The sequence below is a fragment of the Sceloporus occidentalis genome, unplaced genomic scaffold (assembly GCF_023333645.1).
Source record: "Sceloporus occidentalis isolate IW3139 unplaced genomic scaffold, rSceOcc1.0.p SCAF_366, whole genome shotgun sequence".
NCBI lineage: Eukaryota > Metazoa > Chordata > Lepidosauria > Squamata > Phrynosomatidae > Sceloporus > Sceloporus occidentalis.
This window is the reverse complement of record NW_028317346.1, coordinates 337680-481858: the sequence shown is the minus strand read 5'-3', so window position 1 is coordinate 481858 and position 144179 is coordinate 337680. Positions and strand designations below refer to the sequence as shown.

The following is a 144179-nucleotide window of genomic DNA, read 5'->3' as shown; positions in this document are numbered from 1 at the left end:
TCCAGCAAGGAACAGGTTACGCAAGTTAATTTAAAATAAAGCGAGATTCTTTTCTAACCACAACCTCGGAATCCTTTGCCAAAATAAAATCTTTTGAAACCCAATATTCCGGCAGGATTGGCCGGCCTCCCCGTAGCTTCTGATTACACTCCTTCCTACCCTCCGCTTCTTTGAAAGAAAAGAAAAAAAAAAAAAAATTAGATTTCCATTTCTGTAAAGATCCTGGCACTGCTTACATTTCGCTTGCTTTGTGTCCGTTTTTCTTCACTTTTTTGTTAATAAAAAACGCGTCTGTTCTGAACGAGGGCATAAGAATAATTCCAAAATGATATCTGGGATTTCTAGGTAACGTTATGTGTCCGAAAAGCAGATTAATCGCTTCGTAAATAACGTATGGAATTATGGTTCGTGTTGGGAAAAAAAGGGAATTTTTTTGTAACTCTTCAAGACTATTATACCCCTCGGAATCCTCCCCGACTCTGCTGTGGGGTAAAACCATACCTAAAATGATCATTGTTTTATATGACATCATATTTGCCTACACTAAAGCCGTAGCTGGAGTGTTTCATGCAAGTCTTCCTCCTGAATCCCATTGGTCAGCCCGATGTCAGGATTGGGCTGGGAGCGTAAGAGCAGAGGATTGTCCAAAGCGGTGTCAGTAAACAAGCAATAGGTCAAGGGCAGGCGGCGAGCAGAATAAATGGTAGTCCAGGCAAGGGTCAGGTAACAGGCAAACGGGGTAGTCCAATAGGGAAGCAGAAGGTCAGGTAACGAAGAATCCAATAGAGTGTCTGTAGCAGAGCGAGCAGAGGAGAACAGGAAGCTGAAGTCCACGGACATCCAGGAACCAAAGTTCTGGAACACTGGAGTAAAGTGTTCACAATTGGAGGGGTTTTTATAGTGCTGCAGGTATCTACTCCTCCCCTGTGCTGAACAAGCTCCTTACTGGATTGGTTGCTAGGCAGGGGTAAATCCATAGCACCTGATTCATTAGTGTTGTATGTGGCCTTCATTGGTGGATGCTTAATGGGGATTACTGGTGTTACCACCCTGCTACAGGTGTACTGCATTGTGTTAATGCTTGGGCAACACCTGGAAGTCATTCCTGGGGTTTGCTGAAACTTTAGGCCGCGGTTTCGGCCTACCGTGATCGCGGGAAGACGCCACTACTACAGTCCGTGGCTTTGGCCTACTCCGCGATCGCGGAGCTTGTGGATGGCATGCTGTAACGGAGGACAGCAGGGGAGAGCAGGTAAGGGTGAGAGGGGCATGACACCCGAGCAGGAAGTTGGAAGCCACTTCCGGTTCTCTCCCTGCGTTGTTTTAGCGGACGGCACATGAGCCTCTAGCAGTAGAGATTGTTTCCAGCCTCGCAGGTCTCTCCATACCGCTATTATCACAGATATCTCAGGGCGACGGCCGATTTATACCCTGTGGCGGGGCAACAAGATGGCGGCTCCTAAATACAGCACAATGGGGAATAACAGAGGGGACTTGTTTGTTACTGGCCAGCAGGAATGGAATGATATTCCATGGTTACCACTGAGCACTAAACAATGTATTAACCCCTTCAGGAAAATGGGTTGCCCCTGAACCCATTAAGGGGTTAAGGTTCTATGTTCCCATTTTTTCCCCAGCCGTTCCTACTGTAATTGTCCCTGGTGGTCTGGGGCATTAGTAGGTCCCCCGTTCCCTGTCTGGAGATTGTAGGCTAGGCTATGATGTCATAACCCACTCCTGGTTCTCCAAGTAAACTGCACAGAAAACACATTCTGTAAAATCTCCCAGCTCCCGTTCCATGACATGTATCAAAAGAGCCCCGGCAGATTCCGAAGCTCTATTACAATAACATTCAAACCGACAATTAGATTAGAACACGCTAAGACACACCGGTACAGAAGGAGGAGAGGGCTTGGTCTTGTGAGCTTACAATCTATTAGACCATGCCGTGCCACCAAGTCTAGCTGGTAACAATGTCTCATAGAGCCAATAAATATATCATGTGAACAATTAATATCTAAACTGTATGCTAGCTCCATGTAGATGGGTTACCTGGTGGCCACCGAACGTCACTGAATTAAAGGGGTTAAATAGATTCCTAAGAGCAACAAGAACATCTGCTTTGCATTAGTTCTGATTTGGGAAGACTAGTTATAAAATGCCTCGACTTAACTAATTTTACTGATACAAATGTCACATACTTGAGACAAGGCCAACGCTCGGTTTAACCCTCCATGCGCTGGTGCGTAATGCCATTGTTATCAATACGGATCATTTCCTATCGCTCCAGCAGTCAACAGGTTAAACCTGAAGCACATAAAAAAAAAAGAATGACAGAATGACTACGTAAAATGCGAGGTATTTTTATGGGTTTCCATTAGTGAATAGGATGACAAATTAAAGTCAAGAGACGAATTTCTCATAAACCCTAAATAAATCAGATTTTTTTTTTTTTTTAAACTCTGCAAGGTTAAACCAGAAGCGAGTTATTTCATCTATATATTACTTAAAAAGGTATAACGGCCATCGTCATGACTCCTAACGCCTCCTTAAATAAAAACCCAGTCCTAATTACGTCCCAAAATCTGATTTTACTTTAAAAACAACTAAAAACAAACAAAAAAAACTTTGGCAGATGAAACCTCAGGTTTATTTACTGTTACCGTAGAGATACAGACTAGACTCTATTTCCTGTTCGAAACGCCTGCGTAAAAACATTTTTTTTTTAATCTTTTTGTTTTTATGTACCACAGTTACAAAAATGTATCTCTTGAGAGAATGTTGTACAGACGTGAATAATGTAACAAAAATGTTTTATTTTTGTATCAACCTTATATCCAATTTCATTACCAGGTATCCACAAATCTACACAGACGGGAGCTTATTTATATAAAATATGAAATAAGGGGTCTGTGAATGTACTTTTGGGGATTTTTTTCCCCCTACCTCCTACCGTAACGCAAAAATCTGTTTAATATTTTACAAAATAATATAGTTGGGAATTTTTTATATATATCTATAAACATTAATAAAAATAAAGTAAAACTCCTTTATTGTTAAACAAGAATTCCTCATTTCAATTTTTTTTTTATTTTATCATTTATAAATTTATAATTTTAAAATGAAAATCTAATAAATCGCATTTGTGTAACATTTTTTGAGAAAAAAAAACCTTTCGTCCCTTGAAACATATTCATCAAACCCTAAGACCTCTTTAAGACATTTTGATGAATAAGTTCCTAAACGCAGACATATAACATGCGCGTCTTACTTCTCCTGCGTAAGAACATTGGGTAACTTTTATTGATGGACCCCTTATGAGATATTTGATCTCTTCCACGAAAAAAAATAAAGTTTTGGAGCGAGCGCTAAAATATTGTATATTTATCATTTGTTTGTGACAAGCAGGAGACTGCAGAGGTTTGGTCAAAACAATCCGGTAGCCCAAAAAGTCACGGTCAGCTCAATGTCTTAGATGAGAAGGACAGATATAGTCGCTACTGTCCAGAATATCAGTGTCAAAGTCTCAACATTGAACTAGAAAACATTATAGACGTAGAATATGCATGCGGCATTCAGAAGAGCATTTTATTTACCCCGTTTAATTTATAAAGCCTTTTCCGGCTGTTTCTATACACATTATCGGGGCTTTTAGGGCTGTAGAACCCTGCAATACCCTCATACCCAGCAAACATTCTGACCGCCTAGAAAAGGTGTCTAAAGAGGGACTGGATCAACGAAACGGGGGCATATGGGAGGTATAACCAAGGCCTAGCTCGAGAGCGTTCTATATCTGCAGTCATGTTCTGGATACATAGTAACGGGTAAATGCGTGACGAGTCCACGGTCGGTGGTGACCCTGAAGAAGGGCAGATGTTCTCTCCTCGCGTTCCCATCCGTTACTCAACGATGTAAGACGAGAAATAATCACGCAATCCGCGAAAACAATGGCCGGAGGTGTCCTGGCTCTCGAGAGCGAAAAACGAAAAATCGCACCTTTGAAATTCATACAGGTGCAGAACGATCGCTGACAAAGGAACGCATTTATACGGGGCAAAGAAAGATTCGCTTCTCGTCTACACTCAATCTATTCCTCATACCTGGAAACGTACTGAGTGAACGGACGCCGAGGCTCGGAAAATCTTAACCCTTTAATAGCCCACCGTGATGGAACATAATACTCATGTTCATGAACAAGATGCATTATAGTGGGATACATTTATCCCTCTTAGGTCCTCAAACACCTGCTTAGTCTTCTCGCTTGGCATTTCCGTGACAGAGTTTCCTGGGGATATTGGTGATTTTGTCCCTGGTTTTCAACTCTGGAGGTCCTGGGCTGGCAGATTAAAAAAATATATCATAGACACAGCATCACACACTAAAACAGCAGATATACAGACTGTTCAAAAGTTTGGGGTCACTTGTTGTAAATCACTATCGTAGCTGGAAACGGCTGTTTTTTAATGGATTCTCTTCATAGGCGTACAGAGGCCCTTTATCACTCCCATCACTCCTGTGTTCCAATAGCCCTTTATCACTCCCATCACTCCTGTGTTCCAATGGCCCTTTATCACTCCCATCACTCCTGTGTTCCAATAGCCCTTTATCACTCCCATCACTCCTGTGTTCCAATGGCCCTTTATCACTCCCATCACTCCTGTGCTCCAATGGCCCTTTATCACTCCCATCACTCCTGTGTTCCAATGGCCCTTTATCACTCCCATCACTCCTGTGTTCCAATGGCACGTTGTGTTAGCTAATCCAAGTTTAAAAGGCTAATTGATGGTTAGAAAACTCTTTTTGTAATGATGTTACAGCCAGAAATCTCCTTGTTTTGCCATGAAAACAGCCGAGTGACCCCAAACTTTTGAACAGCAGCGTAAATTTTCAAATGCTGGCTGACTTTTGGACCAGCAGAGATATATTGGAGCTTCGCTCTGATCTAGGATAAAAGTTTTAAAACAAGGACGGAATTCAGACCAAAAGTTACCAACCAGAAATTCAAGGAGCGGAAAAGTCATGAGAAAACACCCAGGTCGCGACAACCCGTACCGCGGAGGGCGCCTTCAATCCGCAGCATAAAATAGAGCGCGATTCCTCCCCTCCTACAAAAAGCTCTCCAGGATTTAGATATTAAACGACTTCCCCTGTCAGAGCCCTTTTCCTTGGGAATTTTTGCTTATGCTGAAGAATTTCACGGGAAATATTTCAGCCAACTCCGGAGCGGCGGGCGACTAAACAAAGAGGCTCAGAGAAACCATTAATAACTCCCAGGGTAAAAGGGGGACCTTTGGGGAGTTTGGGGAAGGCTGAAACCTGAAACACATAGATCCATGGGTGGAACGGAAAAAGTAAAGACTGACGAAGGACAAATAAAGCTTAAAAAGCTACAAACATATAATAAACATAACTGATAAGCATTGCAATAGCATTTTCAGGAAGTTTTGGTGCCAACCCAAAGGATCTTCGTACACCGGATGAACTAAAAATGCGGTGTAGGTTCTTTTCATATATGGGATAGACATACGGCTCCTGAATATAAGACGAGACCAACGACTGAGTAAGGTTTGAGTCTTTACAGCAGGAGAAATGGGCAGACTAGATTGGGGCAAATTCTATGTTTTCTATTCATGGGCTTACCAGAATCATCCTGGTTTTGGCCCAACAAGGATCATATGAAACTCAATACGGTACAGAGGGTTTTGTGTACAAATCAGTGGGGTAACAAAAAATGCAGAGACTTACAGCATGGGCCCACAAGCTCCTCTTACACACACAGTAACACGCTTACACACACAATCATATTAACACACACTAACATACTTACACACCTACAGTAACAGACTTACTCATACACTCAGATACATACCCAACCATACTAAACACACACTAACATACTTACACACCTACAGTAACAGACTTACTCATACACTCACAGATACATACCCAACCATACTAAACACACACTAACATACTTACACTCACAGATACATACCCAACCATACTAACAACTATACAGTACATTGTATTAAATATTTTCTTTTAAATTGTTTACAAAAAATAAAATACAACTTTTTTAAAATGTCCTCTCCATTATAATTAAGAGATATAGATTGCACACATATTCATTATTTTAATCGGAGACTCAGTCCTGGTAACGTTCTTATTTTTTTTATTTTTTTTTACATTTTAGTCCCGTGTTCACAATATAGATATGTTAATGTTAACGGCAATGTTAATTTATGGATGCAGCACCCACATTTAATATTTAAATTTGAAAAATTTTTGTGCATGTGTCTCTTATTTTATTATTTTGAAGTCGTTTGAGGGAATGGAGTCACGCTGGGTTTTCTAAATGGTTTTCTGGCGCTGAAATGGTTAAAAACGTGTCTGTACAAAATGTATAATCACATGAAAAATAGAGGAAACTCCTCCTAGGGAAACAAAAATGAGCCAAGCCAGAAATATAGCCTGACTCCAAGCAGAAAAGCTGCAGTTTAAGCAAAAATTCAGATCCGCTTGGATTATTACTTAAAATCAAAACTAAGTTACATTAATTCTCTCCCAGACGGACCATCATTCACGGGGTCCGTAACTTTATCTGTCCCTAGAATAATATTTCAACGACAGCCGTTTGGGTATCATTTATTTATTACCTGTTCTATTGCAAACAATATAATTTATTGAAATGGCCTTCAAATAGAGAGAAATAATAAAAAAATAAAATAAAAAATTCAGAATTTTTTTTTCTGGAAATCTAAGAGAAAAAGTACTAAATGTGGTTTAACTTTTTTTAATCACATCATCCAAATCCAGGAAGCCGGCCCAGCAGACATTATTTTAAAATATTTATTTTGGCTCGTTTTTAATCTAATGCAAAATATTGGGTGGGGTGCGTGAAAAAGGATCTGGATGAAAATTATTATAGCGGAGAAATTAAGCAAAAATAATCACAAATAAAAAAAAATATTTAGTATAATTTTTGGTTGTTTACTAATTAGATTTTCTGCACAAAACACAAAATTATGAGAATGTCAAATATTTTGTTACATCTCTATAAAATCATAACTTTTTTTTTTTTTTGTAAGAGTTATGTAATTTTTTTTTCTCCAATTCCTTTTTCAATCTCATTGCTTCCCCAAACCCTAAGATCTTGGTTCCATGTTCTCCGAGTCACCCGACATGGAATAAACACAAGAAGGAAGCCCTGAGCCGATTCCTGAATGACAGTAATACCTTTGCTTGGAGATAATTGAAGCTAGATGCGTGGAACAGCCTCCCAGCAGAAGTGGTAGAGGGTAATACAGTGAGGTATTAAACATGCATGGGATAGACATACGGCTCCTGAATCTAAGACGAGACCAACGACTGATTAAGGTTTGAGTCTTTCCATTGAATAGGGCGGTCACGATGGCAGAAGGTTATCTACGTTCCCCTGTTTTTTAATGAGTTTCAGTGAAAATGGCCTTTTTTTAGAGGAAGGAATGACTCTCGGAATCGAGGCAGCTGGCGTTCAGGGCCGAGGTTAGTTTGCCTCCAATAAATCCGCTTTTAGCTTCTGCGGGAGCCGCGTCTGTTGCACTTGTTAATTTAAAGTAAAGTATCTTTGAAGAGCTCTTATGGTCGAGTTTAAGAAGGACTTGCTTGTCTAATTAGCGGCCTGTTTCTTTTCTCTTTAATTGCTTGCCAATGGTCTGGAACGCATGTTGCAAGCAGCCACTGTTTAACCTGCTAGAGGATTCCAGAATGTCAGGTAATCCTCTGAATAAATCCAAAATTCAAAGCTCCTAAGTCAACAAAAAACGCGCAAACTGCTTCAATACGGCCCACGCCGGGTGAAGAATGAGCTCCTTGTGTACTCGCCGGGCACATGAATTTTAAATGTTTTTGAGCCCCGGTAGAACAACCTGATTAATGGAGGAAGTTATTGCTCCGGTATTCTGGAGCAGACTAAGCTTTGAACCATGGAGTCTGGCCTAGTGGCTCACAAGTTGAGGGGCATCGAGAAGGGGAATAACGATAGGGGCGTTTCTGCTAAACGAGTTTATAGGTAGGCCCAGAGTGGCCACCTGCCTGGTGGGTCGATAGCAGACATTCTCACTTATCTGCTCCTTCGGCAGCACATCGGGTCTCTATTTTCTACAGATTTATTTTTGTAAATGGTATAAACAGGACGACGAGCCGGCCCTGGCACTTTAAGGCCAGCGACCTCCGGGTGACGTGAAGTGCGGCCCCTGGCTGGATATGCCCGGCCGTATGCTACGCGACCGTAAATACGTAACATGCAGCTGTGCATATGTCAGTGTTTGTGTGTGTGTGTGTGTGTGTGTGTGAGCATGAATGTGTCAATGTTTGTATGTTTCCCTGTTAGCAAGGATGTGTATGCATAAGTATTTGTGTGTTGACATGAATGTGTAAGTGTGTGAGAATGAATGTGAATGAGTGTGTGTTAGTAAGTGTAAATATGTGTAAATATGTACCAGTGTGTATGTGTGTGTGTGGGGGCGCAAGGGGCCAATGGACCAGAATGTGCCAGCCATCCCCTGTGGGTAATACATTATACCCCCTTTGGCATGGATAGGGCTAAAACGGTGGCAGCCATATCTTGTTTGATAATTCCTCCTGGCTATAAGTAAAACTTTTTTAGCTCTTTCACCCTGTAGGTGCAAAGGGTTTAATGGTTTCTTATTTAAAGAAAACACTTTATGTATAAAACTTATAATTGTATAAATGTAATATTTTTTTATGTTCTTTTAATGCAAAAAAAAAAAAAAAAAAAAAAAAAAAAAAAAAAAAAGCCATCGTTTCTAAAAACTTTTCTGAAAAGTTTCACCTGGAGAAAAAAAAAAAAAAATGTATGCGTGAGAAGGGAAAATATGTAAATAATTTAACAATCTCGAGGGTAGATCTTTGCAGATTGCTTTGCTTGGATCTCGCAATGTTATTTCTTGAGCTTTCACGCTGTGGTCAGAAGGGATCAGGATAATATTCAGAGGAGGCCATCAAACTTACGCATTTCCGGGAAATTTCCCCAAGGACGCGCTCCACACCCTCTTCGGCATTCTGAAGGTGCGCTCAACTCAGAGACTCGACTCTTTTTTTTTTTTTCCTCTTTTCTCTTAATTTCAAATGCGAAACTATTATTTTTTTTGTGCGAAGTATACGTTAAACCCGTCCATGTGTTTTTGATCAGATCTGGTTCTCTACAAATAAAATATCGGCTGAAACGTCTTGTTCTCGTTTCGACTCCACAAAAGCAACCTCTGGAAACGCAAATGACGATAAATCTCTACGCGAGTTAAACCAGTAGTGAGACACAACATCGGGGTAGGGTCAGAAGGGGAACAAATGCATTAACCCTTCAAGAGCCAGAGAAGCGATAGGCGCATCGTTGTATAATGTATCAAGTATTTGTTCGAAAGTCCAAATGTAACAAGCAAAATGGCTTACATCAGGGCCGAAGTGGGGAAGAAAAGCGGTGCTGGCCCATTATGGCCACTGTATGCTAAATGATGAATGTGAGGGATGCCACCTGGATACACGTGGCCACACACTTTGCTTTTACACTCACGTCTATCCATGGACCACCAGCCCATTGGGCATTTGCCCACTTTGTCAGATGGCCAGTCCGGGCCTTGCGTAAAGAAGTAATGAGGCTACCCTAGTTTCTCTTCTTCTAGCACACTTGAGGCAGTGGATGGTAGAACGTTGCTCACATCACTCATATTAAAAAAGGAAAAGGACCTTAAAAAGGTGTTTTTTCTACTTTTTTTGTGATTGTTTGGACCAATCGGGAGAAGCTTTTACAAATCTTGCGGCTTTTGGATCACAGCACACGAACTAAAGGGTTTTTCTTCATCAAAATAAAAGTTTCTTCCTTTTAGAATTCTCAGTACCGTATCCGCCCAAACCCAACAGAAACCCGCCTGCTACAAAGTCGCTCTCCGGGTTCTAAACGATAATCGAGAATGAAGTTCCGAGGTTGGAACCATAAGACGTTGGTTCAATTGACAATCTTTGGGGAGCATCTAAACTCCGGTGCCTTGCCCTACAAGTTGAATAAATACATTTTATATGTTTTCTCCATTCTCTTTTTCATTTAAGATTAACCCTTTAACAGTCACACCGCTTTTTAGTCTATTACACGAAACCTTTTAACTTGCCGAATCAGCGAGACGTTCTACAGAATATTTTTGCACCACGTTTACCTACATTTTTTGTTTCTTGAAAATCTATGGAAATATAAAAGCAAGTAGGCTTGATATTTTAAATAAAATATATTCAAAATGTATTCAAGGCTATTACCTGGCCTGTCCCTTTAAGGTTTTTTTTTTTAAATGTTTGCAGAATTCTGGAATTTTAATGAGATTTAGAAATAACAGACTGTAACACCCAGCGATTGGTTAACTTGGATTCTTTACTTAGTTCCCCTTGGCCCGACGCGTCTCTTTAAGAAGAAAAATCATCAAAATAAAGTACTTCCTTTGTGTATTATCACAGGAAACACTACTCCTGGGCTCTCTCAAACAAAGTGATCCAGAGCCCAAACCAAGCTCTAGACTCCCCGTTACTTGCTGTTGATCATCCAAAAAAAAACCCAAAACACCCTGCAATTTGTTCTTTTGGGTGGTATTCTACTATTATCGGTTTAAATTTTTTGGGGCAAGATCCATCAGAAAATGTATTTTATTTTAAACAGCTGCACAGGCGTCAGGCAAGTGGTTTGGGAGTCAAAGGTCAGAGTTAATACCGATCTCCGCAGACCTTTGAAGAGAACATTGTACAGATTAAATGTTTCTACCAGCACTCTGGGCATAAACGTAGAAATTGTTGTAAAAAGATCGTATTTTTATAGAGTAAATTCTTTAAAGCGAACTACTTAGATTTTTATATTTTTTTTAAAGTTTTTTGGGTTTTTTTTTTAGCAATTTGAAGTTATTCCAATTCCACGTGCAGAAGACTTCCCTTTAACAGTCAGACAACGCTTTCTCACAACTTAGCCGAAGCCTCCATTTAAGTCGGAAATGCACCTTATTCTCAGAGTCCTAGTGCCTTTCAATACATTTTTGTTTAAAAACAATTTCCCTATATATGATGTCATCTTGTTTGTTCTTTTATGTTTGCTTTTTTTTTTTTAAAAATGCATTGGCGGGAGGGGCTTTTTCTCCTGTCTCCGTGGTAACGCCCGCCAAGCACTGATGAGCACCAACGTTGGAGGAACCCCCCCAGTTCCCAACGGCTGAGTGATGGAAAATAAATTAGTATTATTTTTATAAAAATATAAAAAAAAGTATACATTTAAGATGAAATAATAAGGAATGTAATTTTTTATTTTTTTTTTAGGGAATTTAAAAAATATTAAAAATTATAATAAGTATATATTATGAAAATATAGAACTAATCATGTGAATGAATCCACAGGTGGATTAAAAATGAGCTTTTTTTTTTTTTTTCCCCTCTCTCTCATCTTTCCCCCAAACTTCACTTTTGGTGGTTTCCCTGCTATTTTAATAATAATAGTAAAATTAACTCAATATATTAAAATATCTTTGAATAATTATTTTATTGGAATAGAAAGGCTTTAGAACACGCGGAGCTCTGCCCCGGGGTATTGGCATTGGGTTTCTTTCTGGAACGTATCATATTATACTGTATGTTTTACAGAAAGATTACAGCGATTGTGCTTTTCTTAATGTTACTAGGTGTTTTAAAACACGAGCGTGGAGGACGGGCCAGGCGCAGACGCTGCCAGGGAATGTTGCTGGAGGCTGCGCCGCCACCTAATTAATTCTCCGCCAAAGCGTTCGGTGGTTAATATATATTAAGCAGAATGTAAATCATGTGGTGACAAAATGGGGTTAAAACTGCAATTATGGGGAGCGGGTGATGTTTATGGTGGGATAAGTAAGAGCCGTGGAAATCCCACAGGATGGTAGGGTTATTAGAACGTTCTGACGTTTGTATTTGAGCTTCTCTGTATTTAAAACACTGTAACATCCCATAATAAAGAAGGGAGGGGGCGAGGGGGGCTTAGCTTTGGGTAACCGGATTACTCCTTTAATTTGGGGGAAGCTGGACCCTGAATACTGTTGGGTTGGGAAGTCTATTTTTGAAGACCAAAGTTGATTTAAGGCCGTCCATCTCGGCTCCTCTGTTCCTCGTGGTCTTCTTCTCCAATCACACTTCTTTCTTGCCCTTTCTGACGGGCAGAAGAGGTTCCACCACAAATAATTCCATCTTCCACCTGGCTCTACCCAACACGCGGCGTTGGCGTCCAAGTCTAGACGTTGGCCAACTTTACGTCACAGACCGTCCAGTCTCCGGGAACTCCGTCCGGTAACATGAATGACGGTAATCCATTCTTTGGACCGGAACGTCCAGGTTTAAGACGGAGTAAAGATGATGAGGGGCCCATAATAAGAAAACCCTAAGAGGAAATTCCCCCAGACTTCTGGCTGATCTACTCATCTAAAACCATTACAGTAAAGTTGGTTGACATCATAAAGTTTAGATCTTTCCAAAAGCCGTCAGACCGACAACATAGTCGTCTTACCAACTACCTCGAATAATAACCATCTTTTAATTATTGATTCAGTTTTTCAGAGGGAAAAAAAACCCCCCAAAAAATAAAAATAATTTTTTAACACATAATAAATAACTTGAAACTAAAAGAATTTATGAAATGTTGCCGTTTACAATGTTAAAGCCCTCCTTATATTCAATTTTCCATAAATGTTTGATTCTAATCCTAACACCGGGCGGGTTTAAAGGACCAATGAGCTTCCAGATAATTCTCAAATTAACTCTTTAGAAGCTGTTGTCATCGCATACTACGAATGAGTGATCTACCCCATCGGAGGGGCGCGGGATTAGACTCTCGTTGGACGTCAACCCCGTTCGCGCGGCAGCTGCTTGGGTTCATTAATCTGAACCATCAAGGAGAATAAAATAAAAAAAAACTTTTAAAAGATCTTTTAAGTTCTTTTAAAATGTGGGTAGGGCGGGCGATCTATAAACGGGGAGCCCTGCTAGGGGTATGGAGTAGTTTAAGGCACAATGGGTGGTTTCAAACGATGTATGCGAAACAGATGTAATTTCTTTTGGTGATAGGGTCAGGCTCTGTATTTACTGCCGAATTACCTGGCCAAATGCAAGCTAATTAAAAAGCAATAATTGTGCGGGATGGCAAAAAAAAAAAAAAAAAAAAAAAAAAAAAAAAAAAAGAAGAACAAACAGAAACACATGTATGGCGGGGACATTATCCAGATCAGCCGGGTCGCAAAAAGAGTCGCCACGATCAGAAAATACCTTTAATAGGAGCCTCGACAAAAACAGTAAAGGGCAACGAATGGTTAATGGTTTTAGTAACCTCTGCAGTAAAAGCGGACCCCCCCTTACTACTATTATGCTGTCGGTAGGAGGGCAGGGGGCTTTGATTGCTGCAGTGTTAATTCCTCCCCAGGCTTTCGGAGAGGGGGTCTGAAAACTTTACAGTGCAAAGGTCACAGGGGCCGAGAACTAAGGCAGGAATGATTCATGTTTAACAGAAATATATATATATATATATATTTTATGATTATTATTTATGTATGCGGAATAGGATCATGCGCAGCAGCATTTAAATGCTAAGGACCAATAGAAATGCATAGGAAGCAAAAAGCGCGCTTATCGCACAATGAAAATCATGAATAGAACGCCCAATATTTGCGGGATGCTTGTGCGTTAGGGGCGTGGCTAGAGGAGGGGCTAAGAGGAAGAATGAGATTATTTATGCGATTTTTGTGACCGACTGCTATTGATGTAGTCGAGTAAAATATCTAGAAGAATAATGTGTTTTACATAAAGAATTTATCACCATATTCTCTGCCATTCCTAGAATTTTAGGGCTGCAGAGTGTGACATCGTGTGATGTCACTCACGGCTTGTTATGTCATGTTAGTAAAAATTATTTCGTCATTTTCTTTGCAGGTTTTCTTATGTTAATGGAGGACCGCTAGCCCAGGCCTCCCTTCTCCGAGAGTAGGCATGTACTATAGATGGCAAAAACAGCTACATTCAAAAATTGCCCTATAAACAAACATATACTCTTGCCTCGAGTTTCCTTGGCCAGTCACGTCCTGGCAGAACGAGGTTTACATTTTGTTAACATTGCGGACGATACAATATTTCATGAATTAGAGTCGTCATGTACGGCGTGACATGAGAAAATGGATATTCAAAACCCGGCATTATCTCTTTTGGTCGTAACCCACAGCTTGGCGCAGGAAAAGAATAAAAATCTTAGAGGAATGGCGTTGGATTTTTGCTTTGGAGACACTTTTAGCCTCTGAAAAAAACCAAGCAACTCAGGGTTAATCACCATAACCCCCCCCCCCCCCCCCCCACCGTCCCCAATAATGTGATGTATTCACGTGCCGCTTATTACCAAAAGTATCAGAAATACCGGAACGCTGAAAGATTGGATTGCAAAAGCACAGCATTTGCTCAGGGATCCGGTTACTGAGCGAATTATTTTTATTTCTCCTTTGGATTTGCGGACATTATTTTTAAAAGGCTGCATATAAACCCAGAATAGATGCTAATGCTCAGGATAATGACCCGGATTTATTCAGCTGTACAGGGAGTTCTGTACGTTTCCAACTTGGCCATGTTTAATGTGGTCGGAACCCACCAAAGCCTTTTATTTTCTTTTGCTGAGAGTGCTGTGAGTGGGATTCCCGTCTATGTAATATGCAGCTGTCCTGATGTTCCAGTTGCCTTTTTTTGTTCAAGCGCTGCCCCATGACTCTGGAAAAGACCTTGGCACAATTTGCCCACTTGAGGGGCCCCTGTTAAATCAAAGGGATATGCCCAATGTGGGGGGGGGGGGGCAGGGGGAAATGACTTAATATCTTTAGCATATTTTCAAGGGTTAAAAAAAAAAAATCTTTGCAACAACATAGCTTTTGTTACACTTCCCTTAATGTATCAAAGTAAAGAAACAAACAAAACAATATTCAAGTATCCAGTTCAATGGTCAGTTTGTTGGCGTAACCCTTCCATTGCCATTGACATTCCATTGCCGGCTCTTGAGCACACAAGGAGTTAATTTCTGAAAGCACTGACCCCCAGAACTTCACAGTTAAGAGGATTCTGTTTTTGTTTTTGTTTTTGTTTTTTTTTGATGTTTCTGTGGGTTCTCCGTATTCCCGTTTGCTCAGATTTCCGATGGTGCCGGTTTAACTAAACAGAGAGAATGTTTCAGTTTTATGAAGGCTTTTAAGAGGATTCTATTTATTGGCCTTTTTTTTTTTTGTTTAACTTTTCACAGTAAAAACATTAATGGAGTTAGACTGCCACCTGGTGGCCAAAATAATGATTTTTTTTTTTCCCCAAACACACAGGATCTTGTTTTGGATCAACAGTTTTAGACATTAGAAGGAATATTTGTTGTTAAAATTACATGTAACAAAGCAACAAATCAGTGCATACCCAGCAAATATCATTCAAAAGACACATAAGGCATAAATATTGGGGATTGTATCACAATTTATGGCCATATAATGCTTCACCCGCCACTACAGACACAAAAACAAAGCCAGAATTCAGTGCATTCCCACTACAACAAAATTGCCCAAGTTTGGCTAATCCTATATCATTTTTCATGGTTATTTAACTTACCAAGGAGCTGAATCAGCAGGACTTCTCTGCATTCTAACCCAGACGAGACTCTCTAGCAAGCCAAAGCCTTCTCTGGACATTAATGAGGCACCTGTGCGACAGGAGGGGCTGCTCAGTCCTAAGGTTTGGTCAGAACAACAGCACAAAAAACTAGGAGAGGGCACATCCTAAAAAGCATAAAAGGCATGCACATTCAGATTCCCGGGTTGCTGCTAGAATAATAATGTCCATTAAGTATACAAAAAAACAAGAATTCAGTGCATACCCTGCAAATACCAAAAAACACCTATCTGCAGCATAAATATTGGGAAATCCATCACCCAATATGGGCATATATTGCTTCGCCCGCCACTATGTCAAAGTACCCCATGTTTGGCGAGTCCTATTTAATTTTTCATGGCTATATTGCTTACCAAGGAGCAGAATCAGTTGGACTGCACGGCAAAAATATTACATCACTTATTTTTCAGCATTAATATGAAGGTTGTTCTGGGAACAATTACTTCTGTAAGTTTTGATTTTCTCATTGATGGGTCGTATTTTTACATTTCAGAGCAAGGAGAGAAATTGTAATTTTTGTAAAAACATTTATGGTCCAAGGCTGCCACCTGGTGGCCAAAATAATATTGTCTTCTCAAAATGCTGGATCGCACCTTTATGTTCATAAACAATTTTAGAAATTAGAAATAACATTTGCTATTAAAAATATCAAAAATATATCAGTTATATCAGTTATCTCTATGAGGCTTGATTTATTACTCACTAGACTTTTTTCACAGCAAGGAGAGAACCAGACTTTCTTTACAAAACATTTATGGAGTAGAATAATTTTATTTTCCTAAAATGCAGTATTTGTTTGCAATAAAAAAAAAATACTTAATGTCATTCAATTTTATATGTTAATTTAAAGGTTTCTCTGGGTTCAATGATCTCTATAAGGTTTGGTTTATTAATAATATGTATTATTATTATTGTTATTATTATTATTATTATTATTATTATTATTATGCATTCATTGGCCAGAATTTTACCTTCCAAAACAAACAGTGAAAAATATTTATTTATATAAACATTTAGGGACTGATACTGCCACCTGGTGGCCAAAATAATTATCTTGATAGTAAAAATATTACATGTGATTCTTTTCAACATTATATGATGATGATGAAATGTTAGGACACCAGTCTGTTATAAGAAATCATACTTTTTCTATGCCTACTTTCTGTTTATCTGGGGACTCTGGAGCCCCTTTTGGTCCTCTATCCTCAACCTTAAAGCCAGAGGATTAAGTGTTTCCTCCAATCACAAGTACCATGCTTATAAGGTATACATATTACTGGGGTTTTTAGGGCTGTAGAACCGTGAACAAAAATTTGGGGCCCAAGAGGGACTGGAAAAACTAAATAGGGACACTTGTCATGTATTATATGAGATATGTGTCTTCAGAGAATACAGAAAACTTGTATTTATTCATTCATTCATTCCATTTGGATCCTGTGTGTTTTACTGGAAAAAATTACCTAAACTTTGCTTTTATTTTAAAATTTAAATAAATAAATAAAACAAAAAAATAAAATAGTAATAATAATAATAAAAAAAATAATAAAAAAAAAAAATAAATTAAAAAAAAAAAATATATATATATATATATATATATATACACACACATGACTACAGACTATTTCCGACATACAGGGTTTTTTCCTTTGCCAAGCGGTTGGGGAAATACAACTGAAACAAATCAAAATGTTATTTCAACTAAGGAATAAGCAAATCTCAGCCGCTGTATACATTGTTTCATATTTAAACATGGCTATGACCTACTAGGGAAAAAAATCCCACAGGCGCCCTGGCCTTGGAATTCCTATAATTTATCCAGACTTCGAAGAGGAATTCTTGAAGGTGCGTGTTCCGCGTTATACGGAAAGACGGACAGATCTGTAACACATGCTCGATTCGTGCAAAATTTAAATGGAAAAAATTGGGTATTCTGTCCTGTTGCAAGAAATTAACAAGAATCACAATAATGTTTTGTTATGTAGAATGAGGGTCAGGGACCCGTCCTATGTTGGCCCTCTGTTATTCATACCCCCAATCTGATTAACGCAGTCTAGCGTTCTGGTCTCATCTTTATTTCCGGTGGTCTGGTTAGCCCAATTTAGGGAATGGAGGCCACTGGTGGTCCCGGGACCTTAAAATGTGTGTAAGTTTCTGCACTTGGGCTTAGTTATTATCATGTTTTATTTATTTGGTTAATTGCAAAGTGGTCCTTCTACTATTTTCATTAGTCAGAGGGTCTGGCTGTGTGATTAAGACTGAGCCATTCTATTGTCTCCCACAGGCAGTATGATAAGGAGGGTGTGTAGTAGATCGAGGGTCAATTAACAGAGCGAGAACTGGCTACAAATGGCTAATGTGCAGCTGCCTGAAAAACATTATATTATGGGGCTAAACTGGGGTAGAAAACCAAAAAAGAGCGAGATTTTGAAAATGTACTAGTAATTAAAAAATGTTGAAGTTTTGCTTTAATTGCACAATGTAGTTGTTGTTCCATTACAGAGAACGCTTATGACATCCCTGGGCTATGGAATTCCGTGGACTCTGGAAGGTGAATTAGAGTCACATGTCCAATAACGTCACTGATTAGGAGATAATTGGATGGTTTTGCTGCACAGATTGAATCATTTAGATTGTAAGCTTCTGTGAGCAGGGCCCTCCTCGCCTGTAGTTTCTGTAAGACAAATTGTTACGTATACTTGTTATGTCCTGTCTACCCATTGTACAGCGCTACGGAATATGATGGCGTCATATAAAACAATAAATAATAATAAAAATAATTTAGACACTGAAAAACTTGTGTGGCTTTTCTTCTTTCTTTTCTATTTTTAGTCTATAAAATGTAAATTCTCTGTTTTGGAAGATTTGCAACAAATTGTTTACAGAAATGTTTACAGTTTGTAAACATAAAAAAGTATAGAATAACCGACCATATATTAAAAGGAGCAGTCACACCTTTTTTTAAATATTTTTTTTAAAAATTCTTTAGGGTTTTCCCGCAGGTGCCGTTTAGCAGTTCTGGCCTTGTGCCTGCGCAAGCTAAGTCTTCACCTATTATTTTATGCCCGAAGACGAGACCTACGTAGTCTCGAAAGCTTTCCTTTATACTTTATATAACAAAATTCCAATAAATGAAAGCTATGTATACCAAAAAAAAAATACAAAATGTACTTCCTTGTACAGAGTGACAAGAAATATGTGGACAACGCTGTGATGTCACCGCAGAAAATAACCGCAGTTCATCATTTTTCAGGAAGATAAATTATGCTGTCAAAACAGTATTTGGTAAAAAAAAATTAAAATGAAGACATAAAGTTAAAAGTAAATTTTTTGGTCAAACTGCAAGTCTGGTTTAAATTAAGAGATTATATAAAAACATTAAAAATAATAAGTGTTTAGTGAGATATAATTGGATTGTGGAGCGAGAAGCACATGGAGAGTGTTTGCGGAGTGGGATTAGCTCAAAACCCTTTTTTATATTACATGGTCTTTTAGCACAATTGGTTCATTTTTTTTAAAACTTACTTTTTTTTTAAGTGAATGTGATTATTTAGAAAATATTTGGTTTAAAATTCAGGGGGAAATTTGCCCTCAGGGAAGCTGAGATCTTCGTTCTTCTTGACTCGTCCTTGTAAACAAATCTGGGGAATCTCCGTGTTTCGCCCCGGAGGCTTCGGGTGAAGCGACGTTTCTCCCCGTCACGGCCAGGAATCCCCGGGTCGTGGGAGCGGAGTTTAGACACGCCCACGGCCATTTCCCCCTCCCACCCCATAAACAATATGAAGCGATTGGGGCTAAAATTGGCCACGATGTCACGGCCTCACCAACTGATGGTGTCAGCCTCGTCCAATGATGTCGGCTGTGCCCAAAGTCATGGGGCTACCTGAAGAGACTCTTGGGAGCCGGAGCCTGGAAGTTCCCATGTATTCTTATAAATTAAGTTATGGTTTGTTTAGTGAATTGAACTGTAAGAAGCAGGATATGCGGAGGTGAGAGATCTGCTTTAGTCTGCCCCAGGCCTCGTCTGACCATCAGCCAAATGCCAAGTTGGCCGATGAGTAACCTTTAGAGCTGTCCTCGGCCTAAGCCTATTTTCCACCCACTTTCCTGTCTAGCCGAGGCAAGACGCACCTTTATACACAGCCAGCCCCGCCCTCCATCACAGCCACACCCACTTCCTGCCTCCTATAAGGAGTCGGTCGGCCAGCCAATCTACGGGCACGCTCTCTAGAATAAGAAGATGTTGGGGTATGACGAGGAAAATATTCAATTATTTCCGGGGCATTTTTTATTCCCAGTCCAGCCCTTTTTACAAGACTCTTCCAGTTTCACGCATCCTATCCGCCTTTCCGGCAGCGATCCCTTCCCAGTATCACTGCTTTTGTAATTGTTATTTGACTTTGTCTCGGCAGATAGGTTGCGCAGGCAGAGCTGGTAATTGCTGGCCCCGAGGGAGATCCAGTTTTGGTATTCACTATTTACACAACTATTATCACAATCACTGGAAGAACAAATTGTGTAAAACCGAAACACTTAATGTAAACCTGGCGCATGCACGTGCCGTCAGCAACATGAAATGTATTTACCAAAGCTGCGTATGTCTTATATTACCTACTTAGCTTATAGATAAGCCTATAGGACCCACTGGAGTGGGAGTGAGGCCTGAAGGTCAGCGATCAACCTGGATAAGTTGCTAAATTGGGCCATTTACCTCCCTGACAAGTAATATACACAACTAGCACACATGCACTCACACTGACATAAACACTCACACATACACACTCACCATAACACACACTCAGGGCCAGATTAACGGCGGAGCACACAGAGCAATTGCTCCAAGGCCCCGTTGTTCTGACAGGTCCAAATCTCTTATCTGTCCCATGTATTTGTGTATGTACAGTATATGTGTGTGTGCATGAATGTGTGTAATGAATGAAAAATTTAAAAGGCAGACTCACATGATAAAAAAAAAAGAGAGAGAAAGAGACAGACGAAAGAAAAGAACAGGAGGAGACTCTAAACAGGGACCCTTATGATGTATGTTTCATTATTATATTTCAATATCTCACAATTCTATACCTAAAAACATAATGATTATGAAGCATGTCTCTTTCCATTTTTACCTGAGGTATCAAAAATATCTGTTATTTTAATGCTGGACGTGTCATCTTGCTACTGCCTGTGGAACTTGGGACCAGAGTGCCCAAAATGCCCACAGGCCATTGCTCTCATCATCCACAGCTAAACCATGGAGGGAAGTGACATGTCTGGACTACAAATACAAGAAAAAAATATTAAACGAATAGATAAAGCATTAAACAAATGAAAAATAGGTATTTTGCTGAAAATGTAGTTCTCTCTCTCACATAGCCCTGCAGTTCCCATGACTTACCGCTTGGGGCAGTGTTCTCCTCTCTGTCTCCGTAGGCTTCTTCCTGGTTTAGACTGGGCTCTGATTGCAAGCAGGTCAGGGGCAGACGGCTGGGAGCCGCACACTGCGCTGGGTCCCTCACTGCTGTCTCCACTGGATCCCCTTCTGGACACTCCTCTGGATCTGTCTCTGTATAATGCACTGGATCCCTTTCTGGAATCTCCGCTGGGGCTTTTTCTTACACACTTTACTGGATCTCTCTCTCTCTGCATACTGCAGTAGATCCCTTTCTGGACACTCCACTGGATTCCTCCCTTCATAGTGCAGTGGATCCCTTTCTGGACACTCCATTGGACTTGCTGCGCTGGATCCCTGTCTTGACATTTCACTGGATTGCTATCTAAATATTGCATAGGATCTCTCTCTGCATACTCTCCTGGGTCCCCCTCGGTAGGGATCCCTCAGAAGAGAGTGAGAGTGAACACTAATTCCTGACATTAGTGTCATTCCAGGCTGGTAAGTGAGTAACTTTGCCTTAAGTGCCCAGCCTGATTCCACCTTGCATGAGCCCTAAGTGAGGAGTGCAGCTCTTTAGTTTTGGCAGCAGCCCATGCAGGTGGATATCCCCAGCAGACTTTGTGGTCATCCTGCCGCGTCCAGAGGGGGGTTATCAGCAGGTGAAGTGCACTCTTACCCCTCTTGGTGGCTTCTTAATTCTTTCTCTGGTTTTGAGGTCTTCTCAGGGTCCATGGCTGGGACCATGAGATTTAATGGCAGGCTGAGGCTGAGGATTGGGGAAGCTGTGGGTCTGCAGCCCACCAGGTGGTCAATGAGACATTCAGTCCTAAAGAAAGATTCCTACTTATTGGACCCCTACATCACCATCAATGTGGATGAATGCAGAGTCGGGCAGACCAGTATCAAACATAAGACCAACAAGCCCACCTACAATGAGGAGTTCGGTGTAACTGTGTCTGATGGCAGTAAAGTGGAGCTGGCTGTGTTCCATGAGACCTCCATTGGGTATGACAACTTTGTGGCCAACTGTAACCTCAGTTTCCATGAACTTCTCAGGAGCTGTGGACCCTCTGACTGCTTTGAAGGCTGGGTGAGTACCCTTTGGGTGGTGGAACATAGGATCATTTTGGGTGTGGATGGAAATATTTTGGCCATCATCTCACAATACTCAATGTTGGTTCTGTTGATCGTTTTTTGTAAAAAAAATCTGGATTGGGTTTACCTCCCTCTTGGGTGGCCCATGCCTCTCTTCTGAGAAACTGTCCATTTAAGAGAGATGGGACTTTCCACTTGCCCAATGGTCAGAGATTTTAGGAAGGTATTTGCTAATGGAGATGCTGTGAAGTCATGTGTTCCCTGCTCAGACACTACAAGGTTCTTCTTAGTCTGTATCCTAAATAGGCGAGCAAAGTACATAGTTTGGTTCAACCACAACAAAGGAACCCATGCATGGCCCATGCTCCTTAGGAAAAAGACATATGAGCTGCAGTGTCACAATGATTTAATTGTGGATCATGTGCCTTGTGGAAATCCCACTGGAGCCCTTTGGGGGCCACTGGGTACAATAGATTGTAAGCTCTTTAGAACAGACTGTAATTGAAACCTGGTTAGCATTCATCAGTGCCTGACTCAGCCTCCCCACTGGCTCATGGAAAAGTTGGGTAGGACCGATCCAGTTCCATGTTACTTAAATAAGTTTAAAGCAAAAGGTTTGCATTGAAATTATATATATTTATATATAATTTTCATAATTTTATATACACACCTTGCTGTGTGGTTAGGTTGCACATTGGTTCTGGTTATATCTATTTGTTGTCTGATCCATCTCCACAGCCCTGATCTCCCACCCAAAAAAATATTAACTCTTTCCGCACCACTCTCTTGTCTGGACTGTACGTTACCTAAATATTTAGAGTGTTGTTTATTTTACTTTTCTTCTTTTTTTTTTTTTTTTTTTTTACATTTCCTTTTTATTATTTTGCATTTAGTAATTTATGGTCCTCTTTGGCCTTTTGTGATACAGATCTTTTCTAATGAAAATGAGAAGATGCTATCATCAAGATTTCATCAGTAAAATAAGGGCACGACCTCTGGTTTTAAAATGGGCCTGACACTTTAAAAAGGTTCAGCTTACTGGGAGCATCTGTAATTAGTGATTAGTATGATTATTCCACCTCGTTAATTTATTGCAATGTGCTCTGCCTGATCCCAAAAACTACTTTGTTACAATCATTTCCTTTGTGTTACGTTTGTTGATACATGAAGGAATTTAACAAAGGACAGGAGGGAAGATTATTTCAAAAGAAGATACATATTACAATAAGTGACTATAATCTAAAGGTTTACTTTACCGAGAGGGAGGTAAATAAGTGGAACAGCCTCCCAGCAGAGGTGGTAGAGGGTAATACAGTGAGGGTATTAAACATGCATGGGATAGACATACGGCTCCTGAATCTAAGACGAGACCAATGACTTATTAAGTTTTAAGGAAAAAAATGGGTCTGATTTGCTATGTTTTTGGGTAAAAACCTTACAGGACTGGGAAATACAGGACTTAGTATCCCAATAAGGTCTTTAACCCTTTATTTGCGTTTTGCAATGCACATTCCCTCGCCTCCTTTCTCATTCCTCTTCTAACTCCTAACAGACTGGCAAAAACCAAGCCCCGTTCTCTGATTCTATTATAAAGGAACAGAAGTCCTGTTTTTCTAAAGCCACTAAGTATAGAATGCTTACACTGCCTTAGATAAAATAAAATGCACCGGTCTGAATTCAAACTGGACTCCAATATGCATTAAAAATAAAAATACATTTTGGGGACTAGACTTTTTTTTGATATTTAATTACCCTCCCCTCAATGTAATAGCGCTCCATAATCTGCTTGGGCTCTATAAATGAACTATAATGATGATAATGGCCCCGTAGCCAGAATTCCAGTTCTTACAATATTGTATGGCTCATAGACTCCGTGCGCATGATTTTAATAGCAGTTCTTTTCTGCCTCTCATTGGCTGGAAATGGGAACTTGAACTCCAAAGCTGCAGCTTCTCGCAAAGGGATGTTCTTCTTGTACACACAAAGAATACATATTAAAGTATTTAACCCCTTAAGGACAATGAGCGGTCCGTAAACCCATTAAAAACCTATGTATTTTGACCCCGCACATGTACGGGCTTTGTCATTAAGGGGTTAATATAAATTATTTCCTACATGGAACACTAAACTGACTCCTTGAAGACATTTGCTTACCTTATCACTAAGAGCACGAAATACATCTCTATTTGTGTTAATTATTAAGACAACACACGGATATTGTTTTTTTGTTTTTTTTGTTTTTTTTTAAAGAACATTCCTTTTTAATTGTTTCGTTGTTTTTCTTCCTCGTTCCTTATTTCGTATTCCGTAAATATTATATTAAGTTCCTGCTTTCGCCATTTACGCGCGCTCGGTAACAGGTCATAACAACAAGGTCATCGGCAAAATTTTTTTTTTTCAGGTCAATGAAACCCAAGTCCATCCTGAGAAGATTATTATTATTATTATTATTATTTGTTTTTTTGTCCAGGTTTTGGAAAGGATAATAGAGAGCTCTCCGAGTGTTTGATTATTAGGTAACTGTTACATAACCGTATAATACAATCTTCTGTAATCTCCTAAAGCCGTGTCAACAATTTATTTTGAAACTCCGGAATCTTTTATGCCGAATGTTTTTACTTTTGTATTTCAAACCTGAAAAAGTTGACGTTGGCCAAAAACCATTCCAAATTTTATGGTTTTATTTGGATTATTTGGCATATTGGTTTTCTCCTGCCTGTTCGGCTCGGATGGAACTTGGTAACAAGTCTTACCGTCACTCACGCTCGTTTTTGGACATTTGTGTGGATCAACAAATTTTAACAAAATGTGTGCGAATCTGAATGCACAAGTCCAGTATTAACCTCAAAGGGTTTTTATTTTGGGTTAAGCCAAGGTTTTTAAGGAGTGACTTTTTAATTTTCTTCAAAATTACTACTTTCCTGCAATTCTAGAAGTGATTTCATTGGCCTGTTTTTTTGACTTGTTCCTTTTGCTATTAGGAAGATGAGTGGTAGGTTGTACGGGTCTATGTTCCATCATGGCACGGCCGGGGTTGCTGGAACAGCCATTATTATGGAAAATAGATATAACTGAATAGGTCCGAGAGAAGACAAAGTCTGAGTCAAGTGTTTGGAACAATCCCCATCTGAAGACCATGTTTACTTCTAAAGTAGCGACTCTGAGGTTCCAAAAAAAAAGTATTCGATCTCTTTTTCTTTGTTGACCCTGTAGAAGATATTGTTTTGCATTTTAAAGAGTGGCGAGCGGAATTCTGTTGAGATCATGAAACATGTGTAGAATGCTAAAGGTATTCAGCTTTTATACAAAGCCTTTTTTTTTTTTTTGCCTCTCCTAGAAGCAGATCTTGAGACACAAGACTCAGTGTTTTGGATCTATCGCCTTGCCTCTAGGGCTGTGGTATGTTGGAGAACCAGCAGAAAGCAATAGAATGCAGACACACATGCTAAAAAGTTGAAATATCTTACCAACAAAGGTCCAATCTGAGACTCAAGCCAGTTGTTGTTTTTTGCCCCATAATATGTTTTTAGGCAGCTGCATATCAGCCATTTGTAAGCCCGATATTCTAGACAAACACCCCAACTCCTTATCATACTGCCTGTGGGAAACTTTAGTATGGCTCAGTCTTAATCACCCATCTGGACTCTCTGACTAATGAAAGTCTATGGAGGAACGGACTTCATTAGCATCGCCATAAAGCATCAGCTCAGTGTGGTATTTGAGCTGGGAAAGTCACCCAAAATATCACATGACTGACAGCAACGGCGGCTCCAGGTCTGCAGGGGGTTTATTGGGACAAAATGAGCTAAAGCATGTTGTCTTTATTCTGTTCTTTTCATGTAGATGATAAAATGTTTTAGCTTTTGCCAATTCGACAAAAAGTCGAACCTATTAAAAAACTAATTGGGGAAAAACAAAACTTTAAACAGGAAAATCCAGAGAGAGAGAAAGAGAGAGGTCATCCTGGAATAAATGATGGTCTTTGTGCACCTGGCCGGAATGTATCGAGGTCGGCCATTGTAGAACTTTCAGGACGCTGTATTTTTCCATGAACAATAAATCCGCCGGAGAAGCATCTTGCATTCGTTGGCCTGCTGCACGAGAGCGAGAGCTTTGGCATTAAGGAAATTAGTAATTAGACAGACAGGACTGTGTGAAGAATATTTACAGATGGTGTTTTTCTACCCAGTTCCTTTGCTTTTACTAGAACACAGTTTCTGCAAAGCTTGTGTCGTTGGGCGGTAAAGTGCGTAGAATTCTTTTGTTACGGGGTCTTGGTGTTTGCCTGCATTCAGAAAACCCCCCATTACTGGAATTAAGGGGTTTGGGGTTTATTCCAATGATGTCTATTCTTCAGAACATGGTGACATCATTAAAGGAACTGTCTCAGCTTTATCATAAAATTTAAATCGTTCATTAAGTCTAGTTTATCCTATTATTTTTTTGTTAATCTGTTACTTTTGTTGGGATGGATCTAGTTTGAAAGCTTGGTTTTTGGAAACTGGTGGCAGCCTGTGGCAGGGCCAGCATTACCCAATCAATGACCTGCTCTGACATTCTCCCCTTTCACTAAGCTGAACCACTTGGCACCTCCTGAGCTTCTGGTTCCATCGGAATCTAAAAGCTGCTTGGTTATTTTGTTTGGGCGAACGACTCTCTGCGGTTACGGAGATCCAGTGTTTGGGGCTAAGAGGCTTCAGATTAATGTCACAAGAGTAATTCATACGGGCCGTTAGATTAAAGTGGGATTAGGATAACTCTAAAGAGCTAAACTGTGATCAGAAAACCTAAGTGGAGAGCTAAGGGTGTTAGTGGCTAATAATCCACAATTCCTTTTCTCCCCATTCGCTCGGTTTAGATTTTTTTTACTATTTCTTAGAATTCTTAATATTATTTCAATATATTCTGCAAAAATCACCAATTCTACCCTGCTGAATTTGGGGGCTTTTGTGATCCCTGCAACTGGTATCTTTTTGGATATTTTGGTCCTTTTTTTCAAACATTGAATACGTATTTGCTTATTGGCAGTGCTTTGCAGGTAGAATGGTGGCAACATTTCATTTCGGAATATAATTTAGCAGAAGGACAAAGGTCCCTGTGTTCCTGGGTTTGCAATTCTTATCTTACCATGAGAATAATGGGTTTTATTTACACGGTTTCATTTGTAAAGCAATTCCCTGCTGTTTCTATACACATTATCGGGGCTTTTAGGGCTGTAGAACCCTGCGATACCCTCATACCCAGCATTCTGAGCTCCTAAAAAAACAGGGGCCTGAGTGGGAGGAAAGAGGGGGCCTGAGTGGGAAGAAAGAGGGGGGCCTGAGTGGGAGGAAAGAGGGACTCAAGGACTTAAGGTCCAAAGAGGACCTGGTCAAATGAAACGGGGACACACATGGGAGGTATATAAGGTGGTCTACAGAAAATGGTGGGATACAATTGTCTTATCTGAAGTTTAATTCCAACTACATGGCTCCATAGTAGCACTTGGCGTTGTAACATTCTTGGCATGCGAAGCCGTAACACGGTCCTCTGTACGATCATGGCAAGAAATGCGACAAGAAATGCCGCTATGCAGGTTTGTTTAGGACGTTACGAAGCCATGTTCTTTCCTCTACTCTAAGAAAACCAATGTATGCTGAGAAAAAGTGTCCAAACGCACAGATCTAGCTGCGGATCCTACTGAGAAATGTTGAATTTTAATCAAAATGTTGACTTTTGAACCATTCCGCTATACAGAAAGCCGAGCCGCCCCCGCCGGCTGATTCGTACAAATGAATAAAGTTTCTGAGGTTTCGGATTTGTTAATTAGTTGAAAGTGGCTTTTTTTGTTAACAATGTTTTAACGTTTCTCTCCCTCTTTTTCCGAGACCCCTGTGTATCCTATATAAATGTCGATCTTTTTTTTGTTAATAGCTGGTGGTAATAGATCTTAAGAGCTAGCGATGATCTGTTAATTGGACTGGGAGATACTGGAAAAGACTGGTCTGAACCCAGGACAAGTAGACCAAACCTAATGGTAGGATTTAAAATCCATCTGGCATTAAAAAGCTTGTAATGAACGCTTAATCTTATTATCTGTCTGCTTCGGGTCGCTCAACAGCGTAAACACTAATACAGTAAAAGGCAGCAGATACGCGCCTGACCAGAGTCGCTAGAATGTAGGTTACGTCTTATTTGAGTAAAAAAACACAATAATAAGAAGTGGAGACTTTCCACAGGAACTGAGAACTTTCAAGTTACCCCCGAGGTGAAAACCCACCAACCACACTGGAAACTTGTTAAACTTGGTGCCTTATAATATACATTAAATGTGACTTTTTTTTGCAAATAGCACCATTCTATAAATAAATTAAGGATTTTTCATAAAATTGCCTTGGTAATCATCAAAAAAAAAATCACATCCTTTATAGAAACCCAGAATTTGCCAGCAGATCAGCCCCATTCGGCCCCCGTCTACTCTGCCGTTTTCCCTGCTGTAAAGGCTCAAACGTTAATCAGTCGCTAGTCTTCATTGTCAAATAAGTTGTGCGTTATCAAGGAAATCATTTGTTTAAAATAATTAAGCGTTTTTTTGCATTTTCTGGTCCTGGTTACAGGGGCATAACTAGAAACCACAGGGCCCTGGTGTGAAAATTGCCCTAGGGACCCTCAACTTTAACAGCTGATCTGATCACACATTCATGTTCACACGCACACACAATCACACATTCATGCTCACACGCACACACATTCATGCTCACACATTCATGCTCACACGCACACACATTCATGCTCACACGCTCACACGCACACACATTCATGCTCACACGCACACACAATCACACATTCATGCTCACGCGCACACACATTCATACTCACACAATCACACATTCATGCTCACAAGCACACACAATCACACACTCATTTTCACACACGCACAATCACACACTCATGCTCACACGCGCACAATCACACACTCATGTTCACATTTTGAACCGGCATGGGCACACAGGAATAAGGGGTCGCATCGGGTCCCCTAGAGGCCCTGAAGTTACACCGGTGCCTGGGTAGTTAGAGTTGCCTTTATCATTGAAATCATCAAGTGGCCAATCAGAATTCAGCTTTGGTCTTAACTCTTTCATTTTCTTCAGTGCCTTCATCACAATCAAACACCTGTTTTCTGTACAATGCACGGCTTCTTGCAACAGTAATAAGCGAACCAGATAACTGCTGCCCCAACTAGAGACACGGAAACCAGCAGGTAGGAGCCATATGCCCATCCCATGTAAATTCTCTCACTGCATTGACCTCTACCACTTCTGCTGGGAGGCTGTTCCAACTTACTGACAACTCTCTCAGTAAAATAAAACTTCCTTGCATTACATATAAATGATGTTGCATGTTCAGCAGACGTGATTAACTTCCTGAGCTGTTTTGGTTCAGGCAAAGGCGGCTCTATCCTCCCATTTACCTGAAAGTCAAGGTAATTATGGGCTGGAAAAATAGAACACACCTGAGTACATGATTGTATCAATTTGTTCCGGTCTTTGATTGTCATAATAAAATATATTTTTTATAATATATTTTTATGTAAAATATATATTTTTAAAAATTTTTGTCTTTCAAGAGAAAAGTGTCAAAACGTATTCAGGTGTTTAATATAATATAAAAAAAAATCTTGCATATAATAAATTTTCATTTAATTCTAGAATATCGTCCCTGGGTGCATATTACACCAATTTACACAGTAATGTAACATTTGCAGAATATTAAATTTTTCTACAACTATAACTTGAAATTATGTTGAATTAAGATTATTGAGTAAAACATTTAATTACAATATCCATTAAATAAAAGTTTTTTTAATCTGCTTGGCATTATTGGTTAATTTCTTTATTTTTTACGGATATGCGTCACCACGGATACTTAATTTTTTTATGTTTAACAAAACTCAACAGTGCATATGTTTAATCTATAGGTTGCTTATATAAATATATTGTTAATATTCAGGTTTTTTTCCCAGCATACATCTGGCTTCCTGTCTCATAATACGGTATCTTTTTTTTTTTCTCTCAACTACTTAGGTCTGGGATCTATTATTAATGTCTTAATTTAGTATACAAAAAGGTTAACAACATTTTATTTATTTTTCAATATTAGTTAACGTTTGTCGTTGACGATGGGGATTCCATGAGATGTATTGCAAAACCTTTGAGCTTTAGCCAGTTTCACATACTTAAGGGCCATAAGGAAGTGAAAATCTCCATAAAAATATAGACATGGCAGAGGGAAAAATTTAAGTTCTGGAAGTTAAACATGCGCAGGATAGGCATACGGCTCCTGAATCTAAGACGAGACCAACGACTGATTAAGGTTTGAGTCTTTACAGCAGAAGAAATGGGCGACTAGACTGGGGGCCGAATGGGGCCGATCTGCCGGCAGGTTCTGGGTTTCTGTGACATATAGGTTACATTGTATTTATTATCAGTGACTTCACCTTTCATCGCAGGAGAGGTTCAGATATGTAGGTAAAGGTGATGGAATTTGCTCTCATTCTGATTGCAGGAAGTAATGAATGTTAGAGCAGGAATGAGCGCTTCAGAGGGACACAGAAACTATAATCCGGGTTACATAACGCAAACCAACGGAGTCACACAGGGATCCGCTTCCTGATGTAGGGGACCGAAGGCAAAGTCAATGGCTGAAAATCCAATATCCCCCCAAAAATAATGGGGATGCTTTCGTAAGAGAACTAGTAACCTCTTGGACCCCGTATGAAGGTGCAGAATGTGCTCTCATTGTTTTATATGGGAGTGCTTTCCTGCCACTGATTGGCTACTTCAAAGAGCCAATCAGTAGAGCAAACCGTCGGACCACGGAAGAAGTGGGAAGCTGCTGTAGCTCTGGATCTGCAGCTTCTCCATAAGTTGAGCACTTTTTGGGTTTTTTCCCCCCACTTTTTACTTTTATAAGCATTGCTTGTCCCCGAGTTACTGCAGGGTCCTGGTAATGCTCTACCTCCCAGCGAAGGGGTCATTATTTTACCAAATAAATGAAAAATGAGAATTATGATATTAAATGTACAGCCCCGTGGCTCGGAGAGCTGCACGCTGAGAGTTTATTATTTGTTTTGTAAACTGTGTTTGCGTATCGTGTGGGAGTTTAGCTTCACGTGCCGTCTTCTAACAGGAGAAGACAAGTCTGGACGTGGACGGGGAGCAACTCCTCTGCTTAATGCAGGTCAGGCCGAGAAGAGTAAAAGGAAACGCTCTTGTTAGTTTGCTAACCATAGAAACCGGCCGCGGCGTGAATCACTCTCCGCTGGCCTTCGGGAGACGTTCTGAAGGGAGTAGATCGTTTCCAGCCCTACACCCAGATGACACACGAACTCGTAAGACGGGTATTGCAGGAAATCCTCTCGGTTAAGAAACATAATTAAAACCAAAACACCAGCGGGAGTTCAGTGTCGGGATGTAACCGTCTCACGCTCGATAGTTGTCAGTCCCGGTGGCCATTGAAAAACTGTTAGGGTTGGGTTGGGGGACTTGGGTTGTCACCTCCACCCCACTTTTGGTAACCATTTTTTTTATTTTACCTGTTTGCCTTCTGCTTTTAGAGCCACTTTAATTATTAACCCTACTTGGATGGGTTTCATTAGGATTAGAATTGACAGCTCTATGGTTTAGGCTCGGGCCGTTGAGGAGCAAAGATGGACCATACCAAGTTTCATTGGTACCAAATCAAGAGTGCCCACGCTTTGTTCTACTGGAAGCTAAAGGCGTGTGAAACATTGTATGTGTTTTTTTGTTTGTTTTATAAAGGATGCAGAATGTAACCCTGTGTCTTAACTGCTAAAACGGACCACTCTAAATAAATAAGTAAATACATAAAAATAGTTTAAAATCACGGATCCGGATTATTTTTGATATGGATGACGATCCGTTCTCCTCTTATAGTCATCTTCAGACAGCTATTCCTAGATTGTCTGGCGTGATCACATAAATACAAGCTGCGCGAAAGTGATTTTTAACAGTTCTTTTAACGGGTCGTGTTGGAGTAGCTTCAAATATAGATCTGGAAGTGATAAAGACGGCTTCATTTAGCCGACGTGTCGAGTGCGAGTAGTGTTATCACGGGGTGGCTGCGCAGGTTTCGCGTTCGTCACAAGACGGTTATTTTAAAAGACTTTCAACGAGGAGACGGAATATAATTCTAAATACTTTAAGGGAGATTAAACGACACAGAGAATGGGTCGTAAACACCGAGATTTGGGTATAGAATGTTGTATAATTAGACATTTTGTCTGATTCTTTGGAGATAATTCAATAAAAAGTGAAATCAAGAACGATCTAGAAAATGGTATTGGAAACAAGTATTGAACAAGTATTTGGGTAATAATGCGGGAAATTGGAACCCTACCAGATTCCGTGTTTTCTTCCCAATGTTTTCTTCCAGGATGATTGAGGCCGACATCCTGAAGGCCTGTCCTGTAACACAAATGATTCTAATAACGGTTCTTATGAAACCCATGACTTGTCAGAAAGTAAACATATTCTGAATTAGTTCACCTGTATTCAAGCAGGGATTCCAGCTCTGGTATAAGAGTGAGCGTTCTGGTGTTCTGCTTCTATGGGGCGGAGAAGAAATCGCCTAAAATGCCATAAGGTTAATGGCGAAGCCCCATATGTATCCGCTGCACCCCCCTAACATTCCAAATTTCCCAAAATTGGCAGTTTTGGTGGGTGTGGTTGGAGGCGTGGCTGGGGCGGAGCACTAACCAGACTTTTTATGTGGCTTTTCACCCTGTTTCTGGGTATTTGTGTAACTGAGTGGGGTATTTAGAAGAAGAATATTGGGTTTTATTTACACCGTTTAATTTATAAAGCCATCCGTCGTCCTCTTTATTCCCTTCCCAATGATTGTCCAGCTTCCCTCCCTCTCACCAGTGAACTAGTCTATGATGCAACTTTAAAACAAAGTGTCTTATTATTCTCCCCGTCGAGCACAACGTACCCTTTGGAGTGCGGTTATGGCTTGAAAGTTGTCGGTGTTTACCTCGGCTCTACAGGGAACCCAGGTTAAACGGTTAAAGAAAAGGACATTGTGAATATTTGGCATTGTTCTCAAAAGAATGTGTAACCTGCGCGATCTCAATGTGAGGAATGAAGATGTGAAAGTAACACAACAGGTTGTTATACATTTTTATCGAAAGGGCAGGAAAGCCCAGGGTTCCCCTCTGATCATGATTTGAATAAGAGACCTCAGAGGTCCCAAAAGCTTGCGTGACTCGCTATATTCGTCTACATTCGCCTAATAAAAGGTATCAAGTTCTACTAAAGACTCCAACATTTTATGTGCTCAATTTCCAACGCCTGTGTCTGGGGGCGTGGCTAGAGGCAGAAAAAAGGTGGGACTAAATCCGAGTGGGGGCACGGCCAAGCCCACGAGGAGCAAGATCGGTACCTCCTGCCCACTATACTCCATGCGCCCCCGCGTGGTGCCCAGCTGCATCATGGGAGTCGCAATGGATCTCATGCTGATTTTACCGCTCGCCAACAGGCCTATGATGGCAGCTACATGGGACGCTGGACAAAAATCAGCACTGGCTTGAGAAACACAGGACAATTTTGAGATACGATACGGCTGAATCCATTTTCCGCGGCGAGATTGATTACCAAACTAGGGATCCACCGATCAACTCTGACCAACGCGTTAGCTGCCTCTGTGTCACAATCTAGTTTACATTGTGTGCATTGTGTCTGTTTTTTCTTCCAGATTGATTTAGAGCCCGAAGGCAAAGTGTTCGTTGCCATTACCCTCATTGGCAGTATAACAGAAGGTAAGATTTGTATTTTATATCATTATGTATTACCATCTGAAGAAGAGACCTCTGAGGTCCCGAAAGCTTATGTGACTTATGGAGCATTCAACTCTCCCAAGAACTCCTAGGTTAACAATTAGACCTCTAAGTGCCACAATGTATATTGAGAACGCTCATGGACACAGAGTTAAGATGGAGAGACGTCTTATTGTGTCTCCATGTCCTTTGGGTTTTTAGGTATGTTACAGGATGGAAGGCTCATAAAACATTTCACCCGGAAGCGCCAAAGAGCCATGAGAAGAAGGGTTCACCAAGTCAACGGTCACAAGTTCATGGCCACGTATCTCCGGCAGCCCACATATTGTTCTCACTGCAAGGACTTCATCTGGTAAGTGAAATGATAGACGTCACTCCTCATTTCTAACTTAATTCATGGAGATGGGGATTGTGTGACATCAGGGTGGTGACTTCTCTTTATAAACATTGTCCTTTGTGTTCTGACACATAAGAAGAGCTACTAAGTATCAAAGAAACTTAGTGCCTTCGGTAGAAGTGGAGCAAGCAGGGTCCTTGTTGCTTGTCCGTTACTCATGTGACCTGAGTCTCAAGATGATCACCTTAATAGAACCCTTCAATTGAGAAGCAGCCCTAAGATTTTTAAAGGAAAACCCAATTATATTTCACTCTGAGCATAGGTCTCGTTCTTAGGCGTGACCATTTGGCCGGATTCCATAGACAGTAGACCTGTGCCTTCAGATTTGTATGAACTTTAACAAATTTTGGTAAATTCATTAATTTGCGACAATGTCTGAAAATGAGGAGGAAGACCCAACAAAACAAACAAAGGCGAAAAGCTATGAATTTTTGTTGGTTTATTGTTTTTTTCCTCACTCTCTTTTTCTACCCTCTCCGCTCCTCCTCTTTGATTCTGCTTCTCCTTTTCATCCGCTTCTCCATCTGCATTCTTTACTCCTCTTTTAAAGTACTTCCGCAACCAGGGCGGAGCCTCTGCGTACACAACGGAAAACCTCTCCTCTGATTGGACGAACGAGTGCGCCGAGGCTCCACCCTGTCGTGGAAATACTCAGAAGAAGAGGCAGATGGAGAAGCAGAATCTGAGACGGAGCAACAGAATGCTGGAGAAAACCTAGACCAGAATTCTGAACTCATTTTGTTTGTTTTTTTCCATGAACCAATCTTTCATGAAACAGAATTAAATTAGTGGGATTTTTTTGGTATTTTTTTTTAAAAATAATTTTACATTTCTTACATCTGCTTCCTGTTTTAGGCGCCATCAGTTGGCCCACACAACCGCCGACTCGTGAAGTAAAGCCCCCCCCAGCACATGTTTTTAGTTCTATCCACTTATTATTGAAACTGTTGCACTAGCGTTAAACTTTATTGAGGTTAAAAAAGGGAAGCAGAGGTTTGTTCTGAAGCTTTTACTCTTTAAGGGGCAGCTCTGGTACAAATAATAATAAAAAAAATTGTAAAAATACATCGTGTCAAAACCAGGACTTTCTTCCAGTCCAGAATCCAGAAATTTTAAGAGCATTTAGCATATTTTTACCTATTTATTTATTTTAACAGGGGAGTATTCGGAAAGCAGGGGTACCAGTGCCAAGGTAATTCAACACAAGATCTGATTTTTGGTTTGTTTTGTATCAATATCTAATTTCATGCGCAAAGTATCCACATTATAAAAATTTATAATTTCTAGTTAAACATCACAAACCCCTTTTTATGTAACATTGTATTTATACAAACTGTGACTATATAGAATAAACAGCCTTAAAAATCATTAATATTAATATAAAATATAACAATATATATATATATATATATATATATAATGTTTTATATAAAATATACATTTTTGATTTAGTTTTCTAGAAATTATTTTTTTGTGTGGGGGCAAAAACCACTAACAGCAATTAACCCTTCATGGCATTACCCTGATGACCATACTGCTTAGCTATTAAATACAGTCTAAACTGCGCTAAAACCAATTTAAAGTAAATTCCTATTTTTGATTTTACAAAATTATTACTTTTTGAGTATTGCTATCATTACACATCGACCTTTCGACTTCTTTTTATCGTTCTTCCTTCTAAGATATCCTGTATTTTATCTGATTATAATAACTTCTATTTTTGACCACAGTTGGTTATTTCAGAAGTTCTTTTTTCTAGATATAGTTGCTTTAGAATCATTAAATAATATAATTATTGAGTATTTAAGCCCCAGGGAGACATCTTTTAGCGTATCAAGGCTGTTAACCGTTTGTTTCCTGCAGCGAACACGTTAACAATTCTGTCATTGCGTGTGTTCATCGCAGACATGTACAGACTTGTCATTTGTTTTAACCCTTAGTCTGCACGTGTGTGGTCCACAAGCGCTGCCATCAGCTGATCGTTACCGCCTGCACGTGTACGAACAGCCAGGCTAAAGTGGAAGCCAAGGTGACGTACGACGGTTTGTGTTTCAGCGTCTTGTGGTCTTTTTCTGTGTTAGCTTTGTTTGTCGGGGAAAACTTCGCCCCCGATACCACATCCTGGCGCTCGCTTAAAATACGAGCTGCATTCACAGAAGCCCAGTTCCCAGTTCTTAGTTCTTAGCACTGGATCCGTTACCGTACATCCGCTCTCTTTAACAGAATCTGTCCCCCTCGCGGTGTTAATATAAACCATAACTTAAATAACTACAAATTTGCCTCAATATCCCATGATCCCTAAGGGCTGACGGCGTCGGAATCCCATTGGTCAGCCCAAGCAGGAAGTTGGAAGCTGCTTCCTGTTTTCTCCCCGCGTTGTTTTAGCGGATGGCGCACGAGCCCCTAGCGCTAGAGATTGTTTCCAGGTCCCTCTGTAACGCTATTATCACAAAAATCTCAGGGCGACGGGGCAACTTAAACCATGTGATGGGGCAGCAAGATGACGGCTCCCTCATGCAGCCCAATGGGGAACTAACTAACAAATAACGTCTTGGGATGACGGCGAGGCTACAGGAAGACATGGAATAAGTGGTGGATCGTATCTTGGTGACCCTGCGATGAAAAGAATCATATTTAAGATAGAAACATTAAATTAAACCTAAAAACACATTTTACTGTCATTAATTATACTGTCTGATAGATAACTGGAAGCTCAGCAGCCAATGAGATTGTGCTATACTAAGCGTACCCAAAACCCACCAATGGGAGGCTTTCTTGCGTGCAGACCAGGTATTATGTTTAGGCTTCTGTATTCATCGTATGTGTTTTGGTTTTTTTTTGTTTGTTTTTTAATCTTTCAGATATACGAACAGAGGTTCGGGATCAACTTACCGCACAAATTCCGTGATCACAATTACAAGGTCCCGACGTTCTGCGATCACTGCGGGTCTTTGCTGTGGGGGCTGGTGAAGCAGGGACTGCAGTGTAAAAGTAAGATTCTGCTAAACAGACAAATGCTCTTGGGCCAAAAGTATTGTGATTTCCCCCCCCCCAGTATTTTATTGTCTATGAGCAGCGGCTCGGTCACCGTGGGGTCACCGTGGGGTTACGTGACCCCACTGCATTTCTGCCTGTTGTGGGTCTGACGATCCAAGTCGGACCGGACCTTTTTTATGAAAGCTGGAGCAGCCGGGGTAGCAATCCCCCCCCCCGGCCCCCAGGGGCCAGCCAGCCTGTGGGAGAATTTTGTTGTGTTCCAGAGTCCAGAAGGACGCAGCAGCAGAGGAGTCCCACCAGAACCAGCGGGAGGGAACGCTGCAAAAAATAATAGTTTAAAAGTCGAGCTAAGGTGATCCTTCCTCTTTCACAACGTCTTTTTAAGTAAAAACTGATTTAGCTTCGGTGGTTTCCTTACCTAAAAGCTACTTTTTTCACATATTACATCCTGTTTTAGGCCGTTTTCTAAAGTGTGCATTTCTCTTTTTGTTTTTTGGGCCAAAAATAAAAAAAAAGAACCTTGTTCCTGTAAGTCAGATTGTTACGTTATACACTACACGTTATGTCCTGGTTACCCATTGTACAGCGCTGCGGAATATGATGGCGCTATAAAATACGCTAAATAATAATAGTTAATGTTTATAAAAAAAATAGCGTATTTAAAAAATATTTTAATAATCCAGTTCCATATACCTGCCATTGGACGTTATATTATCTGCGCTTTTATTCTATCGCTAATTATAAAACGAATTACAAAGACTTTGAAGAAGAAGAGAAAGACAAAACAAGCGGCCGATCTGGAAGAGGCGTTTAAGTGGATGATGGGATTATACGGTGATCTAAACGAATAGGAAGGTTACGTGATTTAAGCGCTCTATGAAAAACACATTTTTAAGTATCATTAAAACGCTCAACTGAGCATTGATTTCTTTATTTTTGCAATTATCAAATTCCTTTAAAGTGATTGTTCTCTTTAAAATGCAGAATATTGTACCGTTTTCATAGCTGTCTTCTTAGTGTATGTTTTAAAATGTTTTACAGACCCGAGTCACGTTTAGTTATATAATCCTAGCCTAATATGCGATTTTGTGTTTTTATCATTCCATTCGATCTATTGAACGTTCATTCATACACAATTTAATGAATTTGCCAATATCAGCGCTTACTCTTGTGCAAATACAATACATTCATTTTATTTATAGAACACCGGTAGTTTGGTAGAACGATTACGATCCGGGAAGATACAAAGTTACCGATAACATTAGAAATATCCAAAGTTACCAATATTGTGAGAATGTGTCAGACACACCGGTGCGGGAGAAGAAAAGATCCCTGCTCTTGGGAGGGCTTGAGGATCCTAAAAGTTTGCAGACATCTGATTGGACGGCGCGCTGGCTGGTGTCACTTTAAATCCAGCTTTCGCTAGCGCTTTACCGCTGTGGGTGGAAATTCACGCAGGAAGAAGGGGCCGAAGTGGTGGGCGAATTTTAAAGATTCGAAGCCAGATCGTGGTAGATACAATGTTGTTGTTAAATATTAAATGTCTGACAATGAAAACAATAGTTAACTTACTAAAATAATAATAATAATAAATATATATAACAAAATTTAAATTGTTGAGTTTAAGTAAATTTAATATTTTGTTGTTTATGTTTTTCTTAGTGTGCAAAATGAATGTGCATAAGCGATGTAAAGCAAGCGTGGCCCACAACTGTGGCGTGAATTCCGTGGAACTGGCAAACGCCTTGGCTGGGATGGGCCTTCAGCCTGCGAATTTCGCCTTTAATCCGGTACGACCTCCAACACAGATCTCCTCGCCCAGATTAAAGCTCTTTTGCCCATATAGTAGCCAACAGTCGATCTATTGTGACTCCTGTACATGATTACCGCATAGTCCACCTGCCGAGCGTCCCTCTTTTTGGCTCTTAATCCCCCCGATGCTCCTCTTTTGTCCCCTGATGCGGCCCTTGCTGGCTTTTGAGGGTATCACAGGGTTGAACATCCCTAAAAGACCCAATAATGCATAATGCAACAACATAAATGTTGGGCGATATAGGGGTTTTAGTTAAACACCCAAACATATCAATATGAACATAATAATATACTTTTATCCCAAATACCTTATCATTTTTATATAGTGTGTTAATATTGTTAGTTAAGCTCCCGAGCTTGTTTTTGGGACAGTATGGCTCATGTAGCGTAAGTGTACTTCCCTTGTTTTCCCACCAGATGGCGCTTGTGAATCGCCTACATATCGGTTTAATACCGTATTTGCTCGATTATAAGACGACCCTGATTATAAGACGACCCCCCAAAATCTGAATATTAACTTAGGAAAAAAAGAAAAAGCCTGAATATAAGACGACCCTAAAGGAAAAAAGTTTTACCAGTAAATGTTAATTCATGTAAACTATTTTTTTTAATAAAAGCTATGATTGAGAAAAATATTTTTTTTGTTTTTATTTCTTGTATTTTCCAACCTGTCCCCCAGTTACGCACATCTGCCCCCAGGCTTGCCACTCCAATATGGCACTGTGGCCCATGATATGCCTTTTAACCCTCTATATGCCACTGTGCCCCATGGTATGCCTTTTGACCCCCTATGTGCCACTCTGCCTCCAGAAATGCCTTATACCCCTATATGCCACTCTGCCTCCAGAAATGCCTTATACCCCTATATCCCATTCTGGCATTTAGGGGGTTAAAATGCATATTATGGGGCAGAGTGGCATATAGGGAGGTATAAGGCATTTCAGGAGGCAGAGTGGCATTAAGGGAGTTAAAAGGCATTGTATAGAGCACTCTGCCTCCAGAAATGCCTTATACCCCTATATGCCACTCTGGCATTTAGGGGGTTAAAATGCATATTATGGGGCAGAGTGGCATATAGGTGTATAAGGCATTTCAGGAGGCAGAGTGCTCTATTAAATGCCCCCTTAACGCCACTCCAGAAATGCCCTATGCCCCCATTTAACACACACACACACACACACACACACACACCCTATACCCCCATTTAACTAACACACACACACACACACTCTCCCCTCCCCTCCCCTCTCAGCCCTCTCTTACCGGTGCTTCCAGCCGGGGCAGCGGGTTGACGTCGCCTTCTGCTGCAGCCGGAAGGAGGTGGAGTTGGCAGCGGGGGTTGTCTGCGTCCGTCGCGTATACTTTCCCCGGCTGTCAGAGATCAGAGTTCCCCGCACCGGTGCGGGGAACTCTGATCTCTGACAGTCGGGGAAGGTTTGCGCGACGGACGCAGACAACCCCCGCTGCTAGCCACACCTCCTTCCGGCTGCAGCGGACGTTGTCTACGCGGATCGCGTAGACGTCAACCCGCTGCCCCGGCAATACAGCAGGAAGCACCGGTAAGTGTGTATGATGGGGGGGGGGGGGTGAGACAGGAGGATCCAGGTCCCCTGCAGCGGTGCGGGGGATCTGGATCTTAGTCTCCTAATCAGACTCTATTTGAGGTCTGATTAGAAGACGACCCCGATTAGAAGACGAGGGGTATTTTTCAGAGCATTTGCTCTGAAAAAAACCTCGTCTTATAATCGAGCAAATACGGTAATAATCGGCAGGTGCAAGCGCATGTTCGGATATGTCCCGACTTCCCCCTCTAGCCCTATATTGTTATATCCAATATTAAGACCTGGAAAGAGAGCACATGTTTATTTTTCTAGTTAACAAAAAGTTGTGCATTAACGTTTCTAATTTTTTTCTTCAAAGCATTCGGACTCCACCTCGACGAGATCGGACTGCGACAGCGATACTCAATCAAACTTGTCGTCTCATTTTAAATTTGGATTTGATGATTTCACGTTTCTTCGTGTTCTGGGGAAAGGCAGCTTTGGAAAAGTTTGTATATTCCCATTTTTTCTTTTAACAAAACATTCTATAGGTGTTTGGAACCTGTGGGGGTGGGGGTGGGGTAAAATTATATATTAATATATAGTCTCCTTATTTATATTTCTATATGTTTAACAGAGGCATATACCTTGTAAGCCAATAGATCGCTCTTCCTCTTATTGTGGAACTACAATTCCCATAATCCTCCAACAGAGATTGGCCAATCGGAAGCTAGTCAAGCAGTTTATTTATCGTTTATATTTCATTAACCCACCGCGTAATAATTCAGTTCTTTAAGTTATCTGATTTCTTGTTTCTTTGTGTATTTTCACGTCCTCAATTTCATTTTATCGTTTATGAAATACCAATTAACCAGAGTCGCCTTTTAACCCCTTAATGGCAAAGCCCGTACATTGCGGGCTCAAAATGCATTGTTTTCAATGGGTTTTGGGACCGCCCATTGTCCTTAAGGGGTTAAGAAATTGAAAAAAATTGTCCGTTTACCATGAAATTTTCCGAACCACAAGTATAAAGTATAATAGCTTCGGAGTATTTGGCGTCAGAGAAAATACGATATTTTGCAGATAATTAGCATGAATTAATCCCGTTTCAGTTCCTGTTGGGTGATATTGAGAGGTTAACCCACAAAACTTTACCCTGAATTAGATTTTAATATAACCGGAGACCTCACGCCCGGAATGTGGAGTCCTCTTCTTGTAACGCTGCTCGTCTTTTGGAAGCTCGTCTGTTACATATGTGACCACGAGCTGCCGAAGCCCAGAAGGCTCATGAGGTCCATTCCAAAGGCGAAGCTCTTCTTCAGGATCTTCACTGAGCGTAGCAGATGTCGGAGGAACGCTTTGAATTAAACAAAACTGAGAACGCAGAATAGCGAAACTCCGGCTTTACGTTATCTCAGTGAAACTGAAAATAAAAAAAAAAGTAGGTCATCGTTACCAATGTTTCAAAAGCAGACAGCCATCTGCGTAGTTATAGGACTCTTATAGGTGCGTTGGTTTTTTCGACGGTTCTTGCTGGTCTTTTTTTGGATCATAAATCATATTCTCTGCTCCAGCTTTCATAATTCTCATCGTGGAGTCCTTGATAGACATCTTGGGTCCCCTTTTTGTCCATGACATCATACCCTTCCATCATTTCAGTTGCCTTATTTTATCTGGAATAGCTCAGACCAAGGGGCAGCGCAGTCTTGGCACGATTTAGGAAGCACACAAAAAGCCTTATCTGACAACCATTAACAGTAAGAACCAGCAAAAAACGATATAAACTAGCATTCATTTCATAAACCAACATAAAAGTCTGCCTTATGGGATTCCCAAAGTCTATGAACCCATCTAGTAAAATGTAAATTCTATCGTGGTCCTATATAAATATATATTTGCAACCCATTTTCTGTCCTTCGTGACCTCGTACATTCATCGCTCGTACGCCCAAATCACTACAGAGTCTCTTCTTGCTCTTACAGACCTGAAGATTATTTGTGTTTTGGGGTTTGTTTGTTTCTTAGGTCTTGCTGGCCAGATCGAGGGACACGGACAATCTTTACGCCGTGAAAGTTCTCAAGAAGGACGTGATTCTTCAGGACGATGATGTTGAGTGTACGATGACCGAGAAGCGCATCCTCTCCTTGGCTTGTAACCATCCCTTCCTCACCCAGCTGTTCTGCTGCTTCCAAACTCAGGTGAGACCGAGGAGAATCGTTGATAGAGATTGAATTTTTTACACACTTTATGGTCGTACAAATCATGGTTTGGGGGGCAAAACTCATGAAAAATGTTTCCCTTCTGCTTTAATGAGCACAACAGCTGTTAAAACAGAGTCTGAGAGGGAAACATACACATGACCTCAATGGCCTTGATGATGTCACTGGTTTCTGTAACAATGAGATCATTGATAGGAGTGCATTCTTGTGAATGTCCAGCAGGGGGCAGTAAGATGATTTTGAATGTCAAGAAACTGCAAGTAAAGTTCAAACAAACTCAAGTATGATTCAAAATATATAAAAGGAACATTTAACGACCCCATGCAGAATGTCTGATCTCCTAACTGGGACCCCACTAACCAAAACCTGAGGTCTTTAAAGGGTCTCCACCGCCGGGGACGTTTGTCGAGCCGGCCCTTTCATTGTGTGCAGGGAGACCACATCTACTGCGCTGCAAATGGCTTGGGGGCAGGGAAAGGGGCAAATGCATCTGGCAGGGGCAGATTCTGCAAAGTTTGCAAGGGGGGGGCACCACCAACATTTTAAGTGCATATGATGGCTGGAGTGTCCCTTTAACTACAGCTCTCACCACCCTCAGCCAGTGAAAGATGAGATGCGCATTCTGCGATTTGAACTCTGCTCTACAAAACACTCACGAGTGCCAGATTTAGCCCGTAGCGTTTCATCCCCCTCGCTCCTTCGCTTGTTGCGGGCTCTTTACGGAGTAATTATACACCACGACCGGTGCACCCTTTCCACGAGTGACCTCTCTCCGGTTTCCCGACGCATTCTTTGCCTCCGCAGGAGAGTTCTCTGTGTTCTGTGCTCGGCGTGTGATTACAATGTATCATACGGGACCGGGAACCACATGTGAGCCGGAGCCCTGCCAGTAATGTTTGCCGTGCTTCGGATTTCAAACTTTGACCTCCTTGGCACCTTTTGACATTAAACACATTGACCTCTGTCACAGGGTCAGGCTAACAGGCTATTATTTTCATGTTAAGTTAGCCGGGTCATGGAGCGTTTTTGTGTTCAGTTTGTGATACCATGACCATGGTTTATTGTGTATTCGGCCCAGAGACTGATGTGGCTGCAGCTCCAGCCTTCAAAGAGACGATCGGATAATCTGGCTGGGGCTCTTAATCAGCCAGCACAGCCCTGACTGCCCAGACGGCACCCGCACTACAGGGGGGATAACACAGGTGGGGGAACCCATTGTATTCTGTAATCCCCTCACCTGATACATCCCCTGTATACTGATGGGATGTGGCTGATGGGATTGGGGGCTGGGTTTTGTGTTTATTGAATTAAGGATCTATATAAGTTTGGTTTGTTGTGTAATAAAGAGTTCTTCTTCTGGTTTTACTGCGAATGGTGGTCTGGATGATCCGTGGATAGCTGAGTGCTATCCGTATGAGGGACTGACTGGTGATTCCTCAGCCCTCAAACAGGGGGACCCAGCCTTGGGTACGGTGACCCTGTAACATTGGCTGGCAGCGGTGGGACGAATCCCACAATTTGGGTGAAGTTCAAACCATCAGCCGGGACCCTGACCGCAGATATATGGAGCGGATCTACAACAGCCTAAGACGGGAGACGCTGAAAGATCTACTAGAAGCTCAGGGTCGGTCAACCAGTGGAAAGACTAAGGCTACCTTGATAGCGGAGCTAAGAGAAATGGATCAGTCTCAAGATGCCAGGGAAGAGAGCCTCGGACTGAGCACTCTGCAGAAAAATATCCAGTGGCATCTGTCTCTGTACCCCGGAGGAGCAACGCCGGAGCAAGTGACGGCAGTCATTGAGTTATGCCACCGGGAGCAGAGCCAGAGAGGATCCGTATCCCCCAGCCTAGGGGAACAGACAGCCAAAATACCATACCAGGCGATCCAGCCCTTCAGAGACCCTGAGGACGAGATAGACCAGTACCTGGAGGTCTTTGAGAGACAGTGCCTTACCCTGCAATTGGAGCCGAACAAATGGGTGCCGCTCTTGGTGAGTAAACTCACAGGCCGGGCTAGGACAGCATTTGAGTCCATGCCCACCGAGGACTGCCAAGACTATGGGAGGGTCAAGGAACGGTTATTGGCCCGCTTCGGAGTCACCCCAGAGGCACACAGGGTGAAATTCCGCAGCCTGCGGAGATCCGAAGGGCAGTCGTTAGGAGAGTGGACCCACCGCATGAGACGGGCAGCTGAAGGTTGGATTCGAGGACACCATGCCAGCACCGTCGAGGAGGTGACACAACTCATCCTCCTGGAACAATTCTACAAGTATGCGCCCCCAGCTGTGTCTGAATGGGTAAGGGACAGAAAACCCCTCACAGTAGATGAAGCTGCGGTTCTGGGGGATGAATATCTTGACTCACGGCGCACTTCTCATATAGATATGAACAGAAGAGGCCAACCTGTAACTTCCCAGATCCGCCCTGTCTATCCGTCCCGGAACCCACCAATGACGGTTACATCGACATACCCAGCTCGCCCGGTGCTCTATAATGCATCCCAGGGGGCACGCCCGCCCTACCACAGTCCAAGTCAAGGGACCCGAGGATTGCCACCTCGGCTACAGCGTCTGGAGGGCAGGACCTGCTTCCGATGCGGGCAGGTAGGACACCTACAAACTGCCTGTCCTACTGCTACACGACCCACTGTAACCATCCCGGGGCAGTCTGCCCCACCAACGGCGTATTGTCTGGGCAATGAGGAGGACTTTGGTGTACTACATGAGGTAGACCCGGTCCGGGCTGCTGCAGGAGATAACCGAGCTCACCACCGACAAGAGGTCTGGGTCAACGGCCAATATGCCCAAGGACTCCGTGACAGTGGGGCTACCATTACGCTGGTAAAACCCAGCCTTGTCCCCTCGTCTGCTTATCTACCTAAAGCCGTAGCAGTCAGAGTGGCCGGAGGACATGTCCATAGGATACCGACAGCCCGGGTACAACTTGATTGGGGCACTGGGACACGTACTGTGGATGTGGGACTCATGTCCGAACTCCCAGCGGAAGTGCTGCTGGCTAACGACCTGGGACACTTAACCTCTGCCTACACCGAGACCCTTAAACCAGAGGTCTGCAATGCGATAACTCGCCAACAGAGCCAGAGGGAAGGAAGGTCACTTGAGGAGGAGACCCAGGTAAACCTAGACCATGCCCCTGACAATACCCCCCCTGAAGATGTGCAGAATGGTGACGGGAACCAGAGCCCCGACCTACCCACCCCAAGTAGCCCTGACGGAATTCCCTATACCCCTACCAGCCCTTGGGCTAATGCAGCTGAATTCCGTCATGAGTCTATTACCGATCCTACCCTGGCAAGGTATCGGGAGAGAGCTGGGGCTGAGCCAGAGGGACAGGCTGGTGATCGAATCATATGGAGCCAGGGGTTGATGTACCGTCTCACAGAGGGCCAGAAAGAGACTAAGGTGCCCAAACGGCAGCTGGTTGTACCCCAGAAATATCGGGCTACACTACTACGAGTAAGCCACGATATACCCCTGGCTGGCCACCTTGGCAGAGACCGCACGATCACCCGCCTAACCCGCAATTTCTTCTGGCCAGGTCTTACCTCAGATGTGGTGCGCTACCTGCGTACCTGTGATGCATGTCAGCGAGCCGGGAAGCGTGGAGACCATCCCAAAGCCCCGCTACACCCCCTACCTATCATTGGGGAGCCCTTCAGTAGGGTAGCGGTAGACATCGTAGGTCCCCTACCCCGACCAAGTGCCTCCGGGAAAAGATACATACTGACGCTAGTAGACTTTGCCACTCGGTACCCTGAAGCCGTTCCCCTCGCTAATGTTACCGCTCGCACAGTGGCTGATGCCCTGATGAGTATATTTTCGAGAGTAGGGCTACCCCGAGAGGTATTCTCGGATCATGGGTCGCAGTTCTGCGCAGAACTCACCCGGCAGGTCTGGGATCTATGTGGGATCCGAACCCTGCGCAGTGCCCCCTACCACCCCCAGTCCAATGGTCTATGTGAACGCTTTAACGGGACATTGAAACAAATGCTCCGGACATTTGCGGTCACATACCGGGACTGGGAGAAATTCCTGCCGCACCTCCTGTTTGCATACCGGGAGGTGCCCCAGGAGTCTACTGGGTTCTCACCCTTCGAATTACTTTTTGGGAGACGTGTAAGGGGACCCTTAGATTTAGTCAAGGATCACTGGGAGGGGGCTGAAAAAGAAGGGACCCCCCTACTGGAGTACGTCCTGAAGCTTAGGGACCGGTTGACGGAGCTCACTGCCTCGGTGGCAGAGAGTCTGCGATCAGCCCAGGGTAGGCAGAAGGGTTGGTATGACCGTACCGCTCGGAGCCGTACCCTGATGGTAGGGCAGAAAGTGTTGGTCTTGAAGCCAGAAAAAACAGATAAGCTCCAGGCCGCCTGGAAGGGACCTTATCTGGTGGTGAAGCGGCTCTGCGACACCACGTACCTGGTCGCCAAGTGTTCAGATGAAAGGATCCAACGAACCTTTCATGTGAACATGTTGAAAGCGTATCAGGAAAGACTAGAGGATATAGCGGCCATATGTGCCCCAGCCGCGGACGACCCAGAGAGTCTACCGCTCCCAGAACTACCACGACAGGGCGAACCCCCTGTAGGCCCAGAGGGAGTAAAAGTGTCCGAGCAGCTGGAAGCCACCCAGCAAGAGCAAGTTAGAGCCATGCTGGACCAGCATAGGACCGTGTTCTCCCTACTCCCAGGGTGCACCTCGCTCACGGTACACCGAGTCGAGACTCCAGGGCATTCACCCCTTAGACAGGCAGCCTATAGGGTACCAGAGGCAGTCAGGGCAGAAATGCGGACTGAGATAGGAGAGATGCTAGACATGGGGGTCATCGAGCCATCTAGGAGCCCCTGGGCATCTCCAGTTGTATTAGTCCCTAAGAAGGACGGGACTACCCGCTTCTGTGTGGACTATCGGAAGCTCAATGACCGGACCACGACAGACGCCTACCCCATGCCCCGGGTCGATGAGCTATTAGACCGCATCGCCCGGGGGAACTTCCTTACTACCTTAGATCTCTGTAAGGGGTATTGGCAAATTCCGCTGGACTCGGACACAGTTCTGAAGTCGGCATTCATCACTCCCTTCGGCTTGTACCAGTTTAAGGTCATGCCGTTTGGGATGAAGAATGCTCCGGCAACCTTCCAGCGGATGATAGATCGACTCCTCGACGGCCTCCAGGACTATGCATGTGCATACCTGGATGACATTGCAATCTATAGCGATACTTGGGAGGACCATCTGGTTCATCTGGGCATCGTACTAGACCGTATACAGGCAGGCGGACTGACCCTCAAACCCGACAAATGTGTGATAGGGGTATCCGAGGTCCCATACCTGGGTCACCGAGTGGGCAGAGGGATGCAACGCCCTGAGCCTGCTAAGATAGAGGCGGTAGTCCGCTGGCCGACTCCACGTACAAAGACCCAGGTGTTAGCTTTCCTAGGCACCGCCGGGTACTATCGGAAATTTGTAGCCGATTACAGCTCCATAGCAAAGCCCCTGACGGACTTGACTAAAAAGAATCTCCCCAAGCAAGTCCTGTGGTCTCCAGAGTGTGAAACAGCATTCCAGACCCTGAAAGCTGCACTTGTCACCGCACCTGTCCTAGCTGCTCCTGATCCCTCTAAACGCTTTTCTGTACACACAGATGCCTCTGCTTTTGGATTGGGAGCCGTGCTAAGTCAAGTAGGGTCCGATGGCAGTGAGCACCCCGTAGCTTACATCAGTCGTAAGCTACTACCCCGGGAGGTCGCATATGCCGCCGTGGAGAAAGAATGTTTAGCTCTGGTCTGGGCCCTCAAGAAATTTCAGCCCTATCTCTATGGACGCTCCTTCACCGTGCTCACGGACCACAATCCTCTAGTTTGGCTCCATCGTGTAGCTGGGGACAATGGGCGACTGTTGCGATGGAGCCTGGCCCTGCAGCCATATGACTTTAAGGTCCAATACCGGCCGGGTAAGCAGAATGGGAACGCTGATGGCTTATCCCGACAATCAGACCTGGGTGTGTGAACTGTGTCATCTCGGACAGCCTCCAACCGACCCGGGTGGATCTCGTTGGGTCTGCCGGACCGTTGGTCAAGGGGGAGAAATGTCACAGGGTCAGGCTAACAGGCTATTATTTTCATGTTAAGTTAGCCGGGTCATGGAGCGTTTTTGTGTTCAGTTTGTGATACCATGACCATGGTTTATTGTGTATTCGGCCCAGAGACTGATGTGGCTGCAGCTCCAGCCTTCAAAGAGACGATCGGATAATCTGGCTGGGGCTCTTAATCAGCCAGCACAGCCCTGACTGCCCAGACGGCACCCGCACTACAGGGGGGATAACACAGGTGGGGGAACCCATTGTATTCTGTAATCCCCTCACCTGATACATCCCCTGTATACTGATGGGATGTGGCTGATGGGATTGGGGGCTGGGTTTTGTGTTTATTGAATTAAGGATCTATATAAGTTTGGTTTGTTGTGTAATAAAGAGTTCTTCTTCTGGTTTTACTGCGAATGGTGGTCTGGATGATCCGTGGATAGCTGAGTGCTATCCGTATGAGGGACTGACTGGTGATTCCTCAGCCCTCAAACAGGGGGACCCAGCCTTGGGTACGGTGACCCTGTAACAACCTCGGACCCAGAACGTGTATCGATCCGTTCAAAAGGTCAGCTAAGGCCACCCCTTAACATGGTTATGGTATAAAATTAGCGCTATGTGAAACCGAGAGCTCTTCTCGGCTCCCAAACTGGTTTCATGTCAGCCCTGTTTAACGATGACGTATTTTAAAGGCGCGATCTTTGTCTGGTGTATTATGTTAAAAGACAAACCGCGTGCGAACCCCATCGCTGTATGCAGTAATATAACCCCCAGCACTGTATACAGTAATATAACCCCCAGCGCTGTATACAGTAATATAACCCCCCAGCGCTGTATACAGTAATATAACCCCCAGCGCTGTATACAGTAATATAACCCCCCAGCGCTGTATACAGTAATATAACCCCCCAGCGCTGTATACAGTAATATAACCCCCAGCACTGTATACAGTAATATAATCCCCCAGCGCTGTATACAGTAATATAATCCCCCAGCGCTGTATACAGTAATATAACCCCCCAGCGCTGTATACAGTAATATAACCCCCAGCGCTGTATACAGTAATATAACCCCCAGCGCTGTATACCGTAATATAACCCCCCAGCACTGTATACAGTAATATAACCCCCCCAGCGCTGTATACAGTAATATAACCCCCCCAGCGCTGTATACAGTAATATAACCCCCCCAGCGCTGTATACAGTAATATAACCCCCAGCGCTGTATATAGTAATATAACCCCCAGCACTGTATACAGTAATATAACCCCCCGGCGATGTATACAGTAATATAACCCCCAGCGCTGTATACAGTAATATAACCCCCCAGCGCTGTATACAGTAATATAACCCCCAGCGCTGTATACAGTAATATAACCCCCCAGTGCTGTATACAGTAATATAACCCCCAGCACTGTATACAGTAATAACCCCCCCAGCACTGTATACAGTAATATAACCCCCCCAGCGCTGTATACAGTAATATAACCCCCCCAGCGCTGTATACAGTAATATAACCCCCAGCGCTGTATATAGTAATATAACCCCCAGCACTGTATACAGTAATATAACCCCCCGGCGATGTATACAGTAATATAACCCCCAGCGCTGTATACAGTAATATAACCCCCCAGCGCTGTATACAGTAATATAACCCCCAGCGCTGTATACAGTAATATAACCCCCCAGCGCTGTATACAGTAATATAACCCCCAGCACTGTATACAGTAATAACCCCCCCCAGCACTGTATACAGTAATATAACCCCCCAGCGCTGTATACTACAACTGTTTTAAACTTATTTTTAATCTGGTAGGTGGTGGGGGGTCCCCATTAAGGCACCCTTAAATGTCAGGGTGTTCAGGGGAAATCCGCAAAGTGTTAACAGTTTCAGTACTGGATTTCTCGCATGCTCTCGTAGACACGGAGGTTGTAAGATCTCACGCACTCCGCTGGTATCTAGAAGAGTAGCGACTTGGCCGAGTTGCACCCTCAGCGCTGCTTGAAGACGTGCCTGAAAATAGAGAGCCGAGTACGTTGCCCCTTTGATGTTCTTTTTCTTCCTCTTAGTAATTAACTCTCCAAGATTTTAAAATGAGCTCAAGATGTATGAATATTTGGGCATAAATGTACCCAGAAGCCAATGGACGGCCACCTGCGCTGGTTTAACCCTAAAATAGCTTTAGTAAGTCATTTCTCGGGTTACTTGTGAAGATGTTGGCTCGGTGGTTCGGGCTCCGCATGTGGGGCTTTCTGTGAAACGTCTCGTGAAATCAGATTTCCTGTTGATTCATCCGATTGTTGTCTGCACAGCCGAGAAAGTGAAAAAAATATGTATTTCCGGGCTTCAATAACACGACGACATAAAACTTCATCAGATAAAAGGTTCAATTAATTTATATGACGGTTACTGTATTTTTCCAACCTAAAATGAGTGTGTGTGTATAAATGTGTGTGTGTATAAATGTGTGTGTGTATAAATGTGTGTGTGTGTATAAATGTGTGTGTGTGTATAAATGTGTGTGTATATGTATAAATGCGTGTGTGTGTATAAATGTGTGTGTGTGTATAAATGTGTGTGTGTGTATAAATGTGTGTGTGTGTATAAATGTGTATGTGTGTGTATGTGTAAATGTGTGTGTGTATGTATAAATGTGTGTGTGTATGTGTAAATGTGTGTGTGTGTATAAATGTGTGTGTGTGTGTGTATAAATGTGTGTGTGTATGTATAAATGCGTGTGTGTATAAATGTGTGTGTATAAATATGTGTGTGTATAAATGTGTGTGTTTGTATGTATAAATGCGTGTGTGTATATATATATATTGTATCTCTCACTATGCCACATTGTATCAAAAGCCTTTAACGTAAGTGAAACATTCCAAAATCACAGAGCGAAAACTCATACAAATGGCTGATATGCAGCTGCCTGAAAACATTTTGGGGCAGAAAAACTGCAAATTCTTCTTTTAAAGGAATACAATGTAATCCATACATGTGTTTGCCAATATTCCTGCAAGTGTAAAGAACGCCACCTTCTAACCTCCTCTGCGAACACATAGGGAAGTAATTCCGTTTATATTGTTTATAACTTTTTTGTTTTGCATGTTTTATAGCTTTATTAGCGCTCTGTCCCAATTGTTTGCAGTATTATATTGATGTATAAATACTCCTGGGTTTCCCTGGGCCGGTCAGGGGCAGAAGGGGGTATTTTTACACCTTCGGAATGTAAGGTGGTGATTGAAATGTTATATGTTGAGTCAGATGGTGTTTGGCATGAACTTGTGTGAACTCTTATACTATACATGTAACTTACTGTGTTCACGGAGGCAACGCGTGTTTTCTGGGGTTCAGCCTTGGCGTCCAAAACACACATGGTTAGGTTTCTATCCTGTATTCTATCCAGAATCCCCCCCCCCCCTTATGAGACCAGCTGCACTCTGATGACCTCTTTATTAATAGGACTGTGCAAAGAACAAGCGCTTATCCTTCAGACATAATCAAAAATATTTTTCACTTAAAGCAGCAAAAAGGGTTCTTTACAGTAAGAGCTGAAAAGATGGTGAATCCGCTTCCCACAGAATATATAATATATAATATGAGGAATACACAGGGATATAACGGGTTATAAGGACGGGATTAGTTATACGGGGGAGAGTATATAATATGAGGAATATACAGGATATAACGGGTTATAAGGACGGGATTAGTTATACGGGCCGGAGAGTATATAATATGAGGAATACACAGGGATATAACGGGTTATAAGGACGGGATTAGTTATATGGCCGGAGAGTATATAATATATAATATGAGGAATATACAGGGATATAACGGGTTATAAGGACGGGATTAGTTATACGGGGGGGGAGAGCATATAATATATAATATGAGGAATATACGGGGATATAACGGGTTATAAGGACGGGATTAGTTATACGGCCGGAGAGTATATAATACGAGGAATATACAGGATATAACGGGTTATAAGGACGGGATTAGTTATACGGCCGGAGAGTATATAATATATAATATGAGGAATATACAGGGATATAACGGGTTATAAGGACGGTATTAGTTATACGGCCGGAGAGTATATAATATATAATATGAGGAATATACAGGATATAACGGGTTATAAGGACGGGATTAGTTATATGGCCGGAGAGTATATAATATATAATATGAGGAATATACAGGATATAACGGGTTAAAAGGACGGGATTAGTTATACGGGGAAGGGTATATAATATATAATATGAGGAATATACAGGGATATAACTGGTTATAAGGACGGGATTAGTTATACGGCCGGAGAGTATATAATATATAATATGAGGAATATACAGGATATAATGGGTTATAAGGACGGGATTAGTTATACGGCCGGAGAGTATATAATATATAATATGAGGAATACACAGGATATAACTGGTTATAAGGACGGGATTAGTTATACGGCCGGAGAGTATATAATATATAATATGAGGAATATACAGGATATAACGGGTTATAAGGACGGGATTAGTTATATGGCCGGAGAGTATATAATATATAATATGAGGAATATACAGGATATAACGGGTTATAAGGACGGATTAGTTATACGGCCAGAGAGTATATAATATATAATATGAGGAATATACAGGATATAACGGGTTATAAGGACGGGATTAGTTATATGGCCGGAGAGTATATAATATATAATATGAGGAATATACAGGGATATAACAGGTTATAAGGATGGGATTAGTTATATGGCCGGAGAGTATATAATATATAATATGAGGAATATACAGGGATATAACGGGTTATAAAGACGGGATTAGTTATATGGGCCGGAGAGTATATAATATATAATATGAGGAATATACAGGGATATAACGGGTTATGACGGGATTAGTTATACTGGGGGGAAGGGTATATAATATATAATATGAGGAATATACAGGGATATAACGGGTTATAAGGACGGGATTAGTTATACGGCCGGAGAGTATATATATATATATAATATGAGGGATATACAGGGATATAACAGGTTATAAGGACGGGATTAGTTATACTGGGGGAAGGGTATATAATATATAATATGAGGAATATACAGGGATATAACGGGTTATAAGGACGGGATTAGTTATACTGGGGGGAAGGGTATATAATATATAATATGAGGAATATACAGGGATATAACGGGTTATAAGGACGGGATTAGTTATACGGCCGGAGAGTATATAATATATAATATGAGGAATATACAGGATATAACGGGTTATAAGGACGGGATTAGTTATACGGCCGGAGAGTATATAATATATAATATGAGGAATATACAGGGATATAACGGGTTATAAGGACGGGATTAGTTATACGGGGGAGAGTATATAATATATAATATGAGGAATATACAGGGATATAACAGGTTATAAGGGCGGGATTAGTTACACGGCCAGAGAGTATATAATATATAATATGAGGAATATATAACGGGTTATAAGGACGGGATTAGTTATAGGGGATGGAGAGTATATAATATATAATATGAGGAATATACAGGGATATAACGGGTTATAAGGACGGGATTAGTTATACGGCCGGAGAGTATATAATATATAATATGAGGAATATACAGGGATATAACGGGTTATAAGGACGGGATTAGTTATACGGCCAGAGAGTATATAATATATAATATGAGGAATATACAGGATATAACGGGTTATAAGGACGGGATTAGTTTTACGGCCGGAGAGTATATAATATATAATATGAGGAATATACAGGATATAACGGGTTATAAGGACGGGATTAGTTATACGGCCGGAGAGTATATAATATATAATATGAGGAATATACAGGGATATAACGGGTTATAAGGACGGGATTAGTTATACTGGGGGGAAGGGTATATAATATATAATATGAGGAATATACAGGGATATAACGGGTTATAAGGACGGGATTAGTTATACGACCGGAGAGTGTATAATATATAATATGAGGAATATATAACGGGTTATAAGGATGGGATTAGTTATACGGGGGGAGACTATATAATATATAATATGAGGAATATACAGGATATAACGGGTTATAAGGACGGGATTAGTTATACGGCCGGAGAGTATATAATATGGGGAATATACAGGATATAACGGGTTATAAGGACGGGATTAGTTATATAATATGTAATATGAGGAATAATTATAAGGACATGATTAGTTATACTGATTGCCCCCTCCACCTTTTTCTCCTTAAAGGACAGACTTTTTTTTCGTCATGGAGTTTGTGAACGGAGGCGACCTGATGTTCCACATTCAGAAATCCCGGCGATTTGACGAAAGCCGAGCCTGCTTCTACAGCGCGGAAATCACGCTGGCCCTCATGTTCCTCCATGATAACGGAGTCATCTACAGGTACGTTCTAAAGCGCCGCAGGGCAGAATATCGTATAATACATAATTACAGAGCATTTATTGAGGGCAAAATGAATTTAGCTTAAAGTTTGAGGGTGAGCAGAGATGCGTATGAAGATTTCAAACATTTAAAGTAAATAAATGTAAAAAAAAAAATAGATTTCTTGTAATATGACCTGAGTACCTATGTAATTACTCAGGTTCTCGGGTATCTGCTGTACCCTGTATTTCAAATAATTAGGTCTTTGCCAAAAAATAAATAAATAATAATTTGAATGTTGAGAAGCATAAGACACGTTGGAATGACTCACAGCATAGTCTTGCATTTTTATTTGTTAATTTATTGTATTTTTGCAATGACCCAAAAAATAAAATAAAAAAAAATAAAATGTAGATCTAAGCGGATCATGGAAAGTGGACATTCCAATACATAATAATTAAAAAAAAAAAATAAATAACCCCGACATCGTAGGTGCTGCCGTCACACCCAAAACACAATTTTATTTATTCCTTATTATTTTTATTATTATTATTTTTTTTATTTTTTTTTTAATTTGTGGAATATTTCCGTAAATGCTTTTAAAGAATGTGGAATTTTGGCTGACTGCATTTTTCCAGTTTTTTTTCTTTTAAATGTTTTAGTGCCGCGGGGCACCCGATGCGTTTCGTGACAATCTGTGTACAGTTTGCAAAGAAACTAAAGTTCAAAAGGATTAGCTGAGCAAGTCGCTCCAAACGAGTTGGGCGAGTCTCGTTATCCCGGGTTCACAACTCGGATTTTTTTTTTTTTTTAATGACAGTCCCATCACGTGAGAACGATACGCGAGCTGCTGTGGTGGCAGACAATGCATTCCTTAAAAGCTGCTGACTAACGCTAGACTTGGGATTTTTAATATTTTTTTGGACAAGTGGAGAACCAAATGTCTGATTTAATTGAATTTAATTATTTAAGGAGTGTTTTCGGTGAATAAGTCTCTTAAAACCTGACCGTCGGACCTGTCCTTGAGGGTGTTTATTCAGTCTGGGGCGTCCTATCCGTTCGTGGAGCGGTTCACGTTCGCATGTTCCTGCGTGGAAGTCTTCGGCATGGCATTAATCGTTTATTAATATTATTTATTGTGGTATATAGCGGCATCATATACCGTAGCGCTGTACAGTGGATATAACAAGTAGTATATAACATAGCAACAGAAACAACAGTTAAGGAGGACCCTTACAATCTAGAGATTTAAGATGAAATTAACTCTCCGTATGGAATCCAACCTATGGTTGGGCAAGATTTTCCCGTGAGCTGCCATGCATATCACACGATTTCCCCCCGTGGGACCGTTGAGTCCTGTGAAAGTTTGGCGGAATGAGGAATTCTGTTTAATAAAAGCCTCACGTCGGAACTTTGTGATCTTGAAACGTCTTGACGTGATGTTACGAGACGCGTGATGGAACTGGCCATGAGAACACGGTCTCTCCACCAAAGTTCCCCACTAACGTATCCTTGGGGTGAAAAGTGCCATTTTCCACCACTTTTAGAATAAAGGTCAATGTCTATTCCCACCCTCAATCTTAACCACTTTTGACCCCAAAACTGGGCCATTGAGCAACAGATACTCCATGCAGAAGAAGTCTTTTGGTTTCATGGTAGGTCATTCTGGCATCGAGAAGAAGACCTCCAAGGTTGGCCAGGAGGCAGCAAGCTACGAATGCAACCAGAGCTTTAGCTATCTGTCCCACCTTCTCCTTCGAGGAGCTTTTGACTTAAGTCCCTGCTGAGCTTACGTAGGACAGGACCTGGCATTACATCTTAAGCTTCGTTGTTTAAGAAGCAACCAAGTTCTTAATACTATTTTGCCGTGGCTTGTTCCATAATTCTTCTCCTTTTGTCTGGGCTTCCTGGCATGATAGTTCACGAAAGTTCAAACGTTAACGCGACTATCATCGCTTTGCTTTTACGAAACTCTCCAGAATGCTTTAATATTAAATTTTTAATCCCGACGCTGAGCATAAAATCACGTTATTTTTTTTTCCAGGATCTCAGCCGTCTTTTAATATGCATTGGAGGCTCAGCGCCACTGCACGCTCAAACAGCTTTTTTAATTAAAGGTTTATATAACTGTTCCCTGGAGGGTTTTTTAATGTACAGGATGCATATCATTCAGAAGCATCAAGTCTGAAGGATAGAAGTTGAATGAAAAATGGTTACATATTGGTGTAGAGCGCATTTGTTTCGCAGGTAAGGGGGGTCTTTAGGAACCTTTGAAGGTTCCATCAACACAATCGGCCTCTCTGTATCTGTTTCTCCCTGTCCAGAACTCATAAAGTCATTGGTTCTAAGTACAGTATCTCCTGCTGTGATTTCCTAGAATGGCCACGTGAGACATAGAACCCGCCGGCACATCGGCCCCATTCGGCCCCCGTCTAGTCTCCTGCTGTAAAGACTCAAACCTTAATCAGTCGTTGGTCTCGTCTTAGATTCAGGAGCCGTACGTCTATCCCATGCATGTTTAATACCCTCGCTGTATTACCCTCTACCACTTCTGCTGGGAGGCTGTTCCACGTATCTACCAACCTCTCAAAAAAGTAAACCTTCCTTACATTCTACTTAAGCCTCTGACCCTCTGTTCTAACTTTTCTCCTCCTCTGGAATAAACTTCTCTCCTTTACTTTCTGTATTTAAATGTCTCTCTCTCCTATCCCCCCTCTCTATTACAGTCTTTATTAACTCAATCAGGCCACCCGTCCCGATATCTAATGGAGAATAGGGAAACAGAATTTATCGAGAACAATAGTCCCTTCGCACGTTTCATGCCCAGTCTGATATTTTCCAGGGAAACGATCCGTACCAGAAATGACTAATTTCCTAACGAGAAAGATTGTTGATTAAGTGAAAGATGGTGATCAATATCGTAAAACGCGTCCAACTATAACACCGCATCCTCATTGTATGTATTTGCTTTATTACTTGTGTGATAAAAGAAACCTTAATATTAAACTGGGATCCAGAAGGTCCGTGTAATGACTTAAGACCCTTTAGAACATTCTAAGATGTCTTACTAATATTTCAACCTCTATCCGGGTCCAGCGGTCCATATAGGAGGTCTTTCCGGGGGCTCCTGTTATCCGAACTGGATCCCCACTTTCTATTGGGGGTAGATTGAGCGGTCGTGCGTTTAACAGAAGAAAAGTTTCCAAATAATTGTATCTTTTTTTCTTCTAGTAATGGTTATTTTTGCCATTTTTGTAAAAAAAAAAAAAAAAAAAGTTTGAGGAAGGAAAAAATGTCTTGTGGATTTGCTTTTTTTGAAGATTGTCATGGAATATTTTGATGTGACCACCTTCTCATAACCTCAACTGATCCCCATAAACCCCGGAATCTTACTGCTTAAAACAATGTAACGAGAAAAGATAAAAACGCTACGATGTCTTTCTCAGAATCAAAATGAAACTCTGTAGGTTGAACAGACTTTTCTTTTTTCGGCATTTGTCGTTATTACAGCTTAGTAGATCTTACCCCAATAACTTTTAGAAGATGTGGTTAGAGATGGAAAGCCCAGACTTCTTATGTGACTTTGTGCTGTATTGCGGGGTATTTGTGTAACTGAGGGGGGCATTTAGAAGAAGAATAATGGGGTTTATTGACCCCGTTTAATTTATAAAGCCGTTTCCTGCTGTTTCTATGCACATTATCGGGGCTTTTAGGGCTGTAGAACCCTGCGATACCCTCATACCCAGCAAACATTCTGACCTCCTAGAAAAGAGGGGGCATCGGGGGAGGAAAGAGGGGCATCGAGGGGGTGAGCGGCACAGGAGTTTGGCCCATCACTTCATTTTTTTAGAGTAAGATTTAAATCTATTTAAGTTGTGAATAAAAAAAAACCATGAAGACCCCAAGGATTCCAATAGTTTTGTGCGACTTGCCCATTAAGTCAAAGGGTGCCTGGCGAGGGGTGCGAAGGGCGCCTGGCGAGGGGTGCGAAGGGTGCCTGGCGAGGGGTGCGAAGGGTGCCTAGCGAGGGGTGCGAAGGGCGCCTGGCGAGGGGTGCGAAGGGTGCCTGGCGAGGGGTGCGAAGGGCGCCTGGCGAGGGGTGCGAAGGGCGCCTGGCGAGGGGTGCGAAGGGTGCCTGGTGAGGGGTGCGAAGGGTGCCTGGCGAAGGGCGCCTGGCGAGGAGTGCGAGGGGTGCGAAGGGCGCCTGGCGAGGGGTACGAAAGCCCCGAGCAGGAGGGGTGGGGCTTCTGCGTTGATAATGGACGCCCTGGACAATGTGTATTTGAATAGGGCGTCGGGCTGGTTTGTCCGGTATATCGGTGGAAAAACCGGACTAAGGGACATTCCACCCATCCCGCAGAATTAGCACAAAATACAGACTGAGCTAAAATCAGCAAAAATAAATCAGGAGGTTTTTTTTTTTTTAAAGGGACGCTGCAGCCGTCCTACGCTTTAATATCTGAGAGGTCCCTTTAAATGTTTGCGGTGTCCCCCCCCATTGCAAATACATGTGGGGGGGATTCTGAGATCAGATGCTCTACATTATTTAATGGCAAAAAAAGGACATGAGAGGGGCAGATGGGGCAGAAGTGAAAAATGAGATAAAACGGATACATTTTATCTCATGCAGTGAATCTTGGCCGATATATACGAGGATTGCTTTTCTGTTACTTGCAGTCCGTATTTAATTAAACTACATTTAGTTTTGTAGCGCCAGCAGATTCCGTAGCGCTTTACTTAATGTTTTTAATAATAATTTTTTTTTTAATTTTCTTTGTAATTGGGTGACTCCTCATGTCCTCGCACGTTATAGAAGAGGTCAGCGATTATGTACAAGTTTGCTTTAAGGTCAATAAATCAACCGTATCGTTTGTTTGATTTCTGTCTAGACAGAGTGAATCACAGCTCCCTCGCCGTGGTGCATCCAGGTGCATATAACAGTCTTAGGCAGCGCAGACGGCCGTCCGGTAACGTGACAGGCATTTAAAAAAGGCACTGGTTCCTTATCTTCTGACTGTCCTGATAAACTATCGACATAGGTGCTGACACGGCTTGAAAAACCAGATACATAGGATTCACCTCCGATCCATGAGATGTATCCGTGTAAAGATATAATAATAATAATTCTGTGCTTGAGTCACTAAACGGTAACTTGCTGATGAGATAGAAATGTTTCATAAATTACCCAAGAACAACTTTCCCCTTCTTGTAGGAGAACTCAGAAAATGTTCACTGCTTAGTGAATCATCCCCTGCAAATGCAATGGAAGTGTTTCTTGGTGCACAAATAGTTAATTGTGAATCATGATGTTGTGATCAAACACGATTCTTCACATGTTCAACGCATTGCTTAATAGAGGGAAAAAAATTCTCATTGAGTATAACCCCCCCAGCGCTGTATACTGTAATATAACCCCAGCGCTGTATACTGTAATATAACCCCAGCGCTGTATACAGTAATATAACCCCAGCGCTGTATACAGTAATATAACCCCCCAGCGCTGTATACAATAATATAACCCCCAGCGCTGTATACAGTAATATAACCCCCAGTGCTGTATACAGTAATATAACCCCCAGCGCTGTATACAGTAATATAACCCCCAGCGCTGTATACAGTAATATAACCCCCAGCGCTGTATACAGTAATATAATCCCCCAGCGCTGTATACAGTAATATAACCCCCAGCGCTGTATACAGTAATATAACCCCCAGCGCTGTATACAGTAATATAACCCCCCAGCGCTGTATACAGTAATATAACCCCCCGCGCTGTATACAGTAATAACCCCCAGCACTGTATACAGTAATATAACCCCCAGCACTGTATACAGTAATATAACCCCCCAGCGCTGTATACAGTAATATAACCCCCCGCGCTGTATACAGTAATAACCCCAGCGCTGTATACAGTAATAACCCCCAGCACTGTATACAGTAATATAACCCCCAGCGCTGTATACAGTAATATAACCCCCCCAGTGCTGTATACAGTAATATAACCCCCCAGCACTGTATACAGTAATATAACCCCCCGCGCTGTATACAGTAATAACCCCAGCGCTGTATACAGTAATAACCCCCAGCACTGTATACAGTAATATAACCCCCAGCACTGTATACAGTAAAAACCTGGTTTTATCTTATTTTGTTCCAATAAACTCCCTTTATCTGCAGTCCTGGAGGCCACCATTGTTGTCAGTCGTGTGATATTTTGGGTGACTTTCCCGGGTCAAACACCACACTGAGCTGATGCTTTACGGCAATGCTAATGAAGTCTGTTCCTCCATAGACTTCCTTATGTCCAAGAGTCCGACTAGGTAATTTAAACCGAGGCTTTCCAGTGTTTCCCACAGGCAGTGTGATACAAAGTGTAAATGCGCTAATTATTCTTTTGATGCAGTAAACTGTATACGTAAGAACTTGAAGTGATACGCGGTGACTGGACACCGTTACTAGTTTGTGCGGGGAACGTGTTTATTCACCCCTTCCCCTGTCTTGTGAGTAGTCCTGGCGCGGTGACAAGTTGCGTCATTGAGATAGAGTTGGCACCGAGATGTTTGACAAAGGGTAAGGAAGTTTCGTAAATTTTATTGTGCTGCGAAGATAAACGCCATTTGCAACACGTATTGGAAATCAGACTTTGTTATGAAGCCTTTGCCAGAAATTAGGGGAAGCAGAAAATAAAAAAAAACTTGTTTTTGCACAAACAGGAAAATTCTACGCATTCTGTACAAAGTCCGTCCCTGACGGTTTCCACCTTTGCCCCTTTGGAAGGAGCTCCTTGGAGACTCTGTTGTTAGTACATCGGAGCTCTGCACCAAAGGCCACAGAATCCTCAGTTAGTGATTACAGCACTAAGGACGACTACAGCATGAATATAAAAAGTAACAAGCGCCCAACTTCACAGATATTCCAAATCCCGGGCCACCTCCTTATCGATGTCATGAAAGTCAGCCCTCAGTCCGTGAGTCAGGCGGAACGAGAGGTCATAATGTTGGACCACGGGGTCAGGGGTTTTAGATGTAATGCATGGAAGTTTTGCTTTACTGAGAGGGTAGTGGATAAATGGCACAGCCTCCCAGACCTGGGTACTATTTTATCCTCAGTTTCCTGGGACACCTACAACCAACACTGGTATAAATAGTCCTTTTCCCCAGCTCCTTATGAAGCCCGCCGTTACTCTATCACGGTGGCTTTTCTCAGTAAATGAATTCCGGGGGAAAGCAGCAAAGCTATTTAAATAATTGTTACTGTATAGCTTGACGCTATCCACAGTCCGTCTGTAACGCTTTATTGTGTATTACAATGGGATTGTACGGTTTTAACGATCCAGTCATTTTGTTTAAATATACTATTATTATTTGTTGTTTTATATAGCGCCATCATATTCCGTAGCGCTGTACACTATTTAGTATCTGGCACACTCAGTATACAGATTTTTTTTTTTTCTATTTCATATTAGTATATTTATGTAGTTTTATTCATGGAGGATGCCAATTCTATCGTAAATTAAAAAGCGATGCTATACTGACAAGTCTTTTGTTATTATTATTATTATTATTATTATTATTATTATTAGTTCAAATTTAATTGATATATATTTATATTTTTTTAGAAAATACTTACAGCCCTACAGGTCTGAGTAAATATTTAATCGGCTGTTTCAAAACAGGTTACGGGAACCCAACCTTATGTCACGGCAATGACAATAAGCAGATAAGTCAAATAAAAGTATAACTTTATTACCATATAAGGTAATTAACGAGCAATGCGAGTTCAGATGCAGGCAAAGGCTGTTGGAGCTTGACCATAAACTTCATCTCACTGACAGTACAGGCTTCTATTTATTTTTCTGCCTTATTTTTTGATATGTAACACTCTTGTGTCTATTGTTATATATTATACATAAGCAGGGTTTATCCTGAATCTCACAGAATTTACCCCAGGATCAGGGTCCCGGGGTACTCTTCCCCCTGCTATATCACAGCTGGAGTCCCTTCATGGAGAGGGTCCCTGGCATTTATAATAGCACCAGAATTAATTCTCAGGGTGTAAGTAAGGGGGGTCCCTGTATTGATGTCCTGTCCGGGGTCCTGATCTATTTCTGATTTTGGATATTTAACAAGCTAGAAATCCAAAACGTTATATATTGCTTTCTAAGTGATTATTGTAGGGAACAGGGAGGGGGGGGGGGGAGATTTTTAGAATGATTCATCAAGAAACGCGTAAAAAAAAAAAGGAAAAAAAAATCGGTTTAGGAAAATGTGGTTTCAGTGTAATTTGTAATTTTAACATCATCTGCATTTTTGTCCACAATAAACATTGAAAATTCCGATGAGATAATTCCAAATGTAAGCAATTTAAGTTATTTTCTCAGAATGATGCCTACAATAATCAGAAATATATATAATAATAATAATAATAATAATATATATATATATATATATATATATATATATGACAATTTTAACACAAAAAAATAAAGGGGCTTTATGAGCTTTTACTGAACTATCTAAATAAAATTATACCAGAAACCACAGGTCAGTTTTTTATGCACTAATGGTCAATACCAGGTCACCACAGGTTCAAGTTCTCTTCAACCGAGTGTTGGCGAGTCAGGTCCAGGTGAACTTTATCCATAATTATCACCTAAGAATGATCAGGTCTTTTTGAATTACCGTGCCGGTGACCTGAGATGTTCACACCGTGAGATGGTTTAATCACAGGAAGGATAGATAGGTTGTGTCCAGAGATAGCAGAACCAACCACATGACTTCAGCTTTCCCACCTCGGAGAACGTGTCGCTTACTCTCTTTAGGATCCATGTTTCCAATCTAGTGGTAGGTTCCTCAGAAGACAAAGAAACAAGTCTGTGTGTAAATTAAATGTGTCACCTGCCTTGTTCCAAGGTAGTGGTGAGAATAAGATAAAGCTGTAACAGTTACCCAATTTATTGCCTATGTTGTAGAAGCTCTTTAAAACCACACCATCATTGAAGAAACGAGGACACATCGTTCTCTTATTACCGTAATTCTCTTCTTCATCGGCATCACTCTTCTTCTCAACTTGGAGATTAGCTGTTGGGTTGCAGGAAGGGAGCACCTTGTTTTATTACACACCTCCTAACCCTTCCGTGTTCATTGAGAGAGAGAAGCCTCCATCTTCAATGAACTGCTTGGCCATCAATAATGGAATCCGTCATGGTTGTATATGAGATGCAATGTCTACAAGACCTAGGGTGGGAGTTGTATATGCGATGCAATGTCTACAAGACCTAGGGTGGGAGTTGAGATGAGAGTTTTAAGGCATTGGAACTTCTAATAATGGAACTCGAGTTCCAGAGGAAAGTCTGACATCCATGAGAAGAAACGTGATGGCGTCCAACACGACTTACTCTGCCGAGGGAGACATTTGAGTTACATGAATGGATGGCAGATGGAATGTAGACTAATAACAAGAATTTGTTAAAAGATCCTGAGATGTCACAAAGATTCCATCATAGTGATTCACTGTGGCAACTGTATGATTCAAATAATGATCCTAATGAAGCCCAGGACTTGTCAGGAGGCAGAGACACTCTAAAAGCAGTCGCCTGTATTCAAGCAGGGATTTTAGCTGTGAATCAGCACCAATTGGGGTGCTCATATATGAGTCAGCTGGGCGACCCTGACAATCTGCCCATTCACCCGAGAGCCAGAGATTGTGGTAACAACCATGAGATGTAGAGACAAAGCCTAACAGCTCCCATGTGTGCCTCCAATGGACTACAACTCCCATAGCTGACTATGGATAATGGGAATTGTAATCCGCAGCAGCTGGAGATACCTTTATTAATGAGGTAATGAGAACATATGCCATTCATTCACTCTCATTTCTAAAACCTACTGCTTTTCTAATGACTGGCACTTTTTTTTCCCCCCGCTGATGGGAATGAAGTTCCAGTGCATGAAACAGCAATTTTATTAAGTTTTTTTTTTTTTCCCCCTCTTAAAATATGTATGTTTGAAAGAGGGGGATTAATGGAACTGAAGGAAGGAATGATGAAACTGGTGAGGTGTGAAAGACATTTTTTCCTGGAACGCAGCTCAAGTTGGGGAAAAAGGATCCTTTGTGCCACGGAGTGTACGTGGGACGAGCTCCGGCCAGCGAACCAATTACAGTCTGGGAGTCTGAGCCCCGGGTTAACGTCTGGGAATGATGCCCAATATATCGGTGACCACAGAACCGAAAACTAAAAGCCTACTGTGACCCATTTATCCAGAAGAATGGAAAGTGGAGATGTACTCCTTGAGCACCAGTTTCCCAGAAATAATGATTATTAACCCTTTTCCTGCAAAACGGCATGGCAAAATCGGAATTTTCTAATAAAAAATGTATTTAATGAAATAAAATAAATATGGAAAAAATAATCATGGCATAAAAGAATAAGAAATATAAAAACTTTTACACGAGTTTGAGCCTAAAATTAAATGAGAGATTGGAGTTTATCATGAATAAGAGTGTGTGTGCGTAGACATAATGTAACATTCCATAGAATAAGAATAAGAAATACAATTGTGGGGACTAGACTGTTTATTTTTTTCGGGAAGTGTTTTTGGCAATTGGCAGGACTAGCAATAATGTTGCCCATGCTACAACATCTATGCTGGTGGAACAGAACCTTTAATGCTGAGCCAGCTCTGATCTTGCACCAGCCTGTCCCATCATAATGGAGAAAAAGACACAAGATAATTACATCTTTAATCACTGGTTTCATGACTTTCATTGTTTGCCCTGACATAACAGTACATCCCGGTGATATATATGATATATGTAGGATTATTATTATTATTATCTTTTATTTATATAGCGCCAACAGTTTACGCAGCGCTTAATACAATACATAAATTCAAGGGGTCTGACAAGACGAGAATTGACAGACTAAGACAAACCGATACATTAGGCGGAGAGAGCCCGGCTCGCAAGCTTACAATCTAGAGGGAAATGGGGTGACAAACATAAGGCACAGAGAAAGGGTGAGAGGTAGTGCGGGGGGTATCAGTGACGGGTGAGAGGTAGTGTGGGGGGTATAAGGCACAGAGAAAGGGTGAGAGGTAGGGTGGGGGGTATCAGTGACGGGTGAGAGGTTGTGCGGGGGTATCAGTGACGGGTGAGAGGTAGTGCGGGGGGTATAAGGCACAGAGAAAGGGTGAGAGGTAGGGTGGGGGGTATCAGTGACGGGTGAGAGGTTGTGCGGGGGTATCAGTGATGGGTGAGAGGTAGTGCGGGGGGTATAAGGCACAGAGAAAGGGTGAGAGGTAGTGTGGTGGTTGTCTCAATGACAAGGAAGTTCTAGCAGCTAAGATGGTGCGGCTTCTCTGAAGAAGTGGGTTTTGGGATTTTTGTTGACTGTTGGGAGGGAGGGTGAAAGCTGAAAGTTCAGTAGAAGTAGATTCCAGAGATATGGGGCAGCTTGAGTGAAATCTTGTAGACGGGAAAAGGAAGAGGTGATGAGTGAGGAGGAGGAGAGCCTTTGTTAGGAAACCGTTAAGGACTGGAGGGAGTTTATGGTTGGAGATGATGGGAATAAAATTGGTTAGGTTGACCATGTTGGTTAAGTTTGGTGGTTGCGAGTGATAGGAATAGGGAGGAATACGTGGGGGACAGAAGTAGCAGAGCAGAGGTACTGGGATAGCTGTGATGGCAGAGAGATGGAGAGGGATGGTATTTGGAATGGTTTAATGGGGACAAAAATATATGGTATGGATAGAGCCAGCAGTAATGCACTACACATAATATATTCATGTATACATTATAACTGTATGCTTTGTTGATAGTGTTTGTAAACTGTATGTGTTACAATGTTTCATCTTCGACAGACAGGTCGGAAATTGTGACCATAATGTCCCTTTAAAGTGACAGGGTCTGCTCTCGCTGTCTGAGGTCAACCCGATGCTGACAACCTCCTTATAGCATAGATTACGAAGCACTTATGGAACAAGAGGAACTAAGTCTATCTGCAACTTCAAAGAATCAGGAGAGCCGCAGGAATTTGACCCCCTGCCCGTCTTTGGCTGCAATGCCATTGACTCTATGTCTGTCTCAATGCAGAGATCTGAAGCTGGACAATGTGCTGTTGGACCACGAGGGGCACTGTAAGCTGGCCGACTTCGGGATGTGCAAAGAGGGGATCCGGGAAGGCTGCACGACATCGACCTTCTGCGGGACCCCCGATTACATCGCACCGGAGGTACCGCGACAACCAGCCTCATTCATGCATTGCGCTCTCAGAAATGAATGGAACACTGAATTAACAATTGGGTCTACTACCCCCATTCCATTTTGGGGATATAGCATCTGTCCAAATTCTTAAATTCAGGAAAAAAATAGGAACAGGATACCAAACAGTAGAAAAGGAGACAAGTAAAGCATGGAAAATTTTAAAAAAAAATCCCCAAAACACCTCTTTTTACTTGTGTCCTGTTTGTAAGCAAAGGGATACTGGGTTAATTTATCCAAAACATTATCTGGTTCCAATACGATCGATAATGATAGATTCCATCCTGACTGTTGCATAGGTTTCCTTCACATAGATGATCAATTGCTGATAAGTCTTTGGGGGGCAACAGATACACAATTCCTGATGTTACACAACGCAGGGGCAAATATCACTTGGTGCCTTACACCCTACCTGTCATCAAACTCTCATGTCAATGTTCTGTTTTGTCTTGGTGTAGATTTTGCAGGAGATGCAGTACGGCCCTCTTGTGGACTGGTGGGCCATGGGTGTTCTCCTGTACGAGATGCTTTGCGGCCATGCGCCATTCGAGGCAGAAAATGAAGACGACCTTTTTGAAGCCATATTGAACGATGAAGTTAACTACCCTGCTTGGCTCTCACAAGACGCCGTCGCGATCCTGCAGGCTGTAAGTCTCAGTTGCAGAGTTGTACTTTGTACCAAGAAATGCGTATTTATATTACACAAGAACGATTCAGACCAATTTTTCACGCTCTCATTTATGTTCACCCGCATTTACTCTCTCATTCACTCTCTCACGCTTTGAATATCTCCCCACCTTTTCTGCCAACCACGTCTGTGGTCCTTGTTCTTCTGTCTTCGTCCGCTGCTCTTTGTGTCTTCTTTTATCGTCCTCTTCTCCATAAACATTGCCTCCTGGTGAACTTCCGCAAAAGGCCACAGCCTCCGGGCACCCCAAGGGGAGATTGTAAGCTCTCAGAGCTCACCTTCTGGTGAAGTTCATCGGGAGGCCATATCCACGGAGAGGTGGACGAAGAAAGAAGACACAAGGAGCAGCGGATGAAGAAAGAAGACAGGAGAACAAGAAGATGCAAGATAAGAAGCAGAACTGTGCTGCAAGGAGACAGGGACTCCGAAGTGATTGGCAGACAAGGCAAGGAGACAGAGACAGAGAGAGAGAGAGAGAGAGTGTGAGATTTAGTGAAAAAACATAATTCAAACGAAAAATCAGAGCTTATTGCTTCGTTTTGTTGGGGGTCCCTCTTCCACGAGTCTATATTATATAAATATAAGGTGGTCAAAGAAGAAATTGCTACCTATTGTTTCATATACATCAGAAAGCTTATTCTCTTAGATATATTTTAAGACACGTGATATATCTGTGAACGTTTATCCTCCAACACGTCATGAAAGCTACCGTCGCAAAAAGGGTTAATATTACACTTCATTATTACAGGTCGGAGTGAGGACTCTTTTATGCTGTTTATTAAAATGGGTAACATAGAGCACCCAGACTGATTTAATTACAGGTTTGGCACAAAACACGTATGCTTTTGGGAGTTTACTTCTTCTGATGGACCTCCAGGAACAGCCTATGTAACTTTACATCTTTCTCTATGTTGGCCCAATAAACAATATACATTTGATGCCTTTTTCTCTTTTGCTGATACCACTATATCCATTTTTCTTATCCGGTTTGGTAGACAAACACACCAAGGCTGGAACACTGTCCCCTTTTCTAAGCATTGAGCAGACAGATCATTTGGCTGCAGCCATTGTGTCGACGTTGTGTCCTAGGAGATGCTTTGGCCAGGGTTCCTCACCTGCCGGTGCGTGCATGATTTGCATCAGAGCATATATTTGTCTTCATATCTAGCGTGCTGGCTGCATTCAGAGACCTTGTTAGGAAAATTAGGTGCGTGCCGGCTGTAACTGGATACTTAAATTACTCTACGATACAAGAAATCGACCTGCTCAGACCAGCGATACATTGCTGTCATCTGTACTTCGAGGAAATCCGTCCTCTCATTATTCTTTTAATCCATGAGCAGTTCTTGGACGCAGATCTTGAAAAGTTTGACTTTAAATTTAAAAAAAATATACGGGGGCATTGAGGACCCTCCCTAAAAGTTAGTTTCCTTAAATTTTTATTTTTTTTTTTTAAATGAAAAAAAAGGGAAAAGTGTTCTACAGGGAATTATTGTTGCTTGATCCCAGGTATTGATCCCACCTTATCTTTTTTATTTATTTTTTTTTTTTTTCCTGATATCCTGTCATTTTTCTTCTCTACTTTTTTTTGACTTTTAAAAAAAATAAATATAAATATATATATTTAAAAAAATAAATAAATGATTTGCCACTTAAAACGGAAATTCTGAGCGTGGTGTTTTTGGGACTCCTCCCGAGCCTTCAGTGCTAAGTATGTAACGTTCCATCCTGTTACTCAGTCTCGAGGATTTCCTGTGGGAGATGCCGCGGCTCTCGCAGGCTAATTTTGGACCATAGTTCTTGCGCTGTAAAAATTCAGAATCCGAGCTTAACCCAGTCTCCGGAAAGTGGTACCAGGTCTTAAAACTACATATTGCAATGTTTTAGACACTTACAGGATTTACTAAGTTTCCTTAGACGAGAAGGTCCTTTTTGGAAATGGCGCAGGCTTTTTTAAGCCATTTTAGTGGGTTTTATCGAAAAGGTACATGAATGAAAAATACTTTTCCTATTCCAGCTGGTTTATTGCTTGTAAAACATTTAGCAAGTGAAGAAATGCAGTAATTTACATATTTGGCCAGAAAACTTTAGTATTCCTGTGACCTTTTCTTCTCCATGAAGCCAGTGAAGAAAAGTCCACAGTTGATGTCTTCTGATGTCACCTGTGTTCAAGTATCAAGCCATCTTTCTTTCTGGACTGTCTAAAAACTAGGGGTTTTTTTTAATGAAAGGAGCCAGTTAGGAAGGTTCTGGACCACTCAGCAGATGTCTTCTGGGCAGCTCGTAGGTTACAAAGTATCATTGATGGTACCTTTTAAATGATGGGGTAGTTAGGTGTCTCACAGACAAGCTCAGGGTCTGCTGATCATCGTGGATTAAAAGCAGAAGGTTTTTTGTGTCCTTACAATCACATGAAACCCAAGTACCCTGTTCATTCATCTGCTCCGTGTCTGCTTCACGCCGTTAATGTTTCTCTTGGAAAAGCTACGGAATTCGGAATTCCTCCTTAAATCCATGAATACGCGCTCTGTTACAGCCGCAGCAGGTGGGGGTAAAAGACACATTTACAAGCAGTTCCCGAAAATAAATAGAATTTATTTAAGGCATCGCTTTACTGAACCGATATCTATTTCTTTTTTTAAGGGGGGGGGGGGATATGTTAGGCAAAAAAAAGCCAAGAGCCTGTTGTGAGCAGACTTTTATCTAAAGACAATTCTACAAAAAAGAGAACAAATTGTAGCATTACTATTATCCTGAATCTTAACGTTCTGTTTATTGATCTAGATTGTAAGCTCTTTGGAGCAGGGTCCTCCTCACCTTGTTGTTTCTGTAAGTCAGCCAACCAAACAAGAATGTCTATGGGCAACTGCCTATAAATTGAACAAAATGTCTTTTTTTTGCCTGTTTTGTCTATTTTAGAAGACCGAATAAAAGTAGCACTGTAATCGTCCCAGGGCTGTTTATGCGCATGCTTTTTTCTTCCATTAGTTTTGCTTTTTCTAATGATGGAAATTAACAGTTAACCTGTTCCAGTAACCAGAAGAGGGTACTGCATTATAGAATGTATAGAACATATTATTATATATTATTATTTGTTTTATTTTTTAAAATAATTATAACTAATGAGAATTCATAATAATAATAATAATTGTAATTATTGTTATTATTATATTCTGTTTTTAATTATTCAGGATAGTGATGCGTTATTTAATCTATCGGCTGATCGATTCTTCTCTACTTACAGTTCATGAAGAAGAATCCCAACAAGCGTTTGGGAAGTATGGCTCAGGGTGGAGAGAGGGAGATTCAAATGCATCCGTTCTTTAAACAAATCAACTGGGATCAACTCAACAGGAAAGAAATTGAACCGCCGTTCAGACCCCGCATTGTAAGTATGACTCCGGGACATGTTATTCCGCTTTCACAATGAAAAATAAATCATTTCACGTGTTATGAAGACCTCAGAATGGGTGAATCGAACTCTGGTGGTTGTTACACCTTGTATGGTAACTTTTTCCAGCCAAGCGCTGGGTATTTATCTTTTTTGTTCTATGTACCATTAGAACTTTAGTATTCGGTAACAATATCCAGATATCAGACAGATAATGAAATATAAGAGTCCAAGAAGCCCTGCACATTCTAGAAAGCAGGTAGTGTGAGTGTCGTAGAGACACGGAAGAAACGCAACACGTCTTAAATCGGTGCTGAACTCTGATTGGTTTATTTGTGCTTTTTGAGCCGATGAGAAGACAGCTAGGAAATAAATTATTTCCAACCAATTATAAGCCAATGGCTGCCCCTTAGCAGCTATAAAACGAGGCTATAAAACTGTATTGGCCAGAGGTGGCTAACCATTGACACACCAGCTGCCCATGTTGGAAACTGGTCAAAATGGTCCTTAATCGACCATAAAATTCTATGTTCTATTTAGTTCAGGAATGGCTCCAATGGATCTACCTTGCCCATGTAGACTGCAGACTGTAGACCTAACATTTTTCTTTTCTTTCATAGAAAACTAAGGAAGATGTTAGCAACTTCGACCCAGAATTCATCAAGGAGGATGCAGTATTAACCCCCATCGACGATAGGCTGGTCCCCATGATTAACCAGGGCGAGTTCAGAAACTTTTCGTACACTGCCCCCGAGCATTCCAGCCTTTCCCAACATGACTATGCCAGGGTATAAGCGCACATCTCTCGTGACTTCCTTTTTAAGCAAAAGACCACGACAGCGGTGGACAGAATGAAGAAAACATTAGCTAGTGTGTCTTGTTGAGTGCATTCCTACGCCAAGGAGGTTAATTATTTATAACCCTGGCACTATCTCCGTGTCTTGAGAATAAGCCTCGGATGATCTTGGAAGGATAAATTTTTCTGCTTGAGACGCGTGAGAGGCTCGTTTGAAGAATGGATGGGATTTTTGCCAGATTATATCCGCCACGGACTTGCTTTCTCCAGCATAAACTCCATTCTTCTCTAGAAGATGAGCAGGACAAGCCCAGAAGGGACGTGGCTGTGGACCACAGTTATGCCGCATTCTAGAACTTTGATAAATGTTATCAATAAGGGAACGCATAACAGGTTATTTTTGGAATAAAGCGAATGAATGAAAATCATAACATTATATAACTGTGTTTACTCTAGGCTTGCTTGCAGAATCGCATGCAAATATACGAGAGAAGTTTTTCAGTTTACGGTTTCTCTTTCTTCCATTTACTATGCAACTGATTTTACATTGGAGAACCTTATTTGCATATGGGGCTGCACAGTGATGTCACAAACGTGGTGCCAATGGACTATTTTCAGTGTTTTCCATCTTGCTTGCAGTACTAGTAGCAAAACACGCATAGATATGTTTTCACTCAAGGTGTTAAATAACACATGCCCTACAGTAACAATATCAAGAATGACACATACAAAGGAAGTCGATACAATGTTTCTTATCCCTCGCTTAATGATTCAGAATGACGGAATAACCACAACGTGGTGGAAGAACCAATAATCGTATTCCTCAACATGCATTTTCTTCACCGGGATTGTATCTGCCATACATCACCACTTGGAATGGCAACTTACTGTAACTCTTGTCATCCTCAGCCCTTAGCTTGCTGAGATAGATGGCCAGTCTGGTCCTGAATGAAGCTATAAAAAAGATATAAATTGAGAGGAAGTTCCCCACGGTCCCCTTTCTCTGCTCCAATGGCAGTGTCACGGTGTCAAAAATCCTGGTAGACATTGTTGACCATGGTTGACCTGCCACATCCCGACCAAGAGGTGGACCCAAGGGGCTACAAGACTTTTCCCTAAGAAATGTCATATCTAGGTGGGATGCAGGGGAAAATATTTCACAATAAAGGATTTATCATTTAATTATTATTTTACTGTCCCATGAAAAGTAGTGAACTCGGGAACAGAGTTTGGGACAAATTTGGTGGGCGGCTTTTTGAGGTTACTCATAATCACAGTGAGTTAAAGGTAACAAAATTTGTACATAATTTCGGTAAATCAATAAAAAAAACTTATTAAGTAAATTATACCAACTCCCAACAAGCTGTAGCCTAGCAGATATACCTTTGTTTTTTATACATGGAGTAATAATAATAATAGTTAATGATTACAGTGTACAGACAGTTTTACATTTTTTTATTTATTGGCAATTGCTGTTTTCTAGATAAGCAATAAAACATTTTTCAGCACCCGCAGTCAGAAGATCATCGACGATCAAAGAATAGCACGAGATGTGTGATCTCGGTAGATTTTGTCCTGTTTCAGCTAATGTAACCATAGATTTTTGTATCTGGGATGCCCTGTAATATTAACCTGACAAGTGAATTGAAGATTTGTGCCCCCCCCATATATTCTTCAGTATGAATTATTAAAAAATGTTTACAAAATATTGCTCTGTTTTCTTTTTTTAAACAAATTCTACTTTTCAGCCCATAATATGTTTTCAGGCAGCTGTATATTAGCTGTTTGTATTAGTTCTCGCTCTGTTATGTGAGCCCCAATCTACTAAACCCCCCCGACTCCTTTTCATACTGCCTGTGGGAAACAATAGAATGTCTCAGTCTTAATCACCCAGCTGGACTCTCTGACTAATGAGAGTCTATGGAGGAACGGACTTCATTAGCATTGACATAAAGCATCAGCTCAGTGCCGTGTTTGAGCCGGGAAAGTCACCCAAAATATCACATGACTGACAATACTGGTGGTCTGCAGATAAAGGGAGTTTATTGGGGCAAAATTAGAAGAAATAGCACTGGAGGTTATTATTGTATACAGTTTTTATACTGTATAGAAACTGTGTGTATTTATACATCACATCTAAAGTGTCAATTTACTATGTGATTTAATATAATTGAAAAGGTTAAGTCAATCTAAAATGAAAGACAAAAAAACCCCACATTAATTGTACAGAAAAAGTATGAAACGCAGCAGAAAAAATATTTATGCCGATTTAATGTATCCCTATTTATTACACCCCCATGGCAAATGTACTATCCAGATTCCAAACCTCATTCTGCGTCTGATAGAGTTACACGTGGCGCTACGGCTTTAAATAACACCGTAAAACATTACACCAAAGTTCAAGGGCATTACAGGAGTAAATACGTTCACGTTTAGTACCGCGCTCTAATAAGCTATGCTGTCGGGACGGTCCGAAGCCAACTGCCTAATACATGCCTCCCAACATTTATAATAAACCTGTTAGGGGGTGTGGTTAGGGGTGTGGCTAGGGGCAGGGCTTCGGCAAGACTTTTTATGTGATAAAGAGGAATAATTAATTTTATCTAGAATTTACATTTAAAAATAATGCAATCCAGCGTTATAACTGCCATATTGTATAATATAGGATATATAACTGTCTCTGATTGAAATATTGTTTGAGAATGTTAAAAAAGTGCATTTATTCCGTATTTACCAGTTTCCTTCGCCCCCAAAAATATTACTTTTTCATATATTGTTTCAGAAGTCAAAAGGGAAGACGTCGTCGGATTGTCTGCAGCCGACCACGCTTCCTGAGCAGACTTTACCTGCTTATCTCTTCTGCGTGTTATTTCCGTGCCAGCGTTTTTTCTCAAAGCCCTTACCGGGTCCTAACGGTCCAAAGGCCTGGCAAAAAAACCCCAAAAACTATTTTATATCTTATGTATTTAAAAAAAAAAAATTCAACATTTTATCAAAATCGCTATATATCTGACGAACCTCTTAGTATAAACTGATTATAGAAATATATACAATGTATCTGTTCTAGGTTCAGGACATTCCATTCTAGAGCCAGACTTGTTGAGGCCGATTTGGGTGAATATGGAGCGTTGTGGCATTTGCCCGGAGATGACCGGTCCAAGCCGGCTTCCTTCCACCCTCTTATCCTCTGGCTATAGCCGCTCCATGTTGTCCGCGTCTAAGTGACGTGAACTGATCAGCTCCATGACCTCTCTCTCTCTCTCTCTAACCATTCCCAAGGGCCTCTCGCATTTTTTGTCCTTCTCTGGAATTTCCTGTTCCTTTTCAGAACTTTGTCAAAGTACGACGTTGATACATAGGATGGGAGGATTTTATATTTTATTCCTAAGGTCAATTTAGGGATAATTTAGTTTAAACGAGGAGTTGAGTTGGTGGAGGAGGCTAGAAGACTTGGGGGGGGGGTTATTTCGGAATGAATCGTTACACAAACAGTAATAAGGTCTCGGGAACACGAAGAAGAATACAGGGGCTCGTTCCATTTTTAATATCAGAAAAATACTATGTTTTTGGTAGAACGCTAGATCGGGTTATATACAATGTGTCTCATTCTAGTTGGGGTCGGAGGTAAATTTGGACGTCGGCCAATAAAAGGAGCTGAGGAATTTTCCTTGTTGCCCTCTATTGCCCCAGACATTTGTCCGTCCTGCGATCGCATGAATACATATGACGTTGTTCAGTGCCCACCAGCCCAAGGAAGCACCCAGCATTGGTCATCGAGCCTGGAAGTTCTAGGTCCTTCTTTGGGTTTGCTGCATTGGTTCTCATGAATGGGACAGAAGGCGAGGAGGGCCCTGCTCCTGTGAGCTTGCAATCTATCAGGAAGTAAAGAGCATTGAGGAAGAGACATCTTGGGGTATAATAAGTGCATCCATATAAGTAAAGTAGTCACATATTGTGATCGGGATAAAGGCGGTGGGAACACATTAGGAAAAGAGGTCCCTGTCCCAAAGAGCTTGCAATCCAAGTATGGAAAACATTTCTATTTCACCAAAATGGGTGGGATATATTTCCTAAATGTGGCATCCTTCCCACTCATTAGGGGTGCAAATAAAAAGTTTTTTTCCAAAGTTTTAAAAGTGATCTTGACGCCATATCAGCCAATGGGATCGTTCGATCGGCAGGATCACTTTTCTTTGCCCCCACAGCCGTGGAGGGTCTCGCAGTTTCCACCGGACTCCATCGCATGTAACACGGACTTGCTAAAACGTAATCTCTTTAATTAGCGTCTTTCCATTATTTCTCATCAGTTAATACAGGTGACTCAGTTACGGATTTCTTTAAGCCCAGACATATAAAAAGTTTGTATTCAGACGGTTCTGGGATGGTTTTGAAAGTTCAGAGACATGCGTTTATTAATGCAGATAATATTATAAAAGCGCGATAATTGCAGTAGTCGCCATGGAAACCAAATACGTGAAATTCAAAGCAGGAATAGGCAATTTTGTTACAAGACCGCTGGCTTCCTGCCTAAAAATAAGGGTTTGGATCGTTCTTAGTAATATTTTCTCTTCTTGAAACCTTGTTTGAAAGGAGCAGAGCTTGGGACTCTTTTTGCTAGTCCATCACTATTACAGCGACCCGCCAATGGTGGCAACCGTGAAAACCATGACCTTTTAGGATATTCTGAATAAAGTCACCTGCACTCAAGCAGGGATTTCAGCCGTGATGCAAAAAAGGGAGAAAAGCCCCATTTGGGATTTTCCGATATTGTGAACTCCCAGTAGAATATGAAGAACTGTGTGACCCTGCCTATTCAGCCTGAGATTGGGGCTTAAAACTTAGACTTAGTTGCCTAGTATGACTATGTGTCTTCCATTCATTTGCTACATTGCTTGGCTACTTCTCCTTTATTGTCGTCAGTGCTGCACCTTAAAAATAATACACAGCCTTTGGATGTCTCCATTTCAACTGCGTTATCTTACATTTATCAACGTTAAAATGCAATTGATAATATTCTGTTTAATTTTTCTCTCTCGTTCAATGTAAACCTATAATCTCAAAAAAAGACATGTTGGTCGAATAAAGGATTCTCAAAACTGCTTAAAATTACATTTGACAGCTTTATGGGTTTTTCTGTCCCCCCCCCCCCCCGAGCCCATTACACTCCTGAGTAATTTAAAATGCAGCAGCGCGAATATTATTTTTATTAATATAAATTTTTATATTATTTTGTATTGATAGAAATCCCTATTTTATTCCAGCTGACCGTAGAAAGTAAGCAGAGATTGTACTTATTTTCATTAAAAAAAAATAAAAAAATTAAATTATATGCTTTTTTCTGAAATGGGATCTCTTATTTTTTAATGCTTCTATCTACTCGAAATAAACCCCATTGTCTAACGAAATAAGTATAAGCTGTCTGCGACAAAAGGGCATTTCCGCGAAACCTTTTAATTAAAGCTGCAGATGTTTTTATAGGCAGCCGCCCGCATTTAATTCTATAATATGAAGACTTTCCGTGATGCCGTTAGCCCATTGTCTCTTCTAACGTATTATTTCTTGGTCAGCACGAAGTGGAAAATTTAGGCTCTTGAGTTGTTTCCTGTAAAGGTTGGACAAGAACATGTCGGAGTCTCTTGGGGATCTTCTTGGGTCTAAAAAAGCAGCATGAGAACAGCTTTAGATTAAACACTTGAAATCGTTTTAAGACGTATGTTAAACATAGAAACTTAGAATCTGCCCGAGGATCGGCCCCATTCGGCCCCCGTGTTGTCTGCCCATTTTTCCTGCTGTAAATACTCAAACCTTAATCAGTTCTCGGTCTTGGGGTTTATGCTCAAGGAGAAAAACATCAGTGGGACTTCAGCTTTAAAATGAATAGGGTACCTCCTTTGTACCCAAGAGGGTTACCGACCTTGATATCGGCTTTCATTTCTAATGAAAGGCAACAATAAGTTGAAATATTGCTATCATTTTTACATTGTTACCATCTGTTCTGCACAAATATTCATCATTTGTAACATTAACCAATTAAAGGCTCTGTTCTACCGATATGAAACATGGTAGGTGGGCGGCATCCGCTAAACTTCAAATAATTTCTTTGGAAAAGGGTTAATCGGTTTATTTGGGTTTCGCAGATATTACAAACAGTTGTATCATATCCTGATTTCTTAACTTCTTCATTTTTTGGGGGCTCCAGAAGCAATAAAAGTAATTTTGCCGAAATAACGAACTATAAAAATTCATAAAACTTGCATTGCGACACATCGCAGACTTCTGCATTTCGTGTTTCTCGGCAGTCTTCTTGCGTACATTACCAGGGTGCGGGTCCAAGTTTTGGGAGATGCAACATCTGGATCCTTAAAGTGTTGTATTGGCAGGAATGCTCGAACCTCTTGAGTGTGTGAGATTGCTGGGAGTTGTAGTCCAAGAGGTTTGGGGACCTGAGATTGTGCAGTCAGATACAGAAGTTTATGCCCAGATATATATACACGCTATTAACCCTCTTATGCCCTACCGATATACTGCCCAAAATTGTCAAAAGGGTTAATTCCATTAAAAAGCAAATAATTTCTCACTGACTGTCTCTTTATGATGTCATGTTAATATAATATACACATGTATGATTTATGGGGTGGGCAGTTCTGCTCCCCACAATAGGTAGGTAGAAACCTCCAGAGACCTCATGAGAGACTTGTTGGCCATGACTTAACACAAGCGGAGAGATAACATAATGGGGAGGAATAATCATTCAGATACTTATAACATGTAGATGTTTGTGCCTTCAATACATAGGCTGGGAATGTGAAGGTTATTGACAATCCTCTATGTGGTCCAAGTAGCTTCATTTGATTCAGCTGGGGAGGATCCCTGCTGTGGTCTAATAAAGGAAAAAGGGTTGAGAAAGTTAAAATACAGGGTCCCCCGGCGGCGGGGCTCATTGTCAATAGTCTCGGTTTCATCCTAAAAACAAACAAGCTTTTAAGTCACTCGCAAGTCAAAGGTTTAATCTCAGCCAGAAACCACAGGTCACTTAGGCTGAAACTCCTCCAAGAACTGTTGGAGGTCCACTGGTTCTTGGAGACCCCCCTGTATAAATCCCAACATGACCTGAATTTTGTTTCCATTTAAAGATGAAGAGACCAAGTCTAATTTGCAGGAAGTGTACTTAAGTATGCTGCCTCGCTTTCAGTAGAAGTCGTCACCAGGAAGGGGGGAATGAGATCTTTTCTACCTCTAGTAACTAAAGAATCAATGCTCTGATTTACATTTTGCATTGAAGTCCATGCAAAATGGTCATTCATTGAAAATATAGTTCAGGGGCTAGACTGTAACTTTATCTTTAACACGTATATGTTTGAACACGTTAGGTTTAAAGCTTTACGTGATGGGCACACACAATAGTTTACATATCACATGTTGAGTCACCTTTCTGTTCTTGGTCTTGGATACATTGTAACGTTGCTATAAAACGTCGAGTAACATTGAACTTGGCAGGATTCCAGGATAAATCTTAGCAAAATAAATTTATCTAAAAGAAAATTATTTTTTTTTTATTTGTGTTTTGTTGATGAATAAACCGTCTAACCCAGGAATATTAGGAACTTAGACCTTTGGAAATATTATCCCTTAATAGAAGGATTTAATGTTTTGATGACTGTGGTTAGCATGATGTGTATGCATGAGTGTATGTATCGCCTGAATGAGTAAAAGTGTGTGAATAAAAGCATGTGAGTGCAAGTATGTACATGTATATATAGTATCCTGTGTTCCTGTATGTATGCATGGGGACAAATGTGTAGAATAGGCTATGTTGGTATGTAGAGAATCCTATAAGACCCCATAGCTATAATATGTATTAAAGTGCATACTTTGGCCAGAGTGCCCCTTAAAAAAGAAAAGTAATTCTGGCTGCTTGGCATAATCTGGAATATGATATTGTTTAAATAAAATAAGAGGATCAAAGAGGATTTGGTGCGGGGTAATTTAAGGTATAGGGCACTGGCCAGAGAATTCCATCTAGAATCAAGGATTTCTAGCAGTGGTGGGCTCTATAGAAGAAGCAATTAGTCTGCGTGTAAAACGCTGAGCAAACGGGACATTGCACAATGGCTGTCGGGTTTACAGGAGTTACCTGCCGTATAAAGGCCGTCGGAGCAGCAAGTGATACATTTATAACCATTCAAACAAAGAACAGAAGGATCGCCATTAAAGGCAAACGAGTTCAAAATACAAGAAGCCAGACGATATTTCACGAGATGTTACTGGCAGCTTCACGTCCTACTTTGGATTAAACTCAAAGTCTTTTCCAAAGTAATAAAATATAATTATAACAAAATAAAATAATAATAAAAATAATAAAAAATAAATAATACATAAATTAATAATAAGAATAATAATAATGAAAATAATATATATATATATATATATATAAAATAATAGGATTAAAGCTGTGGATGGAGGTTGCATGAGTTACAAACATAGTTAAAAGCCAAAATCCACACGCCGTTCTGCAAAATGTGGCAGAAGCTGTATATTTAATCACATTCCTGTCCTGGACTTTCCTTCTTTCTCCTTCCCAAACCCATACAAAAGCAGGACAGTGCTTGGCAGGACTGTCCCCTAGAAAAACGGGACACCTGGGAGGTATGAAATGGTATTCGATTAAGATGGATTTTTAATACATATACATAATTTAGTTTATTAAACACAATCACAGATATTGTGCAAAACCGTAAAAATATAGGAAAAATAGGACAGATCTGCTATAATTTTATAGCAAATCCGTCATACTAATTATGTCTGGTTCAAAATTAGAATTAAGATTGGAGAATAAACTGAGAAGTTTAAAAGTTGGCATGCAATAAAGTCCAGAGATACGGGCGACTAGATGGGGGCCAAATGGGGCCGACCTGCCAGCAGGTTCTATGTTTGAAAATGAAGATAATCTGAATGAATATTGACAGGACATTCATAATACTATATATATATATATATATATATATATATAATACATAACACTAATTTTTATATATATATATATATATATATATATGGCATTGTGACTGCCGCCTTGCTTGTATATGTTCTTATTCCGTGACAGTAAATTATACCTTTGCAGGCGGTGAACTGTCACACATCCCTGAAATACAGTATTAAGGTTTTACTGGATCTTAATTGCACCAATTCTGACCGGAGGACGACATGCAACGTTATTAAGATGTTTGTTGCTGAAAACAAGTTTGGTGAGAAGCTGCAGGCTGCTGGACACGGCCGCGTACGCTTCGACTCGGGAACTTCCCAAAGCTGATCGCCTCCAGCTCCTGCACTTCTGACCCTTACAGCCCTTAGCGGAAAAAAAACAGGACAGCTCGTTGCTACTTATTTAAAAGTCAGAGAGAAGTTTCAATCTATTTTGTCATTTTTATGATATTTTTGAAAACTTATTCTTACCCCAGTTATATTTTTTGCCCGGTAATATAATGTTTTCAAGCAGCTGCATTTCAGCCATTTGTATGAGGTTCTTGCTCTGTTATCTGATCCCCGATCTACTAGACAAACCCCCCGAATCCCTTTCATATTGCCTGTGGGGAATAATAGAATGGCTCAGTCTTAATCACTCAGCCAGACTTCCTGACTAATGAAAATCTATGGAGGAAGGGACTTCATTATATATATATATATATATATATATATATATATATATATATATAGTGGTTATAATACATGCCAAGATACCCGCTGCAATTTGGGATGGCGGGGGGGCGGAGCTAGGAAGGTAGAGTGTCACTCAGACTGACATCCGCAGTATGAAGTCGGGGCCGCAGGGTCGTGTTTCTCAATTCCGCTGCCCCCGAGCTCTACCCCTGTCCCGACAGGTTCTATGTGTCTTGGAGGGGAAGCAGCTTGACCCACCCTGCACGGTTTTGAAGAGTATTTGAAAAGTTAAGCCTCAGCTATAAAAGACTTTTATTTGCTAGAACGTGGGTGTATCAGGAATGTAAATCCAGCTCAGCTAAATTAAACTGGGCTTTTACTAAACATGAATTGAAATTTATATTTGTTTCAGGAAGCTTCTTCTGTTTCCTTTCAGCTCACAGGAGTTAGTATGAGTAACGGTACAACGATGATGTATATAATGTAGCCGTCACAATTTTGGCCAAGATCGAGTGACTACCTGAGAAGAAAAGCTCCGTCCTCGAGGTCCAGTGGGCATTATGAAGACAGAGGGATGCAATGGGCCCCCCTGGCCCTCGGCATGCGAGGGTACACCTTTCAACTTCACGAGCAGGGACTGGTAAGCGCACCATTCGTACCTATCACCCTTCATTTTGTACATTGTTTCACCCAACACTTAAATTGCCCGGCGTCAAAGGCTCGGTACCCCCTGTGGCCCTATGACTTTGGAACACTGAAATCACAGTTTTTCAATGATTTAGGAAAACGAGAAAATAATTATGGCATTTATTATAGATTTTTATTCTGTGGCTGTTTTAGCAGCTCCTACATCTCCGTATAAACTGTAATTTCAAATGTCTGGAATGATAATCCTGCCTCGTTATTAGTTTCCCAGGCAATAAAAATGCCTTCGATGTAATTAAAACAAGTAGAAGCAAACATAATAACGTTACTCTATTTCATGGATATCATTAATGGGGAAACAATGAATAACGAGAAACCTTAATCAGTCGTTGGTCTCGTCTTAGAGTCAGGGGGCATATGTCTATCCCATGCATGTTTAATACCCTCGCTGTATAACCCTCTACCACGTCTGCTGGGAGGATGTTCCACTAAACTACCACACACTCAGTAAAGTAAAACTTCCTTCCATGGCATTACAGCGCTGCGGAATATGATGCAGCTATATTTTCTTAAAACAGGAGAGTCTTAGGTGTTTATTTTTAATTATTTAATCAATTAAATTATTAATTTATATAAAGAAAACTAAATTAAATATTTGTTAAAAAAATAATTACATTTAATTAAATTATAAAGTTTTTATTTAAACAAATGTAATAATTAATTTCAAGAGCACATTTCAGTTTTTCAACTTGGAATTTTGACATCTGGCCATCCTGCACCTATGTCCCGTTTGGGACATCCTTGAAGCCGGCTAATTCTGTTTACTCCCATCACACCCCAGGGTATTTCAGATGGGGTATTTTAACACTTTTCAATGCACTTATACTACCAGCAGCGTTTGTGATCCGATCTCACGTTCTTGGATCAGAGGCATCACGCTGGGACGGGTTTACTCGGAATGTATAGCAGACCGAGTCGGAATCCCGTCTACATGCAGTAGTTGTGTTTTCTTTCTCTGGCCAGCCTCTCGACACGATAAGGACAGCTGCTTCATCTCGTCAGCTGGGATCATAAGCTTTAAAAGGTCAGCAGATCCCTGGAAGCAGACGTTTTACTGACCGACAGATTATTCGTCTGGAGGTCACGGGAGTGAACAGAATTTATTTAATCACAAATCACGGCTTAAAGGGACTCTCCAGCTATCATACTCGCTTTGATGCATATGATAGCCGCCTGGACCCTTTACATTTTCATGGTGTCCATTTAAGAAAAAAAGATGGGGGGATTCTGCCGAGTCCCCCAATATGCATTTGCCCCTTTCCACCACCCCCCCAGCAAAATGGTCTGGCTCAGCAAACACTGCCAGTCGAACCCTCTTGGGATGTGCGGAAAGTGCTTGAGTGGCATTCAATAGCGGAACTTTCCTGCCACCGATTGGCGGCTTCAAGTACCCAATCGGAGAGAAGAATAGTAGGACTATGGAGGAAGAGGCAGTTCACAGCTTTTTCAGTATCTGTGGCCACAACCCCTCAGTACCCGTTTTTTGTGTCACATGACAAATAAGTGTTCCCAGCAAAAGTTCGGAATGAAGCATAATTTTACACAATGGAATATTTGTTTCTGGGACGGGTTTGGGGATTGAGCAGTAGGAAGACCATCTATTAGACATCATGTTACCGATTCAAAGCTAAAACCACCCAATCGCTTTTACGTCTGGGGCAAGTCTACCGAAAATAGGGTGAAACAGCACCTGTGACATAGAAACCTAGAAGCTGCCGGCAGATTGGCCCCATCCGGCCCCCGTCTAGTCGCCCGTTTCTCCTGCTTTAAAGGCTCAAACCTTAATCAGTCGTTGATCTCGTCTTAGATTCAGGAGCCGTATGTCCATCCCATGCATGTTTAATACCCTCACTGTATTAACCTCTACCACTTTATTATTATTACTATTATTATACTTTATTTATAAAGCGCCAACAGATTCCGCAGCGCTGTACAAGGTAAAAATTTTACAAATAAGTACAAAATGACAAGCAATTGAGGAATGGAGGGCCCTGTTCCCACAGGAATTTACATTCTAGGTGGATAAGGGGTGAGGACTGTTTGCTGAGAAGCTGTTAGGCTTATCTAACACCCTCTCAGTAAAGTATTGGCTGCATGCAACAAAAAAAACACCAAAAATCTGTTTTAAAAACCCGAAATCCCCTTAAATCACACAGTCCTTTTCAGCACAGGACCCGCCACACATGTGCAGCGGCCTCTTTGGCAAATTGGCAGCAGTAGGGTTAACCGCTCCCCGCCCGTTCACCAGCTCCCACCCTGCCCCTCGGCAGGATCAGCTGACTTGCTGGTAGGGGCGGGGTTATTCCAGTGTGGGCTCGGCCAGCGCGCCTTGTGATTGGCCGCTAGTGTTATCGTCAGCTCCGACTCGCGCACCCGGTGACGCACGCGCGCTCCCGACGTTTTGTTTGCAGAGATAGAAGAATAATTAAAAAAAAACCAACCACCACAGCTCGGCTCGTGCGCCCGGGACCGGATAGCGTCGCCACACCCCCTGTCACCGATATCTGAGAGAATTACAACAATCCGTATTACCGGCACCAGGCCGCTCGTCTCACTACGTGTGGATTATACCCGGCTAGGCCTCAGTGTCCGCTTCTTCCCGAACTCGCTTGACAGGGCCCCGGAGCAGTCCCTCCCCCGGCGGGTATGGAGGGATTACAAGTTAACGACAAGAAGAGGTAAGTACATGCCCCGGGTGCCTTTAATGCCAGCGTGTTACCCTGCGAGGGTATCGGAGCTTTTATCATCGTGCCAGGGACTTTGCCCCCACATGACCCTGCACCCCCAAAAGGGGAGCTGACAGCGGGGCAGTTATTATCCATGTAGGACAAGCTCAGCGCCCCTTTGCCCATGCGGAGCGGTTGTGGGGTGACTGTTGGTGAAGGCCTCACCCCTGCCCTCAGTGCCCCACATTAGGGGTTATTATTGCGTCTTGGATGCTTCACAATTAACTTTTACCCGAGTTCCTGAAAGGGATGAACCCCAAAAATCAGCACCCCCCCCCCTTGGTATATGAACATATATGTCAGCATCTGGGGAGACTATAAATTACCCCAGTGTTACCCCAGCTTTGCCTCTTTAACCTTCCTGGCCTTACCACGTCGCAATTGTGTGGGGGTTGGGACGGAGGGGAGATGTCTGATTCGGTTCTCCTGTACTTGAGGGTGAGGGGGGGGTTAAATGCCAGGGGCAAAGTGGCAGTTTTTGTGGGCAAAGACTCCAGAACATGATGGGCTATTATAATGGTACTAAACTCACATGAACCTGTCAAATATATGCTTGATCCAGATGCTTGCCCCAAGAGCTTGCAGTCTAGTGGTGCGGAAACCAGCATTCGATTGTAGGCTTTGACGTTGTACATAAATATTTGCACTTCATATAAATGATAGTGTGTGTATGTGTATATATATATATTTATTTATTTTTTCCCCCTCATGGCATGGCACTGGTGCCCAGGTAGAGCTGGTATTGTTTCTTTCCCCGCATTGTGTAATATGTGGTAATCTGCAGTTTCCGTTGTTTCCTGGATTTTGAGAAATAGTCGTTCTGATCATTTTTATTATGCAATCTATAAGCAACAGTCAGCGGGGAGTTTTCTGCTGTTCTCTGGATCAAGGTCAACGATGAGTGTGTTTTTGTCCTTCTGGGTCAGTGTTGTGATACAGCTGTGCGTCTGCAAAGTCTATGGCGTGTCAGGAATCGCACCTTAAACGTATAGTTTATGTCATATATACTATATGTCAATCCGGCCTTTGTTTATAATAGAATGCGTAATATGAAAAGGTCACCAGAGTTCTTTGGAGGATCGGAAGTTATTTTGTTGTTAAACTGGGTACTTTTGTAAAGTTCTACACTTTTGATGTATATTATATGCACCACCATATTATACCCACCACCAATATGCTACCCGGGCTTACTTTAGAATTGGTGTGACTGCATGAACACAGGCATTGGATTTTTTTTATTTTTTTTTTCAAGCTGCTGAATTTTTGGGGATCACCGTAGTCAGACGTTGTTGTGGGCGGATTGGTTTATGGCCAGTTGTTGTCCGATGATACTTTGTCACACACTCACACACTTTTTTTAATCCAGCTCTTGCTTCTGCAACAAAAAGTTGCGTCTAATGAATTAGTTTCTGTGAAAGTGATACTTTGTAATGTTTGCGTCTTCATATGCACTTGAATGGCTGCTTGTGACGGTTACATTTATTTTGTGTGTAAGTGCCCAGAGGGGTTCCGTTTGATCCCTTTTGTATATTTGCCCCACTCCCAAGCTATTTGCATTTCGCGGATGTCCTGCTCAGCAGCCCACGTGTTCCAGGGGGGCCTAACGAGCACCCATGCACGTAAAGTGCTCCTACATACTTATACGTCCGAACAAGAGACCTCTGAGTCCCCAAAGCTTATGTAGCTTTACATGTTTGAGCAGAGCCCTCCCCCACTGTTGTTTCTGTAATTGACATTGTTTTATACTACTTATTTTGTCCTGTCTACCTATTGTACAGCGCTACTGAATTTGATGGTTAATGTATGGAATCTCTTCATGGGCCTACAGAGGCCCTTTATCACTCCCATCACTCCTGGGTTCCAATGGCCCTTTATCACTCCCATCACTCCTGGGTTCCAATGGCCCTTTATCACTCCCATCACTCCTGTGTTCCAATGGCCCTTTATCACTCCCATCACTCCTGGGTTCCAATGGCCCTTTATCACTCCCATCACTCCTGTGTCCCAATGGGCCTTTATCACTCCCATCACTCCTGGGTTCCAATGGCCCTTTATCACTCCCATCACTCCTGTGTTCCAATGGTTAGAAACCCCTTTTGCAATTATGTTAGTCAGAAATGCCCTTGGTTTCCATGGAAACAGCTCAATGACCCCAAACATTTGAACAGTAGTGTGTGTGTGTATTAAAAAAACCAAAAAACATTCCTTTGCATGTGCTGCTGGCTGTGACATTTTTTTATTTAAGTATAATTATTGTAATTGTTGACCAATTTACCCTCTAACCCCTCGCTAATTTGGGATAATGTGCTGACTATGGCTGAAGTCAACTTTTTTGTGGTTTTTTTTTTTTCCCCTCTTGACGCCCTATATTTTCCCAAGTTTAGGGAAAGACAAAAGTTACAGTGTTGAAAGCAGACAAGACAAAGCAGCTGCTCGGCTCTCTGCGGGGGGGGGGGGGGGGGGGGTCGGGACACCCTCTCTATGTCAAGAAAATAACTTTGTTTGTAAAATAACAAAAAGTGACTTCATATTGTATGTAAAATAATTTAAAAAAATAATCGAGAAATAGAATTTATTAAGGTGAAACACAGTTGAATCCGGTGAACGGTTTGCTTGTTAGACGTTTTCTGAGCCATTTGGAATCTCTGCGGTAAAATAATTTGTCCGGTTTTTTTTTAATTGTTCCTTTTCTCCAATGTTTTACCGTGTGTTAAGTATTTTGCGTCTTCCAGTATTGTGGCAAAATGTTACCGTGCCGGTATTGTAAATCGCTTCGCTACTCTGTGATCCTACAAACGCCTTGGTCTTAGAAGCCAACTATGTGGCGAACGGGGGTCGCTTTTGGGAAGGGAACGGGGGTCGCTTTTGGGAAGGGGACGGCACTTCTGGTCATTAGGCAATTAGCGGTGGTCTGTGAGAATGAGGGGACAGGTGTCACTGTGTCTTCTGCAGCAGCTCCAGGTGAATGAATGAATAATAAACCCACATTACTTCCGTATACAATACTCAATTCTCTAACCAGTTGTATGTAGAATCTAGAATGTATCTAAAATACAAGCTTCATTTTGGAATCAAATACAGATTTTCGGTAGCGGACATTGTTTCATCAATGAACTTTCCCACGATAGTGGGGCTGGTGCTCTAGGGGCTCTCGCTGCCCCCCGGAATATACGATTCGGGGCCAGCGTGCTGTGGGTTCCCGGGTTGAGGGGCTGCAGGGGGTATTTTATTATGGTTCTGAGAATTTTTTTCATGGTTGGTTTTATGGCTTCTCTTCAGGGTTCGATTAATATTTGAAAAAGTTTCACTCTTGGTCCACAATCTGAGATCCGCAGGGGCCGAATCTAGGAAAGTTCTAATAATTATTGCAATACAGGCCAGCGTTTCGCAGCCACTCACAAAACATCTGGCGGCGGGTAGCTGGGATTTCCGCCCCGCGTTCAGCGGCGCCGCTGTGTGCTACCGAGCTCAGTATCGTAGAGTTTGCGCTAATAGCTTGGCACGCTCAGTGAGCCATTCAATACCGAGTGCTATTTGCTTGAGTTTAGTATTGAGTTGTCATTGAAAGACTATCACTTAGCTGTCATGTAGTTGCCACCGGCTACCTGTCTACTCTCCGTCTGACCGACGCGCCCCACCAAGTAAGGCGGCTTTTACGTGGAAGAAAGCTCTACCTAAACATGCGCCGGTTAGCGTGTGCGAGTGTGTTTTCTGGCAGTGTGCGCACAAACGAGAAGTTTTGTGCAGCTGCTCCTGCTTTTTAGGCAGAATGCCTTTTCGTTTACTTGTTTGTGTCGAGGAGGTCACAGTGCACTTGTCCGGTGACATAAATATTTCTGGGAAACTTTGGAAACCAGTCCACACCAGTCCTTTTTTTTTTTTTTTTTTTTTCTTCTTCTCCCATCATGCATTCCTCATATTGCTTCAAGTGTCCCTTGCAGTAATGTTATGGCAGCGCTGTCAGCCTTATCTCCTTCCCTATAGCGATCACACCTTCGTATACCTCATTTATTTATTTTTTTTACTTTTAACCTAGATTTGCACATCCAGTTTTCTCAGCTTTAATGAGCAAGTGACGCCGGGTGCCGAGTGTTGGAGAGCGGCCAGCGGGGTATAGAAGATACCAAAGGGAGAGAAAAAAAACTTACAACACTTACAGAAAAAACAAATAAATATAATTTGGCGTTTGCTTGCGGTTCCTCCGATACGTGAAACAGTTATGTAAGCTCTGCTCTGATTGGATACTTTGTATAACGTCTCGCTGAACGGTATTACAGGAAGACGGCTTTAGCACTGAAAACATTTACTGTACTTTTTTTTATTTTTGTTGGAATAAATGTGTTATAAACAACCTTTGGCGCTTGACGCATCTACATTAAAAACATAAAAACTTTATTTTTAGAATTTCTATTTGTTTTTTGTTCGTACTATTCAAAGAGTAGAGTTCATAGAAATGTAGAATTTGATGGCAGGTTGTAAAAATTCTCTTCCAAGCCTAAACATGTTTCGCTGTCAACATATAACTCCTACCTCCCAGGTGTCCCTTTTTAAGGAGGGTAGGTCCCTGATGCCCCTCTCTCCTCCCCTGAAGCCCCTTTTTCCTCCCCTGAAGCCCCTTTTTCCTCCCCTGAAGCCCCTTTTTCCTCCCCTGATGCCCCTCTTTCCTAGGAGTTCAGAATGTTTTTTTCTGGGCATGAGGGTATCACAGGGTTGTTTGTGTCCTAAAGTCTACTCGGTTATATTGTATGTTTTGTGAAAATGTTATGACCTACTTTGGATGTAGTGGTTGCAGGCTGGGCTTATGTTAATTAACAGTATTGTAACAAAATTGTCTGTATATTTGTATTTTGGAATTAACTAGGTCAATTAACTAGTCATTTGGTAGCCAAAAGGTAGCTCTCCAGCCTCCGTTGAACTGCAGCCCCCTAAAGCTGGCTGAGAGTCATGTTGGTAACATCTGAAATGAGGCTTGTGGCTTTGTTGCCCCTGCTCTTCCTTGAGAGTTTCACATTCTGCCCCCCTAGTGGCAGGCAAAACAATTCTGATTTAAACAGAGTGACATTAAACCAAAATATCCAAATACCCACAATGCTCCTCTTTTCAAACCCCGACATGGTGCTGATTTTGCACAAACATGATATGTGATAATTTAGGCATATAATATGGCAGGTTTTGTCGGATATAACTTGCTTGTTCCCGTACACTTTTGTTCTTGACTTTTTCTTTTTAACCTCCGAGCTGGCATTTAATAAAAACAACAAATTATTTTAGTTAAGCATCGTAATGCTGTGTAGTCTGAAGTAGCGGAAGGATTTTGGCCAAACGCCCATACCTCGGAGGAAATAAACATCCGTTAATTATTTTCCACCAGCCTGCCTACTGTTTCCCGCGTGGCTTTTATGTTGTCATGTCGAGGGGCACCCAGGGGAGAAACCACAACAGGTACGCTACGCCTTGAAGGAGCAGTCTAGTCCTATTTGAATCTTAAGGGACCGTATTGGAGTCCATTTTGCCTGAATCTAAATAAATGGATTCTTTAGTTATTGGTGTTCTTCCGTCTCATTTAACTCCTCCTCCTCCGTCTGCTGCCGCTGAAAGCCGGCGGTGTACTTTAGTACACTTCTTGCACATGCTCAGTAGAAAGCGTATGCTGCTCACTGAACGCTGAGCTCCCATTATCACCAGTGTTGGTAGTAGGCGCCAATCATACGAATGGGTGCATGCGATTGGCTTGGTGGCTTCAATGAGAGTTCTACTGAGCGTGTGCAAAAAGTTTACATAGCAATACAATTTTAAGGACTCAATGGTTCTTTTTAAGAGATTTTTCCTCAAAAAAGTAAAGCACAGTTTCCTAAAACGTAGTCATAGAATTAACTGTGGCCCTTGGTTCAATACGTTTACTCAGGGGCATCTGTTCCCTCGTGGTGTGTGTATGTATATATATATATATATCAGATTAAAACTACAGGGAGAGGCCACCTTCTGTGACAGCTTCTTGCCTATCGACGAGTAATGGAGAAACCATTCATAGAAACGCATTCAAAGCGTCCAGACTTTCAGGGGCCGTGGCTCTTTAATCTGAGTTCCTTCCGTCATCGGTATACAGGTCGTAAACACTTTTTTTTTTTTTGCGCGGAAATATACGCCAAACCCTTAATATACTTCATTGTCAAGTGTATTTACCAAGCGTTTAGGACGGTGTTATACAGAGGCTGTAAAGCTGTGCGCTAATAGTAGCATCGTTCCTTCTAGTACAAAATGAGCTGAAATTATCCCTAAAAGAAAAATGTACCGTTCAAAAAAAAATAAATATCTAAACAAATATTAGAAGGCGTGATGCGCCACGTACCCCTTTCACGTTAATCGCTCGTAATTATGTTTCCAGGCTCGGTTTTGAGAACTTGTTTCTAAATCGTTTGTCTCGTTTGTTTCTTTTCTGAGCCCGTCGTATTCCCTGTTTAATTCATCGACATTCTGGAGCGATGTCTCTTGGGCTCTTTACTGTGAGAACATCAACCGGTCTGCGACCAATTTCGTACTTGGTGTCACGCTATCCTGACTGTTATTTCTAAAAGACAATAACAGTCGTTTTAAACTTTCGACAAAGGGACAGCCCAGCCCAGTAATGAAGAAAGCTAGGAAAGGGAACTATTATTTTATCTAATGGCTTGGGGTCACTTAGTGCTTTCATGGAGAATAAGGAAAATTGTGGCTGTAACGTCATTGCAAAATGGTTTCTAACCATCAGTTAGCCTTTTAAACTTAAACTTGGATCAGCGAACACAACGTGCCATTGGAACACAGGAGTGATGGGAGTGATAAAGGGCCATTGGAACACAGGAGTGATGGGAGTGATAAAGGGCCATTGGAACCCAGGAGTGATGGGAGTGATAAAGGGCCATTGGAACACAGGAGTGATAAAGGGCCATTGGAACACAGGAGTGATGGGAGTGATAAAGGGCCGTTGGAACCCAGGAGTGATGGGAGTGATAAAGGGCCGTTGGAACACAGGAGTGATGGGAAACGTAATTAAAGGGAATAATGAGTTAAAACTAGAAAAAAAAGGTTGCCACATTATTTTTTCCATGTGAAGAAAATGCCAGGAAATGCTATTCATGTCTGAACAGTGTGATTTTATTTTTTTTTGCATGACCTTTCCTTTCTTTCAGGGATGTTACATCAGCCGGCGCGGTTTGTAAAAGCGGTGAACATGTTGGGGTTCACAAATAAACATGAGTTTGAAGTCATGTTTAAATGTATTATTATTATTAATATTATTATTAGTATTTTTATTTGTTTTTGAGACGCTCTGCAGCGTTGTATGCAGACTCATGTCTTATTGCTGTCATCTTTAGTCTTTTTCACGAGACCTTATTATGGATGCAGCCACATTCAGTCCTAGAACCCTGAGGTCTGAAAATTCCACTGGAACCGGAGTAAACATCATTGGTTGCTACGGCCACTGGACCCCCCCAACTTGCTCTTTCTTCATAGCCCCCTCATACAGTTATCTCCTTTGAGATCAAATGTTCAATTCGACTTCCTGGTGTCGTTATGTATTATGAAGGACTCAGCCCTGTATAATGAATACAGGCCCTGTATAATGTATAGCTAAATCAGCGAGCCTTTGTTTATGAGATGTAAAAGAATATAAATATCAAAATGTTTCCTTTGGTTCAAAACATAATCCTATAAATGATGGAAAATGATTCTTACGTTTATGTGAATTAGTTTCAGACTTTGAATGACGATGCAAATAATGGGGTTAAAAATCCAGTTTTATCTTTATTTGTGATCAAGGAACTCATTAAATAGGACCGCTCCCTAAGAGGATCCGAGGCTTAGAAGAAGGGGGAATTTATTTTGCTGAGAGGGTGGTGGGTAAGTGGACCAGCCTCCCAGCAGAAGTGGTAGAGGCTAGGCGGGGCCGGATGGGCCGATCTTCTTATGCGCGATTGGGATGCCTGTGCTTTCCTGGCGTGCCTGCCACTGAATGTGGGGCATTTCAAGCGGAGAAAGCGTATATATATTGCATCCCACCCCCAAAATGTTTCCGGATACGGAGGTTTATCTTTAGCGCGGCTTTACGTGTTTATTACGACGTGCCGGAAAAATACCAAGCCAGATGATTCAGAATCAAACCCGTATATTTTTAATTTGGGTTCTAGTGCCATTTTTCGGATAGAATGGTTTCGTTCTGTTGCCTTGACGACTTCTGTTTGCATCATCAGGCGAGCGCTTTTACTCCGCAGCACAGAAAGCGAGCGACGCGGCCCAAATAGAAAGTAACAGGGTTACGGTGTTTCCGTTCTCGTCCTACGCGACTCCGGGGGAAAATCTCCGAGAGGAAAGAGTTTCTCTGCTTTCAGAGTCTTTTAAAAGAAAATTCCAAGCTCGGCATAAACAGGGAAGAAGAAGAAGAGCTATTTAGGGAAAGGGGCGAAGGTCGGTTAATGGTGCGCTTTTCCTGTTGAAGGACAGCGAGTTGTTTGTGTTTCTATAGGTGCTGCGGCAGTATAGGATCCATCCCCCCCCCCCCCCAGGCGGCTTTACCTTAAACTGCGTTCGCCTCCGACACTCCGGGACACGTAATCAGCGAAAGGTCGTTTAATGGCATTACGCAAACGGCCGCTGCTGAAACGAATCCCCGATGTTCTTCCCCGAGAGTACGGCAGTAAGATAGGAAAGGGTTAACGTGACTTTAACGCACTCCCGAGGCTTTTCAGAGCGGCGTGATACCAAAACACCCTATGACTTTACGTTTTATAGGAAATGGGTGAATCCAATGTACCCCCCTGGTGTAGGGTAAATGGCCTTTGGCCCCCGCTGTGTGTTATACGAAGCACTGTATGCTTATAGTGTCCGCTTTTATTTCAGGATCAGCTCGGAGCGGCGGAAGGAGAAATCCCGAGATGCCGCGAGATGCCGGAGGGGTAAAGAGTGCGAGGTTTTTTACGAGCTTTCTCACCAGCTGCCTCTGCCGCACAATGTCAGCTCCCACCTGGACAAGGCGTCCATCATGAGGCTCACCATCAGCTACCTGCGCGTCCGGAGGCTGCTCGAAGCGGGTAAGTCATGCCCGGGGTTGGCGTCGATTGGCAAGACTTCCGATCTGGGGACAAAAACTATAACCGGAGCGAACCCGCGCCTCGTACCAATCGTACGAAGCCAGCAACCGATTCGTGCTCCGGGGCCAACCATTCCGGCGTTCTGTTTATTGCTTCGCTTAATGACATAATGAACAAAGAAATAGGTTCTAAATAAATTAAAATAAATTGTATCGATGATTACTAGCGGCCAAAAACTGCAAGAGGACGTATTAAGCTATTATCAGGATGGGCTGTTTTGGGGGCTTTGGACATCTCCGCGCATGCTCAGACGTGCCTCGCTCTGCAGGTCTGGGGGGACCCACCTGGTTCTTCTCCATCTGAAACTACGAGCCCCATCATGTGTGATGAAGCATGCAGTTCGAACGCTGCCCGTCGGCGCCCCCTGCTGTACAGAAATCATTCTTACAGATCCTTGTTCTGTCCTGAGCTTTAGTTTAGTTTGCAAAATTCTGGACGTTTTGAAGGCATGGCAAAAAAAACCAAGAAAATTGAAAACCCCCCAAAAATGGCTTTGGAAAAAAACAGATTTTTTTTTCCATTCCCCCCCCCCCACACACACCTTCCCATCTCTAGCCCTCTCAGAACCTGCTTTGTATCCCCGGTCTGTCTGTGTACGGCGTGATTTATTGCCCGTCCTATAAACCTACGATGGTTCTTTCTCTTAGGAGACCCGGACGGCGAGTCTGACATGGAGAAGCAGCTCAATTGTTTCTATCTGAAGGCGTTGGAAGGGTTTGTCTTGGTGCTCACGGAGGAAGGGGATATGATTTACCTGTCCGAAAACGTCAACAAGTGCATGGGGCTGACACAGGTGAGGCAACTCGCCCCCCAAATGATCGTAGCCAGCGGCGTTACGTGACGGCCGCACGCGTGACATCTCCGCTTCTCTTTCCTTGCAGTTTGAGCTGACCGGACACAGCGTGTTTGACTTCACTCACCCCTGTGATCACGAAGAGCTGCGGGAGATGCTCACCCACAGGAACGGTGAGTCGCGTCTATTTTTGGGGCTTTTAACTCGCTGGCCCCGCGGCTTTTAACTCTGTGATTCCAGTTGAATTATGCGACACGGGAAACCGAACCCCGGCACCATCAGATGTGACCTTGGGTGCATTTTTTTTTTAAAATAATTTGCGCCGCCTCCAATGTTATTCATCTCCTAATGAGTGTAGCTCGCCTCTCATCACGCATGGTTTTCTTTTTTCGTAGGGGTGAAAAGATTAATATTGATACTTATGTTTCCCTCCTTAAAGGAGCTACAAAGAAAGGCAAAGAACAAATCACAGAGCGGAGCTTCTTCCTTCGTATGAAGTGCACGCTCACCAGCCGAGGGAGGACAGTGAATATAAAGTCTGCAACTTGGAAGGTAATGTAAGACTGCTCCAGCGGCTCTGCCATTGAGTGCGTTCCGTATGGTCCGAGGCTTTGAACAGCGGTTACTAGCGATCATGTCGGTTACTAGAGGGTTATGCTGGGTTTTATTCTTGTTGTTCATGGAAATACCTGCGCATGCATGCATTGGGCTGCTTGGTCCGGCTGAATCACGAAACCATTAAGCAGTCTGAATGTTTCTCGTGTAGGTTCTCCACTGCACTGGGCACATGCGCGTATACGAGGCTCGCCACAGCCAGACCCATTGCGGCTACAAAAACCCCCCAATGACTTGCATGGTGCTTATCTGCGAACCGATCCCTCACCCGGCCAACATCGAGTTTCCGCTGGACAGCAAGACCTTCCTGAGTCGGCACAGCCTCGATATGAAGTTTTCTTACTGCGATGAAAGGTATGTTTGGGGGAAATGGTGCAGAAATACTCCTTTTTATAACTTTTTTTATTTTTTTATTATTCTTTTAGTTTTAGTTATTCTATGTCCTCTGCTTATTTCGGTCTTGATTTATTCATCAAAAATGAATCTGTCCGGGTAGAGCCTCTTCTGTTGTTTAACTGCAGCTTTCCCTGCGCCCCACTTATTCCTGCTTTCTGTTCCAGGATAACGGAGTTAATGGGATATGAACCAGATGAGCTGATGGGCCGTTCAGTCTATGAGTATTATCACGCCCTGGACTCCGATCACCTGACCAAAGCTCACCATGACAGTAAGTGACGAGGACGCGGCGCGCGTGCAGCGTGCGGATGAAAACATGTGTTACAGCCAGAAATGTGTGTGTTATATGATCAACGCGTAGCTTGTTATCCTTCAGCCCGTACAATCCATTTCCTCAGGCGTGAAACACGATTGTGAATTTTAATCAATAAATTACATTCATAAAGTTAGGATAACATTAATATGATGCATTTACGGTGTAAACTAACTCTAAGGAGCCCCTGTTAGGGCATACTGTTCTTTATACGTTTCTCAGTGTGTGTATATATATATGTGTGTGTGTGTATATATATATATATATATATATATATTTATTTATTAGTAATGAATGCCTTTCTTCCCCTCCATCACCAGTGTTCGCAAAGGGGCAAGTGACGACCGGCCAGTACAGAATGCTGGCGAAGAAAGGAGGTTACGTTTGGGTCGAGACGCAAGCGACGGTCATCTACAACACAAAGAACTCCCAGCCGCAGTGCGTTGTCTGCGTTAACTACGTCCTCAGGTAAGATCTGATCCGTGATCGGTTTGTATGTTAAAGGTTGTATCCGCAGTTTAAAAAAAAAAGAAAAAAAGTAATAAATCCTGATAGATTTCCTCTGCTTGCTCAGATGAGCCGACTTTGGGATGATCCATGATATTTAAAGGGATTTTTCATGTAAAAATAAATTAAAATGTTGTACCAAGTAAAGGACACTTTGTTTTGGTAAATAATTGCAAAAAATAGAACTTTTTTTTTTTTAGTGGCATTGTAGAGAAGGACTTGATCTTGTCCCTGGGCCAGACAGAGAAGACCCCGGCACCACCGGAGTCTGCGGAGATCAAGATGCCTGCGATCTTCACAGAACTCGTCGACGAGAACGATGCCGGCAGCTTATACGAGCAGCTAAAGAAGGAGCCGGAATCCCTGACGTTCCTCGCGCCAGACGCTGGGGATGAAATCATCTCCCTGGATTTTAATTCCTGCGGTACGTGTCTGAAGTGCAGATTGTATCCCGCTGTCGCTCCTTGTCGCTTGCCATGTGCTGTGGCGTGTCCTCTAGTCTCATTATTTTTTTCTTCTTTCTAGATTCTGAGCAGCCCTTTGATGACGTTCCTTTGTATAACGACGTCATGCTGCACTCGCCTAGCAAGCAGCTAGAGAGCATGCCGGTGTCTCCTCTTACAGAACCCGAAAAACCAAAGCCCCTGCGCACCAACGTGGACCCTGCGTTAAACAGAGAGGTCGTCATAAAAATGGAGCCCGCTCCCGAACGACTGGACCTGTCCTTCGCCATTCCTCAGCTGTCCAAGCCGTCCAGCCCCTCGGACCTGAGCAGCAGTCAGAGCTCCACAGAGGTAGGTGCTGGTCGGGGCCGCTGACCGTTAGGGACTTATTCGCTAATCTGTGCGCTGCAGCTGACACAACACATTGCGTCTCACAGGTTTAGTTGTGCGAGCAGCCCCAGCTATCTTGTCTGGATATGTCTAAGCATTAACCTAACTGTCTCTCTTACCTTCTTCTCTTTCCCTTTAGCCGGGAACCCCCGCAGAGTATTGCTTTGACGTCAACAGCGAGATTGACAAAGAGTTCAAGATGGATTTGGTTGAGAAGCTTTTTGCTATAGATACAGAAGCCAAGACAACGTTTTCCACCCAGGTTTGCGCATCCCTACTACATTATTTACACGGCTTTCGTTTACAACTCTTGGGTAGAAATGTCCGCCGACTTATCCAGGGTTTTTTTGACATAGGGGCATTTACTTGCGTCGGTATCTTTAAAAAGGCAGCAGCGATGATGCCTTTTCCTCGATGGGTTGTGATTTGTGTAAATAGTACATATTTGCACAAGCTGCTTTGGTTCTGGGTGATCCTGTAAAGCTACCTTCTTGCTTCTGAGAGACCACCGTTAAAGCCCATGCCATCTCTCCGTTTGTCTTCTAGGAGACAGACTATGACCTCGAAATGTTAGCGCCTTACATCCCGATGGATGACGACTTCCAGCTGCGGACCTTTGATCAGCTTCCTTCTCTAGAAAGCGACATGATCCACGTGCAGCCCATGGGAAGCTTGAGCAACCTGTTCCAGCATTCTCAGACGCCACACGTCGGCGATTTCAAGCCACTTACCGCGGAATCGATGAATGATATGAGGTCTATCCTTGTCCAGTCACCTTCCGCGCTAATGAAGGACTCCGCCAGTGCCCCTGGATCCCCATATAATGCAAACCGGAGCCGCACCAGCTCTCCGGTGAGAACAGACAAGTCAAACGCAGACAAGACAGAGCGGTCTCGTCCGGGGACCCCCACCCTACCGACTCTCTTGCACAAAAGGTACGCACCCTCCGATAAACTATACGATGAGAAGCCCTAAGTCGCTGGCTAATTGTTGGACAACCTCAAAAAGTAATTTTTTTTTGTTTGTAGGCATGGGCTTTTAGATGAAGAATTGAGCCCAAAAATGATCGCTTTACACAACGTCCGGAGAAAACGTAAAATGGAGAACGACGGCTCCCTGTTTCAGGCGGTGGGAATTGTAAGTTAGAGAAACAAACCATTTCCTTCAGCAACGCACAAATAATTACTTACAAAAAAAGAGATGGAGCCCAGAGGCATCGCTCTGGGATTTGGGTACCCCTTATCCAAAATGCTTTGGGCCTCAAGTATTTCGGATAAGGGATCGGTCTCCTCGCCTCTGTCCGCTCCGTTGTTTAGCCCTCTCCTCGCTGTCCCGGAATCGCTCCTGGGACAGCAAGGAAGCGGAGGCATGGAAACCGTCTGAGGTAAGACGCCTCTGTCAAAGCTTAGTGGGTAAAGCACATGATTTAAATATTAACTGCTCTTTATTTACGTATTTTTACAAGATCTGTTTAAAAGGAATGAAGTTAATTACAAAAAAAAAAAAAAAAGTTTTCTAATCTGTTTCTAGGGTAAAAAGCAAAAAAATCTTTGTTTCACCCGTAATGCCGTTTTTCAGTCGGAAGATGTATTTCTTGGCACGTTTTCCAGCAGAAATGAAGGTTTATTTTTTTCTATTTGTATTTAGGGATCTTTATTCCAGAGCAGCGTGGACCCTGCGCAGAGTTCTCCACTGTGGAAGCGAGTAAAAGGTTCTGATTCCGGCTCAGAGAGACCAAGTGGAGCAGAGCAGAGAACCCTCCTTTTATTGTCAACAGGTAAGCGACGCCGACTCTGTATCAAACTCTTGTGGAATATCCTTGGAACCTCAGAAGCTGAAGCCCTGCTGCAGCAGCTGCCCTCCTCTTGCATGAGATTTAGCTGAGGGGGGGGGGGAGTAGGGGGTTTCTGCAGAATCCTCCCCATGCATAAAATGTAAACAGGCCACGCATCTATCATATGCATCAAAGTGCGCCCGATTGGACTGTCCCTTTTTAAAAGCAACGTTTTTTTAGTAATCTTCAAAGAAAACTTTGTAGCGTTTCTGATTTTCCTTCTCTCCTCTGGACTCCGCAGATATGGGGTTACTCGGCCGATCCGTAGGGGGCACCCGTCTTCCGCAGCTCACCGGTTACGACTGCGAAGTGAACGCCCCTATCCAAGGAAACCGGAACCTTCTACAGGGCGAGGAGTTACTAAAAGCCCTGGATCAAGCCAACTGATCCCCTGTGTTTGATCTCCTCTGTTTGGACTCTGGTGAATCTCCATCACCCAAAGCAGAATATTTATATTTTTTTCGACCCAATATTCAAAGCCAGTCTGCAATCCCGCGATCCCTCAGTTGGCGCCATCGCAAACTCGTCCTTCCTTTCCTGCGTCTCTTTAATGTTTTTTTGTTACAAACATAGATCGAAAATCTGCACCTTCTGGGTTTTTTATTATTATTATTTTCTTTTTCTTTTTAAACTCTTCTTATTTCTTCACCAAAAACTCCTTTTCCTGCCATAAAAATGTAGCCTATAGAAGCGCTCGTAGCTCATGATTACGTTGCACCTTTTATGCACAATAAACCACAATGCTTTACCGGCGGGGCGGCATTGCAGTCACAATCATACGATATATATTTTCTTAATAAAACCAACAAAAAAAAATACCAGCAGTTATCCATGCAATATATTATGCATTTTTAAAACTAGTTTCTAATAATTTTTTGTTTTGCAGGGGGGGGGGGGTCTTTTTAATTCTATTTCAAATCGTGTAAGGCTTGGATTGTGTTGTCAGCCGTATTGCGACATTAACCTGTTAGTGGCTGCAGCAGAGATTTTTTTTTTATTATTAACACCTTAGCATTATGATATATAAATATATATTTTTTGTTTTTAAGGTGGATATGGACTGGAATGATAACAGACTCGTTTAGCGAGACAATCCCTCTTAGAAAGGGAGACCGTTTAACGTTCGTAGACCGTGTAACAGCTGATAAAATCCCTGCTCGTAGTTGTAAGCGACGGCGCTAATAGTGTAAGCGTGTAAACGTGTAAGTTCCGCTGAGCGGCGTGTTAGAAAGCCGCCAATCGCATAGCGCATCAACTTTGCTTGGTATTTGATCTCTTGCACTTTTTTTTTTCCCCCCGATATAAACTTCAATTCCTATGATGTATTTTTTTTGTTTAAATCTATTATTTTTAGAAGTAGCTGTAATGCCAGCGTCTGCTCAGCGTGATCGTACGTTACCGATTCGTGCAAAATGTTTTTCCGTCTCCTTTTTAATTTTTTTTCTGCTGTTTGTGGTTGGATCTAACACTAACTGTATTGTTTTTATTACATCAATAAACATTATACGTGGACCAGGCCACATATTCAAATAATCCCTCTCATTATCTTGTGTACTTTTTATAATAAAAATGATTCAAAATAAATAAAAACAAGGGGACGGCGTACGATCAGAATAAGACCCCCGACTCGTTGCATGCCGCACTAGAAATGTAGAATGGTGTTTTAAGCACTGTTTATATATGGAAATAAAAAAATATCATTTTCTAGAATGCTGCGAATAGATTTTTTTTTGCCATTGGGAACATTTTCAGAATTTTCACGGCTTCTTCTGGACTTAATGTGAAGCATCAGACGTCGATCTGGCGTTCTGGAGCGGGTTAAGTTGTTCTATCTGCAGCCGAAAGGTTTCCTTAATGCACCCAATAAAACGGTATTGGGGTGTCTTCGCTGGCGCTGATTCGTGTTTTTGTGATTTATAAATAAAGTTTTCAATCATTATGGGTTTTAAATCAGAAATATAAGTAACCTCGATGCTCCCTCCTGCGGTCCCGGTTTAAGAAATGCTTTAGTGATCCATCTTTAAAGACGCGCGGTGGGCTCTGCGCTGTCGCCTGAGGTTCCCCGATGGTCAGGGACTATTTTTGTGGCCCTTATAACTCCTCTCCGGTACCCGTTTCCCACTGCTACGGCCCAAATCGTCCAGGTAGATCCTCGCTAGTGATGGACGGCGGCACCTAGAAGGGTCATAACATTCAGTTGGATGCCTTAAAGAGGGAGGGCGAGCCTCCCATCATGATGGCACATGCCAAGCGGAAGGGGCACCCTATCCGGTGCTGCCATAAAAGTTAATGCCCCATCACGGGATGGAGAGACCAAGGCGCGAGCGGAACACCTTTAATACATCGAACAGCCACTTTCACAAAATCATAATCAATCCGTCATAATGGCCACACAGGGCCACCCCGGACCCCCAAGCAAAGAGCCGTGAAAGTGTAAAAATTGGAAAACGGTGACGTCATTTCATAATTACCGTTTGAAAACGCAATTCTATGAAAGTTTTGATAACGGGTTGTACAGAGCAGGCAACGCTTCAGCTCCTGTGACTGGCAACTCCCACCGTGGCTGGCTGAGCATGATGAGAGTCTTAGAGGCAAAAAAAAAGAGCTGAATTCCTTTTGTGGTCATCCTTGGCCTTTTATTCTGCAACTTTACCTAAGAAAATGTAATTCAGAGAGGCATTAACCCTTTAAACACGGAGTACATGCACGCAATCTAGACATAACATCCATTACGCTGCTGTGCCGCGTTGCGCCTGCGCAGAGGCGCCTACGCTCTAAGTTGTAAACGCTAGAGTGCCGGCGCGCCCTCACTTCCGCCGGAGGGATTGTACACTTCCTTTATTTCATCCGAGAAAATGTCTGCCGCCACGGACTGCTCGGTGCGGTAGACTCTTCTGTGCCCCGTGACTACTCGCTAAACGCCTCTCCTGGGTGACGTTACCACGCAGGTTGTTGGCTCTTGTAATGGTGGTGAGTATAACTCTTTTTTTGGGGAGGAATAATATTTACTAATGGACTGGGTGGGATACTCACAGTGAATATGTTTTAAGGCAATGAGTGGGGTGCTCTGGGTGATAATTATGTGTGGATCATTTGCATGAGTGGGATACTATGGGTAATAAAGGTGGGATAATCAGGTTTACAATAATGCATATTAAGAGGGAGAGGGTGCTAGTGGGTTATAATATTTTATATTGAAGTGTATGGGATCGTGTGGGTTAATAACAATAATTAATACTTTACTGAGAGGGTGGTAGATGGAATAGTCTCCCAGCAGAAGTGGTAGAGGGTAACACAGTGAGGACGTGTGAGCTATTAATCAGTGTATATTATTTCTATTATATGTCTGTTAATGCCCCCCCCACCCCAGGGATTACTCCAGTAAATCGTCAGCCGTCATGAACTTCCCCGGCCTGAAGGAAGACTGCGAGACCCTCCTTAGCCGCTTCCAGGCAACCGACAGCGTGCGCTATGAGGAGTTTCTGGCCATATGGAAGGATATGCAATTCTCCAAGATATTTGTGTGAGTTAGAGACCGCGATGACCCCGCTGCAGATCGTTACAATCACTCAGTCATTCAAGGGTTAACTGGTGGCAGCGATGGGATTTGGTTAAATTGTCCGGCTTCAAAACAACCGAGACCTAAACCCCTGACGCCCCTCTGTCCCATTGGAGCACAGGAGTGATGGGAGTGATAAAGGGCCATTGGGACACAGGAGTGATGGGAGTGATAAAGGGCCATTGGGGCACAGGAGCGATGGGAGTGATAAAGGGCCATTGGGACACAGGAGTGATGGGAGTGATAAAGGGCCATTGGAACACAGGAGTGATGGGAGTGATAAAGGGCCATTGGAACACAGGAGTGATGGGAGTGATAAAGGGCCATTGGAACACAGGGGTGATGGGAGTGATAAAGGGCCATTGGAACACAGGAGTGATGGGAGTGATAAAGGGCCTCTGTAGGTCTATGAAGAGATTCCATTAATAATCAGCCGTTTCCAGCTACAATATACAACATTTACAACATTAACCCCGTCTGTGCTGGTTTTCTGATCCATTTCATGTTAATTTAATGGACAAAATGTACTTTTCTTTCAAAAATAAGAACGTTTCTAAACGACCCCAAACTTTTAAACCGTAGTGGATATAGTTTTTGTAATGTAACGTACTGTTGTAAATACATTTACCTTTTCTAAATCTGTCCTAGAGGTGGAATGAGGACTCTAGAACGGAATGCGTTTACTGAGGAAGCGTTCTCTATCGCCTGCTTGTATTTCCTGCCGCCTTACACCTTCCAGATCCGCGTCGGCGCTCTCTACCTGCTCTATGGCCTCTACAGCACGCAGCTTTGTGAACCAAAACGGCAGGTATAGACTTAGTCAGAGAGTCAGGCTGGGTGATTAAAACCGAGCCATTCTATTGTTTCCCACAGGCAGTATGATAAGGAGTCGGGATGTTTAGTAGATCGGGGCTCAGATAACAGAGCGAGGGATATTCTGTATCGTTGTGCCTGGAAACGTGTCTGTCTGTGTGTTACGGCTGAGGCTATACATCCAGCCGCTGTCCGCGTTTGTCTTATAGATTCGGATATCGTTAAAAGACTGGAGTGAAGTTCAAAGTTTCCACCAGGATCTGATCAGCGCGAACCATTTGGATGCGGCTTACGTCTTCCTGCAGATGCGTTTAAAGCGCGCCTTCCACTTCACAGCGATGCCAAAATTTGTACGTGAGGGGGGTGAATATATTGAGCGTGTTTTCCTTGAAATGTGTGCTTGAGGGCAGCACCCCCCCCTTATACAAAAGCGTTCTGCGTTGGCCATTTCAAATGTTTTAGAACTCCTTTAGGCGACAGAATTTTTTAGTAAATATCTCGGTTTTCAGTAAACTCTTAAAATATGTTCTGTGCTCCTGCTAAATTCTTACAATTCAATCTCTTCTGTGTGCAGCTTACGTTCCAGATCCACAAAAATACCCCGAATAGCAGCGGCAGAGAGGAGTTTAAAGATGTTCAAGACAGAGTGTCAAATCTGGTGACATCGGACACCTTGGAGGTAATCTTTTTTTTTTTTTTTCTTTTCTAATCTCCTGAAAAATTAAACCATTTGTGCGTTTGACGGCGTTCCGATCAGATCTTTGAGCTGCGCGCATTTTTTGTTATATTTAAAACGTCTTAAAATAAATAAAAAAAATAAATGCAGGTCGAGAATGCCTGCCCATGTTATGTATAAAGAGGTAAAAGTGTTAGCGTTGCCATAGCAACCAGTGGAATGGTCCCACGTTACACCGCTATCAAAAATTGCTTTTTAAGTTTTATTATAGATAACATTTTGCTCAATCATTTGGGGCAGATTTTCTCGTCTTATCGTCCCTTTTATTCTTTTGTAGGAAATACAGAATATTCACGAGCATTACCGGAAAACAAAATGCTTGATTTCTGCCGACAAATCCCAGCCGGACAAGTCTCTGAGTTTGGCGAAGGACGACTTTGTGGACGGCCTCAAAAACTTTGTGACGGAACATCAGCTGTGGAAACTGGAGAAGAGAGTACGTGGTTTTAGAACCTCTGCGGCGTTTCAAACACACTCGGAAAGGCCGATCGTCTCGGACTTAAGCCGTGAAACCTGATTCATGATAGATGTGATTATTCTATAATATATAATAGAATAATACTATAGAATAATATTATATATTTTAGAATAATCACTTCTATAATAATAGAATATATTATTCTATAATATGTAATAGAATATATTATAGAATAATATATAATAGAATATATTATAGAATAATCACTTCTATAATATATTAATATAATATATTATTCTATAATATATTAATATATTTAGGATTTTCTGTCTTTTTTATTTTTTTTAATACAGTTAAGAGACCTCCGTACTATATAATTAATCTATATAGGTCACATGGCACCCCTGTGCAGACACAGATCCAAATATTATGTTCCCGGATTTACATTTAATTCTCAAGAAATTAAATACAAAAATTCTGGGATATAATTCGTATTTTGACAAAGATTTGCGGTTTGCGGTGAGTTGGCCTAAAAGAAATCAAGAATTTGAGGAATGGGGGGGTGGATGAATTTTAAACAGAATGCCCGTTATAACCAGTGGTTAAGGTACAGGCTTTCACAGCTTTTGTTAAATGAGGAACGACATACATGCAGAACACAGAATATTTTGTGCCGTGTGTTAACTTTTATCGTCTTGCCTATATCACAATCATCACCGCTTTTATTATTATTTTTTTTTTTGTAGACGCCAAAGACTAAAAGCGATGAAGAAAAGGAAGCCACTTCTCAAGAGTCAGAAGTAAGATTCCTGTAATAATTCCCCAGAATAGATACAAATCCAGACTAGATGCTGCCGGAGTCGCTTGTCTTCTTCGCTCATCAGCCGGATGGTTATTCTCCGGTCGAGTAATAATTGCGATTTCATTCTTTTCTTTAGGGTTCTGAGAGAGCACGAGCGCTGGCTAGAATTAAGGCCAAATCTTATAATTCCGTTACAGTGGTAAGAAAAAAAAAAAGTCTGTAAAATGCTAATGGGCTTTTTTTGTGTACTGTTTTTTATTTTCTTTTTGTTAATTTTTTTGCTTTTTAGATAAATTCTATTTTTTTATAAATGATCCAGGAGGTGGCAGTAGAGAGGCAGGTTCAGGTGTGAGGGGCACCTTTTGTCTTGTTTTAAGGATCGTGACCCAATGGAGTTATTTAAAAGGTTGCAATTCTCTTTTTGATCATCGAATAACCAAAGTCAGAGCCGATGAAGGATATTGAGAGTTATAGTCCCGTAAGATATTGCAGATCAGCCACCCTCTCTATAGAGGAGGAGCAGGACAGAATAACATGGCTGGGTTATCTGGCAGTAAGAACTTCTTGTTATTTTTTTTTCTTCTGATTGTAACCTATTGACTTCAGGCCCCGAAATCCAGGCGGCATCGTCAGGTCCAGCTGGTTTCTGCAAACACCGACCCAACCGATTCAAAGAAAAGAAAGCGGCCGAGGAGTACAAAATCCAGACGGAAAACCTCAAAAGAGATGGAGGACTCTGATTCCGATGGTGAGTGTCGTCGGATTTATGATTGAGGGAACGCAGTCGGAGGCCTGGGTTTCCCACGCGCCATTAATGTACTTGTCGTAATTCTCCGGCAGACGATTACGAGGTAAGCAGCAAGAAACCTCAACATCCCAAAAGCTCAAGAATGCCTGTAATTTCCGAGGAGGAAATGTCATCCAGCGGAGAGGGTACGTCCGTGTTACCATTGTCTATACCAGGGACACGGGGGTAACTACAGGGGGTCCAGGGGGGGGGGCCCTGATGATTCTTACAGTGTATGTAGTTTAAAAATAACTGATAACACTAATTAGCACATAAAGCTAATAATTATTACTGCTTGTCTGGATTGAATTTATTTTCAAATGCTGGAATCTTCGTAATGTATTTATTTAAAATTTAGATAGAATAAACACATTGTATTTCGCAATGTATGTACGTATGTACATTGTATGTACGCAGAGCAGCTGATGTGTTGGAATTTAAACTTAAATGTAAAGTCAGTTTTTTTTTTTTCTTGTATGAGTTTCGGTTCATATCAAGGGGATCTGGACACATTTTTACTGCTAGTTTTGCTTCCCTTCATTGAACCTCACTGTCCGGTTACTGGCCAGAGGTTTAGCTTTAATCTGCTCAGACACGCTGTGATCGGTTGTAGTCACAAAACGTGTACACAAGGTTAGTGATGAGCGTGTGTTACTTGACTGTGTGTTGAATCGCTGACTAGTGAGTAACAATTCAGGGGGCATCGAATTACATTCTTTACATTTATAGTAATTTAAGGAATTGCAATCATTTTTTTTCTTTTTTTTTTCCCCCAGAATTTTTAATTACAAAGCGGAAGAGGACCAAATAGCAGAAGAGTTCACTAAACGTCACCCCCCCCCCATCTCAGTGTTTCTGTAAATAAATGTAAATTTACGTCGCTTTCTTTACCGCCTCGCTTCGGTCTTTTGTGGAGCCGCCTAGATTCTCAGAGGAAATAATAAATTCTTGTTTCATTCTTGTGTTTATGTACACCGTAAGCCCGTTCCATCGTATGGAGAGCGTTTACCCCTCAAAGATTGAATTTTCTCTTGAAACATACTTTTCTATGAAAATCCAGTTTTTAATGTATTTAAGTAACTGATGTTCAGGTCGCCAGAGCAAAATATTTTTTCCTGGACTCTTCGTAAAACAGGTATCATGAACGTGTTTTGGATATATATAAATCAGAAGACCGATGATGTCACGCTGAATGTTTTGAGCCGTTGCTTTATTTTGATTGGGGGCTTCATTAGTCCCGCCCCAGCTGCCCCCTCTTTTATTACGCCTTCCTAGAAAAAATATGCAACCTTACATAAGCTTTCCAGAGCTCAGACACCTCTCTTCCATTTGAAAAAGAGACCTCTGAGTTGTGGGAGCTAATGTAACGTTAGATCTATTTCTATTATGCACATTTATAGGGATCCTGTGCCCAGTCTGCCATGTTTAACTGTACGGTTCAGCGACCGGTAAATACCGTAGCTGGTTGAACGTTGTATGCCCAATGGACCGCCTTACCTCCGTAGCATAACCCGGTTCATATAATGTAACTGTAACCTACACTCGCAACTTTTACAGGAACCCAACATGATGTAAGTATGAGGACAGCCTCTAATTCATAGTGTAAAGGGCTTTAATCCTTTATTCTAAACTGCATGCGTATTCATGATATAATGAAATACGGTTTGGTACGGCATGTACGTTCAGAGTATACCCCCCCCCCCGCCATATTTTCCCGTCAGGGGTGTCCTGCTGATAATACATTGAAACGGATACTTTTCTAGAAAAGAACTATTGATTTCACACAGTGGGTTTCTCGTGTTAATTGAGTCTGATCCTCCTCTGGATAAATAATATCATTAAATCTGACTCATGGTGAGGAAGCCCTTCCTTTGCTGGGCTAAGCCACTGAATATAGCCATACCTCTGGTATGCAGATCCCTTGATGCCCCTCTTTTTTCCCCCTGATGCCCCTCTCTCCTCCCCTGATGCCACTCTTTTCTAGGAGGTCAGAATGTTTGCTGGGTATGAGGGTATTGCAGGGTTCTACATCCCTAAAAGCCCCGATAATGTGTATAGAAACAGCAGGAAACACTTTATAAATTAAATGGGGTAAATAAAACCCATTGTTCTTAATGCCCCCCTAAGTTACACAAATACCCCGCAATAGGGCACAAAGTCACGTAAAAAGCATAGGCAAAGCCCCGCCCTGAGCCACACCTCTAACCACGCCCCTAAAACAAAAATGACCTTATTTGGGAGTGGTGGGTGTAGCTGGATGAGCTGCTTTGGAGTCAGGGCTGGGTCCCATTACCTGGTTCGACCTGCTTGTTGGGCGGTGAGGGTACGAACTGGAGCCAAACTGGTTAAATCGCCAGCTTGTGTTCTGTGTTTGTGTCTTTTTACGCATCCAGTATGCGGCAGGTGAGTCTGGCCCAGCTCATTAGAAGCTCACGAAATTTTTTCATATTTTTCAGCTATTTTACTGATTAGCCGGTCAATGAGCCAATAACAGCTATAATACTGAACGCAAAACAATACAATATGTAAATGGAAACTGAAACAATGAAACCAGTATGCCAAAAACCGTAATGATACAGTAAGGAAGGTACCAAGAACGCATGACCTAAATCACGCGCTAGGCGAAGCCACAATGGCCAATCGTCTCTAGGACTGCAGTATGACGGACAGATGAAAAAATGAGCCTGGGGTATAAAATCTGGAAACACGGGAAATAGATTTTTACATTTTTTTTAATGTAAGCTCCGTAAATAAAATAACTTGGATACATTTTTAAAAAATAAAATTGAAACAACGTAAAGAGTGTTAATAAAGGTGATTTTTTACTATTTTTGTGACGCTGCGTGGCTTATGGAAGGACGTTTGATGCCATCTGTAGCATTCATGTTTACGTGAGCACATTGTCTATGACCTGGTGGGTTCCGCGTTCCGCGCTCCAACGGGCTTCCAGCACCACGAATAGCAGAGCATCATGGGTAGACTGAAATAAAAGATAAATATACTATTAAGGAGGCCTTTGTGATAAATATGACATATCCTCCTTACACAGCATAGGACAATAACTGTATTAAAGGGTGGGTGGGGGGTTCTCCATGAGCAGCTCTCTCTTCAGTGCGGGAGATAAGGGGTTAATTCATCCTTCTACTGCCTGTGCTGCTCTGATCGGGGCTGGTCGCCCATGCTGTGCGTCTCGGCTTAGGTTAGTTGATGCTCCTGTACCGGTGCTGGGAGCTGGGGAGGTGGCAGGGGACGGCTCAGCGTCTGCCTCTCGCCTCACAGCCCAGCTGCAGCAGTCGCATTGCCCGGACTCCTCTGCACACACAGCCTGAAGCTGCAGCCCCTGCCCGCTCTGCTGCAGTATGAAGAAGCCACCCCGGACCCTGCGCCCTGCCAGCTGCGTCCTGCGAGGTTAGAGGAGCATCCCCTCTCATCACCGACATGGCCACAGACAGTAAGTGCCGCCGGCAGGGAATACAACGTTGCCGTCGTTGTCTTTACAATGTATCAAAACCCCCTTCCCGGCGGATCTGGGATGCTCTGCTGTGTCGGAAAGGGGGCTGGGATTCCTTTTTTTCCCCCTACCTTTAGCAATTACCTAATTCCTCGATTATTAGCGTGAAACATGGGAGCGCACGGAGGCAGCAGCATCACACAGACTGCTTACATAACCATCACACCTATTTCTCAGGGTGCGCTCTGCCCCGCGCATGTCGTCTGATAGAAATAGAATATATATATATATCATTCATATACAATGTGTGTCGGGTTCCGTATGTTTAAGGTGCAGGGATGCGATCGGAGATTAAACCTATGCCGTAACCCCAACCCCCCCCTCCGTGATGCAGAACCCTGCCTGGAATGAGGACATTGCAGTGGAATTTGATGCTGACGTTGTACTGGACGTTTACGGACCGTTAGCTTTATTTGTCACAAAGTGTTTTTACAGAAAGTGTCGAAATTAGCGCAAAAAATAAATAAATCCCTATACATTTTTCCTACATTGCGAGCTTCGTTGGCCGGTATAATATTTCAGGTTAAATTATCACATCGTGCATGATATATAAGCAGGTAGGATTGATACCAGCAATTATTGGGGTTCATATATATATATATATATATATATATATATAAATAATATATAAATCTGCCTCTAACCAGGCGGTGAGGTCTGTACGACCACCGGGAACCGGCAAGCAGGGGCTATTAAAATGTTATTGCTGGCACATTTTGCGTAATGTTATATCCTTCCTTCCCGGTTGTCTCCTAAAAAATGTCTTCTGGCTGTGAAATTCTACAAATCTGGAGTCCTAACATGAGACGGACTCTGGTCAGTTTCTCCTTTCAGAGGAGCTGGGCGTCACAGTTACTAAATTAAGGCAAAAAAAATCCAATTTACTAAAACTCAAAGCTCAATAAATCCAGATTTAGAGAGCTCGTTATATTGACCGCTTACCATCTTGGCTTTTTGAAGTGATAAAGAGTAGACTGATAGCAAGAGATCTCCGGGCAGCTCCGATCACCACGGAAGGTCGGATCAGGTGGCAGCCATTGGACGGCGCTCCAATGACGATGGTCGAGATGGTCCTAACATAAGTCATAGTTGATCCAATGGGATGGAAATGTTTCTCAAGAACTTGATTATTCCAAGGAGACATTAATGTTGGCATGGGTTATGTTTAATAACAAGGACCGGGAATAAAATTGGCCCTGGAACTTTAGGGCCAAAGGGCCTAAAAGAATGATGTACATCTGGCCATTGGTTAGATAAAGATGGCTACACTCATACTCCTGCACCGTGTGGCTGGGACGGGATCTGCTGCATGAGGGACAATTAAGGTACAGTGGAGTGTTAGTCCAGCATAGGAGGTATGGAACGTTCATAACGTTGTCTGTCCTCTGAGATCCACAGCAGACAGACCAACATGCAAAGAACATGGCCTCATCTCCAACGCTCCATCCAAAATAAGTTATTTACACGAAAGGAACGTGACAGGTCTGTCAGGCGTCCACATTCTGTGGTCCCATTTTCAAGCCATTGATTGGTTCCTTAAAGCAGCCAATCAGTGGCACGAAAGCCCTCCTATTGAAACCAATGCTTCCCATGCATTGTACTGCCCTGCGAAATATGATGGTGCTATATAAATCAATTAATATTAATAATAACAGTTAGATCCCGTAGAACCCTCCCCGAGCCAGCTGTAGTAACTGCGGGGTGCAGAGTATCGTTGTACCCTAGCAATGGCCTGATACGCCATGCTGACCCCCTCTGGGGATATCGGAGGGGTGAACAGCAAAGGGTTAAATCCAACCCACTTCATATACTTCAATATTCAGCTTCCTCGCTACGACGGGGCAGCCGCAGATCCCGAGTCAGCATTTAAAGCTTCAAGATTCCGTCTGCTGATTGTTTACTTCAGATTGTTTCCCCGGGGAGGACAAGACGGGAAGAGTTCTGCGAGGTGCTGGGCGCGATGGTTGCGATGCACTTAGCAGAGACACATTGCATCATTCATCGCGAGCGGATGAGTGGGTTAGATACAGTCGTATATTTAATTATCAGGGGTGTTGGCTCCCGAGGGCCACAAACAAACCAGAATATCAATAATTCCTGACAAATACTAAGTTACAACCCTTTTGATGGAGCTGTCGGTGCTCAAGCGGGGATATCTAAAAATCCTGGCCATGCTGTGGCCTTCGAGGCTTGGACTCTGACTACCCCCCCCCCCCCCCCGGAGTAGAGGAACCTCCGAAATGGTCGATTTTCAAAAATGACAGAAAATGACTCTCCCCCAGTTAAAATCACATTTGAAATAATGTGACCCACATTTTTTCTTTATCTGATGGTGCCCTATAAAAACTGTGCATCTTCACCGGCTCGTCATGGGTTAATGGGGGACCATAATTTAGGTTAAATCTAAAACATCTTCAATGTTACTGATGATCACTCACTTTTATCACTTTTTTTAGAGGTAAAAGGGGTGGAATATGTCCACAAATCAAAGCCTCGCTCCGTTACATTCTGTTTGCTTTGCAACATTCAAAATTCCGACAAAATATCGATTTTCGGAATTCTCATCCACAATGTTAAAATGTAACAAAAAAAGAGAATTGTTTGTTTGTTTATTTATTCCACCCCATACAAACGATGTTTTTTTTTTGTTGTTGTTCCCAGCCTTATATAAACAAAGAGTTCAATAGAGAGAGCAGGAAAGGAGTCTCCGGCTTCTCGTAAGGAAGCGAGACGCCCGTATTCTGGAAGTTGCGTTCATTTGTTGGTGTTGCTTTTAGCGAGGTAATGCTGGCGATCTATTATTCATTCCACGCACAGACACTTAAGTGTAGGATTCTCAGGGGAGCCCCGTACACCGAAGTGACGCCATCCTTTCGAAGATCCACCAGAAGCACTTGGTTATATGTAAGTTGCGAGCTCTCCAGGTTATTTATTATTATTGTTTTATATAGCGCCATCATTGTCCGTAGCGCTGTACAGCGGGGAACTGCATGCACTTGTTAAGGAACTTCCTTGAGGAATAAGGGATATCAACTCATAAAAGCAAATGTCTTTCTTATTTTAGGCAAAACTAATCTTCCTAATACTTGTTAGAACTTAGCAGCTGAACCTTCTCCACGGCTTCCTTTCCTTTGTACATAAGAGGATATACTCATGCAGGAGTTAGTTGCCATTAGTAATTACCATAACGTACTGACCGAGTGTCACTGTTGAGTTTGCCAGCCCCTCTTTCCTTCCCTGATGCCCCTCTTTCCTCCACTGATGCCCCCTATTTCCTCTCCTGATGCCCCATCTTTGCTCCACTGATGCCGCTCTTTCCTCCTCTGATGCCCCTCTTCCCTTCCCTGATGCCCCTCTTTCCTCCCCGATGCCCCCTATTTCCTCTCCTGATGCCCCCTCTTTCCTCCACTGATGCCCCTCTTTCCTCCTCTGATACCCCTCTTTCCTTCCCTGATGCCCCTCTTTCCTCACTTGATGCCCCTCTTTTCTAAGAGGTATGAGTGTAGAAGAAGCAGAGAACAGGCTATAGCAGCAGATAGTAGTGGAAACCATGACAACCCTATAATTGGATGGGTTGGGGGTACGTGGCCCTGGGGTCCCCAGAGTTCCACACTAATTTACCCCCTCATAATACCACTACTTATTTTATTATTATTTATGACTTTATTTTCTTAAAGCGTGGTCTCTTTTTGCCTTAAACGTCTTCATAGGGGGGACCAGTAAACGCAGCCCGAATTCAATGATGATGAAATCACTGCATTTTTTTCACATTAATATAAGATTTGGTAATTTTAGCCCAGAATATATATTATATTTATTAGTTAAATTGCTACAGCTGCAGGAAATCTGTCGCTCCCCCCGCCCCCCCCCCCGATCTCAACACCGATCACGGCTGGGGTATGCGTCGTCTCGACGGTAATTTAATTGTCCCCAAATTGTTATTCTTCTATAAAATTCCTGCACCGTCTCCCTGGTAACCGCGGAGCCGCGCTTCCGAAATAGCATTGAAGCAGTTGGCAACGGGGAGACGTAGAAGAAACAATTATGGGTGATAAAAAAGTGAATAATTATAGAGGTGGATCTTTGCCAAGACGATGACGGAGCTCGTAGGCAGGAGGTGAGCAGGTGGTGCTGGGCCGCTCTGTGCCTGCGCGACACGGTCCATGCCGGAGAGATGAGGTAGATGATACGTAACGGAGTCACTAGATGGAGCAGCTGCCGTGCAAACCCCTATCCTGCGTCTGTAACCCGGCTCGGCCACGCTGTCTAGTGTTGATTTACAGCGCTTCGTAAGTGGTGATGCTAAAGGGTTAATAGGTATCGGTTAAAGACACGTGGCCCACGGGTCCCGCCAGCCACATAGGGCATGCCCGGGACATGGGATGCGTGTGGCCACCCCCCCTGGACCCGCAACCCTGGCTCGACTACAGCCCCAGACCAGACTCCCCACCAGACCAGGTATGGGTTCAAGAACCCCATATTAAAGCGGGGCAAGTGGGCGTGGCTTAACAAAGCCCCACGCCTCCTTCCTGTGCGCCACATGTACTTCCTCTTTAGTCCCGCTCTTCTACTTTATTAGTTGAGTTTTTTTTAACAACACAAAATTTAAGGGTAATTATCCCGATTTTCAGACTTTTAGACCATTTATAATAATAAAATTACAGCCGACGTGACATTGTTTTTTTGTTTTTTTTATTGCCTGGATTCCCCTCTGCTGCTGCTTAACCTTTAATGAGCGTAACTGCTTTATGGCGACGGGCTGCCGGCAATAAAAAATAAAATAAAACAGCAAAAAAAAAAATCTATGACGGGAGACGTTCGGCCGCCGCAAGCGCAGATTTCATCAAGAACTTAGCAACAGAGGCAGCCGTGCCCTCCGACGTCACGTGCCGGGTTATGGCCAAGCCGTACTATTCAGATATCTGGAATGATATGACGTTACCACGGTAACCGGCCACTCAGTCAGAATCAGGTTAAGGGATGTTTAATCTACTCGTTTGGCGGAGCAAAGGTCTCCTTCGGCTCTAAAGGAGAACAATAAAGCACTTTAACAGATGGGAAGGAAGTATCTCCATGACCTTTCTGTCAGTCGCAGGCACAGAAAACAAATAAAGAAAGTTTAATCTTGTAACAAATACGGTAAAAGCGATTTATTCACAGACGGCTGAGCAGCTTTTATGGGGAAAGCATAGAAACGCGGGATGCGCGGGTAGATAAGGGCTGATTGGACTAATTAGAGTGCGGTCTCTAAACTGCTAAATAAAACCCCCGAGTCTCGGTTTGGTCCTTTGCCTCCAGGATGAACCTTTTTTTTTTTGTCTGTCTTTTAACATTTTAAAGCATTTTCCTTCAATTGTGCGGAAATTGTGCTGGTTGCCCGATGCCGCTTGGCGCAGGTTAGTTACGCACTCCGACTTGCATTAAAATCTTTTTTATTTTTGACTGCGGTTATGAAAATGAGAATTTATCAAGTTTTTTTTTTTATTTCTTATATTTTTTTATATTTTTCTATCACACATACCTAGTTCTAAAGTTGCTTTTTCTACACCCCTCAATAGGTACAGAAACCACCCAAAGCCTTTGAACTCTACATACTATGTAGTCTAGAGAAAGGTTTCTAAAATGCGACCATGGTGGCTGCATCTGGCCACCTTCCAAGTAGGGTTCTGGCCAATGTTCTAGAACCCTGACATGTGACACACCTCCATTGAAGCTCCGATGTGGCCTCCCTGTGACTCTTTGAAGCTGAGGGCCACAAGGTTCCTTGGGTCAGGTGGAGACGTGGAAAACCCTTTCAGATGGTTTTTTTAATGATGCAGCAAAAAAATATAATAATTATTAAATTAAATGTAATATTTTTTATTTTTTTTTAACCAATTCTTCTATGATATACAGGTTCACCTCAAAACATCTCACATCGAAATGTATTCACAATGTGGAGGGAAATGTAGTTCTCTATCCTTCATTTGATCTTCTGAATGTTTTTGTAAAAAAAAAAATGTAAAAAGGCAGAATTTGGAGGAAAAGACATTATATTAAAAAATCCCAGAATTGCCTACAGGTAAAATAATGGCCCCTTGCCCATCATAACTCCTATTGCTCCATCTCTTTAACCCTGAGATAAACCTATACACGTTAAATCTTTTTTTTTTTCCATAAAAAAGGATAGAACGCAGCGATGCAGACTGTATGTTTTTGGAAACTTCCTCTGAAAAGCAAGCCGAAGATCAAGCTCCTGGCCACTTGTAATCTAGAACAGAAAACTAGTCGGGGCAGTTTTTCACTTGTCGGCAAACATTCCTTTGCTCGTTGTCATGTATTTCGTATGCAAATATTGTCACCGTTGGGTGGTTAAACCACCACTCCTCTCTTGTGGTTAGAAAGAGTTCAGAAATTTCTTGGCTCGGAGTTGAGGGACAGAATAGGATCTAGGTACTGGTGGTGACACGTATTGTAGTCGTGGACCATTATTATGGAGAAAGCCAAGCATGGAACTCAACACAATCTACAGAAACGTTCTTGTCTGACGTAGCTTTCTTTAAAGGTAAGGAGAGGATACATTGTAACGTTGGTAAGAGCTGAGGATAGATGAGCTTTAAGGGGACCATTGAGATGCGAGAAGACTCCTGTGTTAGTCTGGGAAGTCCAGCGGTCACCATGTTGAGGGCACAAATGGACTTTAGCAATGTGGCTTCTCATTGTTTGACCTCCAGAAGCTTTCAGGATCTCCTCACATGACCCAAGCTGGATCATCCCCCAGACAAGTCTACCTGTGGTCATATAAAGAGATTGAGGTGTTGAGGCAGATGAAGGCAGAGAGCATGGCTGTTATGGGTACCTCTGTGGACCACAATTTTCTTTGCAATCAGATATTTCTTATTTTAAGTACTTTATATTGTACTAATTTTACTTATTATTCTTTTACATTTTCATGTTCTCCCTTAAAAAAAGAATTATAAGTATTAAAACTTTTAGCTTACAGGGGTAACTTTTTTTCTGGTCGGTGAGCCAATCACCTGAGTTCAAATGTAAACTCCCAGTGAAAAAAACCTTATTCCTCCCGTTCATTGTTTGTCCTTTTAGGATTTTTTATTACAATAAAATGCAGTTTCAAAGCTGTCGATGACCTCACACTTTCATGCATGACGGGAAACCCCTGATTGTCTTCTTGAGCCGGTTTATGAGACTTCTAGAAAGTCACAGAAGCCGGTAACATTGTGTTTAAGACTCCAGGGGCCTGGGGCATATTCATTCATCTTGTAAAATATAAGCTGAAAATAAAAGCTGAATGTTTTCTGTTTTTGTATATTTTCTGATATTCTTAAGAAAAGGGGGAAAACATGAAGCCTAAAATAAAACTCAATTATCCTAACACCCACCCTACATATGAATTAAACAAATAAATCATTTTTAAATTACATTTTAAATTCTTAACACAACTGCAACTTCATGTTGATACAAAAATAAACTTGCCGATGTGATATAGAATATATGATTTTGTTATAGTGGATAAAAAAATTATTCAAGGAAAGTAGGAAAAATATAGAATGTAGAATAGTATCTGAATATTCTTTTACTGTAAATCAGTAAAACTGTAAACTGAAGAATTTCCCCTCCTCAAATTCTATGGTTGAAAGTCAACGAGGACACATTGTTCCAGAGAAGCCTGTAAAAAATGTGCTCTTTTGCAATTTATGACCTGGAGGTGTTGGACAATTTTTTAAAAAATATTCGTTTTTCATTAAAAGAAATCAAATATGCCCAAAATTATTGTTTACTGATTCTTGGGATATTGTAAGTGATTTATAGGTGAGCCGTGGTTAATCCATGAGAAGAGGCCGTAGGAGGCGTAGCGGTGGCGTATTTATCTTCACAACTGCCCTAGTCTTAAACAAGGGCAGCGCCACCAGCCACCCCCATCACAACCCGGTTCTTCACTTCTTAAGGACGCGTGACACCAGGCAGAAGTGTTAATGGGCCGGTTGGGTAGATCTTAAGTGGCCCAATAAGCCGTGGCGCTACAGGGAGCCTGATTGACCGATAGGCAGTTTGGTTCCATATTGTGGGGAAAATGGGTCTGCCAACCCCCTGGACCTGCTGCCCTTTGCCAGAATACACCACTGATATGTGGCTATAGGGCTGGCCCCTTATGTTTTTATGTTTACGCCGAAGTGAGTATAGGGCTTCTCTGAAGTTCGAGGGTGGAGGAAACATCGCAGAAAGTGTAGTAGACACCTGGAACAGTCTTCCAGAGCTTGGGATGTGCATAAAGCTCTTCTAAAGGATTGATAAGTAAAAAGAGACAAAAAAAACGACAAGACCAGCTTGTTGGTTTCTGCCGTCTCTATCGCGATATCTGATAATTGCCAGACCTACTGCTTGCTACAGATGGACCATCATGCTTCACTGCTCGACATGTCAGTTAAAGAAAGGGATACAATGTAACACTGTGTGTGGGTATGCGAGTGGGTGGAAATGCTCTAACAAGCCACGGGGTAATCACTTCCATTAATACCGAGCTGCGAGGTTTGGCTGCCTACGCACCAGAATCTTTCCGCGTCTTCATGGAAAATAATTGCTATCAGATAATAAGTGAGTGCTAGAGAACCTAAGGGATAAAATAAAGGCTTATGGTACAAATGCAATCAAGCGCCATTAATTAAGGTAACCGAGCACAATATTTTGTCACTTCAGACCAAACATTGACATTGAATGAAGAATAGACTCGGATTAGGCGTTATTTGTCCTCGGAGTGATATAGAAGGACTCGCGGATGGCACGATGACCCGACACCTTCCCAAACGCTCATCTTATCTGGAGCATCTGTTTTGATGACAGTTCTGTGCTCGGTGTTGGCAGGATCACATGGAGGTACGCTAAGGCCCTGCGAGGGTTTTGGCACCGGGTTGTTCTAAGAAGCCCTGTTTTAACGCTTTCCATGCCTGTTTGCTTACTTTAGAGGTAATACTAGTAAGGTAATGCAGAATAAGCCCTATAAAGCGTCTTGGATTAGCTACACGGTTGTTAGTTCACTCTCTATGCCTTCCCCTCTCCACCCTTCCATTCCCGTTAATTTATTTTCCTTTCCTTCACTTTTGCCTTCCCTTCTTTTATTTCTTCTCCTTTTCCTTTTGCTTCCCTACTCTTCTCTTCCCATTTCCCTTTCTGTCTCTTGACTTTTCCCAAACATTTTCTCTTTCCCCTTTTCCTTTCCCAGTTCCTTCTCATCTCTTCTCTCTCTTTCCGTCCCCCTTTTGCTTGAATTCTCTTTTCTTTTTCCAGTTTCCCTTACCTTCTCAACTTTTCTCTCTTCTCTTCCCATTCATTCCTTTTCCTTATATGTTTCTTTCCTTTCTACTCACTTTTCTTTTCCTTTCCCTTTCCCTTTCTTTTCTCTACCCTTCTCCTCTCATAAGGTGACATATTGGAAGCAGAAATCAGTAGGATTCCACTGCAACCCTTCCAATGACCAAATCTTCTTTGATGGTCCTGTAATATAGAGTTTATTACCCATGTCCATCCAGAAGATGGACCCAGAATGAGAGGTCTAGGACCTTCCCACCACATCCTATTCCTTAACATTTCTTAATATTGTGGCTTTTTGGATACTCTACTCCATGAAGCTCTATATCTTTAGTGCTCGATTCATTAGTATTGGGGACTTTGCTGGGCTCGGCTCCAGTTTAGTTTAAAATCTGCCAGCACGAGGCACCAAAAGGATAAAAATAATGCACTCTACGTAAATTGTCATCCGACAGAGCGGTGTCTAAAAGTGTGCCTGCAAATTAACAGCTGCGCAGTCAGGTGCCAAGAATCCAGGAAAACAAATATTCCCGCGTGACTCGACTTCCATCCTCCGAGCGCGTGCGAGACGCTGACGCAAACTGTCCTGCTTATTTCACCGTTTGTTTATTGCATTTTTGTGCAAATCTCATTCGACCAGTACCGTATCTGTTCAATTTTAAGGAGAAATATTGTGGGGGTTTTTTTTTTTTATTAAAACACTATTTTGAAATGTTTGAAGACCCTGCTAAGCTATTAGGGGTGCATTGGAGAGGACCAAGTTCTTTTGTGTTACAACTTTTATAACAAAATAGAGTGATACCTTTTATTAATAATATCCGAAGGGCGGATCTAATATTTAAATGCTGTATAAAGGGTTAAAAATTGTAGAATGAACCCGAGACTGTAGTTATGGCTTACATTAACCATATGTATGCTGAATAGACATTTGTGGATATACTGATTAATACAATAAATATTTTTTTTCCTCTTTCTAGTAACCCCAGAGGCAATCGGCTTTCTCTCTGCAGCCGGAGTCTTCGTTGTCCTCCTAGTGATCCTGTTCCTCTTCATCAATAAAAAGTTGTGTTTCGAAAGAGTCAGTGACCTTCCGTGTTTGGACCGACGAGGGAAAATTAAGCATCCTAAAGAAAAATCCGGAGTTCTCCAAGGCCTTGGTAAATCCTTAAATTATAATCAATTTACGAGGATAAAAATAAAAAGTATTTGTTGTTCCAGAAGACAGCAACAACCCCCCAATGTCCACCCTCCCGCATACATTTAAGGATTAATACGTTTGTTGAGTGTAATAAATGACAATAAGAAAAGTAACAGAAAACCTTTGCTTTCCCATAGAATGTGTTTTCTGATTATACAGTTGTTTGACGGTATAGATTGGGTTCTATAGATTGCGGGCATCCAATGGCTGACTCTGTGGCTACCTTCTAAAGATCTAATAGCTGAACTCTTTCATAATACTTTTCATAAAGAAACCTTTTTTTATATTTTTTGCTAAATGTTTAATTTAAATATGCCCATCTTCATCCAATGAGATAGGGCGAGGTTATAGAATTAAATCTGCAATTTATCTAGAGTAACCAAAATTTACAAAAGTAGAAAAACTTTTTAACTTTCTAAACATTATATGTTAAAGAAAGTTCTTTTCACCCTATTGTATTAAAATTTAAAAATGCCAAACTGTGTATGTTCCCCTTTAATCTCCTATTTGTGAAAATGTTGTGTTGCTGGGTGTTTTTTTTTTGTTTGTGATAAACAAATCAATCTCAAATGAAATAATATAACATTTCTAATGTAAATATATTTAGAAAATTGCAATGTTTCCATTTTTAACTATAATTCTTTGCATAATTTCAGACGATTAAAGCAGAAAGCGTGCAGGGGCAGCAGTAGTGCAAAGTTTACCTTTAAAAAAGATATTAATAGAACTAATTAGGCATTATTGATCATTATTGGCCACGTTGGCAGTGCCAACAAAGTTGGGTCTAATATGCATTTGGAAGACCACATGTTCCAGGGTTCTAAATTGGAACACCACGCAGCCAATGGGAGATAAGCATGATAGAGACTTATTTCATATTTAGAGATGTAAATTACACGTGATTAATCAAATTGTGCTATTTTTGTAAAATATTTATATTCTTATACCTATAGTGACGCTGTGGCCCTTCCACTATCAGAACATTTTATTGCAGGTCGGCCCATAAAACGTCTCTGTAATCATCCCCAATTCGAGTAGGGGGTCCGATCATCCAAGTTATAGCACCGCTGAGTTTGTTTTCTTTTGCTCTTGTTAATGTTGCACCGATGTGCGTCACTTAAAACTTCCCCCATAATCTGCAATCACGGAATATAATCCTCTAATTACAGTTCTTATTTTAAGACCAGCATTTACTACTTATTTTAAGCGAACACGTTTAACGTTGCCTGTTACAGTAGGGGATATGTGCTGCCGTAGAGTTTAGGATGGTACTTAGTATCCCTGGAACATAGTCACATAATGAAAGGGTAGGTTAATACCAAGTGCCTACAGTACATCCCAACCCACGCACCCTCCAACCTCATTAAGACAATAATGGCGTATAGAGCAACGAGAATTTCCCAGGAGACACATGGGGCAACCTAAGGCGTCATCTCTACATGACTCCATTGGACAGTAAAAAGGGCAAAGTTTCTACTAGCGTTTGGTGTCTCCTGGATTGTAATTCTGTCCATGGTGACGATGAAAGATGTATCTTGATTAAAGCCTATAGATCAATGTCATGGTTTCATTAAGACACCCGGCTTCTCTCCCATGTATCCCTGTTTAGTTTGACCTCTCCCGATGTCCCTCCTTACCTCCCCTGATATAAATTGGTCACAAAGTCTTGCTAAAGCTCTGTCTCCCAACCACAACACTAATTAACATTTGATAATTTCATTGTATGTCTGGAAGCGGCATTTACATGTAAGAGCTAATGTGTTCTGTAGATCGTATCCAAAGTCGTAGAGGCTAATACAGTGAGGGTATTAAACATGCATGGGATAGACATACGGCTCCTGAATCTAAGACGAGACCAACGACTGATTAAGGTTTGAGTCTTTACAGCAGGAGAAACGGGCAGACTAGACGGGGGCCGAATGGGGCTTATCTGCTGTCAAATTTTATGTTTCTCTGTAACACTCGATGTTTGGCTTCTGTGAATCCTGTTCCTTCCTGGCTCTCCGCCTCTCTACGTCATCTGTCTTCAGTCTTCTTCAAACGTATGATGGAGCTGTCGATGACTTTAATATCTCCACGTGTGTCTCTTCCTGTCTTTGGCATGAGCCTGTGTTTCAGATCTTCATCTATACGTCATAAGCTTATTCCGGGGAGCGCCCATGATAAACTCAACCCTAACCTAAAATAGATTACGGTGGGAAAAAAACCTGTTTACTAGTTGGGTAGGTTTTAGGTTATAGAAGAACCTATCATTCAATCGGAGATTGAAAACACTTTAACTTTAATAATGCTTATTCTATAGCTCACGGACTAAAAGCTTTCTGTCACAACTGAAAACCTGCCGGGTGCTCAATCGCCAGATTCTTCTGGTCATGGTGTTGGACATGGCCTCCCAGAACTTCTTCCAGCCCGTTTCATCGTGGATATCTCGTATGTGTGAAGCTGTCCACCTTGCAGGAGGCTCCATATCCGGTTCTATAACAAACTTAAATAAAACTTCCTCAAGCGGAGACAACGACGAAGACTCAGAATACAACGATGACTATGACAGCAACGATGAGGACAGCGTCGACGATTCTTCTGAAGAAGCCTTATACGTGTCTGAAAGTCTTGACGCTTCCCGTGAAGACGAGGAGTTGCCTGAACTCGAAGAATCGAGTAAGGACGTGCCTCAAGATGACACTAAATCAACCGAGTCCCGTGCAAGTATGCCTGAAAGAGCTGTTTTGTCGAAACTAAGTGTTGGTGTGCACGAGGACAGCAGCCTCTTGGACAGCCTTTCTTCCATTCCAGAAGATGAAGCATACGTCAACAATCAGATAGACAGCCTTTTGAGAGAAATGGATAGTTCGACCCTTAGCATTACAGGGACTGCTAATGGTAAGAAACGTTGACCAGGTAGGTTGTATGTTGGTGTGGTGCGTCCCAAATCCTTTCTTTCCATCTGTAACTTCTCTTGCAGTGCGTACAGAGCTGGACCACTTTGAAGTCTTTTATTTACGGTCAAGACCACAGAAATCACAAAGTCATTATTTCAACGATGTCTTTATGCTGCAGATTCAAAACACTTTAAAATAGAGCAACATAATAATGCCCGTAAATACAGAAACGCATTGTCCCGTTGATCTCACATAAGAGCAGAGAAAGGGAAGATCGGGCCAAATAAATAGGTAGACCAGTGGTTTTCAACTTCAGGCATCCTTCTGGTAACCTTGCCTGAAAAAAAAGTAATTTCATTAAACGTTAATTGAGATTCCTGTACCCACGCTGGGGCAGCCAAAAATGTCGGCTTGTTTGCAGCCCTCGAAGACTTGAGTTGACCCAGACCGTGTAAAAAGTATTCAGATCATCCTGTTGGTTCCTGCCAACATGTAATAATTTGTCAACTCGTAAATAGTGCGAAAAGTGTGACTGGCATGGCTGACTATATTCCAGAGAAACAGATAAAATAATATAAACTAGGGGTAACTGAGCATATTATGAAACACTAGAAGCCTACACCTTAAAAAACAAGAGGTGCCACGGCCAGGACTTAAATACTGGGAGCTTGGCCCTGAGTCTGAGGGGTTTTGCCCCAATCTCAGGGCCAAGGGGTAGATTCTCAGGGTTGCACAGTCTGGAGCCGACTCCTTCCTGTTCTACACCCAGGTGCTTTTGCTCCCAGTATATTATGGCCGATAGTCGTTTCCATGACGACTGGTATTAGAACCATTTGGGTAACACATCTGGCGAGTAACTACATAGAATCTTCACCATGGGCTGTTAACGGGTTTATATTTAAATAGTCTCAGGGTCATTTAGAAAGTTCCCAGGTATGCCTATGGGCAATACATGATGACTGTGTTTATCAACACCACCTTCTAGCCTTGGAAGTTGTGGCCTTCCATTATGTGCATTCGTCGGAAACCCGCATTCAGGGTTCTTGGCATTTCCCATTACTGTCGGGGTTCAAGATCTTTTGATATTAAACGTGATGGTTCTCTCAGATCTGTTGCTTCCTTTTCCAAAGTAATTTACTTGATTTCCCGTTCTTAGATGGGTTTAAAAGATAAGAATCCCGCACGTCAGATTTCATTGGGATTTCTGTTTCTGTAGTCCGTACGAGCCGTCGACTCACAACTCGTGGATTCATGTATTGTGTTTGCTTTCTCCAGAGACAATGTCAGAGGAGCTGACACTTATTATTAATCTTCAATAATCATTGTTAGACACAATTAGCCTCATACATTGTTCTTCTTATTATAGATTGTTTGCCTCTTTTGTGATAATAAATCCATTTTTTCCCCCGATTCTCGCATCTTTGGAGAACATAATGACCAAATACCTACCCCGCTTTTTTTCTGTTCTATTTTTCCTTTTATTTACAATTGTAGCTTATGAGATAAATTGGCACAAAGAGAGAGAGACATGCTGAATGCTTTCTGTTTCCATGGAAACAATTTTGGACACGGTTGCCAATGGTAATCTAACGGGAGAAAATAGACGCACCTCATTTAGTCTCCGGTGATTACAAGACAGATCTAAGTCCCTCGGGGGGGAAAAAACACCTTTTTTCATACGTTTATTGATTTTGGGCAAAGATTCATTTATTAGGTCAACCGTAGACGACGATAAAAAAACAACTTCTGGGAAGTCTTTCGTTTTTCCAGTTTCTAATGGTTTTCGTTGGTGAAACTGGTTGGGTGTCTTACTTCTTTCTTCTCTTTCTAAAATATTGAAAGTAATAGTTAAAAAAGGTTACTTTCAGACTTTTTATGTGTATTTAAATAATTCTTGTTAAAGGTCTGTTTAGACAAAGTGTCCGTACAAGGCCACCAGTGTCATCGTGAAGGTCCATGGAACATCATTCAATTGTCCACCACAGAGGCCAGTAAATGTCCACCATGGCCAATGTTGGTGTCTATCCTTGTTGGCGAAACAGTTCTAGAACTCATTCCATGTTCTAGGACCTTGGCAATCCTTAGATTGCTCATCTCATCACAAGGAGGAACGATTTGTATCCTTAAGATAAATGCAAGGAAGCCATTCCTTATCGTACCCTAATCTCACTTTATGTTTAATTTGACCTACCTAAGGTTTCTTATCTTGAAGAACACCGATCCCAGAAGGTTCCGTAACTTTTTGAAAAGACCCTCAGAATAAAGAAGACAATGTCATGTATACCCTATCTATCAGCGATCTAGAAGCCTGGAATTAAGCAACAAAATAGAATTTGGAGTATTGTGTTTCTCAACGCGACATTTCGATTAAATTGGGTTTTTTTTTTTATATTTGCGTCCACGTCTTCCATGTCTGCTAATTACGTGGCTTTTAGGAGGACTGTAGAGCGTGATTGCACTGGTCAGACAGAAGTACTTCACATATATTTTGTATTGTGCCATTTTTAGAGACGCTTTTTGTGAAGTGCCCTGTTTTCCTTCAAGGACATAAAATGCCTTTTCTGAGGAGCGCCCTGTGTGTTTTAAGGGTTATTATGGAAGCAGCCTCTCAGAGGATGAAGAGGCTTGTATTCAGTCTGAAAACCGTCATTTGTAGAGAACATAATGGCTGGAATGGGAGAGGGGAGAACGCACAATGTATCTAATCACTCTTTTAGGTTTATTGAGAGGTTTTCTGCTGGAAAAGTGCATAATAGGATAATAAGGTACGCCGAAGGTCAGCTCTTGGGACAGTTCTGCGAGCATATGAGACTACAACTCCTATCATGAGTGAGCAACCATCCACATCATATTTAATTATTAAATAGTACATTCTAGGTCAGTTTGTGAGATTTATTGAATCCTCTTATATAAGATACACATTATACAGGGCCGTCGCAGCCCATCTTTTCGGGGGAATCTCCCTGAAGGTTGGTACTTTAAAAATAGATCATTATTCCATTGTTTTATCCCCCCCTCCCCCATAAGCGTTGAATTTAGCGAATGTCAAAATGTATTCAAGGAGAGAAGAAGAAGGTTTGGTCTTGGACAGAAAATTGCAGTATGGGTTATTTTTTTTAATGATGTAAAAGTTAAGGTCAGTGTGAAATACTAAACAAAATTAGGAATTGATGTCCGCTGTGCGTACGTGTAACCAGTGTCACATGACATGCGAAACAATATAAAAAGGAGACGCTGAAAGGTTAAATATTTGAAATACTCATTTAAAAGGAAAAGCCCTGGGTAATTATCTGCAGACCTGGAGGCCACCATTCTCAGTCATGTAATATTTTGGGTGATTTTCCCTGCTGAAACACCACACTGAGCTGATGCTTTATGGCAATGCAAATGAAGTCCCTTCCTCCATAGACTTTCATTAGTCAGAGAGTCCGGCTGGGTGATGGAGACTGAGCCATTCTATTGTTTCCCACAGGCAGTAGGATAAGGAGTCGGGGTGTTTAGTAGATTGGGGGTTAGATAACAGAGCAAGAACTCTTACACAAACGGCTAATATGCAGCTGCCTGAAAACATTATATTACGGGGCAAAAACTACAAAGAAAATATTTCCGAAAATGTATTTTTAATCTGTAAAAAATTTCACTAGTAATAAAAAATGGTAGGAGATTCCCTTTAAGCTTTCCTTGTATGGCGGTTATTATTATTATCGGGCCGGAGAGAATGTCAAGACTCTGTATTGTATCTTTTCGTAGTGAACAGTTTTGGGGAGGATGAAGAGCTTACCTCATCTTCAGACAGTGATGAAGAAGTGTTTAAACAGTTTCAGATATCTGTGTCTCGCTCCCAGAGTTTCCGTTCTATGGTATCTGAAAAGGCCACACAAGCCGGTTCAGAAAATAAGCAAAAATTCAACCGTTTGCTATCTAACCAAGAAGAGCTGAGCACAGAGGCCTCTGAATGCGAAGGTATTAAATACATAAAAAAAAATCTCACCAAGCATGTGAAGGCACGTGTCATGAATCTGCAGCATTTGGATGTTTTTGAAGCATGAAAATTAGTAAAAGATAAATTATTATTATTATCATTTTATTTATTTATTTTTCCATTTATTTTTCTATAATTTTTTGAACATTTTCACTCTTTTTTTGGCTGTTAACTTATCTCCATCTTGAATTATTCTTACATTTCCAACCATCCGCTCTTGTTTTTGTCATTTTTTTTACCGTTATTTACTGCACCTTTCGACCATTAATATTAATATATTAATGCCGATGTTTATAAGCGGGGAACTTCTTAGGATTGGCTACCTGGAGTTCTTCCCTCGTCCCAGGGAGTGGCTTTGCATAGGGGTGGAGCTAAATGTATGTAGGGGAGGGACTAGTCCCAGAGAGTCTTTAATAGGAGGAAACTGGGTGGGGAGCAGGTGAAAGTGGGCAGGGAGTAGGCGGAACATGGGAGGAGTTAGTCTGGTTACACACCTCTCCCCTAATGGGAAAAAGAAGAGAGTGACTCGGAGACCCAGGAGAGCCAAAGCTTCACCCAGTCAAACCCAGAGCGTTCCCCCGTATATAATTTATACATTTTATTCTTTGATACTAAATAAATAGAACCGTATAGTTAAGTATATAAAGAGCCAACAGCCACTCAAAATATGTGAACTTAATAATGCCAAAAAATTACAAAACCAAACAAACTAGATTGAGTGAAGACTATGAGCCCTATGGCTATATAGGTATTATAATCAATCTGCAGAATGATATAATTTAAACTATGCCTATTTGCATACCATAATTATAACCTCTGTTTGGCTACAAAGATAGTTAAGCATGTGTTTAAGTCTTCTGAGAAAGGTGTCCCTTAGGGCCGGTATAAAAACGTTTTGATCAACCTAATGTTGAGTTACTGCATAGGATGTTGAAGGTTCCTGTGGTCTAAATATGTAGAACATCTTCCCATGTGGTTCCTCAAAATTAAATGTTTGGTTTACTGTATTTAGATTTGGATGTGCTCAGTTATCAATCGTATAATGAAGATGGACATATTTCCCTCCACTCTGGACCAACATCGGAGGTTGGTGAAGCCCACAGTGGGTCGAAACAAGAGGCAGAGTCCTTCTGTAGCATTACCCACCGAGTCAACGATGGAAGCCAAGAAGCAGAGACGGCTTTCAGCAACCACGGTTTTGAAGACCGCGATGCTACAGACAGCTCATCTGCATGGAGCCCCGAGGTGGGATATTATGGGGGTGCAATATTGTATATATTTATATCTGCACTTGTCTATCAGAATGTTCTACTTTGACAAAGTATCAATTGAACTATCTAACACGGTAGGTTTACTCCCATAAAAAAAGCAAAATAAGTGTTTTATTTCCATTTGGCTGCTTTACGTCATGTGACCGTAAAAAAAAAAAAAATGACGAGCCATGCACAATATCGCATGGGGGGGGGTCGAAGTGGACCTTTAATGAATTAAATTTTTTTTAGTGAAAAATATCTTTTCCATTCATACTCGTGATCACTTCCCTCTCTTCATACATAATTAAGATTTTTTTGTTTTGTTTTTATTATCCTTTACTTAGTTTAATTGAATTATCTATAAATAACACGATTCTTTTTATTTCTCGGAAAAGTTGATTTTCTCATTCAAATATCTTTTTTTTTTTGTTTTTTTATTGCACGAACCCTCCACCCCGTATCTGTTTACCGAACAACATGCCCTCCGATCATTATAACATAATCCTATTTAGTCTAGTTTTTGTAAAGATAACCGGTCTCCATGGAAACCATTGCATCAGCGATATATTCTCCCTAACAGAGCACATTTGGATAGAGCCTCACTTTACAACAAGTGAGATGATCCCTTATCAGGTAATTAGTTTTAATCAAGAATGAATTGCCCTGTTCTCCCTTTTCATAGAATTGGTCACGCCGGTTATATCAAGAAAACCCCCAAAAAACAAACAAAAACAAAACATCCAAACTTTCCTATGGTGGACATTGAATATATAATTGGCGCCTTGACTTAATCCAATCAGCGGAAGTCCTGAATAATCATATTGGATAATAGGAAGAGGCGTAGAGGTGTCAATATAAAATGTTGTGCGATACGGAACCTTGCGTACGGTAGAACGTCCTTGATCTAGAACAGTTAATCCATTTAATCCCAGAAGAGATAGAGAGTGGGGGATATTTACGTAATTTACATAACGGGGTATGGAGACGTGAAATCAATTAACGTTGAAGGACGGGGTGATCTGCCAGCAAAATTCTATGTTTCTATTAAATATAAATGATTGTTGCTTTTAACAAAAAAAAAAGTGATGATTTCCCAGCCCCTTGGATTCCGTCAGAGGGTTTCCATGAGAAAAGCTCCGTAGATCACCTAAACTTGTAACTTATCACTCGTTAAGCAATGTGGATACCAGAATATAACTTTTTGGAAACATCAACCTAAAAAAAGTTACTTTCGTTCTCCACTAGGGTTTCAACGGAGACACTTACGGCTGATTCTTGATATGAAACTATGTAATTGCACATGGACGTTGCCCCCGAAACATTTTTTTTTAATAAAAATCGAATTTGTTGGGTCTTCTGCTCAGATCCGAATCCATCGGCAAAGATTTAGTACGATGGGGTTTGGCCATTAAAATCTAACTTTTAGCTTACATTAAAAGTGGAATTATTTTAGTAATTTAAAAGTTATTTTTTGCCTTAAACCCTGAGTTGAAATACTTTAATGAACAGTAACATACGTGACAGTAAGTGTCATCTAAAATGAACTCAGATTTTAGTTAATATCCACTTTCTCCATTAAAAAAAATAAGTAAAATAATCTGTTTTCTGTTGTCCTTAGGACCAGGTGGACGCCAGCGTCCCGGCCCTCACCCCCCACGTGCCGATTTCAAAGTGTGGCGATCTTGATGTCATCCTTCAATATTCCTCCTCGACTCAAAAGCTGTCTGTAATAATTGTTGACGCCAAAGGAATTCCAGACAAAGACCGCAGCGGAGCGAACACGTGGCAAGTTCATGTTGTGCTGCTTCCTACTAAGAAACAGAGGGGCAAGACGGCTATTCAACGGGGGCCAGAACCGGTCTTTAACGAGGCCATTACATTCCATAGACTGGACGCCGAGGAGCTGACCACTAACGCTCTGCGATTTCGTTTGTACGCCGTGCGCAAGATGAACCGCGAGAGGATGATGGGAGAGAAATTACTCGCCTTGAGTAACATGAAGCCGGATGAGGACATAAAAAAGACGCTGATCTTGGAGCCGAGAAGCAACCTCTGTGTAAGGATGAGAAATAAGTGGGGGTGACGTAAAAGTCTGACGTTTATCTTTAAGTGGGATCGGCAAGTAATTTGTTTAGTTTAGTATCAGATTAAAAATAGTTTTTCAAAAATATTACACTATTTTCATTTTTTTTAAACAGTTGTAGTTTTTGCCCCATAATATAAAGTTTTCAGGCAGCCGCATATCAGCCGTTTGTATGATTCTGGCTCTGTTATCTGACCCCCGATCTACTAAACACCCCGACTCCTTATCATACTGCCTGTGGGGAACAATAGAATGGCTCAGTCTTAATCACCCAGAGAGACACTCTGACTAATGAAGAACGGACTTCATCAGCATTGCCATAAAGCATCAGCTTTTTACAACGCTGGGGGTTATATTACTGTATACAGCGCTGGGGGGGGTATCACTGTATATAGTACACAATCTTATGGATCCGTTGCTTCTCCATCTTTCTTTCAGAGCGGGGATTCCCAAACGAGTTTTTCTGGAATCTCCCACAGTGAGAGCGCGTCGTCCTCCCAGTCGCTGTCTCACGGCGGGACGCCCGAGTTACTGGTGGGATTGTCATATAACGCCACGACGGGCAGACTCTCTGTGGAGATGATCAAAGGCAGCCACTTCCGGAACCTGGCCATCAATAGACCTCCCGGTGAGTAAACACTCAGCTTCCATCAATGAAAAGAAATGAAAAGAAATGATAAGAAATGAAATGGGCCGCATATCATTCTCCAGAACTACGTCTCAAACCGGTTGTCCGCTCCAAGAGTACCTTCTGTTAGATTGACATTTAGACATATAGCATGGCATTAGCTCTTAAGACCTCCAAGGTCTTTTTTTTCACATAAATTCCATAAACAAATCTTATTTAAATTAAATATTTAACACACAGTGCGATTTCATTAAGTTGAATGAGATTTTTTCTAAAATTCTTCCAAATGACCTTCGGCCGAGAATCAATCTCCCAGCGTGAGCCGCTTACGAAGGTAAATTCAGATCCCAGCGTCATCCTGAGAGGGAAAGTGTTTTTTGACACCCCGGGTGTCAAAACTTCACAAATTCTTCTCAGCAGACGAAGAAAAAAATGTGCAAACTGACACCCTGAAACCGAAATAGAAAGGGAAGATCAACTCAACAGTGCGCCTGTGAGGCAGTAGGAATGATAGCTGATCCGCCGATCGGAAGAGGCTTTATCTCTCCGCTGCTCTTTTCATTCATGGTTCCTCACTGCCCAAAGATAACCTCATCCTCCGAGTACCTCCTGTTCCTCCGAACGTCCAGGGCCAAATTATTTATAAGCAGGGTCAATGTGACATAAACCAGCGCTTTGAAGAAAAGAAAATCTCATGATATTACTTATTTTATTGATGTTTATAGCGCCGTCATAGTCCATGGCGCTGTACAACCGGCTCCGCTCAACAGAGCTTACAATCTAAGTTTGGATAAGAGTATTAAATGTTATTTTGTGAACGACTGGTCCTGATTTAGTGCAAAGGATACATTTTAAATGACGTAACAATGTAGCTATAAAATATAATAACAGGAGTAAAAAAAAAATGGGATTATATTAAAATATTATATTTCTTTTTTGGCCAAAAACATTGGGATTCCGATGCTGAATTCGTGGTTTTTAACCCTTTTGTTACAGATACATATGGGAAGCTTTCTCTTTTGAGCCCCGTTGGGCAAGAAATATCGCGCTGTAAGACGTCTATCCGCCGGGGCCAGCCGAACCCCGTCTACAAAGAAACGTTCATATTCCAAGTTGCCCTCTTTCAGCTCACGGAAGTCACCCTGATGATTTCGATATACAATCGCCGGAGCATGAAGAGGAAGGAGATGATTGGCTGGATTTCATTAGGTCAAAACAGCAGCGGGGAAGAGGAGCAACATCATTGGCTGGAAATGAAAGAATCCAAGGGGCAGCAGGTGTGCAGGTGGCACACCTTGCTGGAAGCCTGAACAAACTTTTTGGCCCCTCTGAGGACCCGTCCTTTTTTTTTTTTTTTTTTTTCGCACGTACAGGTGTATAATAACCAGAAAACCCAGCAGGGGATGACTGTCTATTGGGTGACGCAGAGCTGGATCTACGGCCTGTATGTTTCGAGGCCATCGGTGCCCAGAATTTAGACGTTAAAGCAATTATTCGGCGGTTGCCTCCCATTTGAGCACCCAACCTTCATGAGCATTTAGAACAATGTTTAACCCCTTAGGGACAATGGGTTGTCCTTAAACCCATTAGAAACCCGTACGGGCGTTGTCATTCAGGTGTTACCAACGTCCGGCTCCATTTCTCCGGCTCCGACGGCTGCTTGGGGTACGTTTCCCGAGAGTGTGATGCGGGAAGGCAGACAATGGTGTGTATGTTTGAAGCGCAAGAGCCAAAGTTCAAGTGATGATATGTCTTGAGCTCTTCAAAAAAAGGGTCTGGCCGATAAGCGGCTGCCCTAAGCTCGTAATAAACAGGTCAGGCCATGATCATGCTGAGGGTATAATAAATTCTGGACCTACGTAGAGGCTCATGAAGGGTTAAATATAGCTTTCTTAGCAATCCTGAATAAATAATGGTTATTAAACAGAGGGGTATATTTTGAGGGCTGGATTTGCACATACATTGTAGATATATATATATATATCTCAGCGGGGCTGGTGAGTGGAGTAAGTGACGTTGAACCAGCAGAGGTGGTGCAGACTCTTCAAAAAGCCTAAATTTGCCTTTAAAATGGTAGTCAGTATGCCTGCCCAAAGCATCTTCTGGGAAGGACAGCCCTTTGTGCATTGTTACATTGTTTAAATATGTATGAGAGCCTTCCAAAACACGTTACCTACATGAGAACACGCAGAAGAACATACAGCCCACTGCAAAGGCCAAGCGCATCCCTTGCCATATGCTTTAGCATTTAGTTTAGGCATCACCCTCCTGTGCGCTCCGGTGCTCCGAGGGTTAACCCACCGATTGACAGCAGATATAAATATTATATATATATATATATATATATATATATATATATATATATATATATAATATTTATATATAATATAAATATTATATATACTGTTATATATTGAAATTGTGGCACATATATTCCCGCATGACACGGAAATGATCTCCGATGCCGTATTTTTCATTACGTTGAATGGATTTGATACTAATTTAGATCGAATTATATATTTTCCAAAAAGCATGGAAAGCAATAAAGAATTTTGCTGTAATTGTGTGATTTGTTTCGGGTTTTTTTGGGGGGGTACATCATATTTATTAAAAAACATATAAGTGAATAAGTTGTCTTTATGGCAACAGCCTATCAGTGTCTGCTTTGCCGTCACATGACAATGCAGCAGTCCCTGCAAAAAATCGGAATGATGCGGACAGTTTTTGAGGGTTAAAGTGGTTTAATGGTTATTTTGTGGAGGGATTTGGATATTTAACTAGCACATGAGTGTCGGGGCAAGTTTCTTCTCCAACCGCAGTGTGTGTGTGGGGGGGTCTGAAATCTTTTATTGATTACCTTCTTTGCACCCAGATCTCCTTCCATTGGCATAAGTATAAACCCACAGAAAGGGCGCTAAGCCACTAATACCCCCTCCCAATGTTTTACAATATACGATTTTGGTCCAACGAAAATTGATGCCTCTGCTATAATATAGATTTTTTGTAACAAATATCTGCCCATTCTAAGCAATTTAACCCAAGATCTCCAGCCTCCCAGATAGCTCAGGTGGCAACAAATGTTTGATGATACCCCCCCCCCCCCATTGTGTTGTGCTGCTGACAGGGTGTAAAAATAAATTATTACAATACTGTCTCCAGGGCTGGGAATCAATTAATCGCTTTTTTTTGTAGCTAAGAGCCTTAAATACACATCAGGGAGATCTGCCCCCGGAGTGGCTTCAAACCCGGGGATGTCTCCAGAAAGGAGGAGGAAGCCATCCCCCCCACCCCCTCCCCCGCCTTTCCGTTACCGCCCGAGGGTTATTTTCACGAACATCTGACAGCCCCTCACATGATGTCTGCGGCGGCTGCTGCTCCACTGAAGATGCTCTTGGGATGCAGGAAGCGTCACCGTTGCCTAGCGACGCTCCTTAGCAACGCAGTTCCCCAGCTTGGACCAAGCTGCGGACCAATCAGGAAGCGGCTGGGCGGGGGCAGCGCAGGCAGGTGGGGAGCTGCCGGGGGGAAGCAGACACGTGTCGGGCTGGGAGCTCCACTCAGCGGAGAGCCGGGGACAGCGATGACAGCTCGGGAGCAGCTACTGGCCGTGTCACCGGTCTGCCAGGTACCGGGGAGGGAAACAGGGTAACTGGACCTACTACAGACAGGGGCAACTGGAGTCATGGACAGGGGCAATTGGAGCCAGGGGCAACTGGAGCCAGGCGCAGGGGCAACTGGTGCCAGGGGAAGGGTGACATCCGTCAGGAGGAAGGGGTAACTGCAACAAAGGATAGAGTAAATGCAGGCAAACTAAGGGGTAACTGGAGCCAGGGACAGGATACGTGCAGCCAGGGTAGGGGTAACTGCAGCCAGGGTAGGGGCAACTGCAGCCAAGATCAGGGGTAATTGGAACCCGGGGCAGGTGCAGTACGAGCAAAAGACAGGACAAGTGCAGCCAGGATGGGGTAACTGTAGCCAGGGTCAGGAGTAGCCAAAGCCTTGGGCAGAGGCAACTGGAGTGAGGACCAGGATAAATACAGTCTGTGTGGGGGTAATTACAGCAAGAAAGGGGGCAACTGGACCCAGGGACAGGGAAAGTGCAGTCAGAAGGGGGTAACTTGAGCCAATGAGAGGGGTAACTACAACAAGGGATAGGGGTAAATGCACCCAGGATGAAGAGTAACTGGAACAAATGACAGGGTATCTGTAGCCAGGGTGTGAGGTGCCTGCAATCAGGGCAGGGATAACCGCAGACAGGGTAAGGGGTAGTTAGATCAGGTAACAGGGTAACTGGAACTATGGTAGGGAGGCTAGAGATGGGGTCTGGATGACTACAGCCCGAGTGTGGGGTAACTGGCCAGGAAGAGGGGTAGCTGGAGCCAGGGAGAAGGCAAACTGGAGTCCAGATGAGGCGTTACATGGATAGGGGAGTCAGATCCAGAGTGAAGAGTAACTGGAGCCATGGTGAGGTGGTAGGGAGGTGTCAGGGGTAAATTAAACAAGGGTCGGAGTAAGTGGGGCCAAAGTGGGCTTTATCAGGTCCAAGTTGAGGGGCATCTTTACCCAGAGATAATTACAAATATATATTGTATTCAAGGTTTGAAAAATATTGCAAATCCCCTTTGCTCTTTTTGACCCAAAAGAAGACAAGACACCCCACACTGGTGCAATAATTTTTCTCTGAATGGGGGGCGGGTAAAAAATCATTTTTTGATACCAAATTGGATTTCTCAATGAATCTGCCATATACTAGGTTTCTATTAATATTTGCCAATACATGTAGCTGCATTGGGAGTCACCTGAATATCCCGTTAATTACATTTTACCTGGATCTTCATGGGACGATGCGAGATGATGAGTATAAAATTAGGAGAAACAAGTCCTTCTTGCAACTATCATTTTTGTGTAAAATTGGAGCTGGGAGCAGCTGGTGCCAAAGTAATGCACATGATAAAGAAAATAAGGTTACGCAGTTTAAAATTATATATATTATATAGAATAGTATTCTTTATTCTTTAACCTAATTAATCTTAACCCTCATTATGATTAGCATTTCTTTATATTTTTACAACATATGCAGTATATATATATACTATATAGTCTATATATATATATAAATATATATATAGCAAATTGGAATAACTGGGAAAATTGAAGGAAAAAAATGGACAAATTATAAAAAAAAGGGTAAATTGGCAACTTGGACTGGCAGATACAGTTTCTTTGTTTAGAATACATGGGATAATAATCCACAGTGGGTATAAATAGGAAATAAATTGCTAATTAGGGCATTTCAAAGGCTTCCATACTGCCCCCAGCTAATTATTGTTTTGCTTTTGTCTGAACAGGTAGGTTGCATCATGTATTTTTCCATCACACTTTTAAAATAGACTTTCTGATCAGTTTGTGTCTTGTTTTTAGCATCTGATCTGTTAAAGAAATGCGAGCAGCGCTACCAGGAGGCTAAGAGAATCCTTGGATGATTTCCTTGCCAAGCCCCCTGCAGACTGAATTGTAAGTTATTACAGAATTCTGGGGTTTTCTGATACATTGTATACATTTACCTGCATTCCGCCAGTGCTTTAATAACATTATTTAAGCATTTTAATAATATTGTTATCCTGTAATAATATTATTTATGAAACATTCTAATTTCTTTTTCAAAACAACATTGTTAACTTATACATAGGTGTCTGTAGCATAGAAAATCATTAGAAGACTAAAAATGAGGGGTTTTTTTTCTGTGCATTAACCAGAAGGTGCCTTAGTGCCTTGGGCTCTACCAAATGTTAAAGAGGTTGAATAATGAAAGGCATTCCTTCAAGGATTGATAGCCCTATTTTGTCTTAATAAGCCTTTTTCCTGCCTCTTAAAATCATTATTTTTTATGTATTATTTTACTTTTTATATTATATATTTATTTTGTTCCCTGTATGTTTTGGGCAGGAGATAATACTAATAATAATAACTGTATATATAAATAAAATAAATAAATATATATTTATTTTTTTTCATATGTACTTATGTCTTTCTTAAATGATGTTATGCTTTTTATCCATCGTACTGCGCCACAGAATGTGATGGTGCTATATGAATAATAATAACAATAAAAATAGCTTGCTCTATAATTATTTAAAACAATTCATGTATGTGTGTGTATGTATGTGTGTGTATATGTATGTGTGTGTATATGTGTGTGTGTGTGTATGTATGTGTGTGTGTATGTGTGTGTGTTGGGAGATGCTCATCATGCTCAAAGTGCAGGTGAAGAGGGACCTCTAGTGTTCAAAATAAAAACTGTGCTTTTACAAAGTTAGGATTTTTACATTTCACGTACATGTTATGTACATAGCCACCAGGTAGCCAACCCCCTGTCATAGATACACTATAATTCCCAATTTAATTACGAGATACAAAATAGCCGAAAGACTAACTATTTAACATGAAACTCATAACGTGATCAGTAATGTCTTTTGTTTGTGCAGCAGGTCCATCATTCGACTGACAATCCTATCAACAACGTCGAAAGTAGCTTATTTTAAGAGAAAATATGCAGAAGAAGAAAATTTACATCGGGATTGCCAGGGGTATTTTCCAAAAGTGAGATTGTGTTTGCAATATCCTTTATAATGCGTTGTATCACCTTTAATAGTCCCCCTACCTTGTGTTCTTGGACCTGGAGCCGCCATTGTTGTCGGTCATGTGATATTTTGGGTGACTTTCATTTGGGTGACTTTCATTGCTTTATGGCAATGCTAATGAAGTCCTTTCCTCCATAGACTTTCATTAGTCAGAGAGTCCGACTAGGTGATTAAGACTGAGCCATTCTATTGTTCCCCACAGGCAGTATGATAAGGAGTCGGGGTGTTTAGTAGATCGGGGATCAGATAACAGAGCGAGAATCATACAAATGGCTGATATGCAGCTGCCTGAAAGCATTATATTATGGGGCAAAAACTAAAACTGGGGTAAAAAAAGAAAAGAGCGCACTATTTCAGAAAATTTATTTGAATCTGATACTAATTTAAAAAAAAAGGAGTATCCCTTTGAGAATAATGTGTTTCTTCTGTTTAGCACCTGATATTACCCGAAGACAGAACCTGTATTCTTAAACTGTCTCTCGAGAAGCTAAGGTTCCTGGAAGACCCCGAAATCTACTTACGCCGATCGGTTCTGATCAATAACTTGCTCAGGAAGATTCACCTGGAGGTCGACAAAGAGAATTATGAATATTACAAAGAAACGCCCGGCAGCAAAACCACCTACAGCGATGCAAGAAAACGGCTGAGAGTCATGGTCAAGGGCTACTGCTCCCAGTCGCTGTACTACGAAGAAATGCACTCGTATCATATCGTGCCTTATGCTACGGAAAACGTCATTTACAGGATGGGATACGCCAGTAGCCATACGGCACAAAACTCTCAGCTACTAATTTACAGGGTGAAAGAGTGACTTAGAATGCAGATAGAAAGGAGATTTATTAGGGCACGGTTTGCAAATGTGAATTCGGGGGTCAAAAGAAAAGATGGGGGTTTAGAAACTGTTAGAAAAATTTGGTGAGCAACACCATAAACTTAAATGACGTAGCCCCTTCTCAAATGTAAAATAGACATCAAGCGCTAATAGTTGTTACTGTTTCAAAAGCACATTATCAAGGCTTAACACGGTTTAGCTGAATATCGTATGGAAAACTTGTGGATCTTATAAATTTTTTTGATATATAGTGTTTATGTTTACTGCTAATTTACAGCAAAAAAAAGAGAAAAATCCGCTTTTTTTTTTTAAAGGAACGTAAGCTTTGTATCGTGATATGCCAGCATAAATGCTATTCAGATGTCCAAGTGAAGCCATTTATCCAAATACTATGAACCATGTTAAGAGGGAACAGCCATGATTTCACGACAATTTTCTTTACTCTACAACAAAAAAAAAAACAGCTATTTTTGTAAAACAAATATTTTTTAAAAAAGAAATATTTGAAGAATTTCAAATATTTTTTTTACAAAAAAATAAATAAAATTGTAAAATACAGATTTTAATATCGAGTCGGACCTCAGAAATGTTCAGAGTGCACTATACTAAATTGATATATATAGTTTGCTTTAGAATATAGATATATTTTTGATCTCCTTTTAAAGATTTGTATTGATCCAAAATCAGGAAAGTATCATTTATTGCCAAAGGAGATGCATTCTCTACGCCAAAGACATGTATTGGGTTAAAATAGTCATTTAAATGAAGAATAAAAAGAAAGGCACAGCCATGAATTCACCCCCAAATCTTTGAAGTTTTTTTTTTTAATTTTAAATTATAATTGTTTTAAATTAATAATAATTTATTTAGTAATAATTTGAGTTGGCACAGCCAAGCCTCTTCAAAGCTATATCTACCCCACGTAGTGATGGAGGCATGTTCTAAAAATCCTTTGCGATGCAAAAATATTAATATCTTAAATGGATCTTTCCTTCTTTAAAGGTGTAATAATCACTGAATGTTTGGTTAGTAAATTTGCACAAAATGCAAATAAAAACGGCAATTTTTGTGAATATTTCTTCTGCCCGTTTTTATTTGCGCTTTATATAAGCTGATGTAATTTACAAGCAGAGAATTAAAAAAAAAAAGATTTTTTTAACAAACTTCTTTAGCTCGCTTACAAATTAATGCAAAATGTTATCAAAAATGCAAAAATTTACTTTATATAAGAAATAGCAGCCTAAACAGCACAAAATAAGATGCAAATTGTGTTTTATTGTGGGAGTTATTCTTGCCATTTTTTTAATTATATATAATATATATATAATATATATATAAAATATATATAATATATATATACACACACACAGTACATACATATATTTTAATGTTATATATTTATATATATAAATATATATATATATAATATAAAAGTATATATATATATATGATATAAATTAATATATGATACAAATTTATATATATATATATATATATATATATATATATATACTTAAAAATATCCGATTTTTCCCCATTTAGTATATAAACCTCTATGTATGATCTAGAACATGTCTTTGTACATTGATCGTAGATACTGCCAAACCTGCTGAGCTGCACTATGTGTATGGATTTAATTTATATTGATTTTCATGTTGTAATGCTGAAAATATATTTTCATTTTCACTTTAATCAGTCTCAGGCATTTTAATTTATTCTATTACCGCAATATTAACATCCTGCTAGTGGAATTAGCAATTTAAAAAATACGATGCTATTTTACATTTTTATGTAAAAAATGAACAATATTTAAAAATTAATTGTACAATCGTACGGGTCTGTATTACCTTCCTCATCCTTACAAAGGCTGCTTGAACCAATTAACAACAATCAGCAACTTAACAACAGGGGAGAGATAACTTAATGGCCAGGCATAATCATGGAGATCCTGAGAACAGGAAGTTGGGATGGTTTCTCGCATGGTATATGCACAAGGCGGCGCTCTAATACACTTATATTTCTTACTTTATTCTGTATAAACTGGTTGTCGTGGCTGAGTTATTCTGTTAAGTTCTGCTGCTGGGAAAAGCTCTGTGACTCCTCTCTGGTTTCTATACACATTATCGGGGCTTTTAGGGCTGTAGAACCCTGCGATCCCCTCATACCCAGCAAACATTCTCACCTCCTAGACAAGAGGGGCATCAGGGGAGGAAAAATGGACACTAGAGGAGGAGGAAAGAAAGGCATCTGGGAGAGTAAGAAGGGAAGAGACGTAGGGGGAAAAGGGGCAGAAGGGGAAGGAAGAGGGGGACTGGACAAAATAAACAGGGACACATGAGGTTTCTATCAAGCATGCTTTTAACCCGGAAGAAGTTTTTCCATCAACATTAAACGTCACTACTGAGTAGACATCTTTAAAAAGAGGTAGTTTTTAAATCCTGTCTAATGACACATTCTCCCGACGATTACATCAACCTTGATGACATCACATTCTAAATACAAAATGTAACCATAAAGACATGTGTGGATGAGTTTGGGATGGAAGAACCGGCTGCACAGAGCCCTGACCTCAACCCCATCGAAAACCCTTGGGATGAACTGGAACGGAGATCGCAAGCCGGGCGTCTCGTCCAACATCAGTGCCTGACCTCACAAACGCTCCACTGGATGAATAAGCTAAATTCCCACAGAATCTCCCCAAAATCTTGTGGAAATCCTTCCCAGAAGAGTAGAAGCTGTTAAAGCTGCAAAAGGGGGGACCAAGGCCATCAGACACACCGGGCAAACCCCCCTGACCAATAGAATAACACATTCAGCCTTTCCTTTTAAAGTATATTCAAGTAGTAACTTAATGAGCACTTTAATACCTATTGTACAGCGCTACAGAATATGATGGCGGTATATAAAACAATAAATAATTATATGAATTTATATTTGGTGAGGATGATTGGCGCTGTCTCTTTAGCGACAACTGAACACTGGAAAGGATACAACGTATCACAGCTCCAAAATAAACAAACACTTCAATAAATCTAACAGGTGATGGCACATTGTGGATACAACTGTTCAGATACATTAAATAATGTGTATGAATGAATGTGGGAGGTGCTACAAGAATCATTTGTAATAGCAAAAAAAAATATGAATAAAAATACATTTTATTGGATAGTACATTTGGGAAGAAATTCTCCATTATTCGTGCTTTCGATCAATGACCTTCACACCTTTGCTTAACAATAAGTGCCCCCCCCCAAACAGATGTTTGTTGTCTTACATGTGCACCCTCCCAATTATTTTGGTAGCATTCAAAGCGATATACAGAAAGAGCGTTTTGCTGCATTTAATTAGTTCTTGGTAATTAACACTAATTCACACATTGTTTTCACAAAAGTACTAAAAAAAACCCTGTTATTGTGGCATAAATTGGGGGTGTAGTGCCATCTCGTGGCCAAAAGCAGGTTGCCAAAAAACTTTTTTTTTTTGAAACCTGATTGAAAAAATGTCTGACCTGGAACAGAATGTAAACTTTCAAAGAATTCTGAAAGTTCTGTGTATTTAATAATAATAAAGATGATTACTTTGTAGTAAAAAAAAAATCCACCTTGATTGTCGTAATATACTCAGCAACTGAACACATAGTAACATAGTGCTTGGATACAGTGTATAATTGGCAAACCAGCGTATGTCGCAATGATGGCAATAGAAGAAGAAGAAAAAACACAGAGAAACTCAACTCCTAAGTCTTTTCGGTGATACAGAATGTTCCGAGATTGATGGAGAAAGTTATTTGGTTACATCTGGTATTACACGCTTTTCTCTTGCCAGTAGCCAATGAGATCAACGTCTGGGACGAGCACCTTTCAAGTGAATGAATGAAAGATAATGAATGAGTACTACCCGAGACCCGGCAGAGGAAGATATCAGCGTATTGAATCTATGCTCGCAAAATTTGTCTAAAGCGGATAGCATTGTTGAGTAAGGGACTTGGTTTTGCTCCATTTTGATTTTTTTTTCAACTATATTGGACTTGAACAGATTTAGCAATACTTTGACTTTAAAACTACATTTTCGGAAAGAAATTCCTCCCTCTGTTGGGGTTCTTCCATCAGATGACCATGTCCAAAACAGTATTATTTCCCCAAAAATATTTTTAAAGACTTGCCCATGTTGACCCCGATACTGCTCCTGCTTCCAGTCCCCTCTACATGGAAAAACAGAGGGCACGTATACCTACAGTGCTACAGAATATGACGGTGCTATATAAAACAATAAATTAATAATTAAATTTATCCAGCGATAGCTGGAGGGCTGGGGGATGATGGTTAAGCCGTATAAAAAGCTTCTTCTTGACACTAAATTGTATGAAATGATAAAGTATAAGGTAATACAGGAATATGGTGGAACTAATGCTTTTTGAGACTACGTGGGAGTCATAAACTTAGTAAGTGAGGCTGTAGTTGGCAGTAATGGCTATTATAGTGAATTCTCATTACTGCGGAAACTGCCTGCAGATGACCGAGCTATTTGTCTGATCGCCTCGTCGAAGTTCCTGAAGTTGCCATTAGGTGGCGGTGTGGATTTTAGCGTCCTGGAACTCGTAGAATCTCTCCTCA

General features: G+C 41.7%; 4 protein-coding genes across 5 annotated transcripts; all 4 read left to right on the top strand.

Annotated features, from left to right (window-relative positions):
• The first annotated feature begins 21839 nt into the window (after positions 1-21839).
• On the top strand, positions 21840-74192 carry LOC149273580 (protein kinase C eta type-like). The gene is made up of 16 exons (XM_089506147.1): positions 21840-22199; positions 33959-34022; positions 34242-34392; positions 35595-35629; positions 36378-36466; positions 37299-37428; positions 39097-39224; positions 41167-41295; positions 42812-42985; positions 47692-47695; positions 55369-55519; positions 67592-67730; positions 68218-68406; positions 71692-71835; positions 72459-72626; positions 74118-74192. The coding sequence occupies exons 1-16, from the start codon at positions 21840-21842 to the stop codon at positions 74190-74192; spliced, it is 2130 nt and encodes a 709-aa protein (XP_089362273.1).
• An 11450-nt stretch (positions 74193-85642) lies between these two features.
• LOC149273579 (hypoxia-inducible factor 1-alpha-like) lies at positions 85643-100528 on the top strand. 2 transcript variants are annotated; one of them, XM_089506150.1, is made up of 15 exons: positions 85643-85674; positions 94606-94790; positions 95498-95643; positions 95732-95816; positions 96083-96195; positions 96410-96612; positions 96819-96925; positions 97288-97435; positions 97675-97898; positions 98000-98268; positions 98447-98569; positions 98854-99242; positions 99336-99444; positions 99955-100084; positions 100383-100528. In XM_089506150.1, the coding sequence occupies exons 1-15, from the start codon at positions 85643-85645 to the stop codon at positions 100526-100528; spliced, it is 2409 nt and encodes an 802-aa protein (XP_089362276.1). The 2 variants fall into 2 exon arrangements, with proteins under 2 accessions (XP_089362276.1, XP_089362275.1); XM_089506149.1 differs by having other exon boundaries at positions 94600-94790.
• A 3011-nt stretch (positions 100529-103539) lies between these two features.
• On the top strand, positions 103540-108067 carry LOC149273578 (snRNA-activating protein complex subunit 1-like). Its single transcript, XM_089506145.1, has 9 exons — positions 103540-103664; positions 104349-104508; positions 104723-104863; positions 105088-105192; positions 105527-105685; positions 106414-106467; positions 106606-106668; positions 107076-107217; positions 108033-108067. Exons 1-9 carry the CDS (start codon positions 103540-103542, stop codon positions 108065-108067), a joined length of 984 nt encoding a protein of 327 aa, XP_089362271.1.
• Positions 108068-119226: 11159 nt separating this feature from the next.
• On the top strand, positions 119227-133403 carry LOC149273577 (synaptotagmin-16-like). The gene is made up of 7 exons (XM_089506144.1): positions 119227-119359; positions 121048-121227; positions 127898-128110; positions 129142-129374; positions 131001-131438; positions 131904-132093; positions 133090-133403. Exons 1-7 carry the CDS (start codon positions 119227-119229, stop codon positions 133401-133403), a joined length of 1701 nt encoding a protein of 566 aa, XP_089362270.1.
• The last annotated feature ends 10776 nt before the right edge of the window (positions 133404-144179 follow it).

Excerpts from the sequence above, each read along its gene's own strand:
- LOC149273580 (XM_089506147.1), top strand. The coding sequence starts at position 21,840 with ATGGCTGGGACCATGAGATTTAATGGCAGGCTGAGGCTGAGGATTGGG. Across the intron at positions 41,296-42,811 it reads GGAAAGGCAGCTTTGGAAAA|GTCTTGCTGGCCAGATCGAG; the intron begins GTTTGTATATTC and ends TTTGTTTCTTAG. Across the intron at positions 68,407-71,691 it reads CCGTCGCGATCCTGCAGGCT|TTCATGAAGAAGAATCCCAA; the intron begins GTAAGTCTCAGT and ends CTCTACTTACAG.
- LOC149273579 (XM_089506149.1), top strand. The coding sequence starts at position 85,643 with ATGGAGGGATTACAAGTTAACGACAAGAAGAG. Across the intron at positions 96,926-97,287 it reads GACCAAAGCTCACCATGACA|TGTTCGCAAAGGGGCAAGTG; the intron begins GTAAGTGACGAG and ends CTCCATCACCAG. Across the intron at positions 97,436-97,674 it reads TGCGTTAACTACGTCCTCAG|TGGCATTGTAGAGAAGGACT; the intron begins GTAAGATCTGAT and ends TTTTTTTTTTAG.
- LOC149273578 (XM_089506145.1), top strand. The coding sequence starts at position 103,540 with ATGAACTTCCCCGGCCTGAAGGAAGACTGCGAGACCCTCCTTAGCCGC. Across the intron at positions 104,509-104,722 it reads TTTGTGAACCAAAACGGCAG|ATTCGGATATCGTTAAAAGA; the intron begins GTATAGACTTAG and ends TTTGTCTTATAG. Across the intron at positions 105,193-105,526 it reads TGACATCGGACACCTTGGAG|GAAATACAGAATATTCACGA; the intron begins GTAATCTTTTTT and ends ATTCTTTTGTAG.
- LOC149273577 (XM_089506144.1), top strand. The coding sequence starts at position 119,227 with ATGCGAGTGGGTGGAAATGCTCTAACAAGCCACGGGGTAATCACTTCC. Across the intron at positions 119,360-121,047 it reads TAATTGCTATCAGATAATAA|TAACCCCAGAGGCAATCGGC; the intron begins GTGAGTGCTAGA and ends TCCTCTTTCTAG. Across the intron at positions 129,375-131,000 it reads CATCTGCATGGAGCCCCGAG|GACCAGGTGGACGCCAGCGT; the intron begins GTGGGATATTAT and ends TGTTGTCCTTAG.